The 111,906-nt window shown below is 45.2% G+C and overlaps 3 protein-coding genes and 3 long non-coding RNA genes across 10 annotated transcripts; 4 read left to right on the forward strand and 2 right to left on the reverse strand.

Annotated features, from left to right (window-relative positions):
- Positions 1–9,166: 9,166 nt before the first annotated feature.
- Positions 9,167–38,957, forward strand: LOC310837007 (non-structural maintenance of chromosomes element 4 homolog A-like). Of its 2 annotated transcripts, none has more exons than XM_083723128.1 (3): positions 9,167–9,694; positions 36,161–36,230; positions 38,274–38,957. In XM_083723128.1, exons 1-3 carry the CDS (start codon positions 9,649–9,651, stop codon positions 38,797–38,799), a joined length of 642 nt encoding a protein of 213 aa, XP_083579254.1. In that variant the 5' UTR covers positions 9,167–9,648; the 3' UTR covers positions 38,800–38,957. The 2 variants fall into 2 exon arrangements, 1 of the variants encoding a protein (XP_083579254.1); XR_014560325.1 differs by lacking the exon at positions 9,167–9,694 and adding an exon at positions 32,849–34,899.
- Positions 38,958–41,902: 2,945 nt separating this feature from the next.
- On the reverse strand, positions 41,903–42,305 carry LOC310837091. The gene is made up of 2 exons (XR_014560426.1): positions 42,170–42,305; positions 41,903–42,076 (listed from the first exon to the last, which is right to left on the reverse strand). It is a non-coding gene; the product is annotated as an uncharacterized lncRNA (long non-coding RNA).
- A 144-nt stretch (positions 42,306–42,449) lies between these two features.
- LOC310837047 lies at positions 42,450–46,204 on the forward strand. Its single transcript, XR_014560372.1, has 3 exons — positions 42,450–42,683; positions 45,182–45,340; positions 46,062–46,204. It is a non-coding gene; the product is annotated as an uncharacterized lncRNA (long non-coding RNA).
- Positions 46,205–47,871: 1,667 nt separating this feature from the next.
- SLC9A6 (solute carrier family 9 member A6) lies at positions 47,872–106,752 on the reverse strand (the record flags this gene model as incomplete). Its single annotated transcript, XM_083722783.1, is given in 18 exon segments — positions 47,872–52,892; positions 56,422–56,527; positions 58,743–58,822; positions 60,006–60,036; positions 62,292–62,445; positions 72,958–73,069; positions 75,161–75,274; positions 76,090–76,178; positions 77,130–77,235; positions 89,068–89,209; positions 90,042–90,147; positions 93,668–93,780; positions 94,491–94,567; positions 97,749–97,826; positions 98,504–98,703; positions 105,723–106,231; positions 106,233–106,281; positions 106,284–106,752. Coding segments are annotated over 18 exon segments (2,808 nt in total). The 3' UTR covers positions 47,872–52,619.
- Positions 106,644–110,246, forward strand: LOC310837029. 4 transcript variants are annotated; one of them, XR_014560343.1, is made up of 4 exons: positions 106,644–106,765; positions 107,538–107,694; positions 107,822–108,160; positions 109,989–110,246. It is a non-coding gene; the product is annotated as an uncharacterized lncRNA (long non-coding RNA). The 4 variants fall into 4 exon arrangements; XR_014560342.1 differs by having other exon boundaries at positions 107,538–108,160; XR_014560344.1 differs by having other exon boundaries at positions 106,672–106,765; positions 107,612–108,160.
- On the forward strand, positions 108,329–109,195 carry LOC310837013 (A-kinase-interacting protein 1-like). The gene has a single exon (XM_083723137.1). It carries the CDS (start codon positions 108,398–108,400, stop codon positions 108,956–108,958), a length of 561 nt encoding a protein of 186 aa, XP_083579263.1. The 5' UTR covers positions 108,329–108,397; the 3' UTR covers positions 108,959–109,195.
- Positions 110,247–111,906: the final 1,660 nt, after the last annotated feature.

The raw sequence follows: 111,906 nt of genomic DNA on the forward strand, positions 1-111,906 counted from the left end.
CTTTTGCAATCTCAGTAGCATCTATGAAAAATTGTTGAAAATCTTCACCACACCTGCAGCCTATAAGGTAATTCTTGGTCACTTGGTCTGCTGAACCAAACTGCTTCCAGATAACACTTAGCACAATCATTGACTACTTAAAGAGTGTAAATAGCAGGGCTATTTGCATGTGCTAAAATGTTATGCTTTATAGCACTGACTAGAAGATATATAATTTCATTTTGGATATCTTTTTCTAGGTAGTGAACCATCGTTTCTTGATCTTTCACTCTGTGCAAATAAATGTTTATTCATGATAGATCAAAAAGGGCCAGATATTCTACAACATTCAAAAAAGTTGAATAGCTAGCACAGCACAACTTTTCAGCTGTACCACAGAATGCAAAGTTTTGCATACCATGAACTCTGAGCAAAGCGATCAAGTGGTCCAAGATTTGTCACCAATATTGTTTTTCTTGCCTAATTTTCTGCTGGTTAGTATCATCAATTATTTTTCCTTTATATAAGTGCAATTCAAGTTCTCTCCAGATCTGATATTTTCCTCTCATGTGAAGACAGAATTACTTCAATGTTCTTACAGTCTTTTGAACCTGTTCTGTGTAGGATTAATGCACCATATTTTTTTTGCTGAACAATAGACAGCAAAAAACTCATCTTTTGAAGCTGAACATGTCAACCATTGATAGCACACTACTTCACCATTTGCTAGTCTCCTCATAGTGTATAGGGGAAACTTATGGTTTTTGAGTGTTTGTGGAATTTGTGTGATACAACCTGCTGTGGTCCATGTTGTATTGTAAGCTGTCACAAAGTTGTGAATTTTTACTTGTTATGTGATATATATATCTCCAATCAACTCTATGGTTAGTCTATTTTATGTATATTCTAATGTATGAATTACTTCAAAAATTACTTCAAAGATGATAAAAGAGATCTAACAAAAAATAATTTGTGAAAAACTGTGCCCATCAAAGTTTGGTCCTGTGCCCTGCTGAGGTCTGTGCTGCAGGCAGCTGCCTAGTAGTCCTGAGCTCATCTCTGATCTCAGGATCCTGTAACAAATACTTCTGTTGTATCTGAAGAAGTGTGCATGCACACGATAGCTCATACCAAGAACTGACTTAGTTGGTCTTTAAGGTGCTATTGGAAGGAATTTTTTTTGTTTTGACTATGGCAGACCAACACGGCTACCTATCTGTAACAAATACTTCTGTTGTTCTACATGTATTTATAGAGGGGTTTCCCCAAACTTCTGAGTTAATTGACCCCTTGATGAGCTTATAAAGTTGTCACCAAGCCCAGCCCAAGGAGTCCAAATGAAGCAAAGCAAAGGAATCTCAGTATATAGCCCATATTTATTGATCAGCAATCACCATTACAAGGAATCATAAAACGTAAAAAAATAACCAAGTAATACAAGTGAAAATAACACTACACTTTTAATATCCTATAATGAGACAGGATGGGTTTTAACTGTTATACTGAGAAATCATTTTATTCAATACAGAGGTTCCTCATTGGCATGGGGCTGCCCTCTGCACATGCCCATTATTTTTGAGGCTTATAGTTCATAATTAAATGATTCACAGCATACCTCATGAACTTCTTTTTCGCCCCAGTCCCCTTTCAATCCCCTTTCTACACTAAGGTGTCCGTTCACCTCTTGCTCAGCTCCACTGACCCTCAGAGGGTCAATATTGAACAATTTTGGGGAAACTGATTAATAGGTTGTTGCGGGGTGGGGTTTTTTTTGTTTTTTTGCCCATAATTTCTCAGATCTTGTAGCCTCAAGAGCGCATCTGATGATAATTTTGAAAAGTTGTAGCCAACAAATCTTTTTAGCACAAGCCCATCTACCCACCAAAAAACCCCAAACTTACCATACTGGAGAGGGAATGTTCAGAACTCAATCTCTGAAACTTTCACCCAGTATCCCCAACATGCTGATACTGGCGCAACAAACAAACAACCCAAAAGAGCTTCTTTTCCTTCGTTTTGAGAGGTGTTCTCTGTGGAGCTTGTGCCAATGTCTAGCTGCGCTAAAGCAGCAAAGCAATACTGGAGGCAATTTTAAACTCCAGTATTTACGTGCTGCTAGAGCACAGCAGACAGATGTTCCCCTTCTTCAGTCATCTCTGTGAGGCTCAAGGATGGCATGATGCTCCCCATCTATCTGAGCAGGTAGTTGTGGAAAAGAAATGTTACAGGTGGCCTCTTATTTCCTTTAGCACAGAAACAGCTGTGGGCAGTCTTCAGACTGAATTCCATGGGACAATTAAAGCAGATTTTGAAATGGCTTTCACCAATTTCAAACGCCCCTTTTTATCTGCAAAGGCTCCTCCCATTTCCTGCCCCCCACCAACATTCTAAACTTTGAAAAAGAAGGCTGGCTCTGTGTCTACGTGAGCATCCTCTAGAGGATTAGGGAATAACATGCAACAATTTCCCCAAGATTTATTCAACCTTTGTGAATGCTAGAACGCTTTTAGGCAAAAATAAACCTAACATGCTTATAGTAAAAATCATTATTTGTGGGGAAAACATGCAACTCAAAAAACAACAACTGTTTCTAAACACACCTGGCTGTGCAATCTACGAGTTCAGTTAGACTGGGAGCATCTTGGCTCCAGCTGTGCTGATAAATGTGTGGCTGGTTTTCTTGTCTTAGCCCTTGAGGTCATGAGGCAGCCCAGAACGGTCTGTATCTCCTTGTCCCTACAAACCATGTCGTGCTGCTACACCTCCTCAAGGAGAATTATTTGGGCAACAGTTCCAGAAGGAGACCCTGGCTGCAAAGTCAAGCTATGGAGCAGGGTTACACAAGTTACTGGTCCTCCTCTCCTCTCCTCTTCTTTCTGCCCCCCCCCCCCCCCATATCTATGGCAAGAGTGTTGGAACTATAAACAGAACTTGTAATTACAGTAGAACAGTTGCAAAAGGAACCAATACACAACACACACACATTCTTACAAATGGTTGCAATACATATTTTAGATAAAAGTGGTGAGTACAGAGGACAACCAAGGAGTGCTCCTACCCTTCACAATTAAACAACAAAGGCAGTTAGAGGAAGTTGCATGTGCTAATTTCTTACTTGGGGAAAACCCCACTCTCCCAGATGTAAGTGTAGTACAAAAAGCAAGAAATGCAGACAGTTCATCACACCCACCCGTTTGTTCTCCACTTTTATTTTATTTAAATAAAAATTAATCTGTCAAAACACAAAAACAGGCAATTGGAACTGGGGTGTAATCCAGTGCAATTTAAGCACCATTTAAGTCCTGTTGTTGCCAATGGGAGAGTTATACTTAGGCTTAATGGTCTTCCATGAAATAAATGAAAATGATTTAGCAATGGGACCTAGAAGTGCTTAACTTTAGCTGAGATGCACCCAGCACACCTGGGGCACTGATTAGCAGTAGGACTGTGTACAGCTGCCTTTGTCAACCTGGTGCCCTCCAGATGTTTTGTACTTCAACTCCCTATGCCCCCAGCACTGATGGGAGGGTACCTAGTTGGCAAAGGCTGCCATACCGTTTCCCAAGCCCTGCAAAGTAACCTCCAAAGAATACTCAACATGAGATAGATCTGCCAGATGCAGGGGCATCTACCTGCCAGTTTCTTAAGAATCCAGAGAGTTCACTCACACACAACGGGGCACAACCTTTTTGCCACGCAAATAATAAAATGACTGTCCATTGTGAATTGGAGAAACATGTTTTGAAAAGGCATGGGAAGCTTCCCCTAGCAGCAACAAACATTCACCTAAGAGCCGCCCGAAGAGAGTGGAATACAGCTCACCCTGTGAATTCAGCAAGAGGCAAAAGAGAACACACTTCAGACACGATGCCTGCTGCTGCCCCCCCCCCCAATTATGCATGGTACTCTCGCTGTTGCGATGGAGATGCAGCCACTGAGTAGAACTGCTGCCTGAAAGTTTAGAAAGAGGAAGCAGACTTAATTGTTGCTGGTGGGGCTCCGTTAAAATTAAATAGGGTTAAATGCAGATTGTGTTTACAGATGTGGAACAGGAGCTGGTACCTCACTCAACCCTTTGCCCAAGGAAAGGGCAGAGAAGAGGCTGTTAGTTATACGCTCTGGCTGCTGACCAGCCCCCACCAAGCAAACAAAGGCTGGTGTTTGTGGCATCTTCCAACTTTCCCTCCTCCGCAGACTCCACAGCAGAAAATACACCATAATGATATAGAAAGAGAGAAGTGTGTGCGTGGGCCCACAGAGGCTCCCTTTCCCCTCACTTCAGAAGGCACAAAAGACCTTAGAAGTTATCAGAGAAAACTAATGGCCATGGTCCTTGAAGTGTTTTAATAATTCCTTTTTAACAGACCGATACTTTAGTTTTGCAAAGTTAATGGCTTGCCTATAACTTTATTTGCATTAGTGAAAGGATGAACCACAAGGTTATATAAATCAGCTGGAAGCAACAAAGCCTGCATTTCAACACGGGATGACACAGCTGCACTTTTGACAAGGGTTTTTGTTACCAAAAATACTTTCACAATCACAAGATATTACAGGGTCAATTCACAACAGCGCTCTCCTAACTCGTGTTGAGAAGCTTGGTCCTGTGAATGGTTCAGCTGGTGAGGCTGCAGGACAACCCAAACCTGATACAACTCTGATAACTTCATGCACCAAAACCACATAAATTTGAGCTTCCACTAGACTGGATCTCCAGCACAAAAAAATGGCTGTAAAGATTCATTAGTGGAAGGTAAAAAGAGTTGTATGAACCCATCTACACATGTCCAGCAGTTGAACCCTATATTTTAATGGTTTTGTCAATCTACCCATTTATTATATAAGTGAACACACACACACACACACACACACACACACACACCCCTATACCTTTGCATGCCAGCTGTAGGGAACTTAAATAATTACATAATACAGAAACCACAATCTACAGAAATACAAGACACATCCTAGCTAGACTATCAACTGGGCACAATCCACCAGGAAAGTCTCCTGTGGACGTTGCACAAGAACAAAGTAAGGTTCTTGTGCAATTCTCCTCTAAATGGAGATTGTGCGGGAGAACTTCCCATTGACTTGCCTATCCCCAGCCTGGAGCCTCTAGAGGTTTTGGACAACAACTTTCATCATTCTCCATTAGTGGCAATCTCCATACTGGAGATGATAGGTGCTGTAGACCAAATTGTCTGGCAGACACCAGGTTGAGCAAAGGTGTCCTATATCTAAACATTGCAGCTACATTTAATATTTCCCATTTATGTGTGTACATGGAATGTTCACTTTAGCACCTACCTCAATAATGCACTGCAGCAAGTCGTAATCATATTTTGAGTGGAGTGGAGTGGGGTAAAATACTATTGATTTGTGAAGAAATACCAAAAACATTATCCTTTAAAAACAACAACAACCTTTTGAAATAACTTTCCTCCTTCCACTTGCAGCTGGAAAACACACTATCTAGATGTGCCTGATTCCTGTCCACCCCAAACTCCTCAGAATGCAACTTCAAGCAATCTCTATACTTTTATTGTTTCAATTTAGGGGAAAGCAGGGTAAACATTTTTCAAAAATAAATCTAAATAAATGGCAGCAAAAATTAGTTTCCACAGTAGTATTAGCTTAAACAACAGAACCAAAACACCAAATTGTCATAAATATTAAAATTGTCAGTTTATTAGCAACAGCACTCCCAATCTGATAGACAACTGACACGTTTTTCAGTTTTTCTCATCCACTCAACACAAAAGCACACACACACACACACAGAGAGAGAGAGAGAGAGAGAGAGAGAGAGAAACAAAAAATGCAGGAAAAGCTATCTACAAGTCAATACTAGGTTAACATTTGCATATAATTAAGTTTACACTTACACTTTAATGTATGGTCCTGCTATATATACACAGCTTAAAGAGGGGTGGGGAAGTCTTATGCTATATTATTCCATGTTAAGAAGCTTTTTTCAAAGAAAAAATAATAACGCAGAGAAAATCAGGGCTGAGCTCACTGGAAGTTAGAATGCTAAAGTTTTCTCTCAAAACTGCTGACGATGAACTGTATCTTACTAGGGGGAGGTGTTTCAGTTTGGGTAGTGTCGCCTCCTTCAGATTTAAAAGCTACACGGCAGACCTGAAAATGGAATTTCTAAAAAACATGAATTCATTATGTACAAGAGGCGGGGGTTGAAATCTGTCCTGCATCAGCGTTCATTCAAAGTCAGCTGCATGCACAAGACTAGAACAGTTTTCATTAAGTTCTGCAACCAGCTTTCCGAAGCCTACAAGAAACCTTATAACTAAAAAACGGTCTCTTTTAAAAATTGTGTACTGTATACACTTAAAATGTCAAGGGCTTTCTCCAGATTTCTCCTGCCCCCCCCTTCAGACACCACTGCACAACTAAAGCAGGCAAATGCTAACTTGCACACAACTGAGCCTTCTTGCTGTAACCCCCCCCCCCGCCCGCCCCACCAGTCATGAAAGGGAATGCCCCCCCTCACTTAACAGCATTTGCAGAGTTCGAAACAAGAGTGGAGGAGGAACTGTCTTCCTAGGCAACCCCCCCAAGATAGTTTTAACTGCTGTTTACACATGGTAAATAGAGTGCATTATAAGACAGTATTCTCTGCTATAAAAAAGAAAAAGTACTATAGTCATGTACGGTATTCAAGACAATGCAAAAGATTGTATGTCAGTCACTCAAATTTCCTGTGCAAAACACAGCAGAAAATATATAGAAAAACATACATTGTTATTCCCGCCTCCTACCCGCAAAAGTATGAAAGTTTTTGGGTTTTGCTGAGCTTTTATACATTTCATTCACACACATTATTATTTCAGTGTTTGTTGTTGAAGGGATGAATATTTGAGCAAAGTGCATCAATGGAGTTCATTTAAAATGTAAGATTAAAGCCATGACAATTTTAAGTAGCATTACAAAATATTAAATTCTATATGAATTTTTTAAAAAACATGACCTATTATTTTACAAATAACCATCAGTACAAATAGTTTTAAATCATATTAAGTAAAGTAATTTTTAAAGCCATAATATAGAAATTGGCAAGTAGTTTTAGTAATTAAAATTAAAGTTTCTAAACATATTAAGTGTCGGCTCTCCAAAGCAGAATAGCATATTTTTATATTCAAAATATAATTTAAGAACTTATTTTCACAACACCTGTAGAATTAATACATATTAAAACACATACATAATTTTAATGTATATATATTAAAATAAAGTATTTCTCAAAAGGCGAGTATTTGAAGTTTTGGTGGAAAATTGTAAGAATGTTGGTAAAGGGTTTTTTTCTTGTGTATTTAGTTTTTATGTTCTTCACTGTAATTTTAAAAACATCCAGATTTTATGTTTCAATTTCAAAGTGTCTTTTGTGTTTAAAAAATGATAATGATATAATGATATTAATTAAACATTGGGCCAACAAAAAGAGAACAATATGTAGTAAAAAATAGAAATAAATTTAAGATATGTTGAGAAACAACAACACAGCACCAAATTAAAGTTTCTGCCCCCCCCCCCAGCCTAGGAGGGTCAGCCGTTAAGTTTATGCTTTCTTCCAAATCCTAAATATGACACAGCAGCTAAAGTGACAAGAGTCCCAAGGCAGCTCAAACTTATTTTCTTTCCAATTCACTTTTGTTGAAGGGCGGGCGGGGAGATGCGGGGAGATGTGTGTTTGGGAAATCTTTTTGGTACAATTGCATTTCTCTTGGGAACGAATCTTGCACCTTTTTAACCCTTTCTCTGCTGGCCAGTGTTGTAACGGTCTGTAACTCTGGAAGTACCCTCCTTTTGCAGAGGGTGGAGGAATGGCGGGGGTGGGGAGAGAAGGGGAGACAGAAGTCAACCAAAAAAGTGGGGAAGGAGCATCCCTAGGCTTTCCGCCAGCTTCCAAAGTGTCCCCCTGGCCATTTCAGAACTGCGTCATTTGCGCTCTCAGAGGCAACCCCCCTCCCACCCAGCTCCGGTGTGTGTTGAGAAAAAGTGGGGAAATTAAGGGAGCGGCTGAACTGGAGACTCAGAGTCAACCTAGGTTGTTGTTTTTAGGAGGAGGAGGAGGAGAAGAAGAAGAAGAAGAAGACGACTGGGGGAGGAACAGAGGGATATGAAATACAAAAGAGGCAGGGAGCGGGGAGGGATTTTGAAGTTAAAGAAAGAAGTTTATTTAAAGAAAAGAAATCCCCACGAAACTTAACTGTAGAGGAAGCTACTTGCAGATCTGAAACGAAATAAATGGTTTGCCGTCTTCTCAACACACACACACACACACAAATAAGCCATTTTTTGTAGCTTCGTTCGCTTGTATCCGTTTTTAGTTAAAAAGTAGCAGGAGGAAGAAGAAGAAAGGAAAAGAGAGCGGGTGGGAAACGGGCCAGCTCCTTTTAAATTCGCCCCCCCCCCCGCCCACATCCCCGTTTCTCCACTTTTAAACGAAAATTATCTCCAGGCTTCAAAAGGGAGCGTCATTTAGGTCCTCAGAGCCAAATTTCCCTATGCTGGAATTGGGGGGGGGGGGTATCGCACTTCTTCCTCCTCTCCAGCTGCTGGGGGGATAAAAACCCCGTGCTACTTTCTGTTATTTTTGCCCCCTCCCCACTTTTCCCTCCCCCCTCCCTTAAAAATAAATTTGGAAAGGGAACCTACCTTAACCAATTGCCCTCTCCGGGGTCCCAAATTTAAAAGTTTTCCCACAGGGGGGGGGGAGGGTACTATTTTAATGATACATCATTTGTTTTAAAAAATTATCCCACTGGTGGGTGAAGGAGAAATTATGCTGGGGGGCAGTGGCCGGTGCGCCCCCCTTCTCCTCCTCCCCCGCGACGCCTCCTCTTCTCCCGGTCCGTCCGGTCCTTTCCCGGCCCTCCGCCGGCCTCCACGGGGCCTCCCCGCCCACAGGGGATTTTTAGGGATTTTTTGGTGATTTTTGGGGCGCCCCCCGCTTGCCCCCCCTGCCTCAGGCGCCCTCCTTTTCCCCGCCCTCCCTCCTCACCTCCGAGTCCACTCGAAAATGGCGCCGAAACCGAAAAAACTTTGCAAATTTCATTGTAGCGAGAGTGCAAAGGCTGCTGGGAGCGGGGGGAGACGGGGAGCAGGCACCGCCCAGAGCTTGGGGGGGGGGGGCATCGACCAGGGCGAGGCCGGGCTTGGCTGAGCTGAGCTGAGCTGGGCGGGGGGCGCCCTCTCTCCCTCCCCATCTCCCTGCGCCCGTGGAGCCTTGCGGAGCTCCTTGCTCTTGGCGCGCGCAAGTCAGGGCGCGTGGGAAGTTTCGCGCGGAGGCTGCTCTTGTGTTTTTTTATTCGGACGGATGAACGGACTGGGGTGGGGGGCGCGTGAGAGCGAGGGAGGGAGGGGCTCTCGGGGGCACTGCCCGAACCTCTTCGCCTTGCTGCGCCCTTGGAGAGGTAATAGCTTCTCATTTATTGGGGACGCGAAAGGCTGAGTTTATGCAACAGATGCTGTCATTCTCTTATTCTCCTTCTTCTTCCATTGCATTATGGAGCCGTGGAGGCAGTTCTGCGCGCGCACCTGCGATACTCAGTGCGGTTGTTTTTGAAGAGGAAAACGTTAAAATAGCACACACTCACCTCAACCATCCCAATAAATGTGTGTGGGGGGTTATTCCCCCCCCGAAAAATGCGAAGTGGGGGTGAATTGCATCGCGTTCTTGTCTCAGGGAAGGGTAAGTTGAGTCCGGATGTTCCGTTTTCATTTTAAGATGTCAGGACTTGTGAGCTTAGCCCTTCAGACCAAAGCCCTTTTTACTGTGTGGCTTATTTTAAATGAGTGCGGAGCCTTGTGCATTGACAGCACTGTACTGTATAAATAAAAGTTAATAAAAACAAGGCGATTATGTGCGTGGCAGGGCATGCAGGAAGGCTGACCAAAGGCTCTCTTGGGTTGAATCATTCTGGCCAGGGGGTGTTCTGCTCTGGAGGGCAGCTTTCGGGAGAGGGAGCTGGTGGGAATCTCTGATATTTTATTCCTTCCTTCTGCACAGAATGGACCACTCCTTTGCTGGGGGAGTCCCGGGAGAGAGCAAAGGGCCTGTGTCTTGTGGGTCCAAAGTGGAGAGCAGTCCTGATTGAGTGTTAATGCTACCTTTCTCTTTTCTGCCTCTGGGGCAGATGTGTGCCATCCATTTAAATCACATCCAACACACAAAACATATTTTTTTTTGCTCTGGTTGTATGGTGTATGTGTTGCACCAAACATTGAAATAACATTCAAAGTGCGTGACTTTACCCAAATAGTCCTGGAAACTGTAGTTCATCCCACAAAGCTACAGTTCCCACACCCTTACCAAACTACAGTCCACCATGTTCTCTGGGGGAAATCATGTGCTATAGATGTGTGCTGGATGTGCCATATGGTGGCAGGGGCAAGGGATAAAAGCCAGGACTGAATGGAAGAGGAAGGTGACTCAGAGAAGGGAAATCCTGTGGTCTTCCAGATGTTGGGCTCCTAGCAGCCAGCAGGACCAGTGGCCAGGGATGAGGGGAGCTGGGAGCTCACCAACATCTCGCTGCTCCCCCTTCCTGCTGTCAGAGATATTGTGCATTTGGAGCAACTTCGATCTGAGACCCCCTGGCTGTCAGCTACGTGGCAGGAGGGACATGGTGCCCTGTGCAAAGATACATTTTTGCTTGGCTGAGAATCATGGATGCAAGAAGTGACATGCATTGCAGGAGTCACAACCTGCTCCTGCAGGGTGTCTAGTTGTTCCTGGACTGCCCCATCAAATTGTTGCATGTGTGGGTCATGATGGGCAGTCAAAGATGAAGCTTCCATGGTGCCCAGAGTAAACTGAAACACATTTCATTTCTTTCAAACTTAATTAATTACTACTATTTTAACACTTGGTACAGATAGGACACCCAGCTCTTAGAATCCAGTGCAATGTGAGGTAAAACAGAGCAGACATAGGTTATGTTGTTGTCAAACCAGTGGTCAGAAATGCTTGGAAGACAAGGGCCTTTTGCGAAATCAGAGGATGCAAGCTATCATCTTGTTTATTAATAGGAACAATTAAGGGGTACCAGGTAATTAAGAAAGGTATTTGGTTTTTTGGGGTCCTGTCTGTTGCGCCCTGTCACTTTCCCTGTCCCTTCCCCCACCTGATCTCCACCAACTCTGGAGAGAAAGGCTGAGCAACATCCACACATTCAGCTGAGAGTAGTCAGGCTCTGCACTGTGGAGTTGCCCCCTGGTGGGGTGGAGAGGGGAATGCAGTTACCTGTACTTTACTGGGATTGACTGGTTCCTGCTTTGCAGGGTCAGATCCGCACTGGAGGGTGGAAGGCAATTCCATTTTTTATTTGCATGTTAATTCATCACTGCTTCTGCTCAGTAAGCAGCAAGCATGCTTGTGGCCTGGGATTTTTAATTTGCAATTGTATTTTAACTGGCAGAGTTACAGGTGCCACAAAGTACCCATTCTACATTTATAAGAATTCAGCCTTTTAGTGTGGCAGCACCTACACTGTGGAACTCCCTGCCTCTTGAGATCAGGTAGGCGCAGTCACCATATGCTTTACAGTATCTGATAAAACATTTTAGTTACAAAGTTGATGTGAGTTTAAGTCTATATTTAGTCTACTGCTATTTTATCTTTTAAAAAATCTAAAATTACTGTATTGTTGTTGTTTTTTCTTATTGAAAGCTGATTTGAGCTTTGTTTTGTTTTGTTTCTACAGCCAAGCAGTGGAAACTTTTTAAGAAATAAGTAAATATATAACTCTGTGAACTGAGGTCACTGTTGTTCCCATTTTACAAATGGCAAATCAAGGCTGACAAGAAGAGAACCATTCTAGGCAGAAAGCCTCCATGTCTGGTGATGCAGGGGCCCGGGGTAAGAAGAGAAGGTTTTATATGCCTTTACTTCTGTGGTAGGAGGGTTGCGTTGTCCTTGATTTAATTTTATGCGCTCTATTGGAGTGCATTGCCTTTTGGGGTTAGCCTTTGTGTAGGGTTCACTGAATTTAGATTCCATCAGAGGTGCGAGGAGGAGTAATTGATCTGACTTAAGGAGGGTAGACAAACAGTAATAAAATGTTATGTTTTGCACTCTGTCGTGGGAACAGGATTTCAGTTCTTATTTGAATTAAAAGCATGTATTTATATGTGTGTATGCCACTCAGAAAGGGACGAAGGTGGCGCTGTGGGTTAAACCACAGAGCCTAGGACTTGCCGATCAGAAGGTTGGAAGTTCGAATCCCCGCGATGGGGTGAGCTCCCGTTGCTCGGTCCCTGCTCCTGCCAACCCAGCAGTTTGAAAGCACATCAACGTGAAAGTAGATAAATAGGTACCGCTCCAGCGGGAAGGTAAATGGCGTTTCCGTGTGCTGCTCTGGTTCGCTAGAAGCAGCTTAGTCATGCTGGCCACATGACCCGGAAGCTGTACCCTGGCTCCCTCGGCCAGTAAAGCAAGATGAGCGCCGCAACCCCAGAGTCGGTCACGACTGGACTCAATGGTCAGGGGTCCCTTTACCTTTACCTATGCCACTCAGAAGTATGGGGGAATCCTACATTGCATCAAATAGTTCATCTCTTCCTGAAACAAAGCCTATTTCTTTCAATTTATTTCACAGGATTATTATTATTATTATTATTTTTACAATTGAGCAACAAAACATTTCTTATGAGTTTTAGACCACCACTTCCGGGTCAGCGCCATCGGCGAATGGCGGAGTTCCTCTGACCGGAGGAATGGGCTCCGTGGAAACTGGGTCCTCCTGTCGCGGCGAAGATGGGGACCCGCTAGAAATCCCAGGTGGAGAAGCCTGGGAACGTGGGGTTCGGCTGAGCACCAAGAGCGCCTCCCCTACTCACGAGGAAACCCCCTTTTCGGGGCGCCGAAGTGAAGTGGGGTGAGCAGCGCGGTGCTGCGAACCGATTGCTACTTTCACGGAGGGAAGCCGCACAGCCATCGCCGGAGAGCGCTGACTTTTTCCTGATGACAATTGGACTCTAAAACAAGTACCCGTGAGTAAAAAACGGAAAATTGGATAAAAAAAACCTGCTAAATTTGTGAATTAGGCAACGAGTGGGAAGGTTTAAACAGGAAGTCCGCCTTCCGCTTTTTGTAAACAGACTGAAGCAAAGACCTTACAACCTAATAGCCTGGAAATCGTTTAAAAGTTGGAAATTTCTTGCATCCATAACTAACAAACCCCCCTGGGAAGCAGGAGAAAGGGGGGGGGGATCTGACTGTTGAATCCTGCAGGAGGAGAGTTAAGTAAATTAAGCTTCCATCGTCCCAAACCTGGGGAATGGGGTGTCAGGACAGAAATTAAATTGAGACGTCCATTGATTGAAAGGGGAGCGTTTTTGACAGATAGCAAAAAAAAAGGAGAAACAAATCAACTTCAACGCCGCTTTCTGCTTTTCTGCATTTTGAGGAAACAAAGTATTAGAAATTGAAAGTAATCTTCTTTGTTGGATACATTTTTAAGACGGATACAAATAGAAACTGTGTCCCCTAGAGGGAGCCTGTCAGTTTGTTGTTGCAGTCTACTTGAGAACTTACATCTGTTTCATTGTGACCGTGGGACCAGACGTTTAACCTTGAACAGAAATGACTTGGAAGGAAGTTTTGGTGCCTGCCCTTGGCAAGATAAGTGTTATGCTGGAGGAGCTGTGTGAGAAAATGAATGTGAAGAATTAAAAGCTGGATTTGATGGCTGCTGTAATCAGCAAATATGATTCAACAAGAAATAAGGATAAAGAAGTTATACAGCGACCAACTCATAAATCTGGTTTGACAAGGCAAGTCCAAGGGCAGAAGAAGATGGAAGAGGTTGGGATTACAACCCAAACAACACAAACGGAGAGACCCAAAGTCCCACAGGAACTAAAGTTGTTGCAGTGGAAGATGGAGCTTGGAGTTTATCTGGAAGTGACTGGAGGCAAGGAAGCTCTTATCTCTGGTGGGGCTAGGAAGCAGGTTGACAACTACTCTTTGGATAAAGTCGATGACAAGATACCACGAAAGAAACCAACAAAAGACAAAGAATGGTATAAATACAAACAAGAACAAGAAAATATGCAGAAGGGGCATAGAAGAGACCTAAGGGCCTCGGACATAAGATCACCAGATTGATGGACTGGATGTAGTGGGTTGAAGGGACTGACATAACCCGTGACCAGGAAAAAGGGACGTTGGACTAGAAAAGTTTATAATAAGGGGGGGGAAATTATTCTTTGGAATTTCTACAACATTAATAGAATATTAGGAACATGCTGAAAAGGAACCAATTGGCTTTAGTAGAAAGGATTTAAGGAGTAATGTACAAATATGGTTTAAACTTTGAAATTTTAAGGTATTTTATGTGTAAAAGATTGAAAGGATATGTGGATTTAATCAAAAAGATTTTTAAATCTTAGTTAAGTTAAATTACTTAAATTAAAATTGAAAAATATGGGAAGAAGTTGCTGGAATAACAAATTAAAGTGGAATGCAAAAAGGGAGGTGTGAGGAGGTCCAAGAAATAAGTAATTGAAAAGATGTAATTTGAGATTTGTACTTTTTTCTTTTTTTCTTTTTGTGTTTTTTTCTTTTTAAATGTGTTTTTATGAAGTTCTGAATAAATATTATCTTTAAAAAAAAATAGACCACTAAACATCCAGAAATCAAAGGGATATACAGAAACTAAATGCAGCAAATAAATGATAAAAATATAATAAAGGAATGATATTCAAAATACAGTTCTGGCTGTGATCAAATTAACAATATTAAACAAGAAAAGCCTAGGTGAAGAGAGCCCACAATTTTGGGAGCCTGGAGGTGAGCCCTGGAGCCTCTGCCCCTCTTCTCCCACTGTGTCTCTGACCTTCAGATAACACTGCTGCTGATTCCGGCCCCCCCCCCCCTTTTCAGGGGTTTTTTGTTGTTAGATACAGTACTTTTTTGTCTTATATTTGCTGCAGAGATGACATTATATAAAATGTGAAATGACTTTTTAGTATGTATTTACTATGTATCGCGCACTCATACATATTATATAATAGTATGTATTGCTTATAATTGTGTTTGCATAACTTTTTTGTATTTGGTGCATATTATGTTATGTGAATGCAGATTTCCAAAGAATAGCAAGGAGAGACAAGAAGACCTTCTTAAATGAGCAATGCAAAGAAATAGAGGAAAGCAATAGAATGGGAAGAACCAGAGATCTGTTCAAGAAAATTGGAGATATGAAAGGAACATTTCGTACAAAGATTTCCACAATAAAGGACAAAAGTGGAAAGGACCTAACAGAAGCAGAAGACATCAAGAAGAGGTGGCAAGAATACACAGAGGAATTATACCAGAAAGAAATGGATGTCTCGTATACCCCAGGTAGTGTGGTTGCTGACCTTGAGCCAGACATCCTGGAAAGTGAAGTCAAATGGGCCTTAGAAAGCACTGCAAATAACAAGGCCAGTGGAAGTGATGGCATTCCAGCTGAACTATTTAAAATTTTAAAAGATGATGCTGTTAAGGTGCTACACTCAATATGCCAGCAAGTTTGGAAAACTCAGCAGTGGCCAGAGGATTGGAGAAGATCAGTCTACATCCCAATCCCAAAGAAGGGCAGTGCCAAAGAATGCTCCAACTACCGCACAATTGCACTCATTTCACACGCTAGCAAGGTTATGCTTAAAATTCTACAAGGAAGGCTCAAGCAGTATGTGGACCGAGAACTCCCAGAAGTGCAAGCTGGATTTAGAAGAGGCAGAGGAACCAGAGACCAAATTGCAAACATGCGCTGGATTATGGAGAAAGCTAGAGAGTTCCAGAAAGACATCTACTTCTGCTTCATTGACTATGCAAAAGCTTTTGACTGTGTCGACCACGGCAAACTATGGCAAGTTCTTAAAGAAATGGGAGTGCCAGATCACCTCATCTGTCTCCTGAGAAATCTCTATGTGGGACAAGAAGCTACAGTTAGAACTGGATATGGAACAACTGATTGGTTCAAAATTGGGAAAGGAGTACGACAAGGCTGTATTTTGTCTCCCTGCTTATTTAACTTATATGCAGAATTCATCATGCGAAAGGCTGGGCTGGATGAATCCCTAGCCGGAATTAAGATTGCCGGAAGAAATATCAACAACCTCAGATATGCAGATGACACAACCTTGATGGCAGAAAGTGAGGAGGAATTAAAGAACCTTTTAATGAGGGTGAAAGAGGAGAGCACAAAATATGGTCTGAAGCTCAACATCAAAAAAACGAAGATCATGGCCACTGGTCCCATCACCTCCTGGCAAATAGAAGGGGAAGAAATGGAGGTAGTGAGAGATTTTACTTTCTTGGGCTCAATGATCACTGCAGATGGTGACAGCAGCCACGAAATTAAAAGACGCCTGCTTCTTGGGAGAAGGGCAATGACAGGCCTAGACAGCATCTTGAGAAGTAGAGACATCACCTTGCCAACAAAGGTTCGTATAGTTAAAGCTATGGTTTTCCCAGTAGTGATGTATGGAAGTGAGAGCTGGACCATAAAGAAGGCTGATCGCCGAAGAATTGATGCTTTTGAATTATGGTGCTGGAGGAGACTCTTGAGAGTCCCATGGACTGCAAGAAGATCAAACCTCTCCATACTGAAGGAAATCAACCCTGAGTGCTCACTGGAAGGACAGATTGTGAAGCTGAGGCTCCAGTACTTTGGCCACCTCATGAGAAGAGAAGACTCCCTGGAGAAGACCCTGATGTTGGGAAAGATGGAGGGCACAAGGAGAAGGGGACGGCAGAGGACGAGATGGTTGGATAGTGTTTTCGAGGTTACCAGCATGAGTTTGAGCAAACTGCGGGAGGCAGTGGAGGACAGAGGTGCCTGGCGTGCTCTGGTCCATGGGGTCACGAAGAGTCGGACACGACTAAACGACTAAACAACAACAACAACAACATGTTATGTGATATTAGAGAGGGTTTATTGTGTTATATGTTGTAACCCACCTTGTGGTGGCATGTGAATTTGAGAAATAAATGTATTGTATATTTTGATTTTATATTGTTTAATAAATGTTTGGGTTCACTGCTTAGAGAGTTATATACTTTTATTTACTGTGAAATTCTTCAAGCTTTCTGGAGAGTAAGTGGTCTATAGATGGAAACAATAATAAAAAGACTACTACTGCTACTACTACTAATAATAATAATCATAATTCAACACTAATCGCCCTTGGGAAGCTGCCAAGCATGTCCCAGTCCAGGGCATTCCTAGGTATGTAAAAGGACACAGGAAATTCACAGGAAATTAGCATATTCATATCTAGGTTTCAGCAAATTAAGATGGTGGGTGGATGAGGACTCACTGGCCCTGTGCTATGCAGCATCCCCAACCATTCCTGTAACCCAAAAATGAAATAATCTTATATGTATATGCAGGGCTTTTTTTCAGCCAGAATTTGCTAGAACTCAGTTCTGGCACCTTTCAGGTGGGCGCCATTGCAAATATAAGAGAAGAAGAGAGGTATTCATGGTGAGTTCCGCTGTTCTGGCACCTCGTGTTCAAGAAAAATAGCACTTGCTATATGATAAAATTGTAAGGATGTCATCATGGTGCAGTTCATGTGGTCACTGACAGGTGCTGCTGCAAACTACAGCATAGTGACCAACTGGGTTCTCAGAGCTGCTGGGCCATCACAGCAGTGCCAGAGATGGAGGAGGAGGATATCCCAGGCCAGTCAGCAAGCGCTTTAAACCCCTGTCCACTGGATACAAATGCCCAGCTCGCACCACTACTGACCTCCTTCCTTCTCTGCGCCTGGCCATGGAATCCACCTCTGTTGCCACTGATTGGCATGAGGAGCAGAAGGAGGAAAGGGCCCAGAAATGGTGGCCACTTGGCTTTTAGATCTGCAGGGGACTGTGGAGAGGCGAAGGGCTAAGCCACCTCTTGCTGATCCTTTCAACGTCCTCTGATGTGTGAGGTTGGAAAGATGAGTGTGGGGCAGGCTTTGCAGCATGGGCATAACGGGGGGGGGGCAGGCCACTCTCAGCCAAAATCAATACAAATTTGAGGTTCTCCCCCCCCAACAAAAGCCTGTTCCCCCCACTCAACAAAAATCCTGGCTAGGCCCATGCTTTGCCGGCTTTCCTATGCACTCCCTGCTGTTGCCCCTGGGAGGCGGTGAATAAAAGGGTGAGTGTTCCCACCCCTAATTGCTGTGGGATGCTGGGGTAGGGAGCCTATAGCTTTTTGGGTGAGGGAGGGGCTTTCTCTTTCCTTTAAAAGTCTGCTGCTTCCATAAGATCCATGGGGGAAGGTGAAACAAATGTAGTAAATGGCAGGCAGAAACCTGTAAGTAATGGAATTGGCAAATGCAGTATTTTAAGAACATCTGCAATGCATCAGCTGAGAAATAATTCCCAATAAATTAAATGGGGCTTCCAGGTAAGTGTGCACATAATTGTGCTCGGTTTTGGTAATTTGGTTGAAGAATGAAAGGAGAATTTTGTGTATGCCTAGATCCAAGTTTGGGACAAGTACTCTTTGATGAGAGAGCCACAGCTAAAATTTAAAATCACAAAACATGCAGAAAAGTAAAGCATGAAAATATAGGCCGTTAGGCATTTAAAATATTCCCTTCTAAGTTATTTCCAAAGCTTCCCATTTCCCTTAGCATAGAAAGAGACCACATTTGGTAAGTTAAACATAGTTTACTCACAAACTCTTCAATGGTCAGATTCATGTGCTTTTCCAAATAGCAGCTAGCAGAGCTGTACCTATGTGCCTCCAAAGTTAGGAGAGAAACTAACAATCAAACTGGCTATGGGGCAGTGAGATAGAGCTCCTTTGGCTTAATGACAGCTGTAGGGAAATAATGCCATGATTTGAGCAATGAAAAAAACGAGTATTTTCAGTGCTGTTTGCAAACAAATAGAGCCAGCTTTGCAAACATAGACTTAACTGGACCAAGTTGTCTCAAGTTAAAGGTAAAGGTAAAGGGACCCCTGACCATTAGGTCCAGTCGTGACCGACTCTGGGGTTGTGGCGCTCATCTCGCTTTATTGGCCGTGGGAGCCGGCATATAGCTTCCGGGTCATGTGGCCAGCATGACTAAGCCACTTCTGCCGAACCAGAGCAGCGCACGGAAACACCGTTTACCTTCCTGCCAGAGTGGTACCTATTTATAGACTTGCGCTTTGACGTGCTTTCGAACTGCTAGGTGGGCAGGAGCAGGGACCCAGCAACAGGAGCTCACCCCGTCACAGGGATTCGAACTGCCAAAGTCCTAGGCTCTGTGGTTTAACCCCACAGCGCCACCTGTGTCCCCTGTCTCAAGTTAGGAAACAGTAAACTTAAAAAGAGACCCCAGTTTCCTCAAGGTGTGGAATCACATTTACAAATCTATGAGTGTTTACCCAGAAGTATGTTTCATTGAGTTCAACAGGGTTGGGTCCCTTCTGTGTTTAGGGTCACAACCTAAGGAACTAGTATTTCAGTTTATTTGTGTATAAATAGAAACAACCATTTTAAAAGATGGAATAGGTAGATTTAAACATTTTTGTTCACTCCATAGTAAATGTGCATTGATTGCAGATTTACTTCTAGTGAGTACAGGATTGAAGAAATGCAGGAGGCCAATCCTATTCAGAATCAAGTCTTCATTTAGTGTGGCTTATACATAAGTTTGTGTAAATTAGTTTGCACAGGTCTCTCATATATTCACACAAGTAAATTTGCCTTGAACTGCCACTTGTGATGCATGCACTCAGTTATTTATTTTCTCCCTTCTCCCCAAACTTCATTTATTGCAGTTTTAGCATGAAACCAGAAGGGGGAAATCCAAGACTAGCAGAACACAGCAAATCCAGGGTCAATGGGAGGAGAAGTGATTCTGGCATTCTGCTGGGTTAATGTGTTTTTTTCTAACTCAAGCTTCGCAAGCCATTCTGGTGAGACCTGCAGGAAGTAATAAATACCAGGTGCCTGAATGATGCGGATTCACAGAGAAGGCAAGAACAGGATGCTGGACTCAGTGGACTAAGTTGCCTTGTCAAGGGAAAGGGTGGGAAACCAACCAACCAACCAACCAACCAACCAACCAACCAACCAACCAACCTGTGAGAATGACAGGCACATACCAGGGAGTAAGTCCTATTGAACTCAGTGGGACTTACTTCTGAGTAAAAATGCTTAGGATTGCAGTGTGAGACCGCACACTCCTTACCCAGTTACCTGGGAGTAAGCTTCATGGCATTCAGTGGGACTTACTTCTGAGCAGTCCTATGAGGCTTAACTTACATACAGTAAAGGAATAAACACCCGCACAGGTTTCCTAAACAAATGTTGGCTGATGAACCTTTGCAATTAAATAATTTAAAGTTACATTTCCCTGCTGATTCTCTTAGATTTCTCATGATCTTCTGGACCACCGCCTCGCAGACATGGGGATACAGGGCATAGCCTGTAACTGGCTGCGCTCTTTTATCTCTGGTCAGGGACAGAGGGTGGCACTAGGGAGGGAGATGTCTTCGCGCTATTCCTTGGTGTGTGGAGTGCCGCAGGGCGCAATTATCTCCCCGATCCTTTTTAACATCTTTATGCACCCCCTTGCCCAGATTATCCGGAGCTTTGGACTGGGCTGTCACCAATATGCTGATGACACTCAGCTCTATCTGCTGATGGATGGCCACACTGACTCGGCCCCGAACACACTGACCAGATGCTTGGAAGCTGTGGCTGGATGGTTTCATGGGAGCCGATTGAAACTAAATCCTTCAAAGACAGAGGTTCTCTGGCTGGGTCGGGATGGCATGGGGATGAGGGACCAACTCCCTTCTCTTGCGGGGGCCCAATTAGTGCCATTGCCTTCCGTTAAGAGTTTGGGTGTAATCCTTGACGCCTCCCTTTCCATGGAGGCGCAAGTTACAGCAACAGCCAAGGTGACATTTTTCCACCTTCGCCGCATCAAGCAGTTGGTCCCTTACCTTTCCCGCCCTGACCTGGCCACAGTGATCCATGCGACGGTCACCTCCAGGCTTGACTACTGTAATTCGCTCTATGCGGGGCTGCCCCTGAAGCTGTCTCAGAAACTCCAGCGGGTGCAGAATGCTGCAGCGAGGCTCCTCTCTGACATGGGAGCATATTCACCCAGTGCTTTTCCAGCTGCACTGGCTCCCGGTGGAGTACAGGGTCAGATTTAAGGTGCTGCTTTTGACCTTTAAAGCCTTTCGCGGCCTAGGACCCTTGTAGCTACGGGACCGCCTCTCCCGATATGCCCCACGGAGAGCCTCAAGGTCCATAAATAGCAACACCCTAGTGGTCCCAGGCCCTAAGGAAGTCAGATTAGCCTCAACCAGAGCCAGGGCCTTTTCAACACTGGCCCCGGCTGGTGGAACACTCTTCCTCATGAGACCAGGGCCCTGTGGGATCTGACTTCTTTCCACAGGGCCTGTAAGACAGAGTTCTTCCATCTGGCCTTTGGCTTAGAATCAGTTTTATTCCCTCCTCCTCTTTCTTTTTGCTTTCTCCTCCTGAGAAGAGGCTGCATCCTAATGTTTTAATGTTGTATTTTAATCTTTTTTAAATTGTATTTTAATCAACTTGTTTTTATTATTGGTTGTTAGCTGCCCTGAGCCCGGTCTTGGCTGGGGAGGGCAGGGTATAAATAAAATTATTATTATTATTATTATTATTATTATTATTATTATTAAAGATTGTAGGAAGGGATAAATACAAAGTGCTTCTTACATCAGCTTTACCATTTCCTTCATTTGTGGCAGGTATTTTGTCCCCAGTATAAACAGGACTTCGTTGTTGTAGTAGAGAAATATGAAAAAGTGAATGGCAGCCTTTTTTTTAAAAAAAAATTATTAAGGATTTTCTTGTTTTACAGAGGTAAGTGTAATGCCTCGTATTTCTTTTCCATGTAACATTTTTACAAATCCGTTTCATTTGTTGAGGCATTAGGGGGAGAAGAAAAAAAAAAGAAAGAAAAAAGAAAGGGGGTGGAGGGAGGGGAGATGGATGGGGGTGGGGTCGGGTAGCGGTGTTTCTATTATGCTTAATGTATAATAGTTTGGTGTCAGCGTTGCTTGTGTTGTTCACTTGTGTTCCTTTGGTGGTGAGAGAGGTTGGGGTTGGCCTAGGGTGTGATTGTTTGTTTGTGATTGGCTGTGGTGATCTTTGTTTTCGTGTGTGAGTGAGGTGGGTGGGTGTTTTGGATCAGGTTAGCCATATTGATTTGTATGCTGTTGGTGGATTCTTGCCATTGTCTTGTTGGGCTGTGTATGTGATAAAGGGGAGCCATACCGGGGTGAAGGCGTCGTCTTCTGTTTGTCCCCGTGTCAGTTTCAGTTTATTAGTTAATTTTTCTAGTAGGGCTGTTTCCCATACTATTTGGTACCATTGGTCCATGCTTACTCCTGACAGGTCTCTCCAGTGTCTGGCTATGATGTTTCTGGTTGCTGAAAGTAGGTGGGTTATGAGTTCTTTGTGGTGTAAATGGGCATTGTTGTCTTGGAAGATGTTTAGTAAGGCCAATTCTGGGGTGATGTCTAATACTTGTTTAGTTATTTTACATATTTCTCATGTGGCTGTTGTCCAGAATAGTTGGATTTTGGGGCACTCCCACCACATGTGGAGGTATGTGCCTGTGGAGGTGCACCCTCTCCAGCATTTTGGTGAGGGTCCTGGGTGTATTAGCGCTAGTTTCCTTGGTGTTAGGTACCACCTGTAGGTGAGTTTCAGAGTGAGTTCTTTTCTTTTCGTTGATATGGATTTAAAGGGGGGTTTAGACCACTGTGGGACGCAGGTGGCGCTGTGGGTTAAAGCCTCAGCGCTTAGGACTTGCCAATCGAAAGGTCGGCGGTTTGAATCCCTGCGGCGGGGTGCGCTCCCGCTGCTCGGTCCCAGCGCCTGCCAACCTAGCAGTTCGAAAGCACCTCCGGGTGCAAGTAGATAAATAGGGACCGCTTACCAGCGGGAAGGTAAACGGCGTTTCCGTGTGCGGCTCTGGCTCTCCAGAGCAGCGATGTCACGCTGGCCACGTGACCCGGAAGTGTCTCCAGACAGCGCTGGCCCCTGGCCTCTTAAGTGAGATGGGCGCACAACCCCAGAGTCTGTCAAGACTGGCCCGTACGGGCAGGGGTACCTTTACCTTTTACCTTTAGACCACATTCTGGTCCATTGAGTGGGGTTAATCTCATAGCCTATGTCATTCTCCCATTGTTTTTTTATTGCGTCTAGGGGATTTGCGGGATTTTGGAGTAGTATTTTGTATATTGCGGATACCGTCCCTTTACTGTTTCCCTTTGTTGTTAGGCAGCCTTGAGCTTTTTCCCAATGAAGCTGAAGAAAGCTCATTTACAAGGTGACACAGGGAGAGGGAGAGTTGGAAAATCCAGAGAGGCTGCATGAAGCAGAAGATAGGATCTTCTGTGGGTTTGCAACTGTGTGAAAAAGTACCGGTAATTCTAGACTAGAGGGAGGGACCAGGGGGGCTGGAAGCTGGGAAAGAGAATCATAGAGTTGCAGAGTTGGAAGGGACCCAACCACCGGAAATATCCATTTTCCTTTTCCCTCTCTTCCACATCTCAGAGATCAGTTAAAAGTGATGAAGAGATCAGATCTCATCACCCTCTCCTTTTTTCTTATAAACAGGAGTCTTTGTCATGATTAAACAATTTGAATGACAAGTTCACAAAATAAGCTATTTGGAGTTTTGCTTGCTTATAATATGTGGCTTATAATATCTTTGTGGGGGGTCTGTTTGGATGAGAGGACAGCATACATGTTTATACCATGTGAATGCTTGTAGCAAATAAAAAAAAGTGATGCTGACATACGAAGTACTTTGTATTTATCCATTCCTGTAATTTTGAAGGAAGCTGTAGCTAATCCATATACACCCAGGTAACTGGATAAAGACTCCAATTTTATACCATGATTCTAAGCACTTTTAGTCAGCAGTAAGTTCCACTGAGTTCAATGGGACTTACTCTCTGGTATGTGCCTAATCATTCTCACAGTTATTGTTACTATATTTATATGTATGTGCTGAGGAGAGCCCAGGAACATGCCTTCACCATATATTCCCCATCCCCAAGAAATAAATATTATATGCAAGGAAATAATAGCATTTCACTCCAGAACAGATACCTAATTCAGTAGTTGGTTTATGAGCATTTAGAAAAGGATGCTGCGATTACTATGACCCAGCATGGGTTTCTCAAAAATAAGTCATGCCAGACCAATTTGATTGCACTGGATCAAGGAAATGCTGTGGACAGAGTGTATCTTGATTTCAGTAAGGCTTTTTACAAAGTCCCCCATGATATTCTCATGAGGAAGCTGGTAAAATGTGGCTTGAACGAGGCAACTGTTAGGTGGATTTGTAGCTGGTTGGTGGACCGAACCCAAAGAGGACTCATTAATAGTTGCTCATCTTTCTGGAAAAAAGTGACAAGTGGGGGGCCACAGAGTTCTCTCCTGGGCCCATTGTTGTTCAACATCTTTATAAACGACTTGGATGATGGAACTGACGGGATGCTCATCAAATTTGCAGATGACACCAAACTGGGTGGCTAACGCTGCACAAATATATGTAGCTTAACATGAGTCAACAGTATGATGCAGGGTCACGGCCACTGCTGCTGCAGCTGTTGAGAGAGAAAGGTGGGAGGGGACTGGGAGAGGCAGGGAGGCCGCGTAGAAGTGCACAGCCCAGTCCAAACCCAGCAGGACGGCCGTTGTGTGGGCCATCCCCTGCCAGCAGAGGGGTGCTATAAAAGCCCCAGACCAGACTGGCTTCACCCCTGGTTGCAGTATAACAGACCCCATCAGGAAACTACTGAATCTGATTGAACACAGCAAGGCAACTAAACTCCCACTGACAATTACCGTATTTTTTGCACCATAACACTCACTTTTTTCCTCCTAGAAAGTAAGGGGAAATGACTGTGCATGTTATGGAGGGAATGCCTACGGGTGACGGGGGGACCTGCTGCAGTCGTGAGCAGAGGATCCATGGTTGCCCTTCCTTCCCTCCTCCGTGGCTCGCTTTGAAACAAAGCGGGAGAAGAGCCGCTGAGTGGAGAGGAGAGAGGGACAGAGAGCCTGCTTCTTTAAAGGAGCAAAGCGGGAGAGGAGAGGAGCCACTTACACGAGTGCGGTTGGTTCTTTAAAGCAAGCAGGCTCTCTGTCCCTCTCTCCTCCCCACTCAGCTCACTACATAGCAGCAAAGTTTTTCAGCTCACTAAGCCGGGGATGAGCGGGGAGAAGGGAGAAAAGCAGAGCCTGCTTGCTTTAAAGGAGCAAAGCGGGAGAGGAGAGGAGCCTTCTCCCCTTATCCCCCTTTTCTGCATTATTAGCAGCATCCTTCTCCACACACCCCATGTGTGCTCCTTGTCCCTTGAGTGCTTTTCCTTCCCTCCCCACTTAAAACGTGGTTACAAAGCACGGATCCACATGGATCCTCAGGATTTTTGCACTGGGTCACCCCAAATTCACCATCAGATCACATAGCATGTCCATGGCTACATCTTGCACCAAAAAATTCACGCACCCACTGTTGCCTGGGGCCGCAGTGGTGCAAAAACGTGGTTACAAAGCATGGATCCACATGGATCCTCAGGGTTTTTGCATTGGGCTACTCCAAACTCACTGTCAAATCACGTGTCTGTGGCCACAGCATGAACCACAAAAATCATACATCCACTGTTTCGTTTAGAATATTTTTTTTCTTGTTTTCCTCCTCTAAAAACTACGTGCGTGTTATGGTCGGGTGCGTGTTATAGAGCGAAAAATACAGTATGTCCCTAGACATCCTCAAAGCTTCTGATTGCTTAGAGTGGAAATATCTATTAGCAGTAGTAATTAATATGAAATTTGGCCCAATGTCTTACAAACAAATATACTCCTGAGCCATATTGTTAGTATTGCAAGACTAACAATAAGGACTCTAATACCATAGCAATCCACTGACACAAAATCCTACACATACACTATGTGGAAGAATAGAAGCATTGCCACCTGACCCCACCCCACTCACCATTCCCTCTCCCCCTTCTTCCCCCCGCTTTTCTTCCTAACCTAACACTGTATGCAACACTAACGTCTCACAACAAATGAAACTGATCTGTAGAAAGCACAACTTGAAAAAATAGATAATGCAAGTATTTTTGTAAACTAATAAATCTTTAATAAAAACATAAAACAACAACAATGTGATGTAGCAGCAAAAAAAGAAAAAAAAGAATCTAATGCTATTCTAGGCTGTATCACCAGAGGTCTAGTGTCCAGACTAACGGAAGTCATAGTCCTGCTCTATTATGCCTTTGTCAGACCACACCTGGTATACTGGGTCCAGTTCTGGGCACCACAATTTAAGAAGGATGTTGATGAGATGGAACATGTGCAGAGGAGGGCAACCAAGATGATCAAGGGCCTGGAACCCAAGCCATATGATGAATGGTTGAAGGAGTTGGGTATGTTTAACCTGAAAAACAGGAGACTGAGAGGCAATATGATAGGTAAAGGTAAAGGGGCCCCTGACCATTAGGTCCAGTCATGACCAACTCTGGGGTTGCGGTGCTCATCTCGCTTTACTGGCCGAGGGAGCCGGCATACAGCTTCCGGGTCGTGTGGCCAGCATGACTAAGCCGCTTCTGGCGAACCAGAGCAGCGCACAAAAATGGCGTTTACCTTCCTGCCGGAGCGGCACCTATTTATCTACTTTCACTTTGATGTGCTTTCAGACTGCTAGGTTGGCAGAAGCTGGGACCGAGCAACGGGAGCTCACCCCGTCGCGGGGATTCAAATCGCCGACCTTCTGATTGGCAAGCCCTAGGCACTGGGCTTTAGACCACAGCACCACCTGTGTCAATGGTGATATGATAGCCATCTTCAAATACCTTAAGGGCTGTCACATGGAAGATGGAGCAAGCTTGTTTTTTCCTGCTCTTGAGGGTAGGTCTTCAACTAATGGCTTCAAGCTACAAGAAAGGAGATTCCAACTAAACATTGGGAAGACTGTTCTGATGGCAAGAGCTGTTTGACAGTGGAATGACTCCTTCAGGAGGTAGTGGACACTCCTTAACCGGAGGTTTTTAAGCAGAGCTTGAATGGCCATCTGTCATGGATACTTTAGCTGAGTTTCCTGCATTGCAGTGGGTTGGACTAGATGACCCTTGGGGTACCTTCCAATTCTACAGTTCTATGATCCTTCAGAACTTTGAAAGTGTTTAAATAGCTAAGGTTGATTCACTTTACATGATCCATACACAGGAAAGCAAGGGGTGTGTGAGCATTTTTTCTGCCAGAGGCAGTTCCCTGGCAAACTCTGGGAGTCCAGGGCATTAGGATTGTAACAAAAGGGCACTTTCTACTTTAGACTCTCAAAAAGCATTTCTTCACCTTACATGGAATCTAAAATGACTACAAAATTATCATTTCCTGATAATCAGTAATCAAACAAAAATAATATGGAAAGGAATCATTTTAAAAGGAAACCAGAGGGTCTTGACTGATCTTATGGAAATTCAGTCTTTTAATGACCCTGTAACTAAATAAATCTAATTCAAAACCTGATTTCAGATAGACAATTACTGCACATGAAAGTTCTGCTTTTGACAAACAATTTGCTTTTACTGTAAGGGATACCCATTTCCCCTTTGGTCATACAGCCATAATACGTCTTAGGATTTTTTTGTATTCAAATGATAGATTTCCTACTTTTTATGCCCCTTACGAATAGATGATGTGTGTGTGTGTGTGTGTGTGTGTGTGTGTGTGTGTATGCAAACACACATTGGGTCTGTGTGTGTGTGCCAAACTGGGTCTTTGACCCGGGTGACAGAAAGTCTAGTTTTGGCCCTGGTATATCCTATGTAAACAAGACTCTGGAGCTCCTTTGGCCTGGCTGGCTTGCTGCGCCAGGGGAGGGGAGGCGACGGGGTGGCAGGATTGAAGCCGAGGAGGAGGAGGAAGAGGCTGATGGGTCTGTCCCAGAGACTGGAGGACTTCTGGAATCGTCGTTCCAAGGCAGTAGCTTGCATCAGCAGTATCTAGCTGCCCTTGAACTTTACCAAGAGAACAGGATAATAACAAGTAGCCACCAATTTAAACAATGCATTCAATCATCATTACAAACCCTACATTTGCTTCTGGGTAAAAACCGACAGCAGAGCCCAGAAGGAAGAGGCATCTTTTTTATAAAAGAAATGATTTCCTGTGGGAAAGAAATTAAGAGTTTCAATCAGGGGTCCATAAACATGCCATACATTTAGAGCCTCCCTCCCTCTGGCCAAGACTATTGGGGAGTGTAGTTTCTTAAGAGATGGGAGTTGTAGCTCTGTGTGGGGTAAAACTATACAGTTCTGAGGATTCTTTTTGTGTGTCTGTGAAAAGTGTTTTAAATTTTTGGTGTGTACATCTAGGCTGCAGGGAAACCCAAGTTCAAACTCCCATTGCATTCCTTTCAGATTTAAAATTGACATGGCACAAACCCTTTCTCCAAAGCCTTTTCCCTCTACCCATTCCAGGACGTGAGGGGAAGGAAAATAAAGTGTGGATAACTTCTTTTTTTGTTGGTTTTTTTTGTTTATTATCCACCCTTCACCCTAAGGCCCTAGGGCAATTACAGCTTTAAAACACATCAAAAACAATTCAAAACAGCTTACAACCACAAACATAAGGTGGGTCCTGAAACATACGCACCTCAAGTGACACTAGGGCTCTCCCAGTTTGTTTCGGGCCCCACACATCAAGCAGGCCACACGCTGGATTTGATCTTTGGCGCCGGTATAGATGTGATCATGTCTCCTTCGATGAAGGTGCCATGGTCTGATCACTACGCTCTGAAAGCCAGGATTGATTTTCCACCCCCACCCTGCTTAGGTGGCAAGCCAATTTGGGCTCACCCGCAGAGGCTGATGGACCCTGATAGATTCCGTCAGGCCTTGCGGGACCTTGCTCCCCCTGGCAACTCATTGACTGAGCTTGTTGAGGACTGGAATATCCAGCTCCTAGCAGCCATCGATGAGATCGCACCTAGGCGCCCTCTGCACCCCCGCAGAAACGGGGCTCCCTGGTTTACCGAGGAGCTTCGGAAAATGAAGCGGGACCTCAGACGGCTAGAGCGAGTATGGCGGGGTGCCCGTGACGGAGCCTCAAGAACATCTTATAGGGTTTTTATGAAAACCTACGAGATGGCAGTGAAGGCTGCTAAGAAGTCCTACTTCTCGGCCTCCATTGCCTCCGCTAGCTCTCGCCCGGCACAATTATTTAGTATAATTAGGTCTTTAACGTCCCTTGAAGGACAGCCAAATTTAAATAACAATTCGACACACAGCTGTGAGGCATTTGCGAGCTTTTTTGCGGATAAGGTCCTGTTGCTCCACCATGACTTCCCTGCCAATTTGGATACAATAAAGGAACTGGAGGCCCCTCGACTGTCCTCGGGTCCAGTATTGGACCACTTTGACCAGATATCCCCAGCCGATGTGGACAGACTCCTCCAAGCTGGAAAGCCCACCACCTGTCCTCTTGACCCGTGCCCATCTTGGCTGATTAGAGCGTGTCCAGACGAGGTGCGGGCCCCCCTGGGTGATATCATCAATTTGTCCCTTGGCACTGAGATATTCCCAGGGGAACTGAAGGAGGCAGTGGTGCGTCCGCTCTTAAAGAAAACATCATTAGATCCTTTAGATCTATCCAATTACCGCCCGGTTTCGAATCTTCCATTCCTGGTAAGGTGATTGAGAGAGCGGTTGCTGAACAGCTTGGTAGGTTTCTGGATGAAACATCGGCTCTCGATCCATTCCAGTCCGGCTTCCGCACTGGTCATGGGACCGAGACAGCTCTGGTCGCCCTAACAGATGATCTCCGCAGGCAGCTGGATCGAGGCGGGTCGGGGCTGATGATTCTTCTAGACCTGTCAGCAGCCTTTAACATGGTCGATCACGAACTCCTGGACCACTGCCTTGCCGACGTGGGGATCCAGGGCACAGTCCTTCAATGGCTGCGCTCGTTTCTCTCTGGTCGGGGACAGAGGGTGGCGCTTGGGGGGGAATTGTCATCACGCCACTCCTTGGTGTGTGGAGTGCCTCAGGGTGCGATTCTCTTCCCGATGCTTTTTAACATCTTTATGCGCCCCCTCGCCCAGCTTGTCCGGAGTTTTGGGCTGGGTTGCCATCAGTATGCCGATGACACCCAACTCTATCTGTTGATGGACGGCCATCCTGACTCGGCCCCAGATACACTGACCAGATGTCTGGAAGCTGTGGCTGGATGGTTACGTGGGAGCCGGTTGAAGTTAAATCCTTCGAAGACAGAGGTCCTCTGGCTGGGACGGAGCGATATGGGATTGAGGGGGCAACTCCCATCTCTTGCGGGGGTGCAATTGGTGCCAGCACCATCCGTTAAGAGTTTGGGTGTAATCTTCGATACCTCCCTCTCTATGGAGGCGCAGATTACAGCTATAACAAAGGCGGCATTTTTTCATCTCTGCCAAGCTAAGCAGTTGGCTCCTTATCTCTCTCGCCCTGACCTAGCCACTGTGATCCACGCGACGGTCACCTCCAGACTGGATTATTGTAACTCGCTCTACGTGGGGCTGCCCTTGAGACTGACCCAGAAACTCCAGCGGGTGCAGAATACCGCGGCGAGACTCCTTATGGGGTCTTCGCTACGAGATCATATTCATCCGGTACTATACCAGCTGCACTGGCTCCCGGTGGAGTACAGGATCAGGTTTAAGGTGCTGGTTTTAACCTTTAAAGCCCTATACGGCCTAGGACCCTCGTACCTACGGGACTGCCTCTCCTGGTATGTCCCACAGATAAATTTACGGTCTGCAAATAAAAACATCCTAAAGATCCCAGGCCACAGAGAGGTTAGGCTGGCCTCAACTAGAGCCAGGGCTTTCTCGGCCGCGGCTCCAATCTGGTGGAACGCTCTGTCACAAGAGACTAGGGCCCTGCGGGACCTGACATCTTTCCGCAGGGCCTGCAAGACAGAGCTGTTCCACCAGGCCTTTGGTCAGGGCGCAGCCTGACCCCCTCCTCTGGCAATCTGCACAGAATTTTGTTTGATGGTTGCCATTAATTTGATTTTAATTTGATTTAATTTTATAATGAATGTTTTTAGAATGTTGAACTATTTTGATTGTTGTTAGCCGCCCTGAGCCCAGCTTCGGCTGGGGAGGGCGGGATATAAATAAAATTTATTATTATTAAGTGTCAAAGGCCAGAGTGAGGAGGAGGCGAAGAGCACTTTTGCTAATGTGGCAAGAAGATCTGAGTATTCTGTTGGATCTGACACCACATTTAGCTTAAGAGGCTTCCACTGGAAATATATATATATAAATGCTGATTCACTTCCACCTGGAGCTGGATTGGGTGGCTCCTGCAGACCAATTAGACTGCTGCATTCTGGATCCTATTGTTCTAGGATTCAGCTCAGTACATAACACCCCTCCTCTCTAAGTTCCAGTCCAGCCTGGGAGGTTGCATTCATAGTCCTCAAGGTACACCAGCCGCCTACATATGTGTTGCCCCTTTACAGGCCTTTCTACGGGCCTCACTGCTCAGCTGTCCCCTTGGGACCCCTCTGTCCTGCCTTCCTCCCGGTTTTCTCCTGGGAATCATTGCCATAGCTGGTTGCAGTGGTGGCGCCAGCATTGCCCCCCCCCCCATTAGCACCTCATACGACATGGGAGCAGTCACCCTGGTGACTATGCCAGGCCCAGTGGCGTAGTGTGGGTTGTCAGCACCCGGGGCAAGGCAAGTAATTTGCACCCCCTAACCCGTGGATTTGCGCCCCCCAACCCGTGGATTTGCGCCCCGTAACCCTAACCCTCAGATGTTGCGCCGGGTGCAGCCGGCCCCCCCTGCACCCCCCACGCTACGCCACTGGCCAGGCCTGCCTCAAAATTCTTTGTGTACACTGGGTCCTGGGCCATGAAGGTCTGGGGGCTCCTACCTTCCCCCACCACTACCTCATTCTGAGCTCTGTCAGGGTGAAGGCGGTCCAGTCTGATTGCAAGGCGCCGGCCCATTAGTAGTTCAGTGGGGCTCCAGCCAGTCATTGTGCTGGGGGTGCTGTGCTGTGCTAGAAGGAATGTGGCATGGCGGTACTCCCAATCCCCTTGCGTCATGCGGCGAAGGGTGTCCTTGGTGGTCCGCACCATGCGTTCTGCTTGGCCATTGGTGGCAGCGTGGAATGGCGCCGAACGGATGTGGCGGATGGCGTTCTGCGCTGTGAAGCTTTGGAATTCTCCTGACGTAAATGCAGTCCCGTTGTCTGAGACGAGAGTGTCAGGGAGCCTGTGGGTTGCAAACAGCCTACGTAGTACCCGGATGGTTGCGGATGTGGAAGTGGATGGTACCAGTGTGACCGCCAGCCAATGTTTTCCCCTGAAAGGGGCCAGCGAAGTCCACATGCAGGTGTGACCATGGTGCTCGGGCGGACTCCCAGGACTGGACTGGGGCCCTTGGAGGATCTGGGCTGGATTCTTGGCAGGCCTGGCAGTGTTTGACCCAGGCCTCTATCTCTCCGTCGATCCCCGGCCACCACACATAACTCCTGGCAAGGGCCTTCATTCTCACTACCCCTGGGTGTGTCTCGTGTAGGGCTTTGAGGACCCTTTTGCGGAGGGGCTGGCACCCCTTGTTGGCCGACAGTTCATGTTTGCGGGTTGTGTAGCCGGCGAATTCTGGCCCGGGGCTGCTGCAGGGCCATCCCCTCCACACCCAGTCCAGGACCCGGGAGATGACCCTATCTTTCTTGGAATGGTGCGCAACTTCTTGTGCCTGAATGGGGCGGTCAGGAAGCAGCTCCAGGTTCATAACCTCTTGCGCGGGCGCTGGGTCGGGGCCTGTTTCTGGTAGTAGTATCAATGCACGTACTTTTGTAAACCAATAATTTTAAAATAAAAATAAAACTAAGCAAATAAAAACAAATGATGGCCTTGCATTCGTAAGCATCTTGAGACAAGCAACTAACTGAATGTTCCTAGTGTTGGGTTGTTTCGTTTGTATCACAGCTACAAACAGCAGCAGACAGAAACCTACACAAGGCCTCGCTCATGGCCCCACAGAAGAATATGCCAAGGTTGGATTATATCACTGTTTTTTCATGCTGCGTGAAGGGAAAAGGGTGCAAGGGGAAGCAGCCTGAATACTCCATGGCAGTGCCTCAGATAAAGAAAGAAGAAAATGAGAACATCACCCCTCAGATAAATTGTGGTCTAAATGGTCTAAATGGAGAAGGTGGCACCAGGGGGGAGATTAACAGAATTCCTATTTGAGAAACAAGGTGCTTAACACAATGAACTTCAACAGGGACAAATGTCAGGTTCTGAAGTTGTACATGTGAAAAGGATCTAGGGGTTTTGGTGGACCACAGGCTTAGCACGAGTCAACAGTGTGAAACAGCATCAAAAAAAGTGAATGGTTTTCTAGGCTGCATCAAGAGAAGTCTAGTGTCCAGATCAAGGGAAGTTGCAGGTTCACTCTCTTCTGCCTTAGTCAGACCCCACGCAGAGTCCTGGGCTCAATCTGGGCACCACAATTTAAGAAGAATATTGACAAACTTGAACATGTGCACAGAAGAGTGACCAAACTAAGGGGAGCACCCAAGCCAACAGAAGCAAATAATAAGAAATGATATTTCAACCAAATATTAGGAATAAATTTCTGATGGCAAAAACTGTTTGAAAGTGGAACAGACTCCTTCAGGAGGTAGTGGACTCTCAGTGGAGGTTCTCAGCAGAGAGTGGGTGGCCATCAGTCAGAGATTATGGAGCTGAGCCATTGTTTAGGTGGTTTTGTTGGGAGGGAGTTGTTCCTTTTGTTGATGTTATTTTTTGTAGCTTTATTTTGGATGTTATGATTTATGTATGTGGAAAGTATTTGATTGGTTACTTTTTGATGTTTTGATGATTGTTTATGAGCATGATTTTAATTTTGTAAAGGCGGCATGCAAATAAAATGATTGAACAATTGACTGACTGATTGATTGATTGATTGATTGATTGCTGCATTGAAGGGGCTTGGACTAGCTGACCCTTGGTGTCCCTTCTCCATAGTTCGCATTCCTCCGATGGCTGCATGCAGTTGTTCCACCTGTTGGGCTTTGGGATCTACATCTTGGACTTTTCTAGAGGTTGTGGAAAGCTTGGTCTGCAGAGAGTCTCCCACGCTACTCATTTGGAAGTGGAGTTTAACTGCCATAGTCCTCATCATGTACAGAGCACATTTCAGAGCAGAAAGCACTCTGTATCCGCACATTTGGTCTCACACACCCCTGGCAGGATGAAGGACACAATTTAGACAAGAGACGGGGGGGTGACCCAAGTAGGCAATGTTGACCCGTGTTCCCTCTCCCCAGCCCCAGCCCAGTTCCCTGCATGCTGTTTGAGGTGTAAAACTACAGTTCCCATGACTCTTTGGGGGGGAAGTCATGCACTGTGATCGGGCTTTAAATGTAGGGGCGGGGGCGGCGGGGGAGGGAACCAGAGCAATAAAAAAACCTTACTCAGACCCCTTCATGATATGGAGCAATAATACATAACTAGGCACTGCGCTATTTACAACAGAAACTTTTCACTGAGTTGGAAGGGTCGCCGAGGACCCCTGCAATTCAGGAACAGTTATATGTGGAATATCCCACAATCCGAAGCATTGCAGTCAGAAAGCCCCTCTCCTGGGAAGATGGATCCTTAAGTGCCCGCAGAAGCCGGGAGTGTGCCGAAAGTTTTCCGCAGGTGTTTGAAATGTGATCCCCGAAGCTGCCTGTTGAATGCCTATTGGTGGAGCCATCCTCAGATTGGGCCAATGACACGATAGGCTTTGCTTCTGCGGCTCAAAGGAGCGCCGATCAGGTCTGTCCCGCTGCTGAGCGCTAAGATTGAAGCAGGTCCTGCGGACGGTGATTCGGAGCGCAGAAAAAGGTGAGCGGTGGGCTGCGGGACCCTCCTCGGCTCTCGCGGGCTGACTCCCGTTCAAATCCTGCCCCGGGGCGTTCTAGAGGTGCATTTGGAGAGGGCAGGAAAGGGACCCCGCTGCTCTTCTGCTCCTAACGGGAAGCCTCCGAGGGGTTCAACACGTAGCTCGTCCCGGGCGGAGCATGTTGGGGGTTTTCCCGCACCCCGAACCCCGGTTTTGCAGCCCCCCGGGAGCCCTTGCAAAGACGCCGTGTCATCTACGGGTTTGTTCCGAGGTGTACTCGCGTGTGCGCGCGGAGCAACTGTGGTGCTCCATCCTTTGCCATTGCAAAGGTTTTTGCGTGTCAGAGCTGGAAAGGATACGCGTGCATGGGAACAAAACGCTGGAGTCGGGCTTGCAGGGCGGCTTGACAGAAGACTTCTGCTGTAGCCGCGAGTCCTTGGGTGGCCATACCTGGGAGGAAAGGGTTAACTGTCCGCACCTCGGCTGTCACCCCCCCGAAACTGCCCCTTGAAAACGCTGCTCTCAAGCCTCATTGCAGCAGGGAAGGGGGTTGCGGGGGGCGGGTTGAGACTAGTGGAGAAATAACTCTTTCCCTCCCCCAAATGCTCCCTCCCTCAATTGGGTTTAGAAGAAGCCTTCCCAGCCCAGCACTCATGGCGCCGTTTCGGGCTTGCTCTCCCAATCTTTGGGAACTGGGGGGATGGTGGAAGTTGTTCTGCAAAGCCTCTGGAGCGGGCGGCACGTTGGCCAAAAGTCTGGCTCTTGCGGACCAGTTCAGTTGGCTCCCTGGCAACGGTGCAGAAGTCGAGGCCATGGTGACATGCGAAGACCTTGAAAAAAGAGAGCGCATGAGCCTGTTTTGCTTATGGTAAACTCAGGCTGGTCCAGGCAGGATAAAAGTGAAGGACTATATTCATCACAGAATTGCAGGGCCGGGAGGGACCCCAAGCCTCATCTAGTCCAGCCCCCTATTGATGGGACGTGTCCGTTGAAGTCGTGCAAGTCCTTCTGGAGCCAGATGCAGAGAATGGCAGTAGAGAAATGTTCAAGTAAAATGCATTAAATACAATTGGGGGAAGCCACCACACTCTATGACACTGCTCAAGAGTTATTTTGCTTTGGTAATTATGAGTGAACACAGTTAAAAACTACTCTTCAAACATTCAGAAAATTAAAATCAAGAATAAGCTAAAAACATTTCAGGATTGCGTAAACAAACATGCTTTTTCTAATGTTTTGTTTTGATCTTTTTCAAATCTTCAGCACATAATAGAAGAAAGAATAAGAAAACAAGACCAGATATACAATTATACAAAATAATGGCTGAAAACCGGTAAGTTAAGATCACTTTAAAAAAAATAATTGCTGAGGTTTTTTAATATTATTGTTCTTTTACTTTCTTTGTTACAGGGTTCAAAGTAAAAAAAAAAAAATCCTTCCAGTAGCACCTTAAAGACCAACTAAGTTAGTTCTTGGTATGAGCTTGCGTGTGCATGCACACTTCTTCAGATACACAGGGTTCAAAGGTGTAATTGCCAGCCTGAAAATAAGTAATTATGAAACTATGCCAAAAACTGAGGGGACTCCTATGTTATGTACCCCATTACCTGAACCTCATTAACTTTCTCTGTTTTAAATTACAGTTGTAAATTTTATAGTGATAGTTTTAAACTGCTTTGAAGTTTTTCTACAAACAAGTTGTATACATTTTATGAAATAAATAAATAAGCAGAAAGAAATAGTTATATCAAAAAGCATAGAAATTGCCATGTTTCCTTTGACCTCTTGCAACTTTCAGTTTGCATCATAATTCTTCTAACAGCACTGTTTGCCAAAGTATAGTGTACCATTGATCCAGATTTCAGTAGTTCAAAGTTTTCCAAGATGGCAGTGTGCCTTCAGTTAACAGATGTTATATAAGTCCTTACTTCCTAAACTCATCCTTTCTTGTGTAAACACATCAGACAGAGCCAAATAAGGGCAGAGAGGGCTACTTTGCACTGTGATCAGTGAAATACCTTTCCAAAAAGTTGCTACCTTGGGGCAGTCCCCCCACCACATATTTTTGGGCATATACCTGCACAGCACCTGCAACATAGAGGAGAGCAAGTTGGTTTTGTAAAGGACCATGGCCTGGAGGTCAAGCACCAACCATGGCTAACTTGAGAGGATGTTTCCTTGTCAAAGCCAATGAAGATTTGTATGGTCTCTTTGACCATAGATTCTGCCAGCTTTCATCGTCTATTTGTCTATCCCAGTGAGCCCCTCCATTACAGAGATTTGTTGAGTGAAGTGAATAAAATATTAATGCTTTATAAAATACAGAAATCAGTCCTTTTAGTAGAATGGTTTCTCATATAATTACTTTTTCAACGTTTTCCAACCGCTTTTTTAATATTCAAAAGGAAAGATTTTAACCAGCACACTAGATCCATGAGAATTTCCAAGGTGGAATTGTATGTCTTTTATAGAAAATGGTTCACCCTCTGTGGCTTAACCCTTAACATGATCTAGTGGACACAACTTCCACTCAGAGATATTAACATGTCTTGAATTATTTGTTCTGAAGCAGGAGGTGATATTGAAGAGGAAAAACTGATAACAGCCTGGTGATAAATATTTAGTCTACTTAGCTGATAAACATTCAAGATAAAGAACAGAACTTGTTTTTCCAAAAAGCTCATGCTCTTAAGAGAACATTATTCCCCTTATTCTTCTTGTCCTTCTGCTGGCAGATTATTATTTTTTCTGTTGTGGGATAAATCAGTCTTATGCAACTAACCAACTTAACTTTTAATTCATGCATGAAGGGGTTAAAACCATAGCTTAATCTGTCCTATTAGGCTTAGTTGGTCACCACCATCCCACTTAGGAGGAAGGGGGTTACCAAACTCTTTGTTCTATATTTTTTTCTTTTCTTTTCTTCTTCTTTTTTCTTTTTTTGCTTCCACCCTGAGAATCTGACCAGTAGGATGTCTAAGCTGGATGCAAACTAAATTTCTGTTTCTATATGAATAATTTAGAAATATTTACCACTTTTTATAACCTACGGTAAGTCAAACTGCCTGCTTTTTCTTTCTGTTGTATGGTGGAAGCAAAAACAAAAAGAACAAAGATTTTTATATGTTTTATTTTATGCTGTTCTACTGTAATTGAGAGAATTAGTATGTGTGCCCTCTACTTTTGCAGTTGCCTTATTGCCTATTCCTGCATTGTAGGGTGTTGGACTAGATGACCCCTGGGGCTCCCCTCCATCTCTACAATTCCATTCTCTTCTATCAGTGTTTAATTTCTTTTGAATCATTGTTTTATCTATGTTTTAGTGATGGCTGCTTTCCCTCTGTGGTGCCTTATCGCGATTACTTTTATTCCACAGTAAAGAGGAGGAAGAGAGGGCAATAGCAGAAACTGGCCCGGAGCCTTCAGAGGGGGGGGAAGCTGCCCACAGTGCTGACCCTCCTGTTGTTGGGGCACAAGTCAAGGGGCATTCATCTCCACAACAAGCCATGACAGACTCTGCAGAGTCAGAAGATATGGAAGAATCATGTGACGATGAAGCAACGATAAAAGAAGCAGAAAGGATCTTGGGACTATTGAAAGTCTTTTATAGAGAAGGCGGTGAGAGTCCCATAAACTTCTTTAAGTTTGTGACTGATCCAAATTCTTTTGCTCAAACCCTGGATAACATGTATCATGTTTTATACTTGGTAAGACATGGGCTTGCAAGAATAAAGGCAGATGAGGATGAGATTCCTGTTTTGGAACCTTTAGATCCAGGACAAGGCACTTATGTTCCGCCACAAGCCTCAGGCCTCATTCCATTGAGTATTGCATGCTGGGAGCAGATTGTGGAACTTTTTGAAATTTCACAGCCCATGATTCCACCTGCCCCAGAGGCATAGGCAGGATATGAGCCCATCTGAATGCATCCTTAAGATTTGTAAGTTTAAAAAAATGCTATGTAGTATATTTCTTTCATAATATTTCATGAATGTGAAATAAATGATGTTATGAAACCCTGCTTTTAAGTCTATAAACTAAATAGAAGTAAATGTCACCATTACTGTAATTCACAGTCTTCTTCTTTCTTCTTCTTCTTTGGCGATTACTCGTAGCCGAGTAAGATTGTCTTCCATAAACATGGTTTTAACTATGAGTCCATAAGTGACTGTGGAGGACAATTCTGTAGATTCACAGTGTCCTTCCACAGTGGGGACATTGGTTTCTGGGCGGGAGTTGATCACGGTGTGGATTTGCCAAGCGTGCCTTCCTCTTAGCACGTTTCTCCCTTGCGTCCTGAGTTCGAGTGTCTTCAAAGCCCATGACACCTTTGGTCAAGGCTGTTCTCCAACTGGAGCACTCGCAGGCAAGTGTTTCCCAGTTGTCATACTACATTTTTTTAGATTTGCTTTGAGACAGTCTTTAAACCTCTTTGTGGACCACCAACATTACGCTTTCCATTTTAAAGTTCAGAATAGAGTAGTTGCTTTGGAAGACAATAGCAAAACATGACCAGTCCAATGAAGTTGATGTTGAAGAATCATTGCTTCCACACTGGTGATCTTTGCTTCTTCCAGTACATTGGCATTAGTTCGTCTGTTTTCCCAAGTGATGTGTAAAATTTTTTGGAGACACCATTGATGGAATCTTTTGAGGAGTTGGAGATGGCGTTGATAAGTGGTCCATGTTTCACAAGCACATAGTAAGGTTGGCAGTACAATAGCTTTGTAAACAAGCATTTTGGTTCTTAACCCGAGGTACTATTTCTGGGTTAGTGGAGTCTGTAACCTGAAGTGTATGTAACCTGAAGTGTATGTAACCCGAGCTACCACTGTACACAACTCTCCCAGATTTGGAGATACAGTGGTACCTCGGGTTACAGACGCTTCAGGTTACAGACTCTGCTAACCCAGAAATAGTACCTCGGGTTAAGAACTTTGCTTCAGGATGAGAACAGAAATCATGCTCTGGCGGCACGGCACCAGCAGGAGGCCCCATTAGCTAAAGTGGTGCTTCAGGATAAGATCAGTTTCAGGTTAAGAACGGACCTCCAGAACGAATTAAGTACTTAACCAGAGGTACCACTGTACTGCAAGCTCATCTCTAACTTGTTTTTGCGGAATTTGTGAGAGGACCTCAGCAGCAAAAGGGGAGTTGCTGTTAAGGAGATGCTGGTAATGTTCTTTCCAGCACAGTGCAATAGCTTCTTTATCTTTTAGAAGTGCGGTACTGTCTATTAAACGTAGGGGGCATATGCCATGGTTTATTGGCCCATAGACGGTCTAACAAACAGTGTTAGAAACTGAGCTATGAAAGCTAGAAGCTAAATGGCACCATAAGCTTAGGTTATGGGCACAACAATGGAATGTCTAGGTGTGCTTTTTAAATAACAAGAATACAAAGCTGAAAATGAATGAACTGCAGCTAAAGTATTATGTTCATTTTTCACATGCTTTATTCTTTCCCCTGCCCACCCCCCTAACATTTTTAAGAGGGTCATTTCTCTATTCTTCAGAAAGTAACTGGGAGTGGGGAGGCAGAAAAAGGTCCTCCTTTCCTTCCACTCCGCAGTTTTAATCTGAAATCTGAGGCTCAATAGTATGCCCAAAGCTCAGAAACTGCTCACATTAATAAAATTCCCTGTTGCAAAATGCGCTAGAACAGTGGGAGTTTCGAACACTGTTCACAAATGGTATATGAACTCCAGAAAACTTTCTTCTGTAGACCACACACAATAAACTACAATGAGGTAAAATGAATTCAGTTGGGAATCTGCAGTTTACAGCATTTGATTCAATCTTCTGTTTTCTTCTTCTGCATGAAGAAGTGTTAATAATAATAATAATTTTATTTATACCCCACCCATCTGGCTGGGTTTTCCTAGCCACTCAGGGCGGCTTACAGCATATATCGAAACATAATGAAACATCAAACATAAAAAACTTCCCCAAACAGGCCTGCCTTTAGATGTCTTCTAAAACTTATGTAGTTCTTTATCTCCTTGACATCTGAAGGGAGGGTGGTCCATAGGACAGGCGCCACTACCAAGGAGGACATCTGCCTGGTTCCCTGTAACCTTTCTTCTCGCAGAGAGGGACCTACCAGAAGGCCCTCAGCACTGGACCTCAGTGTCCGTTCTTGACAATGGGGATGGAGATGCTCCTTCGGGTCTACTGGGCCGAGGCCATTGAGGGCTTTCAAGGTCAGCACCAACACTTTGAATTGTGCTTGGAAACGTATTAGGAGCCAATGCAGATCTCTCAGGACTGGTATTATGTGGTCCCGGAAGCCACTCCCAGGCCCCAGTCTGGCTGCGGCATTCTGGTTTAATTGCAGTTTCTGTGTCCCCTTCAAAGGTAGCCCCACGTAGAGCGCATTGCAGTAGTCCAGGCGAGAGATAACTAGAGCATGCACACTCCGGTAAGACAGTCTGCGGGCAGATAGGGTATCAGCCTGCATACCAAATGGAGCTGGTAGACAGTTGCCCTCGACACAGAATTAACCTGTTCCTCCATGAACAGCTGTGAGTCCAAAATGACTCCCAGCCTGCGCACCTGGTCCTTCAGGGGCACAGTTACCCCATTCAGGACCAGGGAGTCCTCCACACCTGCCCGGCCCCTGTCCCCCCAAAACAGTACTTCTGTCTTGTCAGGATTCAACCTTAATCTGTTAGCAGCCACCCATCCTCCAACCGCTTCCAGGCACTTATACAGGACCTTCACTGTTTCAGATTTGAAGAAGAGGTAGAGCTGGGTATCATCCGCATACTGATGAACGCCCAACCCAACCCCCCTGATAATCTCTCCCAGCAGCTTCATGTAAACGTTAAAAAGCATGGGGGGAGGACGGAACCCTGAGGCACCCCACAAGTGAGCACACTCATCCCCCAACACCACTTTCTGGACACAGCCCAGGAGAAAGGAGCGGAACCACAGGGTCCCCAGGGGTGTTTTGGTGTAGAGAAAATATGAGCAGAATTTTATAGAATGAAGCCTAGCCTGGAGAAAGTGGGCAGAGTGAAGCTGTTATTCTCTCACAATGCTAGAACTCAGGGACATCTGATGAAGCAAATGTTGGGAGATTCAGGATGGACAAAAGACAGTCCTTCTACAGACAGCACATAGTTAACTATGGCATTTGCTCCCACAACAGCAAAGACGTCCATCAGCTTCAATGTCCCTGAAAGATAATTAGATAAATTATTGGTGGATGAGACTACTGGTTGCTACCCACGATGGCTTTATTCTCCCTCCTCCATCAGAGGCTCTTTACCTATGGATTCTCCTTACTGGTGGGGAGAGTGATGGTGCGCTCAAGTCCTCCTTGTGAGCCTCCCCCTCTGTGGACCACTGTGAAAACAGATGCTGGAGAAAGGAGAGTCAGGTTTGATCCAGCAGGATTCTTCTTGTGCTCTTATATGAGAGCAATTATCACAGCCATGTGACTGGTATATCAGTTAATAGAGTTCTCTCTCGAAATGTCTTCCTTGCTATGAGATGCATGTCACTGTGACATCAATTTCCAGCGGAACATTCTCCACATACCTAGTCACTGCTCTTCTGGAATGTTCTGAAAGCCAGGCCGCAGTTTGAAAACCCAGGGACAAGGCAGGGCATGACCTGACCCTTCCACGACCTGACTGTATTGGATCCTACACACACTTGCCTGGGAGTAAGGCCCATGGAACACATTAGGGCTTATTCTCAAGTGCACATATGTATACATTGTGCTGTAACTCATAATTCAATATGCTAACCACCACATCATACTGGCTTAGAAAGTCAAGGTATCTTAACAGTAAATGCAAAATTACAAAATACATAGAACACAATCTTACGAGGGCTTACTAATCTTGCCACTATGTCATTTTATACACCCCATATACAATTTAAAATTCCCCAATATGGTGAGACAATACTTCATTGGTAAGATTTACAGGAAAAAACAGTTTAAGGGAGCCCTATGCCACTTTTTTAAAAAAATAAGCTTTTTCATAATACAATAAGTTAAAAGAAACTAATTTAAATAAAAGCAAGAACAGAGAGAAAAAGAGAAAACACCAAAGGAAAACAAAAATAGAAGACAAGAAAAATAAAAGTTCTGATTTTCTGTTTGTCACTTACATGAAATAAATTATTCAGAATATTCACTCTGGCTTGACATCCAGCTGATCTAGTTTCCCAGTCTTCCAACCCAAATGTATCAGATTAATTCATTTTCCTTTTCACAAGTCCAAAGGGGTTATTTAATTTTTGTTATTAATAAATGTCAGCAATTGTTTTTCTCCATTCAAACATATCAGCTTCATCACCAATAATGTCAACAAATAATTCCTCTATATTAAACCATAATTAGGCTTTTCATATTTTCCTCGCAAATCTCTCTGCTGTGATCATATATTAAAATAATAATCCATATTTCTTTTCTGATTATGTATTCATCAATTCACAACCAGTTATATATTTTCCATTCTCATTTCCTGCTGTATTTGCCATGGTTTCTTCACCTTGATTTTGGAAAAAAAAATCCTTCAATTTATGCTTCTTTTATTATATTTCCAAGAAAAGCTCGAGGTTTGATAGCTTTTTCCTGGAAAATCACTCCAAGCTGTACAGAGAGTCCTTACTCAGTTATCTCTGCTAGTTCATCATGTCTCTTCCGCTCTCGCTCCATGGCTTCATTGCACTCCTCCAACATCTCAGCTTCACTATTTAACTCTTTCATTCTTATAAAAATCTGTATGAAAGACTTTTCTGTTTCACCTTCCTGTTCTGGCAATCCTTTATCTATATTCTTCTCCGAAGTCTCTTTATCCTCTTTGATTCCACTTTCCATTTCATCCTCTGACCCTCTTTCATTAACCATTTCATCAATCCTAGCTTTAATGACCTTTTCTGCTCATCAAACATTTGTTGAAGGATGCCGACAGTCGGTGGAATGTCCAGTGATATATTTGCCATACTGAATGTTTTTGGTCTTACTAATATTTCAGTCTTTTTACATTTCCCATCTCCACCTTAAGATCTTCACAGTGTTTTCTCTAATGAAAACACCTTCCTTTCCCATGGAATAAATATGAAGTGGCAAAATTACTTTTGATTTCAAGAAAAAAAGAATTTTCATCAAGAAAAAAGAAAATTAAAAATTCTTAGCACTCATAACTTCCTGTAATTATTTAAAAATTTATTGTCTAAAACAATTAGAGCGTGCTTTCTGTTCTGCCTTCAGCCTTTAATGATGGACTCTTCTTAAAGCCAGAAAGTAGCTCACACACCAGATGTAAATATCCACTGGCTGAGAGAGAAACCTTTCTCAGTCATAAATTATAACCATCTCAGAGATAATTAAAGAAAGGGAGGCTTTTGCACACCTTATGCCCATCAGAGTTTTAACATATCTTTTGGAAAGATGTTGATTCCTCCGCTCATAAGTCAATCACCCCCTCTAGTTTCCCCGGAGCTGACAGCTTCTCTGTCTCCTGATGTAGAAAATGTATTTTTCAGAGCATTAGAGGTTAATTGCCTTTCACTCTTATCTCTAGAGCATTAGTGTGCATTGGCAGCACCCGGAGCAAGGCAAAGATTGTTCCCCCTAATCTCCTTGCAGGAATTGCATGGGAGACAAGAGGGGGGCTGTGCTGCACCCCTTCAGCAGCTGCTCCTCATGGAGGTTGCCTGTTGGTTACCATGTTTGCCCTCTCAGCTTGGTGTGCTCCTGGCAGCGTCCCAGAAGCACCTGAGCTGCAGCTGCAGCAGGCCTAGTAGGAGGGCAGCAGGGAGCAAGCCAAGGCACCAAGCGCAGCCCTTTCCCAGCTGCCACTCCTTGGCTGCACTGTGCAAGGACAGGTGAAGGAAAGTCCTGTTGTGGGGCACGCACATCGCCCAAGGACACACAACGGAAAGGAGGCCCCAGGGAAGGACTGGCATGGACCAGAAAAAGTCTGGCCTCCAGCCAGTGGGAATTCCACCTAGGAGTTGCTGTCCCTTCACTGACTGTGAGAAGAACACAGCAGACACACAGCCTTGGCACCCCCTCAGAATTCTGCACTGAGGGCCACAGTATCCCTTGCCCCTCACGCTATACCATTGCTCTAGAGTTAATTTGATAGCCAAAATTCATGCCTGGCTATCATCTATCACTGTAATTATCTCTGTTGACAACCTGCCAACAAAGGATGTTCAGTTGATAGAGCTCCTCCCCATGAAGTCCTATTCCACTTTTACAGCTTCCACCCAATCTCTGTTGCCCCTTGAAATATTTGTCCTGCCGGCTGCTCTCTTTCAGATCTGTGATCCTATAAATGCTGCTATAATCATACAAACATACACAGCTGCCTTCTCCAAGGCAAATAAACTGGTCCACGTAGTTCAGTATCAGCGGCTTCCCAAGGCCCAAGGCAGACACTTTGCTACTCAACACCCTTTTCACTGAAGATGCCCAGAAGTAAGTCTTCTGCCTGTAAGACATGTACGCTCCCTACCAATGAGCTATGATCATGCCACGGTCTTCCAAAGCCAAAGCTTCTTATTCCTCCCACCAAATGACTATACAGTGGTACCTTGGGTTAAGTACTTAATTCATTCCAAAGGTCCGTTCTTAACCTGAAACCGTTCTTAACCTGAGGCACCACTTTAGCTAACGGGGCCTCCTGCTGCTGCCAATGCATGATTTCTGTTCTCATCCTGATGCAAGGTTCTGACTTAACCCGAGGTACTACTTCCGGGTTAGTGGAGTCTGTACCCAAAGTGTTTGTAACCCGAGGTACCACTGTACTGGCTCCCCGGTGCCTTCTGCATCTGGCATAGACTGCATCTGGTGCTTTGAAGAGCTGCCTCTCGCTTCTGCTCTTATTTCCAAATGCACCTTTACCTGTGACATCCCACCCAGCTGCCAGGTGGTCTCCTGCAACCCCTCTCCTTATTTCTGTCCCTCCTTACGCATGGGACTGTCTCCACACAAGTCCTGGAGGGTTGATACCTTCTTTTAAGAACTCCTTAGTTCCCCTTTCTTCTCCCTGTATAAATGACTCAACAGCGATGCCAAATAGCAGGGACTTTGGGGTCTGTCTTCATCCCACTTCCTGAGTTTAGTTACTGCCATTTGGCTAAGGCCATACTGCTTGCTTCTTGTCTGAGCAACAGCAGTCTTTTTGCTTCCATTGCAGGCTGCACCTCCTCTCGAGAATTCGGAATAAGCAGATCTGTGCCTGCTGCGCTGAGAGAAAGGCCTGGCTGGAAAATGCATGCATCATGCTTGCATTTGACTTCCAAGAGAAAAATCCTGACATAGGCAAGCTGTGCCTCTTCCTTTCTGTGCTGCTGCAGTAGCTCCAGAGACTTAGGCTTTTAGCACCTTTCCCACTCTACAGAGGTAGCAGACCTGTTAGGACAGTTCACCCTCAGAGGCTGATGGATCCAATGGGTTTCCAGGCGGTTCTGGGAGATTTCTGAGGCTGAAGCCCTGGCCAACCTCTAGTACTGGCATACGAAGGGGGGGGCGGGGGAATGCGCTGCACCGGGTACCATTTGGGGAAAGGGTGCCATCACAGCTGTGCCCCTGGAACCAGTGGCGTAGCGTGGGGGGTGCAGGGGGGGCCGGCCACACCGGGCGCAACATCTGGGGGTTAGGGGGCGCAAATCCACGGGTTAGGGGGCGCAAATTACTTGCCTTGCCCCGGGTGCTGACAACCCACGCTACGCCACTGCCTGGAACGCGCACCAGCCACGCCCCTACCTGTTCTCCGCTCCGGGGGCTGCAGCATGTTGAAACTGCAATTCCCATTAGCCTTGACCACTGATCCCGCTCGCTAGGGATCATGGGAGCTGTAGGCCAAAAACATCTGGGGGGCTGAGGTTGAGGAAGCCTGATCTAGAACATGTGAATGGCTCAAGCCATTGACATGATTGCTCCTGCTTGGACAGCCTGCCTGGCTCCCGGGTATACTGCAGAGCTTAGGGCAAGGAAATGAGCTGGGAGATAGCTTCAATTATGAGCGTAGCCAGGATTTTTTTGGGAGGGGCCAGCAGTGGTATAGCTAGCCGCTCGGGTGCCTGGTGCGGGGGAGTGTCTTGCAGTTGGGGGTGGGGTGATCTGCCTGTGAGGTCGGGACAAGCCTCGCCAAAGCTTGGAGCCTCTCCGCCGCCCCCCCCCCAGCTGTAGGGCGGCTGAGGGAGAGGCAGATGCAAGCCCCACGCTGCTGTTTCAGGCAGTGCAGAACCTGCAGGCGCCTAAGCCACCATGTCACTCCTAAAGTTTCGTGAGCCCTTTTAAAAAACAAAAATAAAAACTCATTTTGTCACACACACCCCAGTGAATACACCAAGGGCGGGGCGCGCCCCCTTCCTCCGCCACAGGGGGGCAGAGCCTCAATTAGCTATTTTTATTGATGGGGGGGGGGAGCTGGCGCTCCCTACCCACCCAAAGGTTTCACGCAAGTGGAGAAAAACTCCAGTTGAATGCAGTTGAGCACCGATGCAGGCTTATCATCAAGAAGGCCTACTTTGCTGCCTCCACTGCATCCCAGTTGGGCCACCCAGAAGAGCTTCTCCAGATGGTGCAGAACCTTTTAGCCTGGCCCAAAGAAGGTGGTGGGGCCCACAGTACCGCACTGTGACTTGTCTGCAAAGCTCTTTGACGATAAAATTGCTTGCACCCACTGAGACCTTGACTGCTGTTACAGCAGATGAATCTCAAGGTGTCTAGCCCTGCTGTGTTGGATGAGTTATGGTTCATAAGGCTCAAGGATGTGGACAAGGTGCTTGGATCAGTCAGGGTGAATACTTGTTGTTTTTTGTATTTTGGTTAAAAGATAAAATGCTACATATAATAAAATGAAGAATTCCATTGATAGCAAGATCAAGGTTTGGGACAAGTACTCTTTTGTGATAAAACCCTAGCAAAGATTTAAAATCATCAAATATGCAAAATAAGTGTGGAATTATAAGTTGTTACAAGGAACACAAAGAGACACAAAATCCAAAGAAACAAACTTATTTTTTATACACCCATGATTCTTTTTTCCTTTCACAGTGCAGGGAACAATCAAAGATTTAGTCATCATAAACCAAAAAAGGTGCAATTATGCTTCAGAATATAATTACAAGAACACCACAACTATAGCAGTTAATAGTACCATGAAATTCCAACAGACAATTCCAATAGTAAGTAGAATATACCAGAACTTGACATACAGTGTCATCTGATGCAGAAAAATGTGTCCATTCTGTTCAGAGAAAAGACAGCTCCAAAGGAAGGGGTTTCTTAATCCTTTTATCAAGGATTATGCTCCTGTGTCACCAGACATGGCCTATCAGGGTCCATACCTGGACCTGGGAGGTAATAAGTTCCCACAGCTGTATTCGAGGTCATTAAGGATGGGGGAAGAGTGCAAAGACCCCCTGGAGATATTAAGCACAAATAATGTTCTACGTTAATATCAAATAAATTAGTCAATACAAAATATTAGGAGTTATTTCTGGCAAATCATGGGTGAACCTTGGGCAATTTCAGTATATGTCTTTAATCAGTTCTGTTAAAAGGTTCTCTTTATTATTCACATGCAATAAAATCTGGGACCAAAACAATCACCCTGACGAAAACAGAATATTCATCTAATAAGCATCAGAAATCTGGAACTTGCAGCAGCCTGTTGACATAAACATGCCAAGCAGCTAAATGTATGAAACAAAGATGGGGAGCTTACTACTACATAAGGAGAGAGATTGTTTTTTTAAAATGGTATTTCATTTTAGCAGAGATGCTCAGTCTGGGCAAAGGGAAATCGAGGGCAGGGGATCCTGGCCAGCACAGCAACCCACAAAATTTATGTGGATGACTATAAATCCTTAATTCATAACTAAGATACAGAAGCAATGCTGGCAGCTGATCCTCTCACCCATAAATTATGTACATTCAATTGCCACCATTTTGGAAAGTGAGACTGAAAGAGCCCCATATGTCTCCTCTGGAGCATGGCAGGGATAATATCTGTGCCTGCTGTTCATGCCCCACTTTGAGCATGAATACATCACTTGTGCCAGGGAACCTATATTCTTCCCAAGTGCCCACTTCAACAATGACAACTTGCAACTTTGATCCCACCTTACAGGGTTATGGGAACTTTCCATGACTGCTATTGACAACAAAGAGGGAACATTTTTCTACCCTTTTCTGCAAAAGGGAGGAAGACTTTGGCTATTGAATGCACTTCATCCTTCTATTCCCAGCGAGACAGTAAAGAATGACGGGACGCTATATTGGAAAGAGGGTGCATGGGCCCTAACCTCCAAAGCAAGAAACAGAACAGTGAATTGGGTAAGATCAAAAGAATAAAACTTGCTACTCCAGAAATGTTAGAAAGAAGTATGCAAGCTTTAATACCACGAGAGATAAAATGTATTCAAATAAAATAAAGGGATTAATAAATAATATATCCAATTGATGCTTGATCAACCAACTCTTGTGACAAACAATTGTGCCAAGACCAAAATGTGTTCCAAGCATGTGGGACTTCCTCAGTGATCCAAAACATTTCTCCATATGATTTGTCACAGTAAATCTAGTCTGTCTGGATGATCTGCATTTGATCTTATGCATCATTTGTTGCTTCTCATATCTGGATCTATCATTTTATTTATTATTTATTATTGTATTTAAACATCTATATTAATCAACAACAACAACAACAATTGTATTGTCTACACCCTGCCTATCTGGCTGGGTTTACTTATTGAATACGGTTTATTTATCGTGGCACTGATAAACATTTTAGTGTTTCACTTTACTGGATTCAGCTGCATCAAGATCTCACTGAATCTGCTACTGGTAGCCCCTCTCCGGCTCTCCTGTATTGAGAGGGGACTGGCACAGACACAGCATTGCAACGCTGTGACATGGGCTACTTTCTGCAATGGGAAGACAGAAAAGGGAGGCGGCCGATGCGAGCCTAAGAATTATTTCCCTCTGGTATTACCTACAAAAAAAGTTCATCAGAACAAGGTCCAAGGGGGCACCAAGGGGCACAGGCACTCTCCCTGTTCAGGTGAGGAGTGCAGTGACACCCTGTGGACTAGAAGCGGATTTGTCAAAGGAAGTTTGTTTCACAACATTCCACAGTATCAGATGGGGATATTTTTGTCAATATGATTACTGGTTATATCAGTTTACAAAATATTTAATAAGAGGGGGATAAAGAGGTCATTGACTCTTGTTTGGAAAAGCCTTAAACAAAGGAAATCATTAATGTGCAGGTGATGTAAAAATCTCAACTCATGAACATTTTCCCTATTACTGTTTTAACATCAAACTTTTAAGATACAGACATCATATAAAAACACACACACATACTTCATGGAATTCCTGCATAGCGGGGGGGGGGGGGGATGTATCAGTACTCAACAACGAATTCCTATGATAACAATGGAAACCAGCATTTATTAACTTTTTAGGTGCAGTGGAGGTCCTACTTCTCTTGTGCAAGCTGGAGGAGAAGAAGAAAAACATGAATCGGGGTTGTTCTTGACAAATTTCCCTTCGTTTCAATAGGGCTTGCATGAACAACCTCTATGGCTGGCTGCAGCCAGAATGTTCAATCTTAAAAGAAAGGACATAAATAACAAGGAACTGCATGGAAGCATACTTAAGGCATGACATTCAGACCTGAGAAAATAAAAAAAAAGTTTGAAAAGAAAGAGAGAGAAGTTATCTTGGTTTCTTGTCTGTATTGTAAGAACTCCACCTCCTGCTACTTTTGCACTTAAGTGCTTCCTGCTTAGCATTGGAAAAGATGGGAACCATCACCCACTGATGAAAGTCAAAGGCCCCCAATTCTTATAAATACAAGAAGTCCGGCTGGCACCCCTAAGAAGCCAAGCTCTCTTGCAGGTGTGAAGATGTGCTACACTCTCCCTCCTGGAGGAGATAGTCCAGGCTGCTTCTCCCTCTCCTGCTGCAGCTGCCTTTCTTCCATAAACCTTGTGCTATGGGGCACGTCCACCACATAGGGGTCTGACTCCCCACACCTTTCCCAACATCCTGCTGCAACTGAGTTAGGGAATCTACTGCCTTTAGAGGGTAGCTTTGCTTCTCTCCAGCTTCTCGCTCTCTCTTTTCTTTGTACTGTTGTTAAATGGAATGATGTTCAAACAAATCAAAACTGGATTCTCTTCTTTTTTCAGGGTCATCACAATTTTGTGTTAGCAGAGCAAAGTGTTAAGTTTGTACAGCCCTATAGTGCTTTGAAAAAAGGGACAGAAATAAGAACTGTACATTGAAAGGTTTTATATGGCAACTGTTTTCTCTGAAGAAAACATGGCATTCAGAAATCCTGGCTTCCCAAAAACACCCACTGCACCAAGTAAAAAAAATAAATCAAAAGGATTAATAAAAAATATCATGGCAGGATGAGGCTGAATACACCAAGTGCAATATCAGCGAGTTGTTCAGTGCTCTTCCTTAGGCAAAACAAAACAAAACAAAAACATGTAAATAATCTATGGCAGCTCACAAATATATTACTCATTTAACATGAAAGAGACACAAGAACAAAAACCAAAGGTTGTAGTTTTTTTATAGTCACATAAGCATGCAAAGAAGTGACCAAACCAAAGTGCAACTATACAGGATGGATGGACAGACAACTCCCTTTCGGTACTACCTAAACTGCCACTTTTGAAAACCCACACCTAAGAGTCTTAAACCTCTGCATGTCCTGTTCACACAGCTGAACTCCATGATATGGTGTGGAACTGGTCTTCTTGGCAGCTATGCAGCAAGAAGAAAATTTTGACATAGCTGAAAGGCACAGCCACTCAATTGCAAGTTTAGAAAGGGAGCCAGCAATGGCTTCGTATGGCTGTTAATTGATCTAGAAACACTACTTAATTCTCTATGTGAAAAACCAAACTTTGCCCACTTTGACTGCTTCATAACTCAGAACCTGCCCCTGGCCCTATGGAATAAGGCATGAGAGAAATTTAAACACAAAAAGAAAACAAACACCCACCTTCAATCCAAGCACAAATCTTAAAGAACTTGTTTTATGAATCATCTCGAGCCTTATTATGAAAAGCACATGTTGCAACTGGAAGACAGATGCAAGCGGCTCCTGTCAACAAGCCACTGACCATTTGCTCCTTGACTGTTTCATCCAAGCACTCTATTACGATCACAGCTTCTTATCGGCTGGTGGCAGGTTTAGCATGCAGGCCATCATAATATCAAGGTCTGTTCTAACAAATCCTATAGCAATGCTACAGAGAGGAAATTTCACGTCTCCAGACCTGCCTGCCATCCACTAAAGGAAGACAGCCAAAACCACCTGCTCACCACCTGAGATGGACGTGGCAAAAGGCAAGATGCCACCACCACTACCTCCTTCCTACTCTCAGGTAAGTGATGGGAAATTGCAAAAGAAAAGCAGACTATTTGACACAAGTTGGGAGGGAAGATCTTGGCAGCAGTCCCCCCCTTTCCCCTTCATAAAGGATATTTGTTCCACTGCTACACAGTATAGTCCATGAGTTTAACTTATGGAAATTAAGAGTCGCTCTTCACAAGTTGTCTCATATGGGTAGTTATATTCTCCTAACACCATATAAATAAGTAATATTTATACAGCTTAGACATTCTGAGACATGCAGTAGTTTTTTTGTTGTAGGTAGTACATTTTTCTTCATGATCGTATGTGGGGGGGTTTTACTGATCACCTTGTTACCAGCAGATCTCATGCCGGCCCATGTCTGGCATTGTCTACTACATTTGAGGGTGGCTCTGAATCATCCATGGGGAGAACGAGGCGTGTGCCCCTTATCACAAGTTCGTGGTCCCCAAACCCAAGCTCCTGGTCCAGGGTGTCCTCGGAACCGTTTCCCGCCGCCCTTCGAGATGCGCCAGATGTCAAAGAATCTGTGTTCACAGTGGAATCCCCGTAGGTCAAACTGATGTCTCCGTCATTCAAAATAAGGTCTGAATCATCGTCTTTCAGCTGCTCTTGATTCTGAGTAAAAGAAAAGAGCTATTTTACCAAGCACCTAATATGCTGAATTAATATCTATTCCTGCTGCCCAAGATGTCTGACTGGCATAATAAAATTGGAAAGTTTTTATTTTATGACTGCAATTTTCTACAAGATACCCATGTCCCAAGCAAGATATGAAGGTTTCACAACCTAGGCATGTTCCACGAGATTCAGATCCAGGACAATTGGGTCCTAACCCCACCGGAGTAGTCATCATTTCTCCCCTGCCTCACTTATACCTGTAAAATGGGGCTAAATACCTGCTCCACAAGAATATTGCTTAAAAATTAAGTCCATCTGCATTCATAAAACACCACAGAATTTATCTTCTTTGACTCCCATAGTATTTAACCATTTTAAACAAACAGGTCTCCCAAAGGCCATTACCAAAATCAATCTGCCAGGTTCAGAAGTATCAGATGCTTAGGAATGCCAATAAAGGGTGGTCTATTGGGAACATGATGAAGGTATGGATGGACTTTGACTGACCAAGCAACATTTACTGTATTTTTCCATGTATAACACCCCCATGTATAAGACACCCCCTATTTGGGGGGACAAAAAATTAAGAAACTGGGGGGGATTGCCCAGAGTTGTTGAACTTTTTTTGGGGGGGGCGGTCCAGATTTTTTTGGGAATGACAAAAATCACTCACCCGCCAGACCGACAGTGCTGCTCACACACATCAATAAAGCAAACTATCCTCTGTCCCCTTGCTGTCCAAAGCAGTAAATTGCCTGCCCAACTGCTGCAGCGACAGAAAATCAACACCAGCCCTTCCCACAGCCACCAATAGCAATCTCCGACTCGCTGCAGCAACCAATCCCATGTCCCCACAATGCACTACCCATGTATAATAATAATAATAATAATAATAATAATAATAATAATTTATTATTTATACCCCGCCCATCTGGCTGAGTTTCCCCAGCCACTCTGGGCGGCTCCCAATCAGTGTTAAAAACAGTACAGCATTACATATTAAAAACTTCCCTGAACAGGGCTGCCTTAAGATGTCTTCTGAACGTCAGGTAATTCTTTATCTCTTTGACATCTGATGGGAGGGCGTTCCACAGGGCGGCCGCCACTACCGAGAAGGCCCTCTGTCTGGTTCCCTGTAGCCTCACTTCTCGCAATGAGGGAACCGCCAGAAGGCCCTCGGCGCTGGATCTCAGAGTCCGGGCTGAACGATGAGGGTGGAGACGCTCCTTCAGGTATACAGGACCGAGGCCGTTTAGGGCTTTAAAGGTCAGCACCAACACTTTGAATCGTGCTCGGAAACGTACTGGGAGCCAATGCAGATCTCTCAGAACCGGTGTTATGTGGTCCCGGCGGCTGCCCACAGTCACCAGTCACCAGTAAAGGTGGGGAGGGTTGTTTTACAAGCAAGGTTTCATGCATATCCCTTATCTCGGTGGGCCTCTAGGGTTTCTACTCCCTTTTCCGTCTTTAGTTCTCAGCTTTAGGGCTTTTAAAGCTTCTGTCCTGTGGCGCCTTCCCCCTTATATTTGCGAGCAGAAATACCGAGGATGTCTCCAGTCCCCTCGTCACCCTCAAAGAAGTTATAAATGACTAATAAATCAGAATAGTTTACTGCAGCAAAGTAATAGGGCTTGTGCCAGGGGATAAAATGAAGCAGAACTTGCCTTCAGTTTTAGCCGCTCCTTGTTTTCTTCCTCGTTCGGGGGGGGGGGGGGTAAACAAAATGCCAGGCCAAGACAACCTCTCTTTATCCCGTGCAGGGCCACTGCAGCTTTTGATGACGTTTTGATGCCATGCTTCTGCTGTAAATCAGGAAGCTCGGCGTCTACCCACAATAGGCGTCTAATCTCCACTCCGGCTGAGCCGGAGCTAATTCATTCTGGATTAATTGCAGTTTCCGGGTCACCTTCAAAGGTAGCCCCACGTAGAGCGCATTGCAATAGTCCAAGCGTGAGATAACTAGAGCATGCACCACTCTGGTGAGACAGTCTGCAGGCAGATAGGGTCTCAGCCTACGTACCAGATGGAGCTGGTAAACAGCTGCCCTGGACACAGAGTTAATCTGCGCCTCCATGGACAGCTGTGAGTCCAAAATGACTCCTAGGCTGCGCACCTGGTCCTTCAGGGGCACAGTTACCCCATTCAGGACCAGGGAATCCTCCACACCTGCCCGCCTCCTGTCCCCCAAAAACAGTACTTCTCTCTTGTCAGGATTCAACCTCAATCTGTTAGCCGCCATCTAACCTCCAACCGCCTCCAGGCACTCACACAGGACCTTCACCGCCTTCACTGGTTCTGATTTAAAGGAGAGGTAGAGCTGGGTGTCATCTGCATACTGATGAACACCCAGTCCAAACCCCCTGATGACCTCTCCCAGCGGCTTCATATAGATATTAAAAAGCATGGGGGAGAGGATAGAACCCTGAGGCACCCCACAAGTGAGAGCCCAGGGGTCTGAACACTCACCCCCCACCACCACTTTCTGGACACGGCCCAGGAGGAAGGAGCGGAACCACTGTATAACAGTGCCCCCAGCTCCCAGCCCCTCTAGACGGTCCAGAAGGATGTTATGGTCGATGGTGTCAAAGGCCGCTGAGAGATCCAGCAGAACTAGGAAACAGCTCTCACCTTTGTTCCTAGCCCGCCGGAGATCATCAACCAGCGCGACCAAGGCAGTTTCAGTCCCATGGTGAGGCTTGAATCCCAATTGGAAGGGATCCAAATGGTCCGTTTCCTCCAGGCGTGCTTGGAGTTGTTCAGCAACCACCCGCTCAATCACCTTGCCCAAGAATGGCAGATTTGAGACTGGGCGATAGTTGGCCAAATTGGCCGGGTCTAAAGATGGTTTTTTAAGAAGCGGTTTAATGACCGCCTCTTTCAGCGGGTCTGGGAAGGCTCCCCCACAGAGGGAAGCATTCACCACCCCGCAGAGCCCATCGCCCAGCCCTTCCCGGCTCGCTTTTATCAGCCAGGATGGGCAAGGATCAAGGAGACAGGTGGTCGGTTTCACTCGTCCAAGCAGCCTGTCCACATCCTCGGAGGTAGCAGATTGGAATTGATCCCATGTAACAGGACCAGACAGAACTCTAGCACTCTCCCGCCCTGGCCCTGCTCCCACAGTGGAGTCTACCTCCTTCTGAATCTGTATAAGATGACCCCAAATTTTGAACAAGATTTTTGAATAAAAAACCATAGTCTTATACATGGAAAAGTATGGTATGTGGCTTTCTGCTGCATTATGTTAGCAGTGGATTATCTTGAAATGTGGCTATATATGTTTATTGCACTTTTCTGATGCTGTTTGGAGCTGCTCTGAGCACGATTTTGAGCAAGAAAGTGGCATATGATAAATAGATAAAGACAGAAGCTAGTCTGATTTGGAAACTGAAAAGCAATCACAGCACTTGGTGGAAAAAGCTGCTCCAAGAATACAGTAACTGTTTTGCACAGCCAAACCTCAGCAGCTGCGGAAACACAACATACACAGAAAGTATTCCATGGTCCTTCTGGGAGGTTCTGCACGTACCTCATAAGCCTGAGGGCTGGTCAGGCACCTGGCAATGGGGCCGCAGCAGCTTGGGAGCGTTGTCGTTAGAGGAGGACCGCTGTGCGTCAGGAGGGGCTTCAGGTAACTGAAGGGGGCGTTGTTAAGGCACAAAACACTTCAATGAGAGCACTTCATGGGTTTTTTATATAGCAACAACAACAAAAACAATTTATTATTTATACTCTGGGTGGCTTCCAACAAAAGATTAAAAACAGATTAAAACATCAGTTATTAAAAGCTTCCCTAAACAGGGCTTCCTTCAGATGTCTTCTAAATTTCTGATACAGTAGTTGTTTATTTCTTGGACATCTGGTGGGAGGGCGTTCCACAGGGCAGGAACCACCACCGAGAAGGCCCTCTGCCTGGTTCCCTGTATAACTTGGCTTCTAGCAGCGAGGGAACCGCCAGAAGGCCCTCGGAGCTGGACCTCAGTGTCCGGGCTGAAGGATAGGGGTGGAGACGCTCCTTCAGGTACACAGGACCGAGGCTGTTTAGGGCTTTAAAGGTCAGCCCCAACACTTTGAATTGTGCTTGGAAACGTACTGGGAGCCAATGAAGATCTCTCAGGACCGGTGTTATGTGGTCTTGGTGGCCACTCCCAGTCACCAGTCTGGCTGCCGCATTCTGGATTAGTTGTAGTTTCCGGGTCACCTTCAAAGGTAGCCCCACATAGAGTGCATTGCAGTAGTCCAAGCGGGAGATAACCAGAGCATGCACCACTCTGGCGAGACAGTCCGCGGGCAGGTAGGGTTTCATCCTGCGTCCCAGATGGAGCTGCCCTGGACACAGAATGGACCAGAATGGGCCTCCATGGGTCCAAAATGACCTCCAGGCTGCGCAGCTAGTTCTTCAGGGGCACAGCTGCCCAATTCAGGAGCAGGGAGTCTACCACACCCACCTGCCCGCCCACAACAGGACTTAGTCTTGTCAGGATTCAACCTCAATCTGTTAGCCGCCATCCACCCCCCAACCGTCTCCAGGCACTCACACAGGACCTTCGCTGAAGCCAAGGATATTAACGAAAACCTATTAAATCCCACTGCATGCATTCACCAAGAGATGCATACAACATAATCATGAAAATATACAGTAAAATCATTTTAAAATGATTGTTTTTAAAAAGTAGTAAAATATAATGCAAGTGACTGTTAAAAAAAAAGCTTAACAACAGTGAGGCTCAAAAATATGATATATGATAAGTGGCAGCAATTGAATGTGGTATTGTACATAAAAAGCCCTGTGTAAAATGCCTTGTGTTTTTCCAACAGGGAAGACACAGAGAGGGAGCCGGGTGAGTTTCAAGTAGGAATGCGTTCCAGAGTTGCCCTTATTTGTGTTCAGCTCATGCCCACAGATGGCACTAAGGTCTTACTTTCAGGGCCAACTTCTTCCCAAAAGCAACACACAAGCAAGTGGTTCTGATGGGCAACGTCTGGCTAACTGGCTACCCAGGATCAGAGCAAAGTAATTTTATCAAGCCTTTAGTAGTCCTACCTAATTGTTCACTAAGTGGTGGTAAAAAGTTTCATCCAGTTTCACTTTCTGAAAACTGGTTTTCCAACGCCCCAAGAAAGTGTGGGGGGGGGCCCTCTCTGCTCCTGTCGCGGCACTTCAGTAATAGGTTGTTTTTGTTCCACAACCTAGAAACATTCGCTGCTGAGTGGTATGAGTTTTATACTAGAGCCACTGGGATCCATGGCACATATCTGTCAACTATCCACGACATCCTTTGTTGGGGGCCATGCTCTCCTGTGAGCTTGAGATTGCAGGGCCCAAAAGTGCATGTTTGGGGGGCACCATGCTCTCGAGCAGGTCATGTGACTAGTCTGGCATGGATGGTTTGGCACTAGGACAAGCTGGAAGGTACGGTGGCTCCATTCACATAACAAAAACTGCTACAGAGATACCAGCATTTTCAAAAGCAGGGGGTCCATGGCTTGGCTTTTGAAAAACTGCGGGTCTGCAGTACCTAGCAAATTGGGAACCACATTTCTAGGGGGCAGCCTGTGTGACAAACTATACCTTTGGAAAACATCCACACCTCCAGAGGCTAAAAGAGCTGGCTGACTCTTTCAGTAACTGAAAATATGGCAGATTTATCACTCTGGCTCTTGACTGCCAGGCAATTGGCTTTATGAAAGACGAGGATCCACAGCTGAGCAGAAGAGACTTCTCAGAGAGGAGAAGCTCTCTTTCCCCATCATGGACAGAGGCAGATATTGGCCTCCTAGTACAAAGGCCAAGACGTAAGAGGAGGAGGAGAAAGAAGGAGAGCCGGTTTTTGTTTCTCTTAAGGATACTTATGGTCGAAGTTGTACCACAGCCGGAATAACCAAGCGCTCTCTGCTTTGGTACTTCTCCTTTCATTTTCTGGCACTCCCTGAAACAAATCAATGAGGCACAATTACAGTACTTTGGTTGACAAGAATCACACTTCAAACAAGGCATTTGGCAAGGAAAAGAAACTTTTCTGCCTGTGATAGCCTGGCAAAGCATTGGTGTCAGAGGCTTGCAAGCATTTTCAGTGACGTGAACCACAAACAGAAGCTTCCCTTTTCCTGCCATCCCCTCTTTCACTGGAAGGCCATGCTGAATTCTGCCCTAATTTCTGGCTGATTGACATGTCCTGGGTTCCAGCAAGTCAAGGCACTGAAATGGTGCTTTCATGCAGTGTTAGAAACTGAGATATGAAAGCTAGGAGCTAAATGGCACCTTAAACCTAGGTTATGGGCACTGCAACTGAGTGTCTAGGCATGCTTTTTTATAACAAGAATACAAAGCTGAAAATGAATGAACTGCACCTAAAATCTTATGTTCATTTTTCACATGGTCCAGTCCTTCCACCGCCCACCCCCCTAATATTATTAAGAGGGTCTCTTCTCTATTCTTCAGAGAGTGGCTGGAATGTGGGGAGGCAGAAAAAGGTCCTCCTTTCCTTCCATTCTGCAGTTTTAATCTGAAATCTCAGGTGCAAAGCTCAGAAACTGCTCACGCTAATGAAATTCCCTGTCACAAAATGCGCCTGGAACAGTGGGAGTTTCAAAAGCTGCTTTCACATACTCTTTCATGTGACTGGGGGCAGGCAAGGAAAAGCAGGGCCTACAGAGCAAGGAGAGTTGGCTTTGCTCTTCCTCTTCTTCATGTTGGCCCTTGGTCCCGAAACGGCACCAATCCTTCCCAGAAGCTTCTGGCTCAAATTCTGCACAGCTAGTCTCTAGTCTTGGGTTTGTATGCCGGTGCTTGTAATCTGCATGGGAGAACCAACAGACCATCCCCATCTGCTTGGGACTGGTTTCCTCTGCCCATAATTATTCCCCTGGTGTGTTATTTCAGAAGATACGCTTGCAACAGAGTTCATGTATTTACTCAGCTTCAAGGTGCCTTGAAGGCAGTCACTACTCTGCAAGGCTGCTGCAGAAACAGAACGGCAAACCGTTTTGCATACATAAATAAAAAAATGTTTATGTGAGGAAATCAACCAACATGCCACCACAACAAATGTGAGGATATCCACCATGGACACCCCTGTGTTAGAGGCAGAGAAAAAGAGCACAGCCACCTACCACGTTTTCCTGATCTGCATCCACACCAACCCTGCAGAGAAGAGGAAACAATTACTCAAGTTCTCCTGTGGGCTTCATCTACTAGGCCTCTCTCTCACTGCCCACATGTGGGCTTAAAAGCTAAACACAAGCCCACAGGGCTTGCCCTTGGCAGGAAGGGTGCATGGTAGGTAGAAAGAAAGAAAGAAAGAAAGAAAGAAAGAAAGAAAGAAAGAAAGAAAGAAAGAAAGAAACCACATTTTTTTTCCTCACACAAAAATCAAACTACTGTTTTAAAAAATTAAATTAAATTAAATTATGAAATGTCCATAACAAATTACACCTGCCTGCTCCAGAGTCCTTTTAAAGGTTTTCATGTTGCTGTGGACCACCCTAACGTTTTGCAGGAGGGAGGCATGGAATAACTTAGTAAATGAAGCCCCACTAAGTTCAACAGGACTTACTCCCTGCTAGGCTATGTACGTCAAGCCCTGCAGTCTTGGATTTTTAAGCTAATCCAACTGTATCTGGCCACTGATTTTATCCTTCTCATTAAGTCATGTGACCAAGGAGACCCCCAGCAACCAAGAGGAGACATTTCACAAGCACACTTTCCCCATCATTCAGTTCCTGCTTAACACTCTTTCTCACATCAGAAAGACGGACCCTCAGATTCCATTGTTATGAAGTGGGGAAATGTGGAGCAAAGGGTTTCTCTCCCTTCGCTGGCTTCCTGGTTTTCACCCCCACAAATGATTACAGGCTGTAGAGGCACAGTTGCTTCTCAAGGACAAACATGCACACCTGAACTATGTTTACTGAGATGAAAAGTCTCTGATAGGATTTGAAAATAAAGGCTAATAATTATGTGGTCCATTCAGTAAGAACCATTTTATCAGTTCTAGATTTCTCGTTCTATGTGACCCACCTGGCTATAAACACTATTACAAGTGTCTGAAAAAAGTTCTTCATCTGAAATCTCAGCACCATTTTAATAAACTGCAACTATTTGTTATGCCACTTATTAATGAATTGTGGCATTTATTATTTATTCCAAAACGAAACGTGAGCACCCAGTGCTTGGGCAGCAAAATGGGGCCACCTATAGACAAGATAAGGGTTTCTCCACACATGAGATCTCACCAGGTATCTCCCCAAAAAGGGAAGGAAAAAGCTGTAAATGAAATAATTGAAAAGCAACATAAGAACTCATGCTTAGAGGCCTCAGGGACGCATAGAAATCTGAGGGCAGTAGAGGTTTGATGGGTGGGAGGCAGGGAAAGTGAGCGGGGGAGAGTGGGCATTTACCTGCTCAAGCCTGTGATAACTGAACCAGCTGGATGACAAGCTGCACAGCAGGTTTCCTTTTTTCCCCTTTTCCCTTTTTAAATTTATTTCTTACAGTATTACATTCAACAAAAAGAACATCTTTTAACATTTCTTACATTCTGTTTCTTACATACATATACAGTCAAACCTCGTTCTGCGTCTGCCTCCTCTTGCATCGGCTTCAGCAAACATCTGCAGCAAACCCGGAAGTACTGGAACGGGGTACTTCTGGGTTCGCCACTCGTGCATGCGCAGAAGTGCTAAATCGTGCATGCGCAGACGCAGAGCTTTGATGTGCGTCATTTTCTGGTTGTGGCGGGGCCTCTGGAATGGATTCCTGCCGTAACCCCAGGTTCCACTGCATCACTGTACGTTTTCCCCCTTTATATCCCTGTGACTTCCCTCCCCCCATGCTTAGCATTATTTAGTTAATTTTATATTATTTTAATATTGTGTTAAAGCAATATACTTGATATAAAAACCCGTATAATCTGTTCCAACTTTTATCCTAACTTTGCGAACATCAGTCTAAGCATATCAGTAAGTTTCTTTTGGAACAATGTTTTGCCTTATACTCCTCTACACATTCCCATTCTTTCCTCAGTTTTTGATTAAATTGTAATCTGATTGCTGCCATCATTTTGCCCAATTCAATAAATTCACAAAATTTTATTTGCCAATCTGCTACTGATGGGACTATATCTCCCTTCAGGTTTTTTGCCAGTAAAACCCTAGCGGCAGCCGTCGCGTATAGGAATATTTTTTTCTTATCATTAGGATGTCTTTTGTCACTATACCTAGAAGGAACACTTCTGGCCTTTTCTCAAATGTTATTTTAAACATATTTTTTAATTCTTCATAAATACTACTCCAGAACTTTTTGATTTTATCAGATCCCCACCATACACGATACATTGTACAGATCACAGCAAGATTCCTTAGCTAAGGCAACAGCACAAGACTCGAACCGACACTCACCTGATATGAAGGCACGACAGCATAGGAGTGGTGCCACCTCCAAACACCCAGACGGTAAAGAAGACGATGAGAAGTGTTGTACTGAACATCATCTGCCGCGCATAGGTGGCTGTGTCCCGAATGGCCAGCGCAAAAGCCATGGCTCCACGGAGGCCTGGGAAGAAAGGCTCATCAAACCTTGTGTGGCCTATGGCCGGGCTCCTAAGAGCCTATTCCATTTCTGTCCCGGAGTCTGAATGCAGTATGTACATGCAAGAACGTGTGGGCACGCGTGAGTGTATGCTTGCGCGCGGGGACACACACACACACACACACACACACACACACACACACAGACACACACACAAGCTTTTCTACTTTTCACCTTTCGAGTGCAAACCCCAACCCACTTCCCCCAGAAAGCTCTCTTCCATTTCACGTGGTGTTGCAGGAGGGGAGTGCTGCTACTCTTCCAAGCTGCAACTTCCAGCAAAAAAGAATCTTGTAGTGACTTCAAGATGAATACAGTCATTACGGCATAAGCTTTCGCGGACCAGAATCTACAGTATGATCTCAGGGCAGCTGACTCCCAGCTCCATCTGGGACGCAGGATGAGACCCTACCTGCCCGCTGACTGTCTGATCAGACTGGTGCATGCTCTGGTTATCTCCCGCTTAGACTACTGCAATGCGCTCTACGTGGGGCTCCCGTTGAAGGTGACCCAGAAACTACAAATAATCCAGAATATGGCAGCCAGACTGGTGACTGGGACCACTGAGACCACGTAACACCGGTCTTGAAAGACCTACATTGGCTCTCAGGACGTTTCCAGGCACAATTCAAAGTGTTGGTGCTGACCTTGAAAGCCCTAAACAGCCTTGGCCCTGTAGACCTGAACGAGCGTCTCCATCCCAGATGCCGGGGTTCCTTTCCCAAGGGCCTTCTGGTGGTTCCCTCCCTGTGAGAAGTGAGGTTACAGGGATCCAGGCTGAGGGCTTTCTTGGTGGTGCCACACACCCTGTGGAACGCCCTCCCATCAGATGTCAAAGAAATAAACAACTATCTGACATTTAGAAGACATCTGAAGGAAACCCTGTTTAGGGAAGCTTTTAAAGTTTGATGGACTATTGTATTTTAATATTTTGTTGGAAGCCGCCTAGAGTGCCTCGGGAAGAAATAAATTATTATTATTATTATTGGCGAGGGCTCTCTTCCAGAGGCAGTGCCCATACACCACATTGCTCAAAGCCAAAGGCTGCTGGCTGGCAAGAGGGAAAGCCTGCATGGAGGACCTCCCTGTGCCACCGCTGCCAGAGAAAGAAGAAAGCACAACTTCTTCAGATGCGGGAGGGAGCAGAGGCAGACAGGGAGAGAGGCAGGTAGAAGCAGCAGACAGGTGGGGTTTCTTCTCGCTCTGCCTGCCTGTCCTTCTCCCCTAAGTTGGGAAGGCTGCTGCAAGAGCAAAGTGTGTGTAGTTGCATTTGCACAAGTAACATGTGTGTGAAGAGATTACGCTGTACTTCTGCAGAGGCACGAGAGAAAGACGTCCAGAGCAAGCTGCACAAGGGCCTAGATCCTGGTCCATGCTAGGACTCTTAATGTGTTAATTAACACCTTCTCCTTCATGCATCATATTCCATCCTGCCTTAAGGCCAGTCCTTAAGAGATGCTTAGATCATCTTTTAGGGAGAATTTCAGCTATCAAAATGAATGTGCTCCCCAAAATGCTGCTTTTATTTCTTTTTTAAAAAATAATATTTTATTAGATTTTAACAAGAAAAAGGGTTACAGAAACAACAAAAGAAAATAAACACCAGAAAAATACAAAAACCAAAAATTCAACACAAAAACAAGAAGAAAAAGAAAAAGAAAAAGGAAAATCCCTCCTTTCAATTTCTCACCATTCTTTTACTTATATTCCTGACTTCCTCTCGCCTCCCTCTTTGTATTCCATTTAAAAATTTATTCAGCAAATTCATACCCTCTTATCTTACCCTTAATTATGTATCACCATATAATATTACTTCATATTATCATTTATAATCAAACCATTCTTGCAAATTCTTATTTCACCTTATTACTCAAACCACTTCATTTTTTGCATTAATTTCATTAATTTTATCTTGTCCTTAAATCTCTAAAATTTCTAAATTTAAACCATATTTAACCTTTCTGCTAAAGCCAATTACTTCCTTTCCAACATCTCTTAATATTTCATTACTATTACACTAATTCCATAAATATAGGTTTATACAAAAAGCATTTCTCATTCTAGGTTTATCCAACGTCCCTTTTCCTGGTTCCGGGTAATGTCAGTCCTTATGCCATTATATCCTCATCAGTCCGGTGTTCTAATATCTGAGGCTCTCAGGTCACTTCCAAGCCCCCTCTGCGAGTTTTCTTGTTTCTGTTTGTAGTTGCATACAACCTTGTTCCCTGTTGGGTTCTTTCGCATTTTCTTCTCTTTCTCTTTGGAGAGCCAATCACCGGGGAGTTCCGTACAGTAGTATTCTTCATTTCCTTTTATCCAATTGTCCCATTCCCCGGTGTTGCACTCCCCAGTGTTTAGTCTGTAATCCAAAGAGTAATTGTTCCAAAAATGATCTTCCACTTGTTTCACAGTCCCACCAGAGATAAGAATTTTCTTAAGTCCAAAATTTAGCCAGTGTCCTCCAAGTTGCATCTCCCAGTGTTGCAGCTTTTGGTCATGTAGGACTTGAAGTCTCTGTGTCTTTTGAGGTGCATTCACAACCTCTTCCATCTTTCTCTGCCCTTGCACTTGCCCTGTTAAACCAGTTTCCTGGGTAGATTGTTGTGCAGTTTCTGTAACTGCATTTCCCATTGGCACCTCTTTGCTGACTGCAGCTGTTTAATAATCCATCTTTTGATTCATCAGAGACACTTTCTCATCCAGCTGTCGCAGCACATCATATATTTTGTCCAGGGCAGATAAAACTTCCTCTCTAATCATTTTTGTCAAGGTCAGGGAGCTGGTCCCACGGTCTGATTTTCCCAGTTACTATGTTCTCTTTATAAATTGAAACAGACACACTGGCAGGCTTCCTCTAGAGGGTGTAGTTACTTTTTGGCATCCATTTTTAAAATGTATCCAACAAGGAAAAAAAGTTACTTTCGATTTTCAGATATTTTGTTTCCTTTCAATATAAACCAAACAGGCAGAAAACAGCATTGGAATTATTATTTTTTTCCTTTTCCAATTCTATCTGTCAATTTTTCTATATTCAAATTGTAAGCATCACCGACAGTTTCTTTCCTGTCATTCCGCCCCCAGGTTAGGGACAATGGAGACTTATTTTCTTAACTCACTCTCTGCAGGATTAGAAAGTCAAGTTTTTTTCCCCCCTTTCCTCCTGCTGTCTAGGGGGATTTGGTAGTTAAAAATACAGGAAATTTCAAGCTGTCATTTTCCCCTGGCTTTTAGCTTGTAAAATCTTTGCTTTGATCTTTATACAAGGAACGGGAGGCGGACTTCCTGTTTGCGCCTTCCCGTCTCGGGTCAAATTCAAAGGTATATTTTTATTCCAAAAGTTTCAATTGTCCTACTCACGGGTTGTTGTTTAAAATCCGAATTGTCACAGAAAAAAGGACAGCACTCTCCGACATCAGCTGTGCAGCTTCGCTCCGCAGAAGTAGCGATTGACTCTCAGAACCGCACTGGCCCCCATCTCACTCCAAAGCCCTTTGTGGGGTTCCTTTGCCAAACGGGGGGGGGGGCACAAACGGTGCCCGCTGAGTCCCATGGTCACAGGCTTCTTTCGCCTGTGGTTTTCGAAAGGGTCCCCGCTTCGCTGCAGCGGTAGGACCCGATTTCTGTGGAGCTGTCTCCCTCTGAATCAGAGGGAATCCGCCATTGTTGGAGGCGCCGCCTCCGGAAATAAAAAATGCTGCTTTTATTTCAACCGATACCGATTATTGACAAACCAAGTTGCCTCAAGGAATGGAAAAGGGGTATTTCTAAATTTGTCAGGGTGGGGGAGCCACAAATTAAACACAAAATTTTGATTGACACAAAAGAAAGAATTGGCAACTGAAGATGACAGAATATGCAGAATTAGCAGGTCTAACAAGCAGAATAACAGAAGAAGAACAGGTATTTAAAGAGGAGTGGTATCTTTTTGTTGAGTATAATGAAAATAATTGTGCACAGTTAAAAACACTGGCAGTATTAAAGTAACTCAACAATATAACATATTCTGAATTGATGTAAGATAGGAAAATTAAATTAGATATATTAGAATATGTAGGAATGTTGGATAAGATAAATGAATCCTGGAAGGGGAGGGAGGGAAGGAAGTCAGTGAATGAATGGTACAATAAAAGATGTTTAATTTGAAATGTACAATTTGAAAATTTAATAAAAATTATTAATTTGAAAAAGGTGCATTATCTGTGGGCTGGTGCTTCTCAGGTCCAAAAATTAGGTAAGACAGCTTGTTCTGGCAATCTTCTAGAAGGGAGATGCCTGGAGTCGGGGGGGGGGGGAACTTCCTAGATTCCAAGCTGCCATTGCATGTCTGAGTACAATTCAAAGTATTGGTGCTGACCTTGAAAGCCCTCAATGGCCTTGGCCCAGTAGACCTGAAGGAGCGTCTCCACCCCGGACGCCGGGGTCCCTCTCCTGCAAGAAGCGAGGTTACAGGGAAACAGGCAGGGGGCCTTCTCGGTGGTGGTGCCCACCCTGTGGAACGCCCTCCCACCAGATGTTGATAAGCAACTATCCTACTTTCAAAAGACATCTGAAGGCAGCCCTGTTTAGGGACGTTTTTCATGTTTCTTGCTGTATTGCGTTTTTAATATTCAATTGGGAGCCGCCCAGAGTGGCTGGGGAAACCCAGCCAGATGGATGGGGTATAAATAATAAATTATTATTATATATTATTATTGCAGGCCCATGTGACAAGGATGCAACCTATGCGGAGCTACAGCTGTTTCTCCAGCTATGGCCATTCTAGGAACAACCTCTGAGCTAGACAGTTGTAGTGTGTGGCTTCCCTTGAAGATGATCCAGTATTTGCAGCTAGTGCATAATGCTGCTCTCTTGCAGTGAGATGGGATCATTTTACACTGAATTTGAAATCACTGCAGGAGAGCAACCAGACCCAGTTCAAAGTATAGGTACCAACAAACCAATTCCAAACAGCTTAGGACCCAAGTGTCTGAAGGAGTGCCTTCTGCAGTACTACCCAAGCCAGGTTTTGACATCTGCAAGAAAGGCCCTGCTGAAGGTTCCCTCGTTGAGCATGGCCCAGTAGGGCTACTATACACAGCAGGGCCTTCTCAGTGGCACCACCACCTTTGCTATGAAATGCCCTCCCTGTGGAGATCTGGCTCTCTCTCACTTGGTCTGCATTCAGTCAGCAATTAAAAGCTCATTTGTTCCAGCAGGCCTTCATTATGTAGCAATAATAATAATAATAATAATAATAATAATAATAATAATAATAATAATTTATTATTTGTACCCCGTCCATCTGGCTGGGTTTCCCCAGCCACTCTGGGCAGCTTCCACAAAGACCAAAAATACACACACACTAAGATGTCACACATTGAAAACTTCCCTGAACAGGGCTGCCTTAAGATGTCTTCTGAATGTCAGGTAGTTGTTTATCTCTTTGACATCTGATGGGAGGGCGTTCCACAGGGCGGGCGCCACTACCGAGAAGGCCCTCTGCCTGGTTCCCTGTAGCTTTGCTTATCGCAATGAGGGAACCGGCAGAAGGCCCTCAGCGCTGGATCTCAGCGTCCGGGCAGAATGATGGGGGTGGAGATGCTCCTTCAGGTATACTGGGCCGAGGCCGTTTAGGGCTTTAAAGGTCAACACCAACACTTTGAATTGTGCTCGGTAACGTACTGGGAGCCAATGCAGATCTCTCAGAACCAGTGTTATGTGGTCTCGGCGGCTGCCCACAGTCACCAGTCTAGCTGCCGCATTCCTGGTCACCTTCAAAGATAGCCCCACGTAGAGATAACTAGAGCATGCACCACTCTGGCGAGACAGTCCGCAGGCAGGGAGGGTCTCAGCCTGCATACCAGGTGGAGTTGGTAGACAGCTGCCCTGGATACAGAATTGACCTGCGCCTCCATGAACAGCTGTTAGTCCAAAATGACTCCCAGGCTGTGCACCTGGTCCTTCAGGGGCACAGTTACCCCATTCATGACCAGGGAGTCCTCCACACCAGCCCGCCCCGTTCCCCCAAAACAGTACTTCTGTCTTGTCAGGATTCAACCTCAATCCATTAGCCACCATCCATCCTCCAACGGCCTCCAGGCACTCACACAGGACCTTCACCACCTTCACTGATTCTGATTTGAAAGAGAGGTAGAGCTGGGTATCATCTGCATACTGATGGACACCCAGTCCAAACCCTCTGATGATCTCTCCCAGCGGCTGCATGTAGATGTTAAAAAGCATGGGGGAGAGGACGGAACCCTGAGGCACCCCACAAGTGAGGGCCCAGGGGTCTGAACACTCATCCCCCCCCCACCACTTTCTGAACACGGCCCAGGAGGAAGGAGCGGAATCACTGTATGACAGTGCCCCCAGCTCCCAGCCCCTCTAGACGGTCCAGAAGGATGTTATGGTCGATGGTGTCAAAGGCCGCTGAGAGATCCAGCAGCACTAGGAAACAGCTCTCACCTTTGTCCCTAGCCCGCTGGAGATAATCAACCAGCGCGACCAAGGCAGTTTCAGTCCCATGATGAGGCCTGAATCCCGATTGGAAGGGATCCAAATGGTCCGCATCCTCTAGGCGTGCCTGGAGTTGTTCAGCAACCACGCGCTCAATCACCTTGCCCAAGAATGGAAGATTTGAGACTGGGCGATAGTTGGCCATACTGGCTGGGTCTAAAGATGGTTTTTTAAGAAGCGGTTTAATGACCGCCTCTTTCAGCGGATCTGGGAATGTTCCCTCACAGAGGGAAGCATTCACCACCCTGCAGAGCCCATCGCCCAGCCCTTCCCGGCTTCCTTTTATTAGCCAGGATGGGCAAGGATCAAGGAGACAGGTGGTTGGTTTCATGCGTCCAAGCAGCCTGTCCACATCCTCAGAGGTACCAGATTGAAACTGATTCCATGCAACTTGACCAGACAGGGCTCTAGCACTCTCCCGCCCCAGCCCTGCTCCCACGGTGGTGTCTAGCTCCTTCCGAATATGAGTGATTTTATCTGCAAAAAACTTTGCAAAATCGTTGCAGGAGATCCTGGGGGTCTTTACAAGGCCCTGGTGGTGAAGGTGGTTCCGTTAAATTGTGGACCACCTGAAAGAGTCTCCTGCTACTATTTTCTGCAGATGCAATAGAGGCGGTGAAGAAAGTCTTCTTCGCCGTTGCTATTGCGACTTGGTAGCTTGACGTTGAGCTTTAACCAGCGTCTGGTCAGATTCGGAATGAGTCATCTAGATGGCGCTCTAGCCATCTCAGTGATTGTTTCATTGCCCTCAGATCCATGGAAAACCATGGGGCTGCCGGGCTCCATGCAATTGGAGAAGGCGCTTTGGAGCCAGAGAGTCAATAGTCCTGGTTAACTCCGCATTCCAGCGGGCCATCAGGGAATCAGCTGAAAGGCCATCAACATGGGATAAAGCATCCCCTACCACTCTCTGGAAACCATTTGGATCCATTAAGTGGCGAGGGCGGACCATGCAAATCGGTCTCACCTCCCTGCAGAGGGGAAGGGTCGCAGAGAAGTCCAGTTGCACCAGGAAGTGATCTGACCATGGCACTTCTTTTGTTTCACTTTTACTTAGTGTCAGATCACCCACTTCACTAGAGGTGAACACCAGGTCTAAGGCATGTCCATGACTATGAGTTGGGCCAGACTTATTCAGGGACAGCCCCATGGAGGCCATGCTTTCCACGAAGTCCCGAGCAGCCCCTTGTAAGGTCGTGTCGGCATGGATGTTAAAATCCCCTAGGACAACCAAACTAGGTGTCTCCAGGAGAACATCCGCCATGACCTGAAGCAGCTCAGACAGGGAATCCTTGGTGCAGCGGGGAGGTCAGTACACCAAAAGGAATCCTGTACTGCCCCTATTGCCCAGCTTCCAGAACATGCACTCAGAGAAGTGGGTCTTCCCAATAGGACGCCTGGTGCAAGCTAGTGACTTCCTAAAAATCACTGCAACCCCCCTCCCCGCCCACATGACCTGGGTTGCTGTGCGTAAGAGAAACCTGGTGGACAAGCAGCAGCAAGGACAGGCCCATTTGCTTCCTCCAACCAGGTCTCTGTCACACATGCCAGGTCAAGTCTTCCATCCACGATCAAGCCATGGATGGCAGTGGTCTTTTGAATCATTGACCTGGCATTGCACAGCAACACCTTCAGGTCATGTGGGTTTCCCCTGTTGATTCCAGTATCCATCCGGTCAAGACCAAACAGACTGGAGGCAGATATAGTCTTCAAACAACGACTAAACCTGCCTCCTCGGTAATGACATGGTCTGGTCTTAGCGTAACTCTTCCTCCTGCCCATGATCACCGAGATCGGATGTCCCAGTGCTTCCCTCCCTGCGGAACTTGTCCCAGCCATTGTGTTGGCTGGGGCCCCACTCCCAGGCAGCCCTGATCCCGCCCCTTAAAAACAAAACGCAAACTATACAGCAACCAATAAAACAACAAAAAACAATAAAATTAATCCCCAACTAGATATCCATCCCACCCACCCCTAACAAAGGAAAGAAGAAAAAATTAAAATGCCACCGGGGGGGAAGAAAAATTTAAAATGCCACCGACTGCTTGAGGACATTTTAAAACACAATAACCACTTGGAACAGGGAAGCAATAGCAGAACAACTTCCCGCACTTCCCCAAAAGTTTGTTCCAAATGAGGGCCTGGGCCAGCTGGAAAAGGCCCTGGAAGGGGGCAGGCCCTGCAGTCCTCCCCACAGCCGATGGCGAGGCCGATGTAACATAACACCCCATATATTTGTACTTTAACTGTAAATTTGTCAATCAGGGTGGCTAAAAATCAATGGTTTATTTAAAAAAAAAAGATTTTTAAAAATTTAAATAGGATTATTTTTTTTAATCGGAATTTTTAATGATTTATATCGGAATTTTTAAATAAAATGCTTTTGGAGAAAAAACCTTTCTAAAGATTTTCTCTTTAAGCTACATTCTAGTCCAAAGGCTATTCAACAGGAAATAAGGATTTGTTTTAAGTTTTTCATGTGTGCTAAAACTCTGTTTTTTAAAAAAAAAAAAACATTTAACCACATCAGTTAACAAACATGGATACATTTGCTATCATGTTATTGTTTTAGTTAAATAAATTGTTTAAATTGTTACTACGGAAATGATTATTTTTCTCCTTCCAATCAAGTATAGCAGAAAGGTTGTCCAAATATAAACAGTTAACTTATTAAACCTCACAATAATTTCATAATTATCTGTCTATGTATTTCTAATAGTATACGCAAACCAGTAATTTTTTATATAACTGCAAAATCTACTCTGAAAATTTATTATTCCAAAAATGAAACCTTCATCTGGTTGTCATTATTAAGATTATACCAGCAAGAATGAGTCTTTCTGTAAAAAAAAAAGATTTAAATTAAGTCTTACTGACTGGTGATTTAAATTGTGATTTACCATATTTCTTGCTCTATAGGACGCACCGGACCATAGGAGGGGGAGAACAGGGAAATTTTTTTTTCTTGTTCTCCCCTTTAAAACAAGGTGCGTTCAAGGCGCATTCACCCAAAGCCTCCAGAGCGCAGCGGGAGTTCCCACTGCGCTCCAGAGGCTTCAGACGGCTACCTTGGAAGCCTGGAGTGCGAGAGGGGTCGGTGTGCACTGACCCCTCTCGCTCTCCAGGCTTCAGTGAAGGCAACCCGAAGCCTCTAGAGCGCGGGGGGAGTTCCCGCTGGGCTCCGGAGGCTTCAGGTTCCTTTTGACCTGCTCTTTGGGGCTGGCGGTGGGGGGAAGCGCTGCTTTGCCCCACCACCAGCCTCAAAGATCCCTGAAGCCTTTGGAGCGCAGCTGTGCTCCAAAGGCACTCCGCTGCCCTGCAGAGGCTTTGCGCGCAGCCATCCCCAAGCTAGAACAGCGAGACGGAGCTCTCCACAGCGCTCCATCTCCCTGTTCTGGCTTTGGGCTTAGCCGCGCAGCCTGCATTCGCTCTATAGGACGCACACACATTTCCCCTTAATTTTTGGAGGGGAAAAAGTGCGTCCTATAGAGTGAAAAATACGGTAAATCAATTTGATTTAAATCAAATCCACCCTGTTGTCAACTGTAATTTGCTTTCACATGTTGCTGTTTTTGTATTATTTTTATTTTTGGTTGAAAGCAAGCCTGGGCAGGGAAGAGAAAGAGCATGTATAAACAAAATAAGCAAAAATGGCTGAATCACTGCAAGAAGCAAAAATGGTTGCTATTAATACTAAGCATGTATTCAAAACATTTTCACGCGCATTCTCCCAATCTTGGTTCTGATGACAGCCAGCAATTGTCTTCTTTGCAGACATTTCCCGCTTGCAGCTTCCTGAAGGCATCTGGGCGATCAGAGGCTGACCTTTGATCAGGCAGAGCAATCACTGCCCTAAGACAAAATCTAAGGCATCTCTGAAGGTTCCATCCTTTGTCTCTTTCTACAAGCAGACTTTGTACTTATGAGAATAATCTATGAAGGGATGGATTTGAAACACCCCAAGAGGTGATTACTCACCAGCAAACATCATCATATGTTGGAAATTTGTCCCGATCTTGTTTCTTCTCCCCAAATTAAGCAGGAAAGAGAGAGGGTAAATGTTTGCAGCTCTCCCCAGGAATACAGCCAGCTAGATTTGGGCACATATTAAGGATTTCCCCCCTTGTTGACAGGTTTGCGAAAATTAGAATGCATCATGCAATAGCTGACACTAAAGTTTACATTTAACCCTAAAAATGGTGGGTTACTAATGTTCCTACTGCACAAGAAAGAAGAGTTTTTATTCCAACAGTGACAAATAACAAATAATCATGCCAAGAAGGAGAATCAGTGGCCTTCAGAGAGCATAAGTACCTCCTGCAATCCCAAACTAGCAATTTCAAAACTGCAAAAAAACCTGACTGCTGAGAAGCAATCTGTTCAGAGATCTCAGCCATACCACCTAACATTGATTGGACCACTTCTGAGTACAGGAACATAGGAAACTGCCTTTTATCATGCCACTAGGTTATGTTGCCTACCAGCAGCCGCCCTCCAGGAATTCAGGCACTGGATTTATCCCAGCCCTACCTGGGGATGCAAGGATTTGAACCGGGGACCCTTCTGCATGCCAAGCAGGTGTTGCACCCCTGAGCCATGGCTTTTCCCAGAAAGCTTTAAGCATGCTGAATTCTTGACACAATGCCCAGATCTTCCATCAAGCGCTCTGTGCCACAGGCAAACCACTCTTATTACAGCTCAAGCTGCTTTTAAAAGTCTGGGTATTAAAAGCACCCATGTCTGGCACAAGGGTACATGGAAGGCCTTTTGAGAAATGAGCATCTAAGACTCATACTCACTAGGCAGACGGTTCCAGTGAACAAAACACAGCTTACGTCTGAGGAAAGGATTGGACTTAAATATTCCTATTAGTGCACAGAGCTAACCATGTTTTTTTGGATTCTAGCCATGGTACCTAAAGGCTACCACAGTCAGCCCAGCCATTAGGAAGGGTGAGGCTGCTGTTTCAGGTGGCAGAAGCCCCCACCCACCCCAGAGGCAGGTCTATGGGGCCCCCACTGCTGATTCTGGGCATTCCTGTCCCACCTCAAGTGGCAAAATGGGAAAGCCACCCCTGGGCTACATATCTTACATTCCCCCTAAATGAAGGTCATCTCTACAAAGGACAGACATGTGTGCACCAGAAATCAGAAGTATGTTATGCATTGATGAGAGGTTTCTTATGAATACATTTACCATATGCCAAGCACACACAGCACCTGTCCTAACCACAGATTCAAAGAGGACCAAAACAAGCCCAATAGGTTCCTTTACAGCAGGCGTAGGAACATCTGCAATCCTCCAGATGTTATTGGATGTCAGCATGGTCAGTGGCCAGGAAGGGTGGGGGTTAGTGCCCAGCCATGACTGGAGTGCCACAGGTCACACATCCCTGCATTACACTGTACACACACTGAGACTATCGCTGTAAATGATTATCCCCATCCTTGAGCCAACAAGGCTCCAGCTGTTCAAAATCAGGGCCAGTTCAAGGCTTCTAGGGGAGACCTTGGGCACAGGGTACCAATGGGAGCCTTTCCCCTTCCCTCCTCAACCCACACTCTTTCCCCACCTTTTCCTCTCTGCTGCTTTATCCTCTCAAATATTTCCTTCCTTCCCCTGTACCTTCCTCTCCTTCCTCTTGCCCACTCTCCCTAGGGCCCTGGCTCTGTTCTCAATCTGCACTGACCATTAACAAGTTTTTCCTTGTGTTCATCCAAAATCTGCTCTCCAGCAACTTAAGGTCACTGGGTACAGCTTGGCTGGAGCTCAGACGCTTTTGTCCCTTTCTCCAGGGCAGGCCACACTGTGCCCCCTTGCTCGTCTCTTTCCCACTGCCTCCAAACCTTCTTCACAAGCTTTGCCTCTGAAATCTAAAGGTTCGGTTGAAAGTGCTAGAGTTTGTGACATACACCTATGAAATGACCTCTAACAACTGCTGCAAAAACTTGCAACACTCAACAACCGTAAACACTGATCATTTCTTGCTTAAGGTGGAATGATATGCTCCCAGGCTGCGGGCCTCTGTCCCCACCACCTCTCTTTCCCCTTTCTTTTCCATTCTGTTATCCTATGCAATGTATGTTGTTGTTATTTATATCTGAGGTTTCTCCCCATTTCATATCTGTTGATTGGGGAGGTGGCAAAAGGCAACTTCTACTCTTTTGGAATAAAAGGATACAAAAGCTCCCACTACAAACGTTGGATTAAACACATGATTCTGGAAGGTGAACAGCGTAAGGCCCATGTAGGAGAAGATGAAGTTTTCAGCCAAGAAATTGAGGAGCTCAAACAACTAAAGCAAAACACACACACACAAGGGAGAGAGAAGGAATATCAATCATAGCTATGACACATGTCAAGATAGTATAGAAAACAACAAGTATGTCCATAAGTGAAATGTCTGGGCAGCGAATTTCTTTGGGCACACATTGCAAAAAGAGGATGAGTTTATTACTGGCACAATAGTTTGTGATTACTGTAAGCCAGTGGTCAGCAAACTTTTTCAGCGGGGGGGGGGGGGCGGTCCACTGTCCCTCAGACCTTGTGGGGGGGAGAAATGAACAAATTCCTATGTCCCACAAATAACCCAGAGGTGCATTTTAAATAAAAGGACACATTCTACTCATGTAAAAACACGCTGATTTCCGGACCATCCAGGGGTTGGATCTAGAAGGCGATTGGGCTGGATCTGGCCCCCAGGCCTTTGTTTGCCTACCCATACTGTAAACCATCCCATGCCCAATACACAGTCAGCACAACCAAAAAACTAAAAAGAATTGCAGTGATGCATGTTATAACAGAACAGAAGTTTTCAAAACAGAAAAAATTCCTTCCAGTAGCACCATTTTCCATTTTTTCTGTTTTGACTATGACAGACCAACACGGCTACCTATCTGTAACTAGAAGTTTTCAAGTATAATTTAAAAAAGAAAAACCTGAAAAGGGAAACATAAGCCCATCCCCAAACTACTGGATGTCTGGTGTTTTGATGGGTTATGAAAATGGCTGGTGCGGAGGAGAGAACATTTAAAACATATTAAGGAGAATGAAACTGGATGATGAAGGGGCAGCGGGAGCCACAGGTCACCACTGGGACAGAGGACTCACCTGTTTAGTTCTGTGCTGGGACTCAGTGGACAAGTTGTTATAAGTATAATGGGCCTGAGTGATGCCACAAAACAGCACAGCTACAACACCTGGAGGCAGAGAATTACATTACATTAAAACTGTCACAAAGTACATGGAACTGAGATGTGTTTCAATCAGTACTGCAAACATGGGCTGTTCTGTTGGACAGAGCTTCTTTCCCATAAAGAATGGCACAGAAACAGATGACTGGGCAGGTCTGGGTTCGCAGAACCACAGGAACTCAAGAAGCTGTCTTACTTCGAGTCTGATTGCTGGTTTAAGGGGGTGGGGGAGGATATACCTGTTTCACTGCAGGCTTCTGTGCCACACCAAATATGTTAGAAAAAGGAGATATATAATAGTAATCGGAGACTTCAGCTCCCTCAACATCTGATAGAACTCAAACTCTGCCGGGAATATAAGGTCCAACAAATTCCTCAGTTGTCTCACTGACAACAAGGGGATCATCTATCTGACTATTTAAGAAGAATATTGACAAGCTGGAAGGTGTGCAGAGGAGGACAACCAAGATGATCCAGGGTCTGGAAACTGAGCCTTATGAGGAATGATTGAAGGAGTTGGGTATGTTTAGCCTGGAGGAGACTCAGAAGAGATATGAGAGCCATCTTCAAATATATTGAGGGCTGTCCCATGGAAGAGGGAGCAAGCTTGTTTTCTCCTGTTCCAGAAGGTAGGACTCAAACCAATGGCTTCAAGTTACAAAAAAGGAGATTCTGACTAAACATCAGGAAGACACTTCTGACAGTATGATCTGTTCAACAGTGGAACAGTCTCCCTTGGGAGGTGGTGGCCTCTCCTTCCTTGGATGTTTTAAAGCAGAGGGATGGCCATCTGTCAGGGATGATCTAGCTGAGATTTCTGCATTGCAGGGGGTTGGACTAGATGATCCTTGGGGTCCCTTCCAACTCTACACAGTTCCGATTCTAAGACTCTGTAACTGTTATCCATCCCATCAAGCAATCCAACACACCCAGACAAGCAGACAGGCCATAGCTTACCTGTAAAGCCACAAGCTTCAGCCAATAGAAAGGTGCTCCAAGACATCAGGAAAAACAAGCCGGTTTCAAGCAGCTGGAACTCACGGAGTTTGGTGAATTTGGTGACGTGACAGAGGGGTTAAGGAAAAGACACAGGTGGGCTCCTCTGCGGATGAAAATATTCAGCAGGGGAAAATAGAGCAAGAAGCAAGTAATCTCCCAATTTGATTATTCAGGCCCCAAAGGTCAGTCATACATGCATGTTGATTATTTGCACTGTTACCCTGCTGATTCATTCTTTGCTAGCAGGAAGTATCCGTATCTTTTAGAAATAACAAAAAAATAAAATCCTTCCCCACCCAAACTGATAGTGTAATTTCTGAGTTTGGACGCAACACACCAAAAATCAAGTGGTTACACCTAAGTCCCATTTCAATAAACCAGCTTCATTCAAAATGGCTCCTGGAGTCCAAATATTGACAAAGACCACCACCACCTCCTCCTCAAGAACCCTTGTGCTGAGTTTGGTGATGATATCTTAAGAGGAAGCCAAACATATGTCAAGAAATGTGCCAAGTGATGTTCTGGTCTGCCATCTTGATTCATAATGGTGTCCAGGATCCTAATGGTGACAAAGTCTGCCATCCCCTTGTCAGGAACCCTTGTACGAGGTTTGGCGCTGAGTTTTATCTCAAGAGCCAGCCAAGCCTATGCCAAAAAAATGGGAAGTGTCACACCAAAACCAAGTTTGTTTGCCATCTTGATCCAAAATGGTGCCTGGCACCTGAACTTCAACATAGACCCCCCCATCCCCACCTCAGAATGCCTTGTGTCAATCTCTAGATTTGTAACTGTATTAAGCTTTTGTCTCTTTTTCAACTGCCAAGCTAGCAGTTTCCCACACTTATTCGCCGATTCGAAGGATCTTTGTTTCATTTGTTTAATTTTCCATTCCACCTCCTGATTTATCAATTTTGAATATTGCGCCTGGAAAAATTTCACTTCTCTTAACACATCCTTCGACTTAGGCCTAGATCTTAGTTTTTTCTCTCCTTCTCTTATTTTCTCCAATATCTTCTCCTTCTTTTCATTCCAGAGCCTTTTCTTAATCGTGTTTTGTTGTATTAGAAACCCTCTGATAACTGCCTTACTTGCGTCCCAGATTGTTCTTTTTTCCACGGTGGTATTCAAATTTATCTCAAAATAGTCCCTTAAAGTTTTTTGGGCCTTCTTCACTATCTCCTGATCTCTTAATAAAGTGTCATTCATTTTCCATCTAAAGGAACCGGTTGTATTAAGTCTCAATTCCACTTTCAAAGCATTATGGTCGGAGCAGGTTTTTGGGCAGATTTCCACTTTTCTAGTCTTAGGTGCCAGTCCTCTAGTTGTCCATATTTGGTCGATTCGTGTCCATGTCAGATGAGCTTCAGAAAAGAAAGTCCCTTCTTTCCCTAGAGGGTTCTTAACCCTCCAAATGTCAACTAAGTCCATATTGTCTGTCATTTCAAAGAAAGTTTTAGGTAGTCTGCCATCTTTCGATATGTTGACACTTTGTGACTTATCCATATTTACAGACACAACCCCATTCATATCACCCAGCATAATGATGTTACTATAGTCCAAGTAATCCAGCATAGTCTGGAGAATGGTTCAGAAACCCGAGGAAATTAGAAAGTGCTTCCAGAGGTACTTCAAAGAACTCTACTCACAAGGGCCGCAAAAAGCTTCCGAGGTGGATCAATTTCTTAAAATTAATGGATTACAAAAAATACCCCTGGAAATGAGAACAAACCTGAATTGCAACATTACACAGCAAGAAATTGAAAGTGCCATTCAAAATCTTCAACTTGGCAAGTCTCCAGGCCCTGACGGCCTAACCTCCAAATATTATAAAGTTTTAAAGGACTATTTGATACAACCTTTGATGGAGGTTTGCAACCAGATAATGGAGGGAAGGAAGGCACCGGAAACGTGGAAAGAAGCTTTCATCACATTGATACCTAAATTAGAAACTGAAAAGACTCAACTTAAGAATTACCGCCCCATTTCACTCCTAAATGTGGATTATAATTTTTTTGCAGATATTTTGGCAAGTAGACTCAAAAAAGTACTAAATGAAGTGATTCATAAGGACCAGGCTGGCTTTCTCCCTGGTAGGCACTTGTTTGATAACACAAGAAACATTATTGACATTTTGGAACTTCTACAAACAAACCTTAATACCAGAGCGGTTTTAATTTTTATTGATGCAGAGAAGGCCTTTGATAATATTTCTTGGATGTTTATGAAGAAAAATTTGGAAGGGATGGGAGTGGGGCGGGGGTTCGAAAACGGTATAGAAGCAATCTACACAGAACAAAAAGCCAAATTGATAGTAAACAATGTGGTGACAGAAGAGTTTAAAATTGAAAAAGGGACACGTCAGGGGTGCCCTCTATCCCCCCTATTGTTCATCTCAGTTCTGGAGGTGTTGCTAAACATGATTAGAAAGGACCGGTTGGTTCAGGGAATTGAGGTCGGAGTGAAACAATACAAATTGAAAGCATTTGCAGATGACTTGGTATTAACACTTCAGGAACCAGTCTCCAGTACTAAAAGAGTGCTAGAATTAATTTCTGATTTTGGTCGGGTGGCGGGGTTTAAGTTAAATAAACAAAAAACCAAGGTTTTAGCAAAAAATTTGACAGTTACAGAAACTGATGAGTTCTCTAAAGAAACGGAGTTGAATGTGGTTAAAAAAGTAAAATACCTAGGGGTGTACCTGACCTCCAAAAATTTGAATTTGTTTAAAGATAACTATGAGAAATGTTGGTCAGAAATCAAAAGAGATTTGGAAACATGGTCAAGATTGAAACTTTCCTTGTTAGGCCGAATAGCTGCTGTAAAGATTGCCGAAAATGCCGAAAATGTTATTGCCGAAAATGTTATTTTTGTTTCAGGCCCTACAGATCGTGGACAAGGTGGAATGTTTTGGAAAGTGGCAGAAGGATATTTCTAAGTTTGTTTGGCAGGGCAAAAAGCCCCGAATAAAGTTTAAAATATTAACTGATGCGAAAGAAAGAGGGGGATTTGCCCTGCCAGACTTGAGGTTATATTATGAATCTGCAGCCTTCTGCTGGTTGAAAGATTGGATTTTATTGGAGAACACTGACGTCCTAGATCTGGAAGGGTTTGACAATGTGTTTGGGTGGCATGCATATTTGTGGTATGACAAGGTTAAAGTGCACAAATTGTTTAAAAACCATATTGTCAGAAGAGCAATTTGGAGGGTCTGGATAAAATATAAAGACTTATTGGAGAGTATGACTCCGAGGTGGCTCTCACCGGTGGAGGCCAAGGCACGTAAGAGACTTAACATGGAGGCCCATTGGCCTAAATATTGGGAAATAATTGAAAAAATTGGAGACAATTGGAGGTTGCTAAGCTTGGAGAAATTGAAAACTAAGGTACGAGACTGGCTGCACTATGCGCAAATTCAAGAGGTATTTAAAATAGATAAAAAAGTTGGATTCCAGGTGGAAAAATCGAAACTAGAGACTGAATTGTTAGAGCCAAAAAGTAAACTACTTTCGAGAATGTATAACTTGCTGCTTAAGTGGAATACACAGGACGAGACAGTCAAATCCGCTATGATAAAATGGGCTCAGGATGTGGGGCATAACATTATGTTTGTAGACTGGGAAAGGTTATGGAACACCGGTTTGAAATTTACGGCATGCACTGCCTTGAAGGAAAATATTATGAAAATGGTATACCGGTGGTACATGACCCCAGTCAAGCTAGCTAAGATATATCATCTGTCTGACAACAAATGTTGGAAATGTGGAGAGGCGGAAGGGACATTCTTTCATCTCTGGTGGACCTGCCCGAAAGTGAAGGCCTTCTGGGAAATGATCCATAATGAACTAAAAAAGGTACTGAGATTTACCTTACCTAAGAAACCAGAGGCCTTCCTTCTGGGCATGGTGGACCAGAGAGTGCTTAGGAAGGACAGAACCTTTTTCATGTATGCTACCACAGCAGCAAGGATCCTGATCGCAAAACATTGGAAGACACAAGATTTACCCACGCTGGAGGAATGGCAATCACAGTTGATGGACTATATGGAATTGGCTGAAATGACTGGCAGAATCCGAGACGTGGGAGAAGAAACAATTGAGGAGGACTGGGAAAAGTTTAAGGACTATTTGAAAAAACACTATAAGCTGTATGAATGTTAAAAAATGCACCTTTCAGGAAAATCTAGCTTCAGCAAATGTAAGTTAATGAAATGAAAATTAAGACACAAGAATTTAGAGGTAAAATAATGAAACAACTTTATTGTGTTTAATACAAAGCATATAAGAATTGGGTTACAGTAAAATTGAAATTAGGGAACATGATAAAATGGAAGATACAACAAGTTTTGAAATAAGTTAACAAATTGCTGATGCTTTATAAGACAGGGAACGTAGGGTTTGGAGGATGTGGGGAAGTCCTTTAGATTGGATGGAAAAAGAATATGGAAATTTGTTATTCTTCTATTCTATTTTCTTATAACTATTCTTTATTCTTTTTTCTGTATTTCTTAAAAGCAATAAAAATATTTAAAAAAAAAAAAGAATGCCTTGTGTCAAGTTTGGTGACAATATCACAGAAGATGGCTGGATCTATGACAAAACACGGGCAAAGTCACTTTTCAGTCTGCCATCTTGATTCAAAATGGCACCAAAATTCAAGTTACACAAAAAAGGATACAAACGTGTGTTTGCTTATGTACTACCTCCCCCACCAAAATCTATAATACCGTGGTACCTTGGGTTAAGTACTTAATTCGTTCTGGAGGTACACTCTTAACCTGAAACTGTTCTTAACCTGAGGTACCACTTTAGCTAATGGGGCCTCCTACTGCCGCTGCTGTGCAATTTCTGTTCTCAACCTGAAGCAAAGTTCTTAACCCGAGGTACTATTTCTGGGTTAGCGGAGTCTGTAACCTGAAGCGTATGTAACCTGAGGTACCACTGTAATGGAAACAGAGCTCTTAGTATATAATCTTATCTTCCATTCCAGGATTAGAGGAAGCAAGCCCATTCCTTTCTAAGCAGAATGCCATTTTGTGCTGCCTCTTTCACCTGCAGGACCCAGGCTAGTTTATTTAAGGCATTATTATTATTGTCATGGGCTCAGGAGCAGAAGCACAGGAAATGGAGAGTGAAGGGGAAAAATCTGAGGGCAGCGTAGGAGAAGACGACAGTGGCCCGAGAGATTCCATGAGCCTCTCCAGCGAATCGGAAGATTCACAGAAGGGGGCGCCGATGGCCAGGGCAAGGGGGGTCCCAGGGGGGACGCGCCAGGAGCAAGGGGCCAGCGGTGACTCCCAGAGCAGCGGCTGGAGATCAGGACCAGCTTCCCCACCAGAGCGTAGTGGGGGGGGGAAGAATCCCAGGTATCAGGGCCAGCGTCTCCTCCAGGAGGGAGAGAAGATGAGTTAGGGCTGACCACGCCTCCATCGGGGAGCGAGGGAACGGTCAAAAGGAAGGTTGCCGACTGGGCGCGTGCGCCAAGTTCAAGTGTACAGGCGAGCGGCACAGCAGGATAGGGAACCAGGTCCTAAAGCCCGCCGGAAGGTGGGGAGTGAATCCGGGGACTCAGCGTCAGAAGAGTCCAGAAAGGGTGAGACCCCAGCGGGCAGGAGGGCCCAGAGGAGGAAGGAGCTAAAGAAGAGGTGGAGCAAGGCTAGAGTCTTAAACTGGTGTGGAAGGGGAGGAGATTCAGACGGAGCTTCGGCGGTCTAGGGTTTAAGACGTAGAGCTGCGTGCTACGGCTTTGAAATGGAAACTGAACTTCAATAAAGACTTTTGTATATAACGACGATCTGGCGTTGGTCCTCTGTGAGCTGGGACCTTGGGGCAGCTCTGACAATTATTATTATTATTATTATTATTATTATTATTATTATTTCTATACCGCCCTATACCCAAAGGTCTCAGGGTGGGTCACATAAAATACCCCCGAGTTTCACATACCATTCTCCGCATTTAGTTATCTGTGGAGTTGTTGTTTTTGCATCTTTCAGCCAAGCTGTTAACAAGCATTTAGAACTACACCTGCCTCTCCCAAAGTTACACACCCTTGTATTATGCTGAAGAAAAATGGTTCAAATTTGCAGAGACATTGTAATGGTTCTAGGGGTTGCTCGTGCGTAAGCCGGTGCTTATCTCCCTGGCTGGGTGCAAACACCTGGCTGCGTTGCCAAAGTGAACCTCTTCTGTCTGGACAGCCACTCGCCCGTGGCTGTCCCAATCGCTGGCAGAATCCGTCAGTGGGCTTTTCTTGAACTTCTTCCAGCAAAGAAGCTCTTTGACGCCTAGTCTCCTCCTACTCTCCCTGCGCGGAAGAGTTCTGCGCAAGGAGGGCGTGGGCAACGGAGGACCCTTACTCTCCCCGCTAGTCCCAGGCAAGGAGTCATGCGATCGCCTTGCCGCTTCCCCCATCTGCCCCCCTTCTCCACTGGTGCTACGCTGATTCTCTTCCCCAGAAGCTTGGCTGCCTCTCCCCATCCCGGGACGCTCTCTGGAATCCCTCTGGAGCTTGCTCTCTCGCTCCGGCACTGATGGCAGTTCCCTGACATCCACCTCCTCCTCAGGACCCCACCCCCACCCCTGTCGCGATCTTCCGATACATCCTCCTCTCTCTCCTCGACCGACGATGCGGGGAATCCCCTAAAAGAACTGTCATCATCTTCTGAGGATTCAAAACCAGCCTCCCATCCGCTCGGATCTCTTCCAGCTGGTTGAACCTCCCAGTCTGATTCTTCTCCCTCAAACACCTCCCCTCCCTCCTCTTCGGAGGCAGGAAAACCCACAAAGTCCCCTTCGTCGTCTGTGGGTCCAAATTCTTCCTCCCAGAATCTAGCTAATGGTTTGGGCTTACCCGGGAACAAACCATGAAACTCTTCCACCAGATACCCATCAGTGATTGCTTCAGCAGGGACCCAAGTGTTTTCAGACCTAGGTTCCCCCTCCCAGGCTACCAAGTACTCTACCTGGCGACCTCGCCACCTCAAATCGAGTATTTCCGTAGCTTCGTTACAGTGTTCCCTCTCCTCTACCCACGGATGAGTGGTAACCCCTCCCTCCCGTCCCGGGAATTCCCGCCCCTCCCCGTAATGTGAAAGTAGGGACCTATGGAACACCGGATGTATCTTCATTCTGTCAGGCAACTTGAGTTTAAATGCCACTGGGTTAACCTGCTGTTTTACCTCAAAAGGCCCCAGTTGCATAGGCTGCAACTTCTTGCACCCTCCCTTTAGGGGCAACCCTTGGGATGACAACCACACCCGGTCTCCCACCCGTATGGCCTCCCCCTCCAGACGGTGCCTGTCCGCCTGCCTCTTGTAAACTTCCTTGGCCCGCTCCAAGTTCAGCCTGAGTTGCTGGTGTAAGGCCTCCATTTCCTCCACAAATTGCTCAGCCGCAGGTACAATCAATCCTTCCTCCCCCCTCCCCGGGAAGGCCCTGGGGTGACACCCGTAATTGGCCATGAAAGGGCTCATTCCCGTGGACACATGTTTAGCGTTATTGTACGCAAATTCAGCCAAAGCTAATTTCTTTACCCAGTCGTTCTGTCTCTCACTGACATAGCAACGTAGGTAATGCTGGAGTATACCGTTCGCTCTTTCGGCCTGTCCGTTGGTTTCTGGGTGCCTCGCCGTCGAGAAGCTCCCCTCGACCTGTAGCAAGCTCATGAGTCTCCACCAGAACCGGGAGGTAAATTGTTTCCCGTGATCTGAGATTACCCTTAATGGGGCCCCATGCAGTCTAAAAATGTGGTCCACAAACAGCCTGGCTGTCTCCTCTGCCGACACTGCATGCGAGCAAGCTACGAAATGGCACATTTTAGTCAGTAGATTGACCACTACCATGACTGCTGTCTTTCCCCTTGACTTGGGCAGATCTGTCATAAAATCAATGGACACCACCTCCCAGGGCCTTTCCGGTGTAGGTAAGGGTTCCAGTAGCCCCGCGGGGGCAGTCCTTTCCCCCTTTGCCCTCTGGCATCGGTCGCACCCTCGTACATATTCTTGTACGCCTTCCTTCACCTTTGGCCACCAGAACTGCCTGGTGACAAGTAGCATGGTCTTGTGCTGTCCAAAGTGCCCAGCTGTTGGGTTGTCATGGAGCTGTCTAAGTACCTTCTCCCTCAAAGTCTCTCCTGGTACATACAGCACCCCCTTGTAGTACAGTAGGCCTTCCTTTTCCTCAAACCCTCCATTGTCTTCCTTTCCGTCCCTGAGCTCCCTGATTTTTGTCTGAGCAAACTCATTGTCTCTGGTGAGCCCTGCTAGTTCTCGTTTCCCTACCAACGCTCCCCCCCCCACACCCACCGGTCCTCGGGGAACACGTGCCTGGTCTCTGGTGGTCCCTCTCCTTCCATGTACTCCGGTTTCCTGGAGAGTGCATCTGCCCTCACGTTTCCCCCTCCCGGCATGTATCATATCTCAAAGAAAAACTTGGCGAACTCCTGTGACCATCTGATCTGTCTCTGGTTGAGCACTCGTGCGGTCCGCCAGTATTCCAAGTTCTTGTGGTCAGTTCGGACCTGGATCTTGTGCCGCGCCCCTATCAACAGATGTCTCCATTGCCGAAATCCCGCATAGATCGCAAGCAGTTCTCGGTCATACACCGTGTAGTTTTGCTCCGACTTGCTCAGCTTCCTAGAGAAAAAGGCACACGGTCTCGTTCTCCTTGGACCCGGGTTGCAAAAGTACCGCTCCAATCGCGCGGTCGGACGCGTCCGTCTCCAGTCTCATGGGCTTCTCCGGATCCACGTGCAGAGGCTGCTCTTCCGAGGGGAACGCCTTCTTCAGTTTTTCAAAGGATTGCTGCGCATCCTCTGTCCATGCGAACTTCTTTTTGCTACTAAGACAATCCGTTATAGGCGCTGTCAAGTGAGCGAAGTTCTTTATGAACTTCCTGTAGTTGCTGAAGCCTAGGAACCTCTGCACATCCTTTCTGTTTTTCGGGGCCTTCCATTCCAGCTTCACCTTGCCTGGATCCATGGCCAGTCCTTTGTCTGACAACCTGTACCCCAGGAACTCGACCTCCTTGGCATGGAATTGGCATTTTTCCAGCTTGACCCACAACTGATGCTTCTTCAATCTCTGTAGCACCTCCCTGACGTCTCTGACATGTTGCGTTTCATTGTCCGAATAGATTAAGACGTCATCCAAAAAGGCAGGGGCCCCAACACATGGTGCATGAAGGCTTGAAAGCAGGCGGACCCCAATTGTAATCCAAATGGCATGACTAAGTACTCAAAAGCCCCCAGGGGGGTGAACATGGTCATTTTCCATTCGTCCCCCTCCCTTATCCTAATCAGATTGTATGCTCACCTGAGGTCCAGCTTGGTAAAAATCTTCCCCTGCCTCACACGTGTCAAAATATCGTCAATCCTGAGCATTGGGAAAGTCACAGGTTCTGATACCAGGTTTACGGCCCTGTAATCCACGACTAATCTGGGCTGATTAGTCTCTTTTTTTGTCCACAAAGAACACTGGACTGCCCCGCACCGCCTTTGATTCCCTTATGAAACCTCTCTTCAGGTTCTTGTCAATAAACTGCCGCACCTCCTGCATCTCCCGGTCGGACATGGCATACAGCTTACCCACCGGTAACTGAGCCCCTGGAAGCAGGTTGATTTGGCAGTCAAATGGCCTGTGGGGGGGCAGTCTGTCTGCCTCCCTCTCGCTGAAGACCTCCTTCAAATCAGCATATTGTGGTGGCACCTGCCCTTTTTCCTCCAGGGCCACCCCAGCCACAGTCATTCTTGGTTCCTTCCCTCCCAGACAGACAGTGTTCTAAGCAGTAAGCTGACCCAAAGGTGAGCGACCACTGGGTCATGTATTGCCAGCCAGCTCATTCCCAGTATTATTGGGGGTCCTGCCAGCGTGGCCACGTGAAAGGCAATGGTTTCCGTGTGCCTGGAAACACTCATCCACATTGGCGGTGTCTGGTGTGTCACTCCCCCTCGCAGTAGTTCCCTGCCATCGATGGTGGTCACCTGCAAGGGGAAATCTAGTGGCAACAGGTGGAGCTGGTGCTCCAGAGCGAAGTCTCTGCTGAAGAAATTACACGAGCTGCCAGAATCCAGCAGCCCCTCCACTAATAATAATAAATATGTGTGACATTTCAGTGTATCTTTTATCTTTGTTGGAAGCCGCCCAGAGTGGCTGGGGAAACCCAACCAGATGGGCGGGGTACAAATAATAAATTATTATTATTATTATTATTATTATTATTAGACTGGGTGCCCATTTGGGAGTTCTAGCACCACTTCTATGGCTATAGCTGCCTTGGGAGGGTCAGGCTGGGGCACTTCTATTGGTTGCTTGCATGGCTGCTGCCCCTGCTGGTTAGCAGCCAGGCTTTCTCATTTCCCTGCACCGGCTCTTCCTCCCCCTTCTCGTCGTGGCCTGCAGCCCACATCATGCCTTGCCAGGCCTTTCGTTGAGGACAGACCTTTGCAAAATGTCCTGGCCGCTGACAGAAGAAACACTTCTTGGTAGTTTTCCACTCCTTCCCCTCCCTTTTCCGGCCTTCACTAGCGTTTGAAACTTCGCGCACGCACGCTCCATCAATTTCCATCGGCTCCGGCGCCTGGGAATCTCGGCATCTCAGGAATGCGGCATCTCGGTATCTCAGGAATGCGGTTGCCATGGAAACGTCCTGCCCTTATCTCCTGCTTCTCCTGAGCCCGCGCTTCCTGGCATACACCGATCGCAAGCACAGTCATTGTGAGTTCATCCATCGACCGTGGGCGGGGCGCTCTGGACAACTCGCCTTTCACTTCGGGGTCCAAACCTGCCTCAAACAGTATTTGTACTGGTTCAGAGTCCAGATCCCACCCGAGCTTGTGCACTAACATCACAAAACGCGACCAGTAGTTTCTGACGGACAGGCTCCCCTGCTTGCACCCCATCAGCTCCCTCCGCGTCATGCTTTGCTCAACCTCGCTGGAGAACATCGCGTCCATTGCCTGGTAGAATTTCTTAAGATCTTTCAATGCATCATTTCCCATTGCCATTAAGGGCCTGATCCATTCGCGTGCCCCATCCTGCAGATGTCCAACAACGTAAGCCACCCTCTCCCCATCATCAGTAAAGTCATTTTTCTGCAATTCCAAAGCGTATTGAATTTCCGTTCGGAAAGCATTGTAGTCTTGGGGCTTTCCTCCAAACTTGTTTACCAGCCCCGGGACCTTCCTCCCTATTGGGGTGGCTCTGACCTGTGCATCCTGAGCCTGCCTCTCCTCCAGCCACGCTGACAGGGTAGCGACATGTGCCTCCAGGTCTCGGTTCCTCTCGACCAGACCTCGCACCATGGCTTCTTGCTCTGTCTCTCCAGCCGGCCATGTTTGGCTCATCGTGCTGCCTCCCTGGGGCTGCGTACAAGCAATGTCAGGGACTGACGGATTGCTGTAATGGTTCTAGGGGTTGCTCGTGCGTAAGCCGGTGCTTATATCCCCGGCTGGGTGCCAACACTTGGCTGGGTTGCCAAAGTGAACCTTTTCTGTCCAGACAGCCACTAACCCGTGGCTGTCTCAATCGCTGGCAGAATCCGTCAGTGGGCGTTTCTTAAACGTCTTCCAGCAAAGAAGCTCTTTGACACCTAGTCTCCTCCTACTCTCTCTGCGCGAAAGCCTTCTGCGCGAGGGTGTGGGCAACGGAGGACACCTACTTTCCCCGCTGGTCCCAGGCAAGGGGTTATGGGACCGCCTCGTCGCTTCCCCCATCTGCCCCCCTTCTCCACTGGTGCTACGCTGATTCTCTTCCCCAGAAGATGGGCTGCTTCTCCCGATCCCTGGACGCTCTCTGGAATCCCTCTGGCTTTTGCTCTCTCCCTCCGGCACTTATGGCAGTTCCCTGACAGACATGAAGCAGTTAGAAAGCCAAGTAAGACTCACTGAACTTAAAGGATATCAAAGCAGTCACGACTCCAGTAGCTGCTCCCATGGCAAATGATCCGCTGAAGATCCCCAAGAAAATCCCAATGGACTTGAACATTGCCGTTAAATCAAAAGTGTGGCTGTTGTCCCCTGCTGGTTGGTAGGCTACAATCGAGCTGGATGCAAACATACACAAAGGTTTCTTATTAGCATACCTTGCTGGATATCAGATGCATTGCAGGGCAGCTGTGTGCAACAGGAAAGTCCCGTTCAACATCAGGGCAACTGAAGCAGTCCACAGCAGAGAACAGCATCTTAAATATTATGAGCAAGGAAAGTCATTAACCTAAGCACAGGTGCATGAGAATGCTTGGCTGCCTTTCCAATCAAAGGGGTGCAGGTGAGAATGGGGAATTTGGGTTTCTAGTTTTGACAGGAATATAGAACCCCGAGGTCATAAGAACACAAGAAGCACCTGCTGGATCAGGCCCATCTAGTTTCACAGTGGCCAGCCATATGCCTGTAGGAAGCGCGCAGGCTGGGTTCGAGCAGAAGAGCCCTCTCCCTCCTGTGGTTTCTGGCAACTGCCATTCAGAAGCACTGCTGCCTCCAACTGTGTCCAGAAGCAGCACACCTCTGAATGCCATTTACTGGGGAGCCACAGCATGTTAACCACACACTCTGACTGTGGGCATCCTGGCGCTATCTGGTCAACCACAATAGGGATCAGGTTGCTGGACTAGATGGACTTTGGTCTGATCCAGCAAGGCTCACCTTATAATGGACACAAACAATGGGTTGTTCTTTTGAAAACAAGCAATGCCTTGGTTTGGAGGTAGCTTCCCTTTTTACACTGCTTACAGTTCCTCCCAATTACAGCTTCCTTGCCAGCACTCTGTGTTCCTAGAGGCACCTACTGCTGGCATGGAGGCTTCCCAGATGACATCCGTAGTGCCTCATGTGAAATGTCGCTTACTTAAACCTTGAGAAAGACGACAGAGAACTTACGAAGACAGGACAATGGCAACGGCATCATTGAGGACACTTTCGCCAAACAGAAGGGCATATAGTTCAACATCCACCTGAAGCTCGTGGAAAATGGCAAGTACGGTCACTGTCCAAGAAAACAATAAAGGAAAGTTGAAAAATGAAATTCAGACCAACGGGCTCTTGCAAGAATTCTGTATTGTTACCAGACCCTGAGACAATCATTCTAAATTTATTTCATAAGGGTTTCTTCTGGGCCTTTTTCATTTCCTGTGTTTATCATAAACATTCATCTAAGTAAACTACTCATAGCTCTTTGTATGAATTATCTCAGACATATTGACAGCAACCCTTCAATGTAGAGATGCCAGTATTGTTTTGCCCATGTTGTAGATGTGGTGGAGGCTTATTTCATCACATTTATATCCCAATAGCTCAGGAGTACATTGTTCTAGTTTTTCTCCCATTTTACCCTCACAACAAGGTGGTGATATAGATCAAACAGAGGGGTAATGCTCCCAGGTCAATCACTGAATTTTATGGCTGTGTTGGAATTTGAACCCAGATCTCTCCAGTTCTAGCCTTGACGCCGCCACACCATACTGCCTCCTGGCATTCCAGTAATTTGAACTGGGGGCTAGAAGCATGCAAGTTCCTAACTCATATACTAGGTTGGCTGTTCTCTATATGGTCTTTCTTTCTCATGAAAAAAGTCAGATCTTCCCTCAAAGATGACTGACTCCTCACATTATAAATCCACTGCTAAGATATTTGTTATGTTAGGATTACTTCAGAAGTACAGTTACTGTATGTATGTATGTATTTTCTAAAGTTCTCCCCATTACTTGTACAGCCAGTTGTCTGAAACACTTCTTCCTAAGCACATGCTCAAGTACATTTTCTTTAGTGATGAAGTACGTATAGGACTATATTTCTCCCAAAATTTTTAAAGTTTAAAATTCGGGGTTGTCTTATACACAGACTGTTGCAATTAATTATTTCTTGATTTTGGGCTCAAAAAACAGGGGTCGTCTTATACATGGGAGCGTCTTATACATGGAAAAATACAGACTTGGGCATCTCAACTTAGTTTATACCACCTAGCAAAGCCAATATGTGCACCCAAATATGTTTAAGGGATTCAATTTCACTAAAGAGAGCTCACACAGACTGAGGCAAGTCTCACATATTTTTTGCTCTATAGGATGCACTTTTCCCCCTCCAAAAATGAGGGGAAATGTGTGTGCATCCAATGGAGCGAATGCAGGCTCCTTGGTTTCAATGATAGCAATGCTAAGCGTCCGAAGCTCCGGCAGGGAGAGGCTGCACGGGGCTATGGCTACTTTAGACCCGTGCAGCCTCTCCCGGCTGGAGAGGTTGTGCGCGGCTAAAGAGGAAGCCAAGACAGCCAGCAGGATGGATCCCGCTCAATGTCTTGGCTTCTTTGTTCTTTGGGGCTGGGAATAAGATTTTTTTTCTTGATTTCCCCCTCTAAAAACTAGATGCGCCTTATGGTCCGGTGCGCCCTATGGAGCGAAAAATACAGTAAAACTTTTCATACAATCTGAGAGAGCTCAAGCGCTCTTTGTTACCAATAAAAGCCCTCCAAATCCCATTTGTTATCAATCAATATAAAAAAGCAGGGGGCAGGGAAGAAAACCGAATCCTGTGACTGCCTGGCTTAGGTGTAGCACCTGCCCTAAGCCCAGCTCAAGTCTCTAAGTACACAGACATTCCATTCAATGTCATGGAGGTGGAAATGAAAGTCTTGTGTTTACGTAATAAACAGAAAATTCTGGTTTCCTTGGTTCCCCCTTTTTAACGTTGGTAACAGGAAAAGCATGGGAGACCACAGAAATTCCCTTCCTCATGACAGTGCAGATCATCAGGAAAGGTTCTGCAAATAGGAGCTCTGTTATTGTAACATCATTATACAAATCTACATTGCGGAACACTGTGTGCGGTTCTGGTGAAGGAGAAGGCAGAGCTGGAAAAGTTTCTGAAAAGGGCAACTGAAATGATCAGTTCCCTATGAGGAAAATGGACCTTTCTCACTTAGACATGATAAAGAATTATGCAATTCTGTGTAGGAAAAGTGGGTGATTTTTTCTTCCCCCTCTCCTATAGGGCTAGAATCCAAGGTCATCCAATGAAGTGGAATGGTGGGCTATTCAAGGCAAGACAGAAAAGCAAATACTCCTTTCAAAAGGTTTGACAATAGAATTTGTTGCCACATTATGTGCTGGTGGCCAGGAACTTTAAAAGGAGATTAGACAAATTTATGGATGTCAGGTATACTAAGCACTGCCTCTAGGAGCAGAACACAACTGGAACTGCCAGTTGCCATGAAAACACACGCAGGAGGAGACTACGGCCATGATGCCCTGGTGGGCTTGCTAGAGGAAACATCTGGCCAGCCATTGCGAGAAAGAGGGGGCTGACTTTGTGTCTGACCAGCTGCGCTTTTCTTGTGTTCTTATGTCTGCCTATTCTCAACTTTAATAAACTATCTCCACTCTTAGGTAATAAGAAAGGATTTGGATACACTATATCTAGATTTCAAAGAGAAATTGTAGGTGATAATAATAAACTCTTAAAGAAAATGTACAATTTATTGTTAGAATGGGGACTAAAGATAAAGAGGTCAAATCTGTAGTGATTAAATGGGCACAAGATATAGGACACAATATACAAATGGAAGATTGGGAAAAATTATGGAAAGCCAATTTAAAATTTACTGACTGTACTGTATATTGTTAAAAGAGAATTATATGAAAATGATGTATCGATGGTATATCACACCTGTGAAAATGGCAAAAATGTATAGAACAGGCTCCAATAAGTGCTGGAAACGTAAAGGAAAGGAAGGTATGTTTTTTCATATGTGGTGGAATTGTAAAATAATTTTAAATTACTGGGAAATGATTTATAATGAAATAAAAAAAATGTTTAAGTTAACTTTTGTTGGGAGGCCAGAAGCTTTTTTATTACGCATTTCAGGCAAAGACCTGCCAAACAATAAGAAGAATTTATGTCTGCTACAATAGCGACTAGGATTTTGCTAGCTGAAAGATGGGAAAATGATGAAATACCTGCGAAAGAACAATGGCAAGAAAAACAGATGGTGTATGCTGAAATGGTGAAGTTAACTGAAAGATTAAAAGATAAGGACAATACAGACTTTTAAAAAGACTGGGAACCTTTTATCTACAGAAACAATGTAAGGAAATGAATTCACTTGCAGTGTTTGATTGTTGTTTAGTCATTTAGTCGTGTCCGACTCTTCGTGACCCCATGGATCAGAGCACGCCAAACACTTACAATTAGCAAAACAAAAAGCAAAAATATAAAAATGAGGTTAAAACGTTAAGAACAAAATAAATAATAAGTAGGAGAAATGAATGTGTAAGAAACCAGGAAGGGAAGTTGGGGGAAGTTGGGGGGAAGGGGTAATTGAGAATTTATTTTGTGTTTATATTGTTAGTTGTGATTATGTTAAAAAAGATGCAAAATTCAATAAAAATCATTTTAAAAAAACCAAAAACTATCTCCGCTCTTGAAGCAGACAGAAAAACCCAAGAACAAAAAGTGAGCTGGGATCCAAGGAATATCTTCCGTAGAACATCTGGCCCAAGTCTGCAACACACCTGGGTCAGTAGCAGAGGCAATGGCACCGAACAAGAGGCAGTCAGTAAAGTAGAAATCTCCTCCAAGCTGTCCCATCACCTTCATCAGAGAAACACAGCCATACATGATGGACCTGGTGATTCAACAGGAACATCAACAGGTAACATTTTCTCATTTCTCATTTAATTTGCATACTGCCTTCCAACATTGCTATAGACAAGGCAGTATAAAGGCCACACAACCTACATCAATCCAGTCCAATACAATACAAATAAGTCGTAACCAAAAGATATGACTAGTAAAATAAACTTAAATAAGGTAAGGTAATATTCAATATTTTGCATCTGATATTACATGATAAAATCAACTCTCAAAATCAGCAAACTGTAATTGTACAGAAAATTATTCCCAACAATTGCAATTCTTTGCTAGACTATGATTAATGAAAACAACGGTAAAATCACAATACAAAAAATACCACAGCCCATGTAAAAATAGATAACTGAGTAGCAAAGTCACATAGCTTGTAACATTACAAAATGCACTAACACAGCATTTTGTTAAATGCTGGTCCAGGGCAGGACAAATGAATATTAATGTGATAATCTCCTCAAGTACAATAACAACACTGATTTTAAACTGAACATTTAGCACCTTCAGATTCCTAAGCTTAATAACAAAACAAAAAAAAAAACATAGAGAAATAAGAATGCTTTCTACATCTGGTGTATACTAAACAGCTGCTCAAAGGGGACCATACACACCCTTCAGAATTCCTACACCCATCATGATCCATTCTCCTTCCATTTTCAAGAAGTCTAGAGGAACAAAGCAAACACTCACCCTATCACAAAGCAGGAAATGGCCGTTCCGAGGAAAGCGTATGCCAAGATGGATCCCAGGTTTCGAAAGAAATGCCGCTAAGATGCAAGCAAGAGAGTCTTCCATTAAATTAAACTGCTTCAGAGCCGATGGTCAAATACTTGTTCAAGTGGATTCTTGATTACTTGTTCCAAAATGCGCAATTTCTCCATTAGCTCAGGCCATGCACCCCCAAGCAGAGAAATAAAATAAAGAGGGTGGCACATGCTTGGGAGATGCAGTGGGTCCCCAGCTCTTACAGAGTCCGGCTGTAATCTTTATTTTTACAACCTACTTGGTTATAGTTTAGAGGCACTACCGTTGCTTCTGGCTTTCCCCCAATACAGTGCTTAGGGCAAAGAATAAATGAGTACTGGCGAGGAGAGAAGACTGGGGGTGGACTCCATAGGCTTATAGGCTTGCACACTGCTTGGTCAGAAGTAGGTGATTTTACAATTCATCCTGTCTAGAAAAGTCATAATCCCCGTGGCTCCTTCAAGTAAATTATACTCCTACGACAGTCACTACCACACTGAGAATCAGGGTAGAAGGGGACATGTGTGAAGCCTTGGATTACAAGGGATAGCCTTTGATAATGTTCAGATGGAAATCATTTTCCTCGACACGCAGGCACTGGCCTTGTGTGGGTTGTTTATGTTGCTGTTGGAAGTGAAACAGGCACCCACTAGGGGAATTTCCCCTCCTGCTCTCAGAATACTGGAAGTTGAGGCCACCCAATCAAACTGGCATGAAGTCCAGAAACAGAGGGAGAAATAAATAAAACACTTATTCACACCATGCATAACTAATTTATGCAACTCATTACCAAAGATGTGTTGGAGGCCATTAGTTTAGATGGTTTTTTAACAAGGGTTAGAAAGCTTGGTGGAGGATGGGTATATTGAAAGCTAATAGCTTATAACAGCTGAACCTCCAGTGGCAAAACCCTCTGCATAGCTGAGAGCAAACAAGGGAAAGCCACAGCCCCCAGGCTCTGCCCAAGAGCATCTCAGAGGCACCTGGCTGCCACCGTCAGGAACAGAACGCTGGAGCCCTGGTCACAAGCAGCAAAGCAAGCCTTCCGTTCTAAGACAACTGCAGTGATTTTCACTGACAGAAGAAAGGTTCATAGCTCAGTGGGAAAGCACCCGCTTTACAGGCAGAAGGACCCAACATCTCCAGCTATGGGGCCAGGAAGATGCAAAAGCTTCTGAATTGTTTGTCGTGGCCAATGCCAGAAGAGAGCAGCAGAAGGGAGAGAGCACAAGGCTCACCCGGTCCAATTCCTGCCACAATAAATCCAAACAGGCAGATGCCAACTGTGTGCACGTCTATAATGTAAGTATTACTACAAAGAACAAACAGCCACAACTAATGATCAAACAGTTATTCATTTATATAATCTTAAAGGTTTCACAGTTTATCATCTGATTTGGGGGCGGACTCCTAAGGAAGCTGGAACTTTCAGCCAAGCATTTCAGAGTGAAAGTATGCCCAACCTCTGCTTTTTCTAAAATGTTTCATTAAGAGCAGGTTCTCCATAGATTGTTGTTGGCTAGATATGAGAGGCGAAAGAGCCTTGCAATGAATTCAGAATTTGGAAGCTTCCAAAGGTTCCAAAATATTGTTCTGAGTTCAATAGCTGTCTGAACAATTGCTTAAAACAGAGTTCAAAAGATGCACAAGATTGCTCCACTGGACTCCCACGTCAACCAAGTTGGAATGATTATCACCCATATAAACAACAAAAAACCTGCCCCTGAGGAGGGGAACCTGTGCCCCCCCCCCCAAACATTGCTGGATTTCAGCATCCATCAATCCCAGCCAGCAAGGCCCTGATTGGGGCAGAGGAGTTGTGATTCAGATGGAGGTTCACTGCCCACAACGTAACACATTCTAAACAGCATAGGAAGCCTATACAAATACAAAAACTCCTTGCAGCAGAAATTATCCTACATGAGTACCATGGCTCATCTAGCTAAAGCAGCATCAATCATGCACAGACTCACAGGAACCCTGTGGTTGCCAGAAGTTTAAAAATATAAGGAGAAGAAAGACAAGGAGGAGAAACCCACTCAGTAACTGTGTGCACTCATTGGCTAAAAAGGTGGTACACAGGGAGGGGGAGTTGAAAATGGGGTGTGAGGGGGGAATGAAGAGTGTGTTGTGGAGGACAGCATGGCTGGTTGACTGGAACAAGAACGTTCCATTTTGCTGCAGGCCCCATTCATTACAAACAATACCTGGATGTGCAAGAAAGCCTGTTTTCAGTCACAGGACAGGTTGCACAAGTTGGCATGGGTGGCATAAGAAGACAGGGTGTTGTGTTGCTGCTGCTCTCCTTCTCCCCTTCACTTTTTAAATTCTTCTGAAGCATCACTTAAAAGTTTAAAATAACTTTGAAAGTTAAATAGGGTTGCCATATTTCAAAAAGTCAAAATCTGGACACAAAGATTGTTGAGCTTTTCTAGTTTTGAACAAAGTGGTTGAGCTTTTTAGCAAAATCTCAAAGATAACTGATAAGTTTTTGAGCTATTTTGGGGGGAAATTGCAAAAATATAGACTTCTAAAATACTGTATAGACTTCCAAATTCCGGACATGTGGCAACATTTCTGCCATTCCAGGAAAGTGATGGCAGCACAGGCTGCATTCTCCTGGGCCAGTTCTCCTGCAACACCTTACTCTGAGGAAGGGCCAAGGAGGGGGAGGGGCCCAGACATTAAAGTAAGGCAAGGGGGAGAGGTAGCAGGTGGGGGCAGGAGGTGTGCTAATTTGTTGTTTTGCTCAATAAGTGGGCTAGGCCTGCAAACAGTTATAATGGCTCTACAGCTTTTTAAAAAGAAGCTTTGTGTCCTCCCGTTGCTTGGTCCCTGCTCCTGCCAACCTAGCAGTTCGAAAGCACGTCAAAGTGCAAGTAGATAAATAGGTAGCGCTCTGGCAGGAAGGTAAACGGCGTTGCTCTGGTTCGTCAGAAGCGGCTTAGTCATGCTGGCCACATGACCCGGAAGCTGTACGCCGGCGCCCTCGGCCAATAAAGCGAGATGAGCACCGCAACCCCAGAGTCGGCCATGACTGGACCTAATGGTCAGGGGTCCCTTCACCTTTAACACATTAATGCTGAGATGGACAGCATCATTACCTGAGCCTACAGGATAGAGCAGAATTCACATCTGACAAAGGTGTAAAAGCACCAGAATTTCTTTCAACATATTAAAGCATCGGTTTAAACAAGGACATACCCTTTTCAAGCTGTATCCTGCATAAAATATAATTGGAGGGAGCAAGATGTTGAAGAATACTTCTGGATCAAATGTCACCTGTAGATTTTTTAAAAAAAGAACGAATAAAAATCCAGGTAAGGAAAGTTTTACATAAGACTGTATATAAAGCTTAATTAAGTTCACTTTAAATCAATAATAAAAACGTTAACAAACACAACCGCTTCAGGGAGCCAAATGTTTGGCTTTTACAACCTAGGAACAATGGATAATTTCACAAGAAAAAGCTCCCATTACTCTAAACAGGAACAGCCTTCACCATACCTGGAACTGGAAAGTTTTAGGTAATACAGAAATGTGATTTGTGTGTACAGGGAGAAAAAAAGAAGGCTACACACAGGAAACTTCCATTCTGGAGGCTCTACCTAAGGAATTTAAGATGAAATAGATAGTGCTATTAGCTAATTACCTTGGAGTGCATGAGGGTGGGCAGACAAGGATGGGAAAGGAATTCAGGGCACATGAACAGGTTTCCATAACAGAACACAGAAGGACCAGTGGGATGATGATGGTGGAGGAGGAGGAGGAGGAGGAGGAGGAGGAGGAGGAGATACATGAGAAAGCCTACCAAACCAGGTTTCTTGCTTGGTTGCTTCAGGGCCCACTGGCCCTGGTCAGCCCAGCCCAACCAGACTGGTTTGGAAAGCCAGAGGTGGAACTGAGAAGCCCTTTCTAGGGTGGAGGGGCAAAGAAGAGAAGGGAGAAAACCAGCTTACCTTTCTGAGCATCTCATTATCCTGAACGTTATTAGGTTCGTGGGAACTGATTTCCCCTTTCAGGGTATACTCGTAGAACTTCCCACTTAGGTTTACCAACAGAGTTGCAGGGCTGGTCTGCACTGGGCAGCTTAAAGTCACGTTGTTGATATCACTGGGAATGTGGATGCCATAGCGAAGGACGACACCCACCAGGACACCTGTGAATAGTAAATTCAGTGCTCTTTCAGTGTCTGCACGGTTGTCTTCTGCCAACGGTTTTACTCTGCTGCTGTGGTTGTATTTTGTTTTGATCAAACCGCACCTGCCAGGCACCCTTCAGATATTTTGGACGCCTGCTGCCATCAGCCCAGAAAGCAAGATCATGCTGGCCAGGGCTGGTGAGTATTGTTTTGGACTGATGGGAGAAGTTTTGATCAGGAGGGTGCTAGGCTCACAAAGGCCGTTTTAGATTTTGTGTTTCATGTTCTATTTTTATAGTTTAGCGTCTTCCTTTTTAACCTGCAAGCTACTGGGAGAATTCCTGTTAGTGGGCAGTATATAAATACTGTAAATAAATAAAGTGAAAGGGAGCGCTGAATGAGAAGAACTGCAGCCATAGCCAAGAGATTTTAAGGCTTGGGGCTACAAGATCTCAGGATGTAACACTCAAAGAACCGCTTTGTTTGCCACATTTGTAAAGTGCACAAGTGAAACTGTGATGTATGCACAAAGTAAACACATTTTTAAAAATGTGCAAGTACAGACTACAAGGAACTTTGACTGTCTGTAGTTCCAAGGCACTTAATTACTATAAGGACTCATAAAAATAGTGAGAGAAACACGTGGACAAACCCTCCATGCTCACATGACACATGCTCATGATGCTATTAGGAACTATCTTGCATAACAGATTGACTAAAGGGAGCAAGAGGGGAGAGGCGAGAGGAAGGCTGAGCAACAGTGGAGTAGCCTGGGAGCAAGGAAGTGGCTTGTCCCCTGACAGAGAAGGGGCAGTGTTTCTGGGGTTGGTGCTACAAGAAGCATCCTAAGGCATTGGCCGGGCTGGGCCAGCTTGCTAAAAGAAGGCTGCACTCAGTTAGCCTGCCTGCCTCCCAGGAAGGAAGGAAGGAAGGAAGAAGGAAGGAAGGGCCATAGCTCAGAAGCAAAAGCGTACACATTGCATGCAAAAGGTCCTTGGTTCAATCCCCAGCATCTCCACATCCCTGCCTGAACCCATGCTGCCCACCAACAGGCATAGAAAATACTGAACTAGGTGGCTCTTCCTGCAACCTTTTCATTGTGCAGGTCTGGCACCTCCTTCCAGGAGATCAGCCTCTTCACTGCTTCTCAGGTGTTAATGTTCCCTACAAAGCAGAATTCCATTTGATAATGCTGATCTTCTGGAAAGCCCCCCCCCCCCCCCGCAATCTGAATTGACGGTTTGGAACTCAGAGGCTTCTTAAAAGCTCAGGGAAGGAAATTTCCATGACACTGTCACCTACCTCTTTGCTTTACAGTGGTACATAGGTTCTCAAATGCCATGATACTCAAACAACTTGGAACCCAAACACTGCAAGCTCGGAAGGAAGTGTTCTGGTTTGCGAACTTTTTTCAGAAGCCAAACATGATCTGTTTTGAGTGCCACACTTCTGTTTTGAGTGTTACACTGAGGTCTGTCTGTTTTTGCTATTCGTTTGCGTTTTCATGGCTCTTTTTTGTTTTTCTTACTGTGTGGTACCCAGTTCAGCTACTGATTGATTGACTGACTGTGTGACTGCAGTGCATCATTTATTGCTTTCATTTTATGGATCCATGGTCTCGTTAGATAGTAAAATTCATGTTCAATTGCTGTTTTAGGGTTGTTTTTAAAAGTCTGGAACAGATTAATCCGTTTTGCATTACTTTCTATGGGAAAGTGCATCTTGCTTTTAGAAAGCTTTGGTTTTGGAACAGAGTTCCGGAACGGATTAAGTTTGAGAATCAAGGTACCACTGTACTCTGTACCCTGAGCACATGGGTAAAGTCCTTGCCTATATGAGAGAGAATGGAAGAGGACTTGAGAAACAGCACTTGCTTCACTTCTCAGAAAGATCTGGTAACCAACAAGAGGGGAAAGCAACCAATACATCTAAGTACGATACTATTTGTTGAATCTCTTTAGCCATCTTTCTCAATAACGACGCAAGACAGTTTTACAGAAATATAAAAACATATAAAACGAATATAAAAGATACACAACAAAGGATATAAGTTACTGGTGGTTAGTCCCTAGTCTGGAGGTCTGGTTTGGCCATCTATGCAATTTTTTCTGGTTGTCTAAGAACAAATCAATTTCAGCAGCGGTGATGTAAAAATTGTTTGTTTGAAAAAAAGAGATGCAGCTCAGCACCCTGACAGTAATGCCCACCGTCCCCTTCTTCATCTCAGACTGATCATTTGATGAGAGAGGGGGAGATGAGCTATGTGGATCAGCTGGAGGGGTGCCTCTGGGTAAGGGGGGACAACCACCCCCACCCCTTGTGTGTGTTCCCCAAACAGCTGGCTAAGGGTCAATGTGGTTCTCAATGGGTGGTTAGCCATGCATTATAGGCAGACTTTAGGAAGATATTACAAACATAACCATTTAAAGTTTATGTAAGAAAGAGTTATCCACAGAAATATGTCCATGGTGAGACTCAAGAACTGGACCTAAGAGAAACCTAGGAGCTGATCCTGGATACATCTTGGAAACAAGGCAGAACCTACATGCACCCCATGAGAAAGTGACTGAGGTTGTCCTGATGATATCGTCTACATGCCCCACAGAGGGGAGTTTGTGGCAGCCATACCACCACTGAGGACTTCTTCTGGGAGCCAACTGAAGTCACAGCAGGTGCTGAAAGTAATACTAAAACAATCTTAGAATGTCACTCATTTCACCTTTATCCTCTTACAGCCCTCATATGGGGTCAGGAATAAAAATCCGATTTCACTTTTGATGTGTTTATATACACATAAACTGAGGTTCATTCATTCAACTGGCATTTGAAGTTCAAGTTAAGATTTGAAAAAGGATTTAATCTCACTCCCAGGGGAAGTCTGAAACAAGTCACAGGTCATAGATCTTGGAATTTTAGAATTTGAAGGGACCCCAGGGGCCATCTAGTCCAACCCTCTCAATGCAGAAATCTCAGCTAGATCATACATGACAAGTGGCCACCCAAGCTCTGCTTAAAAACCTCCAAGGAAGAAGAGCCCACTACCTCCTAAGGGAGTCTGTTCCGCTGTCAAACAGCTCTTACTGTCAGCTCTAATGTTTAGTTGGAACCTCCTTTCTTGTAACTTGAAGCCATGGGTTCAGGTCCTGGCCTCCAGAGCAGGACACATCTGTGCATGCGTGTGACAGTAAATCTCTACCCATCCTATCTAAAGGTGACACCAACAGGCTCTTCACACAAGGACCTCAGGACTCTAATCAATAACAAAAGATATCACAAGAACCACGCTTATATATATGCATATATGTGGTTATATGCTCAACTACCACAGTGATCCCTCCAAATCTTTTCCCACTATTACAAATGGCTTTACAGTTCTTAAGAATCAATTTATAAGTGTTGTTCTTTCAGCTTCATAACAACTCTGTGATAAAGACAGTGTGTCTCAGGCCACCCTGAAAACTACCAGATTTGTAGTGGCATTATTGTTCACAGTGCCACAAAATTCTTGCTTTTGTGGACCTACCAAAAACCTCTGCAGCTGGCCGGACTTTGGGAGGGTCTCCCATATCCAAGCTCAAGTCACTGGGCCCCATAGTAAGCACTGGAATTACAAAGAAAGTACAATAATCTATTGCAAACTTTTAAAATAGGAACATAGGTATGCATTGGCACCAATTCTTAAAAATATGTAGCACACAACCATTCCAAATGTTTGCAGACCATTCTCTATACAGTATATAACTCAGGTGTTATGTTTGCTTCCTTGCTCAGTTAGCAACTTCGTAATAAGCAAGCTCAGATATATCTAGCCTGATCACTTGGGAATCTAAGACAAAGTAATTTAAACTTCTTGCAGTTTTTAGTTTGTTTCTGTTGAGCAATCAGCTTTCTCTCCGAAGAGTTTAAGGTCTCAAATTTTCCAGCACCATTCTTGTGACTACCCTAGTAAAATAACCAAGTGTCACAAGTCATGCACTGGAGAGGTAGCAAAGGAAGTGCTGTCAATTTCCCATCAGCTCTCTAAAAAATGTTTAAAGCAGCACTGGAAGGAAGAACAGATTAATGGTATATGTGTACAAGCATTACTGGCCATGCCAAAGTTAAGGGATTCCTATGTTCAAAAGAGAAAGCTTGTTACCAGTCAGGATCTAGAATACAGTGGTACTTAATTCGTTCTGGAGGTCTGTTCTTGACCTGAAACTGTTCTTAACCAGAGGTACCACTTTAGCTAATGGGGCCTCCTGCTGCCTCCGCGCTGCCAGAGCACAATTTCTTTTCTCATCCTGAAGCAAAGTTCTTAACCCGAGGTACTATTTCTGGGTTAGCAGAGTCTGTAACCTGAAGCGTCTGTAACCCGAGGTACCACTGTACAATACTGGATTTGGGGAACTCTCAGTTCAAATGCCTGTTTGGCCACAAACTCACTAGATAGTCTTCAGAAGGTCAAAATCTCTCACCCTCACCTGTAAACAAGGTGGATAAAAATCAATGATTTAAAAAAAAAAAATTGGATCCACTTCATTGGATGACCTTGGATTCTAGCCCTATAGGAGAGGGGGAAGAAAAAAATCGCCCACTTTCCCCACACAGAATTGCAGTCCTTTATCATGTCTAAGTGAGAAAGGTCCATTTTCCTCATAGGGAAAATGGCTGCCATCCCCTGATCACTTCAGTTGCCCTTCTCAGAAACTTTTCCAGCTCTGCCTTCTCCTTCACCAGAACCACACACAGTTTTCCACAACATAGATTTGTATAAAGCAGGGTGGGAGAAATCGATTTTTTGAAATAAAAAATAGGATTTTGTTGATATAATCAGATTTTTTTTTATTTAAATAGGATTCTTTTGATTTAAATTGGATTTTTAAAATAAAATATTTTTGGAGGAAAAATCTTCCTAAAGATAGTATTCTATCTACGTTACATTATAGTCCAGAGGCTATTCATCAGGAAATAAGGATTTGTTTTAAGTTTTTCATGTGTGCTAAAACTCAGACTAAGGTGTGTGTTGTTTTTTAAAAAAATGTTTAACTACATCAGTTCACAAACATGGATACATATGCTATAATGTTATTGTTTCAGTTAAATAAATTGTTTAAATTGTCATTAAGGAAATGATTATTTTTCTCCTTCCAATCAAGTACAGCTGAAAAGTTGTCCAAATATAAACTGTTAACTTCTTAAATCTCACCATAATTACATAATTATCTTTCTATGTATTTCTAACAGTATAACTAAATCAGTAATTTTTTATAGAACTGTCAAAATGACTCTGAAAATTTAATGTTCTAAAAAGGAAACCTTCGTCTGGTTGTAAATATTAAGAATATACCAGCAAGAATGAGTCTTTCTGTAAAAAAAATATGATTTAAATCAAGTCTTACTGACTAGTGATTTAAATTGTGATTTAAATTGATTTGATTTAAATCAAACCCACCCTGCCTGTAAAAAACAGGGTTAAAGGAGAGCTACCTCCAAGATGGCTGGTGAGAATAATAACACACCTGGCATACTAATCCTCAAGAGGGTTAGGCAAATCAATGGAGCAGAAGGCTATCAGCAGTAGGTGCTCCCTTGCTCCCGGAGGCAGAATGCCTGTCTGCCTACTGCTGGGAACCCCAATTGGGGAGGGTGCTGCTGCAGTCCTGCCCTGCTTGAGCCTCCTCCGGGCATCAGGTTGGTCACTGAGATCAGGATGCTGGGCTAGATGAGCCTTTGCTCTGATCCAGGAGGCTCTTCTTATGGTTCTGAGCTGTGATCCTGTGCATGAGAACTAGGGAGCAACACTTTGTGATCCCGGCTGGACTTCCCCCCCATGTCAGCTCTAACAGGAGCCGATTGTAAAACACTTTGTGACTATTAATCCCGCTATAAGATGCGGTCAGAGTGAGGAAACCAAATCACCATCTCACAGCTATAGTGGGGTCCTCAGGAGTCCCAAACTAATGGATTTGTTTCCTAACCTCGCAGCAGCACTGTCCAAAGGTCATAAACTGCCCACAGGGTGGCAGGTCCGGGGCAAGAGTGTGACAGTTTCAGGGATTCTGCACTGTGAGCAGAATGGCAACTACATAGTAAGGCAGGCGTTTCTTTTTATTTTTGTGTGAAAGGGAGTGCAAGGCAGAAAAAGAAGCTCTGTTGTCTCAACCCCGGCACCTTTCGGCCAGGCATTCTGTCACCAAGCCTCACCTTGTGTGGGAAGCTCCAGAAAGAGCAGCAATACAACCATCTTACCTATTGCTTATGCTCACAGAGCGCCTCTGAACATGGAAAAACAAATGGTTTCACGATACCCGGAGGGCTAATAAACACGACCTTTATTTTGGAGACAGCAGATCGCTTCATCATATGCATGAAGGAAACCGCGCAGGTCCTGAATCTAAAGGTGTGCGCACAGGTAGGCAGTGGACTCGCTGCCGGGCACGTTGATAACGGCCCCAGCAATTCCCCCTGCCCCTCTCCTAGGCATGGGCTCCACACACAGATGTGGGCGGGCGGTGGGAGCAAGGGAAGATGCCTCAAAAGGGGGGGGGGTGCAGCACCGTGGCGCCACAGTGGAGCAGCGCTGCATCCAGGGCTGGATTGAGGTTTGATGAAGCCCTCAGCTCCTGAAGTTAGTGGGGCCCTTTCTATGTCCAGCTGTCCTTTGTCCACAACAAATTGCCGCTGTTTTTTGTGTTGAATATATGATATGGTAATTTATGGACCTAATAGGTACCTGAAGAAATTTGCACATAACAATTAGGAACCTACACAACACAACACACTGTTGCTGTATATAGGTTTTATTTTATTTGTTGTTGTTTTTAATCTTATATTTTGGAAATGTACATCCAGGATTTTTTCCCTTTCATTTTTTGGGGGCCCCCAAGAGAGGGGGCCCCTAACTTATAGCTTATTTAGCTCATACGTACATCCGGCACGCCTGCATCCCTGTTCCTAAATGGCCGACGGGCCCCCAAGGGAAAGTGGCCCGGGTGCCCGCCAGGGGGTCTCTGCCAGCCTCCCTCCCTGCACCCAGCGCGGCGCGCTGCACCCACCGTAGATCATGGCCAGGCCCGTCTCGTGCAGGAAGCGCGCGCGGCGGTGCTTGAAGAGCCAGATGGTGAGGATGGTGAGGGTGAGCAGGAGGATGAAGATGAGCAGGTTGGCGCTGTCCTGGCGGTGGCTGGCTTCGGCCGCCTTCTCGGACACAATCTCCTCCTCCAGCGCCACGGGCCGCGCTCCGGAGGCCAGCAGCGGCTCTGCCCGGGCGCCCAGCCCCGCCGCCGCCGCCAGCAGCAGCCCCAGGAGCAGCCGCTGCAGCCGCCGGCCAGGGTCCCCCAGGTGTCCCGCCGGCCCGGCTCTCCAGCCGCCCCGCGAGAGCTGGGCCAGGGCAGCCATGGCTCCTCCGGGTCCCCCTCCGCTTCTTCCCTCCCCGCAGCCGGGACTGGAGGGGGAGGAGGAAGCGCCGATCCCAGGCCGAGCAGGCGCGGCCAGCAGGGGCGCGCGAGGAGCAGGCGCCGTGGGGAGAGCAGCGCCGGGCGCGCGGCGGAGCGCAGGGTGGGCTCAGAAGCGCAGCGGTCGCGCCCAGGGCGCAGGCCTGCCCAGGAGGCGAGCGAGGCGGCCGCAGGATGATCTCGGTGTGGAAGAAGCTCTATTCCTCCTTGTTACAACAAACGTGACATCATGCAGGGCCGTCTGGGGTGCAAAGAACCGCCCAGCACCCCCAAATTTAGTTGCGTCTGCCAAGCGCCGCCGTTGTTCTAATCCAGCCCCGCTGCTTCGCCTTCCAAAAGGAAGAGGCTGCTGCAGAAACCTCGCCCCTTCGATGCGAAAGGGCAGCCCCGCCTCGTTCCTGCTCCCAGCCTGGTCCGCGGGGCAGGCGGGACTACAACCGGTGCAGCTGACCCGCACTCCGCGCGTGGCGTGGAACGGCTCCCCCTCCCCCAGCAAGGGACGCACCTGCTTCCCCCAGGACGGGGTGAGGATGGAGAGCAGGGCGTTGCTATAGGCCAGCAGGCACTGCCAGGCTGCTTGGGTGCCGCAGCCCAACTTCTCGCCAGGAGGCCTGCCCTGGCCAGGGAGCATCAGTAATACCTAGGTATATATGTATTTTGTTTTTCTAGCTTGATCCAAATTATTTATTATTTCATAACAGGTAGATAGTTAAGACCTTGGGTGGCTTCAGCGGCAGGCACCTGGCACCCCGCAGAAATCAGTGCCCAGGTGCCCCACCCCCCTTGCACCCCCGGGTAAAGATGGCCCCGTTCCAGAGTGGGTCCCCTTGGAAGAGCAGTGTTTGCACCCAGGGCAGGCCCACCCAGGAGCCACAGGACCAGCAGATCCAGGTGTGGAAGCTCTATTCCTCCTTATTACAACAAACACGACATCATCATCATAATTTATTTATACCCCACCCATCCGGCTGGGTTTCCCAGCCACTCTGGGCGGCTTCCAACAAAGATTAAAAATACATTCAAACATCCGTCATTCAAAACTTCCCTAAACAGGGCTGCCTTCAGATGTCTTTTAAAAGTCAGGTAGTTGCTTATTGCCTTGACATCTGCTGGGAGGGCGTTCCACAGGGTGGGCACCACCACCAAGAAGGCCCTCTGCCTGGTTCCCTGTAACTTTGCTTCTTGCCGGAGAGGGACCCTGGCATCTGGGGTGGAGGCACTCCTTCAGGTCTACTGGGCCAAGGCCATTGAGGGCTTTCAAGGTCAGCACCGACCCTTTGAATTGTGCTCGGAAATGTACTGGGAGCCAACTTAGGTCTTTCAAGACCGGTGTTATGTGGTCTCGGTGGCCGCTCCCAGTCACCAGTCTAGTTGCCGCATTCTGGATTAATTGCAGTTTCCGTGTCACCTTCAAAGGCAGCCCCACATAGAGCACGTTGCAGTAGTCCAAGCGAGAGATAACTAAAGCATACACCACTCTGGCGAGACAGTCCGCGGGCAGGTAGAGTCTCAGCCTGCGTCCCAGATGGAGCTGCCCTGGACACAGAATTGACCTACGCCTCCATGGACAGAGGTGAGTCCAAAATGACTCCCAGGCTGCGCACCTGGTCCTTCAGGAACAGTTACCCCGTTCAGGACCAGGGAGTCCTCCACACCAGCCTCTCCCCTGTCCCACAATAACAGTACTTCTGTATTGTCAGGATTCAACCTCAATCTGTTAGCCGCCATCCATCCTCCAACCGCCTCCAGACACTCACACAGGATCTTCACTGGTTCTGCTTTGAAAGACCGCGCCATGTGGGAATCCTTTGCAGATGACTGCCAGTGCCTGGAGACAGATGGTCAGGTGGTGCATCCACAGCAGTGACCAGAGGAGGAATGACCGCTGGGAGGAGCGCAGAGAGAGGCACTGCCATAGTGCACCTGCAGCAGCCAAAGTGGACACTTTCCTCTGCCCCAGCTGTAGCAAAACATGTCCGTCCAGTATCAGTCTGTACACAGACAGAGCAGGCGCTGTAACTTTGACATAACTCACGAAGGTGAAGGTGTTAAAGCTGTCTGTGGTTCTCCCAAAAAATAATAGGTGCTCAAACTTTTTTCCGTGGACCGACACTTTCAGAATAAAATAAAAGAAAAATACTTACTGTATTTTTCTGTGTATAAGATTCCCCCTATTTGGGGGGACTCAAAATTAAGAAAATGGGAGGATTGGTTCAGTTATCGCCGCTCATTGCTGAGTTCCCCCAAGAAGTACGGCTGACATCAGGACACAATAAATGGAGTCCCAAGAAATAAGCTTGAACCGCTATCGCATGCAGCGCACAGCAACACTGGCCCAGGAAGTTCTGGAGCGGGCAAGAACACGGAAATTGAACTGGCCATTGCCTGCTACAATTGAAAGGAGGGCTTTTCAGGAAGGCGAGGATGAAGATGCATGTCTTGCTGCTGCTTTTGCTTCTGTTGCTGAACACATGGGCCACATCTCAGCAGAATGCGAGAACTATTACTGTTGCGTACCACCATTTCAATTCAAAGAGTACGAAGTTGCACATATATTCAGATACCACAGCAGGGAGTCATCTGCAAACTTGCTAAAGGCATTTGAAAATGAGGAAAGTAAAAATGTCCCAATAGTGGAAGAACCTGGTTGTCCTGATACAGATACAGCTGCTTTAATTCCAGCAGAGAATGCTGAACATAAAATAAAAGATATCTACATTGAAGTTTCTCCTGGCACCTACACAGTCTCTGCCTCTTCGTATGACAACACAGTCAAACAAACACATCTGGTAAATGTTCGGTCAGGAGAAAGCATAAATTTGACCTTTGATTTATGACGGATAGTCTTTCTGTTTCATCAAGGTAACAAATGAAATAGATTTTGGTGTCTTTCAAGTGTCACTTTTTAAATAAATTTTTCTCAGGCTATTTACCCTATATAATTAAATACAATCTCAGGTTTTATGCTGTCTGTATATTATAGTGTGAAACTTTGTTCACATTTGCCCTAACTTGAATCATGTGTATTTTCACTTTTATACTATGCAATGCCTTGTAAACAATAAATTTAAAAGTGCCAAAAAATAAATAAATAAGAAAATGGGGGGAGATTGCCCCCGTGTATAAGACTATGCCCCTTTTAACATTTTTAGTAAAAAAATCCTAGTCTTATACACGGAAAAGTATGGTAATTTTTTTACTGATAACGGAAACATTAGAAAACAGCTAGGATTGTCCTCATTGTCACTTGATGGTCTTGCTCTCATTTTGAAAATACGTTTATCCATATTCTACAATCAATCAATCAATTGATAGCATACTATACTGCACTGAAATGTTTAAATGCTTCTTTGACACATGCCATTCTCTCCTGCTGCCACACCATTTGAGAGCCACGGTTGGAGACCACACGGGGGGGGGGAGCCACGGTTGGAGACCACACGGGGGGCGGGGGGGAGGCCCCTTGCCAGTATTTTGGTCAGGGGTGAAAAGAAGGTGGTGGGGCGAAATACAAGGGTTCCCTTTGGGTGGGAGCTGGGGGTATCCTTTTGGCTGCCCTAGTTATGCCCACCCCCCAGGTGAGATCGAGGAAAGGGAGGTGTGTTGTGATGGTTGTTGAGAAGCCAGACTGAAGGAGGTGACTGAAACCACCTGTTGCCAACACAGAATGACTTTGTGCAAGGATTAATTAGTGCACGTTTATAGTATGTGACCCAGCTAATACAAACTGTGTGCACTTCAGTTTTTAGCCTCTGTGGAAAAAAGTGTTATGCACTTTATTTGTTACTACTGCGACATACTGGCTGCTGGTTATTTAACTGTTTATATCTGATGGTACTGGAAATGTTTATCATTATGTTCCCATAGACCAAGGCTCCTTTGGGATCAAGGTCAGGAACTAATTTTAACAAGCAAATATCCAATTCTGATTTATATGGTCCATGGGGTCACGAAGAGTTGGACACAACTAAACAACAACAACAACAACAGACATCAATTGATATGTTTTCATGATTGAAAGTTTATTTTATCATTAATTAAAATATAACATCCATATTATCAAAATGAATTATTTATTTGGATTGCCATATTATGTTTTGAAATAAATTTGCCTTTAAACTATTATTGTTAATGATGTATTGATTTCTATTTTTTATTGTTATGTTGTGAGTGGAATAGCAGCATGGAAACTGAAATAATAAAAGCAGTTTATTTAGCAATTTAATAACTTGCATTTCAGGGAATTATATTAGATGCCCTTGGAGTCCTTTTCAATTCTGTGATATTATGATTCTACCCAATCTTATCTACCCAGTCAAGTCAGAGCTGTATTGAAGGACCCCACAAATATATCTGTCTTATTATCTAAATGTGCAGACTAAAGAAATGGTTACTTTGATACCTTGCCACTTGCCCCAGAGAGCAAGGAAAATAAAGCATTTACCTTTTTCAGCAGAGATGGCCATAGACATATTAACACTAACTTAATCTACAGTATGTAATCCAAAGAAAAACCAGAATTCCCACATCCTCAAGAACAGTGAAATGGTTGGGAAATGTAAAACATGAGCATCAATATGAAAAATGCTTTGTTATTCCCTTTGACAACTGACTATTGGAAAGCTTTCACTCAATTACATTTCGAACAAATGGAATCCATGGTGCCATTGGGGAGATTTCATGGGATCCCAGTACAACATCCTGGTGTCTGTGAGGCTTTGGTTCATTATATCTTTCAGTGTCAGTTGTATACTGATATTTCAGAACATTATTTTGAGCTATTATTAAAGAGAATTAAATACTTGGATTTGAAAGAATCTGGGCTTCCTGCTATAAGCACATGATAGTATGTAACCTGGAGAGTTGCTTCATTCAGAGTAAAAGCCACTAAATGCAGGGGGAAGTTTTTGGATTCCATTTCTGTCAGCTGTCATAGTGATTTGAAGACATGAGAGTATAAAGCATATCTTGCTGTCATCAAATTTACCTGCTTACATGTTTATTTGTTTTATAAACAAATCTCTGCTTATCACAAGGAATTGCATACATATAATATATTAATTTTAACTGTAACTACTGCGCCTTTATGGAAGTTTTGGTATCATGTTTATTAGTGATCCAAGGGCCGATCCAATAAATAATAATAATAATAATTTATTATTTATACCCCGCCCATCTGGCTGGGCCTCCCCAGCCACTCTGGGCGGCTTCCATAAAAACCAAAAATACAGTAAAATCACACGTTAAAAACTTCCCTGAACAGGGCTGCCTTAAGATGTCTTCTGAATGTCAGGTAGTTGTTTATTGCTTTGACATCTGCTGGAAGGGCGTTCCACAGGGTGGGCGCCACTACCGAGAAGGCCCTCTGCCTGGTTCCCTGTAGCTTTGCTTCTCGCAATGAGGGAACCGCCAGAAGGGCCTCGGTGCTGGACCTCAGCGTCCGGGCAGAATGATGGGGGTGGAGACGCTCCTTCAGGTATACTGGTCCGAGGCCGTTTAGGGCTTTAAAGGTCAGCACCAACACTTTGAATTGTGCTCGGAAACATACTGGGAGCCAATGTAGGTCTTTCAAGACCGGTGTTATATGGTCTCGGCGGCCGCTCCCAGTCACCAGTCTAGCTGCCGCATTCTGGATTAGTTGTAGTTTCCGAGTCACCTTCAAAGGTAGCCCCACGTAGAGTGCATTGCAGTAGTCCAAGCGGGAGATAACCAGAGCATGCACCACTCTGGCGAGACAGTCCGCAGGCAGATAGGGTCTCAGCCTACGTACCAGATGGAGCTGGTA

The sequence above is a fragment of the Podarcis gaigeae genome (assembly GCF_964106915.1).
Source record: "Podarcis gaigeae genome assembly, chromosome: Z".
NCBI lineage: Eukaryota > Metazoa > Chordata > Lepidosauria > Squamata > Lacertidae > Podarcis > Podarcis gaigeae.

What these genes read in the sequence shown, in the direction of transcription:
- LOC310837013 (XM_083723137.1), top strand. Translation starts at nt 108,398, where the DNA reads ATGGAGTCCCAAGAAATAAGCTTGAACCGCTATCGCATGCAGCGCACA.
- LOC310837007 (XM_083723128.1), top strand. Translation starts at nt 9,649, where the DNA reads ATGCGAAGTGGGGGTGAATTGCATCGCGTTCTTGTCTCAGGGAAGG. An exon ending in CGTTCTTGTCTCAGGGAAGG is followed by an intron (nt 9,695 to 36,160) that starts GTAAGTTGAGTC and finishes TCAAATCTTCAG; the next exon opens with CACATAATAGAAGAAAGAAT. An exon ending in AAAATAATGGCTGAAAACCG is followed by an intron (nt 36,231 to 38,273) that starts GTAAGTTAAGAT and finishes TTTATTCCACAG; the next exon opens with TAAAGAGGAGGAAGAGAGGG.